General features: G+C 42.1%; 1 protein-coding gene across 1 annotated transcript; it reads left to right on the top strand.

Moving 5' to 3' along the window:
- The first annotated feature begins 28,404 nt into the window (after positions 1–28,404).
- Positions 28,405–142,080, top strand: LOC120515925. The gene is made up of 4 exons (XM_039737299.1): positions 28,405–28,530; positions 96,513–96,595; positions 140,125–140,204; positions 141,292–142,080. Exons 2-4 carry the CDS (start codon positions 96,518–96,520, stop codon positions 141,809–141,811), a joined length of 678 nt encoding a protein of 225 aa, XP_039593233.1. The 5' UTR covers positions 28,405–28,530; positions 96,513–96,517; the 3' UTR covers positions 141,812–142,080.
- The last annotated feature ends 2,099 nt before the right edge of the window (positions 142,081–144,179 follow it).

Below are 144,179 nucleotides of genomic sequence, written 5' to 3'. Positions count from 1 at the left end.
TTGTTGATATTGGGTTGAAATCATACGACCCTCGACTTTAACAAGGGCCCAGTCCCTGAACTGGCCACACAGCCCCACAGCATGATGGACCCTCCACCACATTTGACAGGAGGTAGCAGGTGTTTTTCTTGGAATGCGGTGTTCTTCTTCCGCCATGCAAAGTACTTTTTGTTAAGACTAAATAACTCAATTTGTGTCTCATCAGTCCAAAGCACTTTGTTCCAAAATGAATCTGGCTGGTCTAAATGAGCATTTAATACAACAAGCGACTCTGTTTGTGGCGTGAGTGCAGAAAGGGCTTCTTTCTCATCACCCTACCATACAGATGTTCTTTGTGCAAATTGCGCTGAATTGTAGAACGATGTACAGATACACCATCTGCAGCGAGATGTTCTTGCAGGTCTTTGGAGGTGATCTGTGGTTGTCTGTAACCATTCTCACAATCCTGCCAGTGCATATGCCGCTCTTGTATTTTTCTTGGCCTGTCAGACCTGCTGAGTTGGTTTAACAGCAACTGTGCCTGTGGCCTTCCATTTCCTGATTCCATTCTTACACTTGAAACTGAAAGTTTAAACCTCTGAGATGGCTTTTTGTAGCCTTCCCCTAAACCAGGAGACTCAACAATCTTTGTTTTCAGATCTTTGGAGAGTTGCTTTGAGAATCTCATGCTGTCTGTCACTCTTCAGAGGAGAGTCAAAGGGAAGGAAGCACAACTTTCGATTGACCACCTTAAATACCTTTTACCACTCATGATTGGACACTCCTGTCAATGAAGTTCAAGGCTTCACGAGCTCATCCAACCAATTTGGTGTTGCAAGTAACCAGCATTCTGTGGTGGGCTGGTGCCCTGCTCTGGGTTTGTTTCCTGCTTTGTGCCCTGTGTTGTTTGGGATTGGCTCCAGCAGACCCCCTTGACCCTGTAGTTAGGCTATAGCGGGTTGGATAATGGATGGATGAAGTAATCGGCATTGAGCAGTGACAGGCATTCAAATCAGCAAATTGACAAGGGGACCCACATTTTTGCACAGCCAGGTTTTCACATTTGATTTAATTTCAAACAACTAATTACTGCTTCACTAAAAATCTTTGTTCAGAAAACACCGCAGTACTCCGATGTTCCTAGGAAATTAAAGACATACCGCTGTTATAATTTTTGTTGAAAGGAGAGTCAATTATTATGCAGGCTGAGAGGGGTTCCCAAACCTTTTCATATGACTGTATACATTTATATATATATATATATATATATATATATATATATATATATATATATATATATATATATATATATATATATATATATACAGTTTTTGTGCTTACATTAAAGCCAATGGAACTCTGGAACTCTTTAGCTTTGGAATCAGCAGAACGCCGGTGACTTTAACTCACTATGCACCTTAGCAGTCATTGACCCCACTCTGTGACTTTACGTGGTCTTCTGCTTCGTGGTGGGTTGCTTTTGTTCCTAAACGTTTCCTCCTAGTGTGACTTCCTAATTGTCTTCCAGAGTCACAGGCCTTGTCCCACTCCACAGTCCCCCCTTTATCTTCTGCAAGGCCCAAATTATCCAATGCCCTGCTAATCACCGCCTGCCTTCCTGAACCTTTCTGGGCTTCTACTGTGTAAAGTGAATGTCGTTGAATGCAGGGATCAGAGTTCCTGTGTGCCATTTTGCTGTCAATCACCCACCCAGCCTTTATGTTAATATGCCGACTACTATCCTACAGTTGGCATCCATGACCATCTGTGTGTTGATATTGTAATATCAGTTGCAATTCACATATTTGTGCTCATTCACACTTAGTGCAATAATTTTTAAAGTGCATGCCATAAATCACAGCAATACCTCCAGGAAAGCCAGTGATTTGTAGGAATGCAGTTTGCTTTAACATTACATCACGTTGAGTCATAGGGGACGTGAATGATCTGGTGTGGTAAGCTGCCCGCCAGGCATTACCACTTTAAAGAAAAAAAAAAGGTCTAAGAATAATAGTGAATAAAAATCGGGAATGGTCTCCTCCAGACTTTCTCACATACGGAGATGGATATTAGAGGAATAAACCAGTCTGTCAGTCAGTCATTCTCCAAACTGCTATATGCTAACACAGGGTCACAAGGGTCTGCTGGAGCCTATCCCAGCCAGCACAGGGTGCAAGGCAGGAACAAACCGCAGGCAGGTTGCCAGCCCACTCACTCACGGGACAATTTAGGATCGCCAGTGCACCTAACCTGCATGTCTTTGGACTGTGGGAGGAAATCCACGCAGACACGGGGAGAACATGCAAACTCCACAAGGGGAGGACCCGGGAAGCGAACCCAGGTCTCCTAACTGTGAGGCAGCAGCGCTACCACTGCGCCACCATGCTGCACATGAGGAGTCAACCACAAGACAATAATTATATTTTTATATTATGTACATTGCAGAACCATCAACAACAAATCAAATCAAATTAATAATATATTAAACAATTATTGTAAAAGTATTGTTGAATAAATCAGTAGCTGTATGAATAAAAGGCAAAGTACCACTTCCAGTTAGTGGAAATAGCTCAAAAGTTAATAGAAATTTACGTTTGGTATCTAATACTTGTATGCAAAATTTGGTTGACCACTGTAGACTATGGCCGGCTAGTCATCCCAGCCAATACCCCCAGGCCGCCAGATGGAGCCCTCCCTGCAGCATGGAGGTGCCCCGAATGCCAGCATGGAATCATGGACATTGGAGTTTTCCTTCACAACCCTGCTGGATACCCTTGGAGCCACCAGAGGACGCTGCAGGGAGGCCCAGGGATTGTTATTTGCCCTAAAACCCGGAAGTACGTCTTAGTCACAGCGACAGGGGAAATGACGCACTTCCGGGATGAAGAAGAGGAGTTTTGATCTGACCCGGAAGTGCTAGGACGTCACATGGACTGAGGGTTCAGAAGCACTTCCGGGTCAAGGACTTTATAAAGGACTGTGGGAGATCCCAGGGTTGAGCTGAGTCAGGTGGCAGAGGGACAACGCGTCTGGGAGAGGAGGATTTATGTATTTGATTATTGATTTGTTTATTGTTATATGAGTATTGTGGAGTGGAGGGTGCTTTGTGCACGTTATTATTGTCCGAATAAAAATTATTGGACTTTTATCTGGTGTCTGGCATCTGATCCGAGGGTTCAAGGGGACAACAGCGCCCCCTATCTGTCACACATAAATGAAAGTGCACTCAGGTTATCGTGTTTACACACACACACACACAAACATAATTCCAAAAATGGTATTGTCTGACTCGGGGAGTTCTAAAACATTGAGATTCATCAAAATCTCAAAATCAAATTTTTGGACGATTACAATACTTTCCCTATGAGAAAGTAAATCGCACACGGCGAGCTGTAAAACGTTGAGATTCATCAAAATCTTGAGGTCAAATTTTTGGACGATTACAATACTTTCCCCATACTTCGTATACGAGAAAGTAAAAAACTGAAGCATTTACCTGTTTTAATTGCCAAAGTGCAGGGTGCGTTTCCTTCCTTAAGGCAGTTAAGTGTGGTGCAGTACTGGTGACGGGTCGGGTGAGCCTCCAGGTCAGGCCTGCTGGAGGAATGCTGCCCGAACCCCATCATAAAGGCAAATGTCTCCCTAGCCCCTGATGTTAGCAAAGAGAAAATTGCGAAGCGTTTTAGTTTAGTTAATTTTGTGCATGCATGCATTAGTTTGAGAAGGGGATCCGAGGACAAGGACGCGAGAGAGTTACAAAGAAAACATAACTTCCTTTTGGAGAGGGCGTTGGGGTGCCTGCTGGCAAACACGCGAGGCCACTTGCCCTTTTAAATAAATGTCTTGCTGGGTTTGAGCATAACACCTGTGAAGAGCGTAACGACGACAGCCACTATGGGTGGAAGAGAGCAACGTGTTACAGGGTTGGCTGTAAGATTTGCTCCCCGAGTATAAAAGGCACTTCCTGCATCTAGAGCACGGGTGTCAAACTCCAGTCCTGGAGGGCCGCAGTGGCTGCAGGTTTTCATTCTAACCATCTTCTTCATTAGTGACCAGTTTTTGCTGCTGGTTATCTTCTTCTGCCTTCGTTTTTAATTAACTTCACTCCGGCCCTTTAGTTGTCTCTTCTTCCTTAATTAGCAGCCAAACAATAATGAGACACAGAATGAACCAAAACAACTGGTGCCCATCATACAATATCTGAATATAAAGAAAGGTGAAGGTCTCAGTAAGTTTGATCTCTCAGGTAACCAAAACATTTTGACGGTGTTCTCAGAAAAAAGAAAAAGACATTGGAAATGTCTGCTGTGGCAAAATGAGAGCAGCAACAAGCCGTGGGATTAAATGATGGGGCGAATTAACAGCAAGAATCAGCTTCGCATTAACAAAGTTATTGGAGTGTGTCAAGTAGGAGACAGCTGAAGGGCCTGAGTAAATGTAATACTACACCAGACCAGGGGGTGGCAGAGTGTGCTGACTGTCTCTCTTAGTTTTTTGCAGACCATTCCTGGGAAATCTTGGCAGGTTCCGGCACCTCTGATGACATCACTTTCAGCACATCTGATGACATCACGTCCGGCTCTGGCACCTCTGATGACATCACGTCCGTCTCTGACACCTCTGATGGCATCACTTCCGGTTCTGGCATAGATTACATCATTTCCTTCCCCAGCCTTTAAAACCGCCATCTTACCTCCAAATATTCAGTTCTATTTTGGACTCAGTCATGTGAACATTTCTGTTCAAACTTTTGTAAACTTTTTGGCTGCCCCAAACTTTTATAATGTCTAAAGTCTCGTCCTTATCACAAGTGAAATTGGTTGGAGTTTGAAGCCCCAATTTAGCTGGTCATCTGTTGGCTCGTTCCACATCTCATTTGTGTTTGGCTGCCATTTAATGAAGAAACGAATCAATTCAGAGGACTGAATCCTTAAAAACAGGGCGGTTAAAATGAAAGGAAAAGGTTAATTAGTAGTGAAAACTGGTCACTGATTAGGAAAAAGGGTTAGAATGAAAACCAGCAGCCACTGCGGCCTAGCAGGCGTGGAGTTCGACATCCCTGCTCTAGGGGGTCGTCTTTAGACTCAGTGGTGTGGAGAGCGTGGTTGGTATAACGATTTCTCTTAGCATACCAAACAGTGGCTTGTGCTTTATTTGTAAATATTTTCTTGTATATAAGTAGATATAGGGCGGCACGGTGGAGCAGTGGGTAGCGCTGCTGCCTCGCAGTTAGGAGACTTGGGTTCGCTCCCCGGGTCCTCCCTGCGTGAAGTTTGCATGTTCTCCCCGTGTCTGCGTGGGTTTCTTCCAGGTGCTCTGGTTTCCTCCCACATACAGGTGTGTGCGCGCCCTGCGGTGGGCTGGCACCCTGCCCGGGGTTTGTTTCCTGCCTTGCGCCCTGTGTTGGCTGGGATTGGCTCCCGTGACCCTGTAGTTAGGATATAGCTGGATGGATGGATTGATGGATAAATAGATATAGATATCTCCTAGTGGTAGTATTGCTAATGGAGATGTTTATATACTTTTGGGGTTTGGTGCAATTTTTTGTTTTTCTTGTAAATACAGTGGTGTGAAAAACTATTTGCCCCCTTCCTGATTTCTTATTCTTTTGCATGTTTGTCACACAAAATGTTTCTGATCATCAAACACATTTAACCATTAGTCAAATATAACACAAGTAAACACAAAATGCAGTTTTTAAATGATGGTTTTATTATTTAGGGAGAAAAAATCCAAACCTACATGGCCCTGTGTGAAAAAGTAATTGCCCCCTGAACCTAATAACTGGTTGGGCCACCCTTAGCAGCAATAACTGCAATCAAGCGTTTGCGATAACTTGCAATGAGTCTTTACAGCTCTGGAGGAATTTTGGTCCACTCATCTTTGCAGAATTGTTGTAATTCAGCTTTATTTGAGGGTTTTCTAGCATGAACCGCCTTTTTAAGGTCATGCCATAGCATCTCAATTGGATTCAGGTCAGGACTTTGACTAGGCCACTCCAAAGTCTTCATTTTGTTTTTCTTCAGCCATTCAGAGGTGGATTTGCTGGTGTGTTTTGGGTCATTGTCCTGTTGCAGCACCCAAGATCGCTTCAGCTTGAGTTGACGGACAGATGGCCGGACATTCTCCTTCAGGATTTTTTGGTAGACAGTAGAATTCATGGTTCCATCTATCACAGCAAGCCTTCCAGGTCCTGAAGCAGCAAAACAACCCCAGACCATCACACTACCACCACCATATTTTACTGTTGGTATGATGTTCTTTTCTGAAATGCTGTGTTCCTTTTACGCCAGATGTAACGGACATTTGCCTTCCAAAAGTTCAACTTTTGTTTCATCAGTCCACAAGGTATTTTCCCAAAAGTCTTGGCAATCATTGAGATGTTTCTTAGCAAAATTGAGACGAGCCCTAATGTTCTTTTGCTTAACAGTGGTTTGCGTCTTGGAAATCTGCCATGCAGGCCGTTTTGCCCAGTCTCTTTCTTATGGTGGAGTCGTGAACACTGACCTTAATTGAGGCAAGTGAGGCCTGCAGTTCTTTAGACGTTGTCCTGGGGTCTTTTGTGACCTCTCGGATGAGTCGTCTCTGCGCTCTTGGGGTAATTTTGGTCGGCGGCCACTCCTGGGAAGGTTCACCACTGTTCCATGTTTTTGCCATTTGTGGATAATGGCTCTCACTGTGGTTCGCTGGAGTCCCAAAGCTTTAGAAATGGCTTATAACCTTTACCAGACTGATAGATCTCAATTACTTCTGTTCTCATTTGTTCCTGAATTTCTTTGGATCTTGGCATGATGTCTAGCTTTTGAGGTGCTTTTGGTCTACTTCTCTGAGTCAAGCAGCTCCTATTGAAGTGATTTCTTGATTGAAACAGGTGTGGCAGTAATCAGGAAATTGAACTCGGGTGTGATACACCACAGTTAGGTTATTTTTGAACAAGGGGGCAATTACTTTTTCACACAGGGCCATGTAGGTTTGGGGTTTTTTTCTCCCTAAATAATAAAAACCATCATTTAAAAACTGCATTTTGTGTTAACTTGTGTTATATTTGACTAATGGTTAAATGTGTTTGATGATCAGAAACATTTTGTGTGACAAACATGCAAAAGAATAAGAAATCAGGAAGGTGGCAAATAGTTTTTCACACCACTGTATTTTTGTGGATTCACGGGACTGTGTTTTGTGTATCTTCTTCCTGAGCACATTTTCTTTATTTTGAAAGACTACACTTTTGTGTTGTCACACACGTGTGCTTAGAAGGCAGCCAACAAGCCCTAAGGTGAGTGATATTACACGAGACAAATGGTTGATTGTGCATACTGATCCCTCTCTCTCTTTCTCTACAGAACCACAAAAGAAAAATAACCCTAACATCCATTTACCTACAATACTTCCAGTTTCCCAAAATGGCCACTACACAACAATCCCATCACAGAATATCATTGATGACGTCACTTCCTAGCCAAACTCCACCCCGATTGATGATGTCACATCCGGCTCCTAATAATGATGTCACTCCCGGTTTTGCCATGATGACGTCACTTCCGTTCCCTCCATAATTTTGTCACCGCCAGCTCCTTAGGATGATCTAAATCCAGTTCTGCCCTGATGACATCACTTCCGTCTGTCTGCTTTGTTGTCATTTCCTGTGTCAAATCATTTCCTGCCACCATTTTTGTGTATATAAACCTCATATAAACGATTACAGTTTGTCAAATGCCTTGGTTTTTTGATCCCCTGTTCATTATTTTTTCACTTAGTCCGAAGGACGTTATAAGGGGTAATTCCCCAACTCTTCTTTATTTTCCAGAGTGTTGTCTTCCTATAACAGTGTATATACATTGTAAATGCCACAGGGCTGGACAGGCATCCCAGCCAGGAGAGGGGATGGATCCTTACCTGGATGGGAGGCTCCTAGCAGGCAGACAGGCATCCCGGCCATGGAGGAGTAGGAGATCAGACTCAAAAGAGAGGGTCAGAAAGGATGGACGGACAGCCAACCAGAAAGGGAAGCTGTCACTGAGGACTGTTTACTCCCCTGCGCGTTTGATGACAGCGGTTCTGATTATCTCTGCCCAGTGCGGAACCAGTATGGGAAGTGTAGTCCAGCAACATAGACCTGCTGGGGTCTGTGCGTGATGAGCTCCCTAAAATGGTACCCGGAAGTACTTCTTTCGGGAAATGACCCTGGCACCAGAAGTACTCCCGGGTCCTTTAAAACCCTGGAAACAATGTTCTGTCATTGTCTAACCCACTTAATCCAGACCAGGGTCACGGGTATGGTTGGGGGTGGTCCTGGAGCCGATCCCAGCTAGCATAAGGCATAAGACAAGGCACCAGTCTATCAAAGGGCAATCACACACACACACAACATATTTATGGGCCAATTTAGTGTCACCACTTCACCTGACCTGCATGTCTTTGGACAGTGGGAGAATACCAGAGCACGCGGACGAGACCCAAACAGACACAAGGAGAACATGCAAACTCCATGCAAGGAGGACCTGGCACACAAACAATGGTCTACTTAATGCAAGGCAGTAGTGCAACCACTGTGCCAGCATGCACTGAAAATGATGTGATGGGAAAAAAAAAAAATAATAATCATGAGTAACATGTTTATCGTGTTGCGACATTAACTGCCAATATAATATTTTCAAACTCGCGCCATCCAATTCAGGGTCACAGGAGGATGGGACCTGTCCTAGCAGTAGTGGGCACAAGGCAAGAACCAACACCGGATAAGGTGCCAGTCCATGGCAGAGCCCACTCACAAACACACCCAAACAGGGGCCATTTTGGAATTTACTGTACACGTCCTCAGGGATCTTGGAGAAAAGCCCATGCAGATATCAGACGGAGAAAGATGGTGTGCAGGATTCAGACCCAGGATTCTAAATCCAGAAGGCAGCAGGTTCTTGGCCACCTCTTATACCATGGCTCTTTTCCCATCATTGCTTAGTAGTGCAGGGATAGTCGTCCTTCCAGAAGTTTCTCCCTTCTCCACACAGGTTCTCTGGAGCTCAGCCTGAGAGACTTTCATGTTCTTGGTCATCTCTCTTACCAAGGGACCTTCTCCCCCATTTGTTCAGTTTGGCTGGGTGCTCAGCTCTAAGAAGAGTTGTGCCATGTAAGAATTATGGAGGCCACTGTGCTCTTGGGAACCTTCAGTGCAGCAGGAATTATTTTCTTATAGATTTTCCCAGATCTCCCCCTCAATACAATCGTGTCTCTCAGCTCTGCATGAAATTCCATCAACCTCATGGGTTGGTTTTTGCTCACCTGTTGTGGGACCTTCTAAGACAAGTGTGTGTGTGTGTGTGCCTTTCCTAATCGGTCCAATCAATTGAATTGACCACAGGTGAACTCTAAACACCTCAAAGATGATCAATAGCACGGGATGCCTCTAAAACAAATGTCAAGTGTCCTAGCAAAGGGTCCAAATACTTGTGTCGATGTGATATTTCATTTTTTTTTATTTTTAATACATTTGCAGGCATTCCTGAAATCCTGTTTTTGCTTTGTCACCTGATGTAGAGGTAGCATTAGGGTCTTTAGCAGTGCTGGGACCTTCAAAGTCATCCAAGGATTCTGATTTGCATGTGTACGGATGGTCTATTCCAACCTTCTTCTATTTAAGAATGATGGAGGCCACTGTGCTCTTGGGACCCTTCAAGGTGACAGACATGTACAGAAGATCTGCACCTCAACACAATCCTGTCTCTCAGCTCTTCAGGCAATGCAGGGGACCTCAGAATTAGGCTTTTGCTCACCTGAAGAACTTTCTGTGGATAGGTGTGTGTGTGCCTTTCCTAATCAGACCAGTCGACTGACCACAGGTGGACTCCAAACATCTCAAAGATGATCAATAGCATGGGATGCCTCTGTGCCGATGTAATATTTCAGTTTCTTATTTTTAATAAATTTGCAAGCATTCCTGAAATCCTATTTTTGCCTCATCACCTGATCTAAAGTTAACATTTGGGCCTTTAGCAGTGCTTAGGACCTCCAATCACATTCCACAGATTTCTGATTTGGTTCTCTGGACCTCAGCCCGAGTGACCTTCAGGTTCTTGGTCACCTCTCTTGCCAAAGGCCCTTCTCCCCTGATTGCCCTGTTTGCCCAGGTGCCCAGTTCTGAGAAGAGTTACAGTCTGTTCCAAACATCTTCCATTTAAGAATGATGGAGCCTACTGTGCTCTTGGGACCCTTCTAGGCGACAGACATGTGCAGAAGATCTGCACCTCAACGCAATCCTGTCTCTCAGCTTTGCTGGCAGTTCAGGGGATCTCAGAATTAGGCATTTGTAGGACCTTCTATGGACAGGTGTGTGTGTGCTTTACCTAATCGGTCCAGTCAACTGACACATGTGGACTCCAAACATCTCAATGATGAGCAATAGAAGGGAATACACCTTAGCCAAACGTTACGTGTCATAGCGGAGGGTCTGAATACTTGGGTAGATGTGATATTTCAGTTTTTTATTATTAATAGATTTACAAACATTCCTGAAATCCCTCCAAAATTATCCACGGTTTCTGATTTGCACGTTTTGGGGAACACCTAACAGGTTTAGATAATGACAATATTACTCCGGGCCACCCGAGGGCGCTAAGCAATAATGAAATCTCTTCTTGTTTCCTCTCTGCAGAAAGATAGATTGACATACTGACATCCATGACGGCACTCCCGGGGTCAACCCAACTGTGTCTGCCTCTTCCTCCCAGAAACCGTCATAACTGGAACCACCGCCATCTTGGGGCAGACTCGCCCGATTCACCAGGACTGCTCTCGCAGCGCTCACACGTGTTTTCTTTGCACCTTTTACCCTGTTCACAGTATAGAGGGGGTTTGCCTACGGGTGCCCCAGAACCTTTATGAGTGTCTTTGTGCTTTCTCATAACGTGTACTGATGGTCTGTTCCAAACATCTTCCATTTAAGAATGATGGAGGTCACTGTGCTTTTGGGACCCTTCAAGCCGGCAGACGTGTTTCTTGTAGCCCTCCCCAGATCTGCACCTCGACACAATCCTGTCTCCCAGCTCTGCAGGCTGTTCAGGGGACCTCAGAATTAGGTTTTTGCTCACCTGTAGGACCTTCTATAGGGAGGTGTGTGTGTGTGCCCCTCTCCTAATCAGTCCAATCAACTGAAATGTCCACAGGTGGACTCAGTGCAGAAACATCTCAATGATGAGCAACAGAGCGGGATGCATCTGTGCCAAATGTCACGCGTCACAGAGGAGGGTCTGAATACTTGTGTCAGCTTAATGTTTCAGTTTTTTATCTTTAATAAATTTGGAAAAATTTCTAAAATTCTGTTTTTGCTTTGTGGCTTGATGACAAAAAATGAATTTGAATGATTTTATCACAAAGTTCACAAAAAGTGAATAGTGAAGGGGTCTGATTACTTTCTGAAGGTAAGAAAATGTCTGCAGCATTGAATGTAGCTTTGAGTGGATGAGGCGCCACTCCTTCTCATCCAGGCCTGGCTCTTGTCCTGCTGCTTTTGCTGATTGGACAGGCTGCAGCTCCCCAGGAACCTGCATCGGCAGATTTACAGACAGATAGATGGAAAAAATCACAAGCAGTCATTGGGAGCCCCAGGGTCGAGTTTGCACATTTCCAGGCATCTTGGCAGAATATAAAAAACCTGACGGGAAAGCACATGAGAGCTGATTGACAGTAAGACTTGATGGATGACGTGATAAAGACCAGCAGAGTCAGCAAGAAGAGAAAGAAAAGCAGTGATGGCAACAGTCTGGGCTTTATGTCACCCAGTTGTCAAGGGGCTGGACTGCAAACCATTACATCATGGCTTTAATGGCCACCACTGAGTCACCTTGTGATAGTGAGTCACATATCTTGTCCATTGGGGTCTTGGCATTTTATGAGTAATCTGAATGCCCAAACAAGGCAATTGCTAGTAGTTGTGATGATGGACTGGCAATCACATGGCAGGAGACCACAGACTCACCTTATGAGCCCAAATGAGGCACCTAAACTGAAACATAAAAATGACTTTGTTAAATCTATCAGGCTGGATAAAAAGGCACTATATAATAGATAGATAGTATGAAAGGTGCCCTCTATCTATCTATCTATCTATCTATCTATCATATAGTGCCTTTCCTGTTTATCTATCTATCTATCTATCTATCTATCTATCTATCTATCTATCTATCTATCTATCTATCGATTATATAGTCCCTTCTATCTATCTATCTATCTATCTATCTATCTATCTATCTATCTATCTATCTATCTATCTATCTATCTATCTATTATATAGTCCCTTTTATCTATCTATCTATCTATCTATCTATCTATCTATCTATCTATCTATCTATCTATCTATCTATTATATAGTCCCTTCTATCTATCTATCTATCTATCTATCTATCTATCTATCTATATTATATAGTCCCTTCTATCTATCTATCTATCTATCTATCTATCTATCTATTGTGAAGGATGGCCGGCCATTTATCCCGGCCAATACCCCCAGCGCCAGGTGGAGCCCTCCTTGCAGCATGGAGGTCCCCAGAAGACCAGCAGGGCATCATGGATAATGGAGTTTTTATGCAAAGCCCTGCTGGATGCCGTGGGGGCCACAGGAGGGAGCTGCAGGGAGGACCGAGGGCTTCTTCGTGCCCTGTGACCCGGAGGTTCATCATAGGAAGAGTGACGGACTTCCGGGTTGAAGAAAAGGACTATTTACCCTGACCGGGAAGGTATAAGGACTTGTGGACTGTTGGGCAGAAACACCTCCGGGTCAGGGAGTATAAAAGGACTGTGGGAACTCCCAGACAATGAGCTGAGCTGGGTGGAAGGGTGGCAACGCGTCTGGGAGCTGGAGGATTGTGTATTAGTAGTTTATTGGTATTTATATGAGTTTTGGGATGGAGAGTGTGCTTTGTACACTGTGGTGACAAAATAAAGTCAACTTGAGGACTTTTACCTGGTGTCTGGAGTCGTGGACAGGGGTTCAAGGGAGTGAGAGCGACCCCTATCGTTCACACTATCTATCTATCTATCTATCTATCTATCTATCTATCTATCTATCTATCTATCTATCTATCAGTTACTGATATTGCACTACTGCTAATCAAGTCCTCTCCAAGACACCCAATGAGGACAACTGACTTCACCCCTTCCAGTCCCTGGGCTATAAATATGTGATCACCACTTCTACATGAAACTACCAGAGCTAAGAAGCTTGTGCTGCAAATTTCCCAGTGCAAAGCAGAGAGCCTGATTCACAGCAGCCACTTTATTTGCATGGTGATTATTTTGTTTCTGTTTTATGCCATTATGTGTTAAGTAAACGGGTACAGCCAGGCTGGCACCCTCAGACAACCACACTAGCCAAAGTTCCTACTGAAGACAGGTAACAGAATCATTTTGATAAATTTGTTAAATCTTAACCTTCGTGTACTGTCAGTGACTTCCACTGTTTTCATCTTTTGAGCACATTACCGCTAAAGCCCGACTCTCAGACTCTCTCATTATTTTTGAGGCCCCTTTCTCTCCTGCTGTCCGGTTTTGTAATTTCCATCTCTCAGCGTGCGCCTTTGCTCCTCCTTGTGTGTCTCATGCTCGCAGTTCAATTATGCCAAACTGACCAATCAGATTGCTCTGAGTTACTGGACGCACAGACCTTAATGTTTTATTATTTAGTAGATTTATTATGGTAGATTTAGAAATTTATTTTTTTTTACTGTGATGCCATTTTGCACAATGCTTCGCGGTTGCTATGAACTTGCCCCAAACATCGCACCCAAGTACGCCATCAGTGCGACGATATAATTAGCCCCTGTCACAGCTGGATTTTATTTAAATATTTTGTAGTCATTTGTAGTCCTCCAAAAATGCATAACCTTGCATTCTAAAGGTTTCTGTGGTCAAAAAAAATCCAGTGGTTTCATTTATTTTTCCATTTTATGCGTTTTCATGAATAGTTCTTTCTCCCACAATGCCTTATTGTTTTTGTGTAGCTGCTGCCATTGTTCTTGTATAACTGGTAGGCTTAAGAATCAGAGGCGTGTGTCACGTGATGTCACCGATTCGATAAAGGTCGGCATCACGCCTTTCTAAATCATCGGCATTTTTAGATCATTATGTTTGTGTGACCTCTTGGTTTCGACTCGTTTTGGTTTCCTGAATTCGATTTTTTTCTCTCGTCTTGATTTATAAATTGTCTTCGACTTCCTGGCTCTTGACCTTCTCGCTACATCGTTTTTGACTCAAATTTCTGCTTCTCATTTTAGACTCTTTTTGAAACACATTTCTTATTTACTGGCCTCAGCCTCAGCTTGCTTTTCTCTCTTCATCTCCTGAACCTTAACTCCAAACCAAAAAGACTTCTTCTTCTTGTCCAGTCTCTGCAGCCCCCTGTCGGATCATTCCAGTGTCCAAAAGACCTTTTCTGTTACACTTTGTGGTAAAGTGAGGTCCGCGGCTCATTGCCTTTTAAATAACTCGGGGGCTCTGCCCCTACTCACTTCGCTCACCCAGCCCCGGGTTTGGTTTACCGGATATACAATTTAAAGAGATTGTTAGTTTCATGGGAATTGTTGCATTAATTTCACTTTTACTTTAAAACTTTTGTAAAAACAATACTTGCCCTTTATTTTTAGCCCTGGGCGTTGTTACATCTCTTTCTCGCAGGACGTATAACGCTGCTAAGGAGATGCCGTCGGATCATCTGCTGCCTTTCTGCTGCTGTTGCACTGCTCTGTACAGCAGCTGTCCTTTTGCCACTTCGTGTCTCCGCCGCTCGTGTTGTTGCTTGCGGTTAGGGTGACTGAACGCATGCAAGGAGAAGCGGTCGGATCATCCGCTGGGTTTCTGCTGCTGGCGAGCTGCATGGTTTGCTTGTCGCTTGTCGTTGTTTTAAGAGCTGGGAGCAAGTTAGGCATGTGTATCGCGCCAACGTTATTTTAAACCTTTCGAATTCCACTGCTTTCAGAATCTCTAAGCTGCTCTGCATGTGTATAGCCCCAACATTTTTGAACGGCTTTACGAAGTTCTACTTTGTCTTTTAATTGGACGTGCTTTTTTTTCAATTCCACTTGTTCCGGGCTGATTATTACTTTCCATCTTTTCGGAATCTGCACCTAGATTGTTCTTTTTCCTTTTTGCATTTTTTCTCTCCTACGCTTTTGAGTCTCTTTTCTCCGCACTGCTTTCTTCTTCACTTAGTCATCGACGTTTCATCTATAACGTATTGTCCTTGTACGCTTTATTTGCGCTGAGAGCCCTGGATCTGTGTGTGCTCAAAGCCTTTACACGACTGAGTGTTTTGCTGCCCGTGGTCTTATTTGATATTGATTGTAAGTAGGGTGTGTCTCTTGCAAGAATCTCAAGTTCTACGTCCCCACGAGACAGTCCTGGGTCAATCTCTTTGCACAAAGTTTCATGTTTAAGGTCCCCGCGAGACGCTCCGTGGCCAGTCTCTTTCGTTTCGAGGGTCTTTTAAGTGTCTTCCGCGATCTTAACGTGAAGATCATGTCTCGTCTCCCTAGTCTTTCCCTTCCAGGATTGTTTTTTATAATAGAGAGGTTAATCGGTGCACTCGTGGCTTAAACATCAGGCGTGGTAGTGTGAGGCTGGAGCTGTTCCTGAATTTTTCTCACTTAAGTACAAAGGTGGAGACTCATCTGTGTGTGCAAAGAGAAAAGGAGCAACCACTGCAGAGCCCGATCAAAGCTTCAACCTCGACCTCGGGGTATCTGGCTGGCAGACCGCAGTGCTCTTGTTGGCACACAGAAGTGAAGAAGTTCCGAGAGGTAAGATGGGGCTCCTCCATTCAAACATCTAAAGCGGACTGGAAGCCAATGTAGCGAGGTCGGTATTGGTGGAGAATGGTCACGCTTACGAGAGCCAATCAATAAGCGAGCAGCACGGTTGTAGGCGTCATAGCAAGGCCTGATCAACAGTGTTGTGCAAGTTCACACCTCCCAAAAACTCGTTCAAAGTTCAGCTCACACAAATTAAAATGAATACATTCACGTTCACAGTTCACCATTTCAGTTTTGAACTAGTTCATGTTCAGTTCGTTTTGTATTTTTTAAGGAGTGAGAATAAATGACCAATGAGTTTTCTTTTCTCAGTTTCTCATGCCTTATATTAGGCTATTACAGTACCCTTGAATAAAATACAATAATTATGTAGGCTTTTTTTAATTTAAATACACTTTATTGAGTTATACGCAGCAACAACCACGTATAACCATATATGCTAATATCCATGTTACAATAATGAGTTTTTAGCAGTTTTTTAAAGTGCTCCACCATATTAGCCTGGCGACTTCCTATCAGTAAACTCGTATTCCAGATCTGAGGTGCATAACAGCAGAAGGCCGCCCGCCTCACCACTTCTGTTAAGTTTAACTCTTGGGATGATAAGCAGACCCTCATTTGACGATCTAAGGTTATGATTTGGAGTGTAAGGTGAAAGACATTCTGAGATATAGGATAGTGTGAGATTATTTATCCATCCATCCATTATCCAACCCGCTATATCCTAACTACAGGGTAATGGGGTCTGCTGGAGCCAATCCCAGCCAACACAGGGCGCAAGGCAGGAAACAGACCCCGGGCAGGGCGCCAGCCCACCGCAGGTGAGATTATTTAAGGCTTTGTAAACCAAATTCAGGTCACTCAAAGGAAGGCCTCCAAAATACTTCCAGTGAAACTTGTGAGGCTTTTGCTGTATTTTTCAGTCAAAAAATTTCATTTATGTTAGGTAGAATGCCTAGAGGGGGCTGCGTGGTCTCGTATCTTTATAACCCCTGCAGATTTTATTTTTTTTCTCCAGCCGTCTGGAGCTTTTTTTTTGTTTTTTTCTGTCCTCCCTGGCCATCGGACCTTTCTTTTATTCTATGTTAATTATTTATTTTGTCTTTTTTCTCTTTCTTCATCATGTAAAACACTTTGAGCTCCATTGTTTGTATGAAAATGTGCTATAGAAATAAATGTTGTTGTTGTTGTTGTATGAGCAGTTTATTAAAGTCAATTCTAGATGGCACAGGTAACCAGTGTAGTGACGCTAAGACTGGTGTGATGTGTTTGGATTTTCTTTTCCTAGTTAAGATTCTAGCAGCTCCATTCTGCACTCGTAATCGATTGATGGCTTTTTTGAGTGTGTTTTATCTTGGTAGAGTAATATATTTCACTCTACTTACCCCTATTGTATTATTAACATGTAGCCTTAGAATGCCTAATCTCACAGACTTACCACTGTTTATAAGGTATTATTGTATTTAACTTAACCCCACCTTCCCTTCTATATCTATAACCTCAGGCAATTAGATGTAGTAAAAAAGACAAACAGGAGTTAAGTTACACATTAAAATGATGTATTACTGATAATATGCATAAATAATAACAAAATGCAAAGTACATTTGAATATTGGCAACCATACAACCTGATAAAATGGTGATGTGTAACTCAGGTGGCACACAGACTTGTAGTTACTTAATGTCTGTAGTTAAGGCATCATCAGTGCTCAGCTTTTAGCCACATGTCTGTTCAAAATGCCTGAAGCTGTGCTCTTCATGGTGTGATGGTCTTCATCAGCTGTTAGCAAGAGAAAGATACTTCTGCATCATCACAGGTTAGCGAGAGATGCTTCTTCATTCATATGTTGGTTAGAGAGAGAATGTGAGGTTAAGAACGTACATTTATAGATGTTCTCTCCAATTCCTGGAACCAATAGGAGATCATGGTACTTAAAGGCCTCTGAGACCAGCCAATTCCAAACAGCCATACCTCAGACCAATGGGTGAAATAGAACATCTTATCTCCTGCCCCCCCCCCCCATGGGTGAAATAGAACATCTTATCTCCTGCCCCCCCCCCAATGGGTGAAATATAACATCTTATCTCCTGCCCCCAATGGGTGAAATAGAACATCTTATCTCCTCCCCCCCATGGGTGAAAAAGAACATCTTATCTCCTGCCCCCCCCCCATGGGGGAAATAGAACATCTTATCTCCTGCCCCCATGGGTGAAATAGAACATCTTATCTCCTGCCCCTAAACTCGACTCGACTCGACTTGATGTTTTCTTGGAGGAAGCAAGTGGATAGGACTGGCGAGCTTTGTTGGGCTGAATGGCCTGTTCTCGTCTAGATTGTTCTAATGTTCTAATTCTAATTCTAAATGGGTGAAACAGAACATCTTATCTCCTGCCATGGCACATCATGGCTTCCTTGCAGGGGGGGTTGAAAGACTTTAGCAGAGAAATGCTCCTCAAACTGGTTTAAGACACATCCCCCCAAATCCTGTCGTAAAATAACAAAGAGACTTAGTCGTAATTTCAAACACGACTACCTCTCACCAAAGTAGCACTAAATTACATTGCTTTGCCTAGATTACAAATAAAGACATACAAACCATTTATCAAGTTATATGCAAAATCTCACATCACAACAGAGTGGGTCCAAGAGGAGTGCGTTACAATAATCTAGTCGACCAAAAACAAAAGCGTGAACTCATTTTTCAGCCTCTTGCAATGTTCTAAGAGGTCTAATTTTTGCTGTATTTCTTAAGTGTAAAAATGCTGCCCTGGTGATCTGATTAATATTGTGGCAGACGGCCAGGACCCATGGCCGGCCGGAACACCCATTTGTCACCGGATCCAGTGGAGCAGCAATGGGAGCCACGCTAAGTCCCTTGGAACCTTTGTTGGCAGCCCCCCTGGGTTGCATCGGCGTCACTTTCGTGAAACACTGGAGCTAATTCTGGTTGGGCTCCGTGGCCTCCGCCAGGGGGAGCTGCAAAGAGCTGCATGGCTTAACGAGCCTGCCACACGTGGAAGTGCAGCCGGAAGAAGGTCAACGAGCACCTGCAGCACTTCTGGGTGGGCTATAAGAGGAGCCTGCAGCCACTACTCAGGACGCCAGAGTCAGGAGGAGGAGGACAAAGCTGCCCTGGGAGGAGTGGAGGAAAAGAAGAGGGTGTTTTGGGTGTTTTTCTTTGGTGGTATTTTTGGAGACTGTGTAGGGCCAGTGGGGCACGGGGAAGACGTGTCCCATGGCTGAAGAAAATAAATTATTTTGTGTATTTTACCCGTGTCTGTCAGTCTGTGTCGGGTCGGCACCAATAAAGCGCCTTATAGCACAATATGTGATTTAAAATTGAGATCAGATTCAATAATGACCCCTAAATTCTTTACCTCTGTCTTGACTTTTAATCCTAATGGATCAAGTTTATTTTTAATACCCTCATTATATCCATTTTTCCAATAACTAAGATTTCTCTTTTCTCCTTATGTAGTTTGAGAAGATTACTCCTCATCCATTCAGAAACACAAGTAAGACATTGGAGTCAGTGAACCAAGAGAGTCGGGGTCATCAGGCGCTATTGATAAATACGGTTGTGTGTCATCAGCATAGCTGTGGTGGCTCACGTTATGCCTTGAGATAATCCGACCTCATGGAGGATCATGGAGATCGAAGAGGGCAGTGGACCCTGGAGAGACCCTTGTGGATCTGTGGAGTATAATTACCACAACTGACAAAGCCTGTTAAGCAAGACTCAAACCAATTTAAGACCCTGCCAGAGAGGCTAAAACGATTTATAAGATTATTGTGATCCATATTGCTCCACTCCAATCTTTGTCCACTTGAAAAACTGCAGTGGCTCCAGGTGACTGTGGTAAAGTGAGAGCCACAGCTGATTGTCTTTTTCAATAAATGATCGGCGCACTCATGGCTTAAGGAGGGGGCATGGACGTGTGGCAGGAGAAGTGGAGAAGTTCCCGGATGCAATGCAGGCCTGGGCATTTCCGCACTGAAGCGCAGAGTTTCACGATCGCCTGTGTCTGTAATTGATGCTGGGAGCTGCTAATCGCCACACTTGTGCCACGTCCCCATTATAAAAGCGTGAGTGCGGAGGGGAGTAAAAGAAAACACGAGATTGAAGAACAGAGAACGGAGGTTAGTGGAGAGAAGTGGAAGGCGGGAAGAGAAAAAAGCCGGTGATGGAGTGAGTGAGCGAGAACAGGCTCGCTGGAATGCAGGCAGCTGGGAGGAGAGCCCCTCAGAAGGAGTGTTTGGCCGACACTCGGAGGGGGCAGTAGGTTGTGGTCGCTCCAGCTGAGCGATCTCAAGGAGCCGGAGTGTCCCAGAAGGTGGTTGCCTCGGGAGTCAGGGAGGCTTGTGAACCCCAGCGTGAGCGCCCTGGTCGCTGGGGAACCCGAGTCTCGGTCCACCGGCAGCTGTACGCAGCCAGGGGACGGAAGGTCAGCTGCACCCACTGACAGGGTGACTCCCCTGTTGCAAGGCCCGTATGGGAGAAGCAGGGGAGCCGCCAGTTAGAATGAAGAAGGCACCGAGGTTTTTAAAAAAGCATGCACTTCCTGCCATGGTTTTAGCGGCTTTGGTTTTTTTGGATTTTAACCTCCACTTTTATCACATCGTTCTTGTGGACTATTTCTTTATGGATTTTCTGAAGCACCGCACCATTTATTCGGACACTGTTTTGGATTTGTTTTTAATAAAAGGGCTTGCACAATTTTACTGTGTCCCCTTGCTACAAGTGTGAATCGTCCCGGTTCTATTCATTAAGGGCGCGCACAAAAAGGCGACCTTCAAAAGGGCGACCTCAATTGGGCGCGGCAAATAAAGGCGCACGTAAATAAAGGCGAGCTTCAAAAGGGTGACGTCAATTGAGCGCCGAATAAATGTGCGCGTAAATAAAGGCGAGCTTCAAAAGAGTGACCTCAACTGAGAGATGATTCGTAGATAATTTAGTTCGAATGGCTCTGGACGCAATCTACGTCACGAACCGATCATCCCCATCTGTCTTTGGAATGTATGTGACCGAGCGATCAACGATCTCCCAAAGACCAACAATTCCGTTGAAGGGTGGCACCGGGCGTTTTCATCCTTGCTCATCCAAGTATCTGGAGATTGACCGAAGGCCTTAAGAAAGAGCAGAGCCTTGCTGAGCTGCGTCTTGAACAGCTCGTTGCAGGTCAGCCTATTCCAAAGCCAAAGAAGACCTACAGAGACACTTCGGAGCGAATTAAATCAGTTGTCCTTGATTATGCTAATAGACCGCATCTCGAATATCTACGTGGCATTGCACAAAATCTACAGCTTTAAGTGTAACTTGCTTTCCCCTTTTTATACGTTCAGTCATTGCCTTAATCTATCCATCCATTTTCTAACCCGCTGAATCCGAATACAGGGTCACGGGAGCCAATCCCAGCCAACACAGGGCACAAGGCAGGAACCAATCCTGGGCAGGGTGCCAACCCACCGCAGGACACACACAAACACACCAAGAAACACTAGGGCCAATTCAGAATCGCCAATCCACCTAACCTGCATGTCTTTGGATTGTGGGAGGAAACCCACGCAGACACGGGGAGAACATACAAACTCCACGCAGGGAGGACCCGGGAAGCAAACCCAGGTCTCCTAACTGCGAGGCAGCAGCGCTACCACTGTGCCACCGTGCCGCCCTTGCCTTAATCTAATTTTCTGTAATTTTGAAAACAACAAAATATAGAGAGCTTTAGAAATAGTTCGTTAGAAGTTCATGCATTAATTAATTGGATGTTTTAATATTCTTGCTTTCGCCTTTTAACACGTTCAATTATTGCATTTATCTAATAAATTTTCTTTAATAATTTTGTTGCGTTTGCCTTTATTCGCTGCGCCCAATTGACGTCACCCTTTTGAAGGTCGCCTTTTTGTGCGCGCCCTTATTGAAGGATACCAATCGTCCCCATCTGCCAGTTCATCTGGTGACATTACCGGTGGTGGGGGTCGAGAGGCTCCCAGCAGAGAAGTGGACGGAAAAACTGTTTATAGCAGTTACAGATACACCATATGGCCCAAAGTATGTGGATCAAACATCAAATCAAACCCATAGTCATTAGATCTCCATTGACGGTAGAATGGGTCTAGCTAAAGAACTCTGTGACTGCTGGCACTGTCATCGGTTGCCACATTTGCCACAAGTCTGCTCTGCTACTTCATTTGGAAGTGCAATGGAGGGAGCAGTAACAACTCAGCCACAAAGTGGTAGACCAGACAGACTACCAGAGCGCGGCTGATGAGTGTTAAAAGTCGCCTGTCCTCAATGGCATCCCTCACCATCAAACGCCAAACTGCCTCTGGAAGCAACATTGGTACAAGTACTGTGCACCAGGAGCTTCACGAAATGGGTTTCCACGACCGAGCAACAGCACACAAGCCTGAGATCACGATGCGCAGTGGCAAGTGTCCCCTTGGAGTGGTGCCACTGGACATGATTTGCTATCTGGCAGTGTGATGGACCAAGCTGGGTTTGGTGTTTGCCAGGAGAACCCTACACCTTCCAGACTGCATGGTGCGTACTGTAAAGTATGATGGAGTTGGGTTCCAGTGAAGCACACAGACACTTTAGACAATTGTGTGCTTCCAGTTTGTGAAGGCCCATTTCTGTTCCATCATGGCTGTGCCCCCATCCGTAAAGACATGGAGGATCTCAAGTAGCTAGCACAGAGCCCTGAGCTCACCCTTACAAAAAACACCTTTGGGGGAACTGGACTGTGAGCCAGATCTTCTCGTCGGACATCGGTACCTGACGCAGACAGACTCCAACATCTGATGGCAAGTGAAGAGTGGAGGCTGTTACGGTGGGAGACCACTCCATATTGATATTACTTAATAAAGTGGAGGAGTTTAAGTGTGCAGGACTGTAGTAACTACAGGGGGATAAAATGGATGAGCCACAGCATGAAGTTATGGGAAAGAGTAGTGGAAGCTCAGTTAAGAAGTGAGGTGATGATTAGTGAGCAGCAGGATGGTTTCATGCCAAAGCAAGAGCACCACAGATGTGATGTTTGCTCTGAGGATGTTGATGGAGAAGTACAGAGAAGACCAGAAGAGTTGCATTGCATCTTTGTGGACCTGGAGAACGCATATGACAGGGTGTCTCAAGAGGAGCTGTGGTATTGTATGAGGAAGTCAGGAGTGGCAGAGTACGTAAGAGTTGTACAGGATATGTACAAGGGAAGTGTGACCGTGGTGAGGTCTGCAGTAGGAGTGACTGAGGTGGGATTACATCAGGGATCGGCTCTGAGCTCTTTCTTATTTGCAATGGTGATGGACAGGCTGACAGACGAGATTAGACAGGAGTCCCCGTGGACTGTGATGTTTGCTGGTGACATTGTGATCTGTAGCGAAAGTAGGGAGCAGGTTGAGGAGACCCTGGAGAGGTGGAGATATGAGAGGAGAGGAATGAAGGTCAGTAGGAACACCAAGACAGAATACATGTGTGTAGATGAGAGGGGGGATCAGAGGAATGGTGAGGATGAAGGGAGTTGAGTTGGCGAAGGTGGATGAGTTTAAATACTTTGGATCAACAGTACAGAGTAATGGGGAGTGTGGAAGAGAAGTGAAGTAGAGAGTGCTGGCAGGGTGGAGTGGGTGGAGAAGAAGTGTCAGGAGTGATTTGTGACAGACGGCTATCAGCAAGAGTGACAGGGAAGGTCTACAGGATGTTAGTGAGACCAGCTATGTTATATGGGTTGGAGATGGTGGCACTGACCAGAAAGCAGGAGACAGAGCTGGAGGTGGCAGAGTTAAAGATGCTAAGATTTGCATTGGGTGTGACGAGGATGGACAGGATTAGAAATGAGGACATTAGAAGGTCAGCTCAAGAAGGTTGGGAGACAAAGTCAGAGAAGTGAGATTGCGTTGGTTTGGACATGTGCAGAGGTGAGGTGCTGAGTATATTGGGAAAAGGATGTTAAGGATAGAGCTGACAAGTAAGAGGAGAAGAGGAAGGCCTAAGAGGAGGTTTATGGATGTGGTGAGAGAGGACATGCAGGTGATGGGGGTAACGGAGCAAGACACAGAGGACAGAAAGATATGGAAGAAGATGATCCACTGTGTCGACCCCTAACGGGAACAGCCAAAGGAAGAAGAGGAAGAAGAAAGAGGAGGAGTTAAAGTAAGGGATGAAGGGAGTGAGAGATCGACAGGTGGGTTGGAGCAGCACCCTCAGTCCTGTACACGCTCTACTGGTCAAAAATGGTCAAGAAAGACACAAAATGGAAGGTGAAGCTCTCAATTTTCTGGTCAATCTAATCACCCTTCGCAGGGTGTCTGGGCTCAGCCTTAGAGACAGAGTGCGGAGTGCAGACATTCAGGTGGAGCTCAAAAGTAGAGCCTCTCATCCTCACTATCGAAACAAGCCAGTTGAGATGGTTTGAGTATCTGATTAGGATGCCTCCCAGGGCCACCATTTGAGGTATGTCCAACCATCTAGAAACCACACGGCAGACCCAGGACACACTGGGGAGATTATACTGCATGTCTCTGCTGGCCCCCTGGAGGAGTTGGCAGGGAAAAGGGACATCTGGGCATCTTTGCTTAGACTGCTGCCCTTGCAACCCGGACCGGGCAAAGCAGCAGAAAATGGATGGAAGGATGGATGGATTTGTTACTATTAATGGCTGTATTAAAGAACTAATTAAGTAATTGTTAATGAATAACATTTATATAGCACTTTTCTAGCTACTGAAAGTGCTTTACATTGATGGTGGGGAAACACTTCAACCAACACCAATGGGCAGCACCCACTTCGATGATGTGACAGCAGCCATTTTTTATGCTTGTACGCTCACCACACATTAGCCCTTAGGAGGTGAAGAGGTGTGAGAGATAGCCAGGGGATGATTAGGGGGCCAGAATGACCAAGCCAGGGTGGTCAATTTAGCCAGGACATTGGGATATTCCCTGTTGTTTACAAAGACAACCCAGGGATCTTTCATGACCACAGAGAGTCAGACCCTCAGTTTTATGTTTCATCCTGATGACAGAGACAATTTTTGAAGCATGGTGCCCCTAAAACCCCCATCACTACACTGGGGCATTGGGATCCACACACATAAACACAGGGCAAGCGCCCCTTGCTGGCTTCACCAATATCTCTTCAAGCAGAAAAGGACGCTTCCTCTTGATGGTCTCCCATCCAAGTACTGGCTGGGCCCAGACTTGCTTAGTTTCAGGTGGATGATCTGTTCTGATGTCCCTGCTATTGCCCAATGATCCTATTAATGCCCAAAATCTTGTTGAAAGCTCTCACTAGAGGAGTGGAGGCTGTTTAAGCCAGGGAATTGGGTTCAACTGCATATTAATGCCCTTATAATGCCAATAGTCTTGTGGAAAGCCCTCCCAGAAGAGTGGAGGTTGATAAGGCTGCAAAGGGGCTACAACTCCATATTAAAGCCTAATGCCCATATTATTGCCCACTACTCATATTAATGTTCAAAAATCTTATGGAAAGCCCCCAAAAGGGGGTCCAGATCCATATTGAAACCCATGGTTAATATTAATGCCTATATTATGGCCCACTGCCCATATTAATACCCAAAGTCTTCTGGAAAGTCATCATAGAAGAGTCGAGTCTTTCAAAACTGCAAAGGAGAACATCAGGCTCTAGTGTGATTAATATTAATGCCCAATGCCCATGTTAACACCCCAAACCTTGAGGAAAGCTTTTCCAGAAGAGTGGAGGCTGTTAAAAACTGAACAGGGGTGGGGGACTACATATTAATGCCATGTGCCCATATTAATGCCCCAAGTCTTGTCAAAGGTTAGCCCAGAAATGTCAAGGCTGTAAGGCTGCAGAAAGAGACCCAACTCCATATTAATGTTCAAAATAATGCCTATCTGTCATATTAATGCCCAATTAATGCCCAATAGCTTTTCCAGAAGAAAGTATGCTATTATAGCTGCAAAGGAAGGGGGTCCAACTCCATATTAAAGCCCATGGTTAATATTAATGCCCAATGCCCATATTAATGCCAAGTGCCCATATTAAAGCACCAAACCTTTTGGAAGGCCATCCCAGAAAAGCTATGGCTTTTTAAGCTGCTGAAAGAGGTCCAACTCCATATTAATGCCCAAAATAATGCCTAGTAGTCATATTAATGCCTAATAGCTTTTTCCAGAAGAGAGTAGGCTGTTATGTCTGTAAAGGTGGGGGGTCCAACTCCATGTTAAAGCCCATGGGTAATATTAATGCCATCCATCCATCCATTATCCAACCTGCTATATCCTGACACAGGGTCACGGGGGTCTGCTGGAGCCAATCCCAGCCAACACAGGGCGCAAGGCAGGAAACAAACCTCGGGCAGGGTGCCAGCCCACCGCAGTAATATTAATGCCCAATGCCCATATGGATGCCCACTGCCCATATTAATGCCCAAAATGAAGTGGAAAACCTTTGGAGAAGAGTGGAGACTGTTAAAAACCACAATGGGGCGGGGACCCCAATGCCAATATTAACACCCCAAATCTTGAGGAAAGCCTTTCCAGAAGTGCAGAGGCTGTTAAAAGCTGCAGGGTGGGGGTCCAACTACATATTAATGCCAAGTATCCATATTAATACCCCAAATCTTGTGGAAGGCCATCCCAGAAGAGTCAAGACTGTTAAGGCAACTCCATATTAATGGCCAAAATAATACCCAGTTACCATATCAATACCCAATATCTTATGAAAAGCTTTTCCAAAGGAGAGTAGGTTGTTATGGCTGCAAAGGTGGTGGTTGGGAAGGGGGAATCCAACACCATATTAAAGCCCATGGTTAAAATTAATGCCCATATTGATGCCCAAAATCTTGTGGAAAGCCTTTCCAGAAGAATGGAGGCTGTTAAAAACCACAAAGGGGGCATTAAACTCCTTATTAAATCTAATGGTTAATATTAATGCCCAATGCAGAAATTAATGCCCAGTGCCCATATTAATACTCAAAATCTTGTGGAAAGCCTTCAAACAAGAGTGGAGACTGTTAAAAACCAAAAAAAAATGGTCCCAACTCCAGTGTTAATGTCCATGGTTAATATTAATGCCCAATGCCCATTTTAATGCCCATAATCTTGTGGAAAGCCTTTTGAAAAGAATGGAGGCTGTTATTGCCACAATAAAACTCCATATTAAACCCAATGGTTAATATTAATGCCCAATGTATATATTGATGCCCACTGCCCATATTAATACCCAAAGTCTTGTAGAAAGCCTTCCTACAAGAGTGGAGACTGCTAAACCACAAATCGAGGGGTCTAACTTCATATTAATGCCCAAAGCCCATTTTAATGGCCAAGTTTTTGTGGAAAGCCTTTGTAGAAGAGTGGAGACTGTTAAAAACCACAAAGGAGGGTGAGGGGTCCCAACTCCAGTGTTAATGTCCATGGTTAATATTAATACCTAATGCCCATTTTAATGCCCAATTTAAATTTTGTGGAAAGCCTTTTTAGAAGAGTAGAGGGTATTAAAGCCACAATGGGAGTGTCCAACTCCATATTAATGCTTGCGGTTTTGGAATTGGATGCCCAACAAGCCCACGCAGCTATGATGGCCAGGTGTCGGTCCATCAGGTGTATTTCTTACCCTTTGCCATATCGTGTCCTCTTGTATGCGGACTTTGAATTTCCTTCTGTTCCCAGTTGACTTTGTACTTTGTCATCCTTCAAAGGTTATGCTTTGCCTTCGCAAGTCAATATGGATATTACAAAAATAAAAGGATCATCTTCACTGTTCTGACACGAGGACTTTGTGCCCACTCACCTCCAGATTCTCCATGACAGGGTGGCAGAGAAACCCAAGAGAAGGTGAAGAATGCCTATGGCGCAGAGGACGTGCGCCTTTAGCATGGCTGTGCAATGAGCCTCTAGACGGACAGATAAACCGAGGCACTGAAACCCCCTTTAATGTTTTGGAAGAGGTAAACGAAGCACCTAGCAATAAGACCACCATCCCATAATGTTTTATTAGCCTGTCTTACAAGCTGCCACTCTGCGTTCTGTTAAAGGAATCATCAGACACGGCCGGTGAAAGTGACAAAGCACCCTGAGCCGAGGGCCAGCTGTCTGCTCCTCAAGTCACAGTGGGTGTCTGGTTGAGCTTCAGGGTCCTCACTGCTCTTCCTCCACTGACGAGGACCTCCCTGCCTCATCACTCCCTGCTCAGAGGCGGCCTGGGGTGATGCTGTAAACCTGAAGGCTGCCTACATTTTCTAGAAGATGAAAAGGGAAGGCCGGAAGCTGAGAGAGAGAGAGAGAAGAGAGAGAGAGAGAGAGAGAGAGCGAGCCTGTGTCAGTTCTGAGGGTTTCAGTACCGGACCCCCAAACTCCCACTCATCACCAACCCCCCCCACCCACCACCACCACCACCACCATCACGGCTGGCTTCCTTATCAGAATTTATAATCAGGGATGGGCACCGGCTTCCAATCAGTGGGGAGATGCAGGAAGACACCATTGCAAGGCCCTCGGAGGGTGGTCGACAGCAGAAGCCCGCTCACGGTAGCCCCCCCTCCTCCTCCCTCCTTCTCCTCGCATGCTGCCACCCCTAAATATATCTTTATTCATGGTACAGCCTGGCAGATTACAAAATCCCCTCCCCTGTATCACTGTGTTCTCTGTGCCAGGGTGTAGCAACTGATCTGATTGTTCGGCTGGTGAGCACCGTGAGCCACTTGAGGTGTCAGAGAGAGAGACGAGAGACAGACGGGAGATGCAGCCGACCCGCGGGAGGGAGACAGGAAGGTGAGTTCTGGAGGCAAGCAGCTTTCCTTGGCATGGGCAGCCCGTCTGCATGGAGATAAGCGAGTATGTGACACTCTGGTGACATTGTGTTGTGCTGTGAGCTTAAAGCAGGGAGATGTCTGGGTGCTCAGGTGAGTGGATGCTCGGTGTCACCTCAGGACCATGCAGTGACTGGCAAAATCTGTACCCAATAAGACGTCAGGTTTGACCTTTCAAGCGGAAGCGGACCACCGGCTTCACAACTTGCATTTCAGCACCAAAAGTTTAAAGAGTAGCAAACGAAAGAAAAAAAAAAAAGAATTAGAACGGGCATCTGCAGAGTTGGCATGTGACATATGAAGAAACGTGGGGACGTGCTATAGGCTGTGTGCGCAGCGAGACAGACGGTATGAGCACGTGCGGAAAGGCGCTACGAAGGTCAGCTGTTTAAAATCAAGACCCAAATATACCTACACCTTCTGACACGACTGCAATTTTTATTCTGTTAACATTGTGGGTGCAGAGTGGCAGCCTCATAGCAGAGGAATATAGAGGGGGCACACACAGTGACAACGGGCACCACCCAAAGGAGCCATCTGTCTCTTATACAGTGACTTTCATAGCCATCAATCTGATAGATAGATAGATAGATAGATAGATAGATAGATAGATAGATAGATAGATGAAAGGCACTATATAATTAGATAGATAGATAGATAGATAGATAGATAGATAGATAGATGAAAGGCACTATATAATTAGATAGATAGATAGATAGATAGATAGATAGATAGATAGATAGATAGATAGATAGATAGATAGATCGGAAAGGCACTATATAATAGATAGATAGATGAAGGGCTCCGTGGTAGAGATGAGTAGATTTAAAAGGCACAATGTAGCACATAATATAATGAACAGATGAGAGAGACTATCTGTTTTAACTTATATATGGCATCTTTCACTAAATATTCATCCATACACTTGTCCTTAATGTAGTGCCTTTTACTTTATGTCCATCTATCTTATTTTTTAGATATGCCTTTTATTATCTTTTTCACCTCTTATTTTTAATATAGTGCCATTCACTTTCTATCTTATTTTTATGTGCTGCCTTTCACTAGCTATTCACTTATCTTTAATATAGTGCCTTTCACTATATATTAGTGTCTTACCCTTACTATAGTGCCTTTCAATTTCTATCGATCTGTCTTGTGCTTTTATGTACTGCCTTTCACTGTCTATTCATCTCCATCTTTAATATAGTGCCTTTCACTATATATTCACACCCTTGCCCTAATATACAGTATATCTTATTTTTGCATTTAGTGCATTTCACACTGTTTCACCTCTAATCTTAAAAATATTGCCTTTCACTAATCATGTCTTATCTTTTAATATAGTGCCTTATATATTCATGCCTTAATATTGTGCCTTGGACTTTATATACATCTATATTATCCTACTGTTTTTCACCATCTATCCATCTCTTATTATTAATAGAGTGCCTTTCACTAAATATTTTTGTCTTATCATTTTAGATGCTGCCTTTCACTGTGTATTCATTTCCTATCTCTAATAAAGTGCTTTGATTTCTGTTCGTCTGTATTATTTTTATTAGATTAGATTACATGATAGAAATAGGTTTTATTTATAGCCTCTTTCCCATGCTTATCCACCGGTTACCTTTTATAGTGCCTTACACTCTTATTACAAATTAGTATCATATTTGTCCCATACTGCTTTTTAATGTCTATAGTTTCAATTTCTCTGATGCCTTCAGCACTCTTTCAAAAGCTGCAGGGCCTCACGTTTAGCAAACAGACCGTGAAAGACGCGAGCAGCTGCCGTCCGATGACACAGACGGCCCCGTCCACACCTGTAGAGACACAGCAGCAGCCACACGTCTGCATGTATGGTGACCTCGACAGGATGCGTACACTTAGAGCCCAGGCCACGCTGCACTTTCCTTCTTTCTTTCTTTCTTTCTTTCTTTCTTTCTTTCTTTCGCCCCCGTACTGTTTCTGGCTTTGTGTCCTTTTTGAGCGCCTCAATGCACTGTGCACGATAATGAAAGGCACTATATGACATAAAGATGACATTTTTTCCGTCCAGCTCAATACAGTATATATCGACATGGCAGTCCTGTTCGTTTTCGGAGAAATGTCTCCTTTGCGTGCCTCTTTTCTAGAAAGCAATCCCTCCAGCCAGGGTTGTGCGTTTGTATGGGGGCTGAAGGGGGGTGACGGCGGCGGCGGCGAGGAGGATGAGGAGGAGGGACTGCATTTATGCAGAGAAAGGAAGGGGAGTGCAGGAGATCCTTGGGGAGACGTTGGTGAAGGTTTGCTCACGTGGCCGCCCTGTCTGGTCAGAATGTCTGCTGACTCCAGGATGAGGACAGCCGTAGCCTGGGGGGTTTGGGTTGGGGGTCTTGGGGAGGGGCGGCACGGTGACAGCTCCAGATACCTGTAGGACGTCTTTGTGTGCGTGTGAGTGTGTTCAGTCATGGAGGAGGGCGTCGTTATCTTAGAGGGTGGTGGCTCTCATTAGAAATAAAAAAAAAAAAGAATAAAACAATAAAAAAGAAAATGTGATGGAAAACACAAAAGAGACGTTTGGAGTCCGCTCTGCGTCCAGGCGGAGCGGCAATGACAAAGTCCTCGGGCGCGTGCTGATGGTGGCTGCGTTGGAAGGCTTGATATGAGGGTCCGGGGGGTGGCACTGCACTTGTCTCATCACTAATGACCGCCCCCCCCACTACCCTCCAGCTGCCCCTCCCACACAATGCCGCTTCATTCTGACAGCGGGCTCTGAAATCCCCCACACAATTTAGCGCTTCATCAGTTATTTGTTTTCCATTAACAGCAATTCTTGAAAATATTCTTGGTGTTTAGAGACTAAAAAAATAAAAATAGAGCAATGAGGGGGCAGCTTAAATTACGAACAAAGTTGAGCCACTGCTTTAGATACCATTAATGATATTTAAATCAGAACAATCGAAAACAATACAGGGTTTGTTATGCAAATAGTTCGCTTGTGTCATTGAGGGTGAAGGTGTTTTAGCCTTTTCGTATGAATAATATACAAATAATTATAATGAGGTAATGACACCTGGAATGTCCACCGTGGACAATTACGTGACCATTCATCAGTGCAGGTCTGAGAGGAGCCAAAAGTCAAACCTGGATGGGATGGTGGGGTTTCATGAGGCCAACTGCACCAAGACGTTCTGACGCACCTAAAAAATCTCACCTCAGGTGTGAAAAGGAAAATTCAAGAGGACATAAGAACACAAGAAATGTGACGAACGAGAGCAGTGGTGGTGTTGATGCCTCACAATAAGGAGACCAGGGTTCACGTCCCCGGTCCTCCCTGTGTGGAGTTTGCATGTTCTCCCCGTGTCTCTGTGGGTTTCCTGAGAGTTCCCTCCAAAGACTCGCGGGTAAGGAGGATCGGTGATCCTAAATTGGTCTTAGCGTGTGGTCGGTGCTGTGTTTGCCCTGGGATAGACTGGCACCTGGTTTGTTCCTGCCTTGCGCCCTATGCTGACTGGCATAGGCTGCATCACAAACCCCCGCCATGACCCTGGTCAGGATTGAGCGGGTTAGAAAATGGCTGACTGAGAAACAAGAGGAGACCATTCAGCCCATTTGTCTCTTGTTTCTTTAGCTAATGGCTAAGCTGTCCACATGTCTCATCCAGACCCTTCTTGGAGGATGTAAAGGTTTCTTCTTCAACTCCATGTCATGGTGGTCTGCTCCAGAGTCCCACATCTCTTTGCCTAAAGAAGTGCTTCCCGGCTTCAGTCTGTCTTGCACTTCCTCTTCATTTCCACTGATGTCCTCGAGTACCTGACTCACCATTAAGTTGAGAGGATTCTGCTGGATCTCCTTTGTCAATGCCTTTGAGGATTCTGAAGACCTGAATGAGGTCCCCACTTGGTCTCCTCAGCTCGAGGCGAAACAGCTTTAATTCTTTTAAGCCTGTCGCAGTCAGACATGTTCTTAAGTCCCATGATGCACTTGGCTGCTCTCCTCTTCACAATTCCAAGTGCTGCTCTGTCTTTCTTGTAGCGTGGCGACCAGAGCTGCACACAATGCTCCAGATGTGATCTTAGAAGAGCAATGAGAATAACGTCCCGTGTTTGATATTTAACTGTTTTTATGATTTAACCTGGCATTTTATTTGCCTTTATAATCGCTTCTGTGCATTGCTTAGAAACATTGTGTCAACAAAAACCCCAAAATTTTTTTCAGAGTTTGCTTTCTGTAGCTCAGTGACTCCCACCTTGTGTGTATAATTAACGTTTCCTTTGCACACATGTAGCACTTTGCACTTTTCTACATTAAACTGCAACTGACGAAGACATGGAGAGAACATGCAAACCCCACAGAGACTGTGACCAAGAGAGAATTAGAACCCAAGTCCTGGAAATAAGTGGCACTGGTGCTGTCCCTTGAGCCAGTATGGTGATTACATATAAATGTACAGAGAGTACCTGAGCCGCAGCGCTGACAGGACCTCCATAAAGACCAACACTTCATCCATTAATCCATCCATCCACCCATTCAGTTTAGGATTCATAGCTTATCACACTCATATACAGACCACTTATGTATGTGCTATATAGCGTCGAGGCAGGCAGATGGACAGATGGACAGATATAAAACAGGAAGATATGAAGTGCACTATGCTGCTCAGAAATATACAAGAGAAAGAAAGTGACAGGCATTATATAATAGCTATGAAAGGCACTGTAGGATAGATAGATAGATAGATAGATAGATAGATAGATAGATAGATATGAAAGGCACTATATAATAGATAGATAGATAGATAGATAGATAGATAGATAGATAGATAGAAATGAAAGGCACTATATAACTGAGAGATAGATAGATAGATAGATAGATAGATAGAAGGGACTATATAATAGATAGATAGATAGATAGATAGATAGATAGATAGATAGATAGATAGATAGATAGATAGATAGATAGATAGATAGATATGAAAGGCATTATATAACTGATAGATAGATAGATAGATAGATAGATATGAAAGGCACTATATAATAGACAGATAGATAGATAGATAGATAGATAAATAGATAGATAGATAAAAGGCACTATTTAATAGATAGATAGATAGATAGATAGATATGAAAGGCACTATATAACTGATAGATAGATAGATAGATAGATAGATAGATAGATAGATAGATAGATAGATAGATATGAAAGGCACTTTATGATAGATAGATAGATAGATAGATAGATAGTAAAGGCACCGTATAATATATAGAGAGTAAAGGCACTATGTAATAGATAGAAAAACACTACAATAAACTTAGCTAGATAGTGTGATGGGCATCATGGAAGGACTGACTGGGATGGTTGCTGTTCCTTGCCTGGTTAGTAGGCTGACATAATGGGTATATGAGGGAGGACCACCTCCAGCGGCTATGTGCTCCCCCTGTCCACTGGATGGCAGTATCCTCTCTGGTGTAGCTCCCACTTAGACGCTCAGGGAGCCGCATGAAGGCTGTAGTTCTCGGAGGCAGTTCTGGAGGTGTTCTTGGAGGCCGCTAGAGGGTGCTGTTGGGAGAAAGTTCCACCTGATGTATTACCGGAGGTACTGCTGATTCGGCACCTGAGTAGGGCGAGTTAGGAGAGGAGAGGAAGGGAGAGGAATGAAGGAGGAAAGAACGAACAAACGAACGAAATATAGAAATAAATAAGGAGGTATTTTCTTTTTATAATAGTTAAGTTGCATGCAAGACTGTTGTTGTAAAGTTGTGTCTTTGGTGTTGTGTTACTAAATTGACAGGTCACTATATATACACACCGAGATATGAAATGTGCTATATAATAGATAAGTAGATATTTACTTTTATTTTAAAGAAACCTTTATTTACAATTATATAACAGACGTGCGCATTTTCTCACATAGAAACACCGGTTTTTCCACTAAGGTTCTACCATTTTAAATACAAACGTTTTATTCAGCAAAGCATAAAACATCATTTGTGCTTCTTAAAATTCTTGAAGATTTGCCATCTAGGCAGTAAACAAATTTCAGTTTCACTCTGCTATGTAAAAGGAATTTAAATATTAAGAAAGCCTCACTGGTTAATGTGTTCATCGTCGTATTATTACATGTTTTCAGAGTTGCTAGATTAGCTTTTACCCAGAAAAAAAAAAAAAAACAAAACCACCAAGTAGAAAATTCCTTTTCTTTTTTTTCTGGAGATGCCTACCCCAATAATTAAAATGATTTATTAAAGTAAGAATTCAATTACCCCAAACAAGCTCCTAAGAAAACTGAACGCGTGTATTTCTCTAATGCATAGGTAGGTTGACATGAAATTTGTTGTATAATAGAGAAGATAGATAAATAGATACTTTATTAATCCCAAGTGGAAATTCACATAATCCAAGATAGAAGGATGAAGGGCCACTGTGGTAGAGAAGAGATTTGAAAGGTGTATGTTAATATTTATGAAAGTAATGTTAGAAAGAAACATATAAGGACCTTGGGTAGCTGTCTTAACTTATATAGTTCACCTTTTACTAAATATCCACATATATTTCGTATACTTATCCTTAATGTATTGCCTTTCGCTTTCTATCCATCTAGCTTATCTTTTAGATATGCCTTTTACTGTCCATCTCCATCTTTAATATAACATCTTTCACTATATATTCATGCCCTTTATTTAATATCTATCTATCATATAGTGTGTGCTATCTATCTATCTATCTATTAAATAGTGCCTTTTATCTATCTATTGATCTATCTGTCTATTATATAGTGCCTTTCATATCTATCTATCAGTAATATAGTGCCTTTCATATCTATCTATCTATCTATCAGTTATATAGTGCCTTTCATATCTATCTATCAGTAATATAGTGCCTTTCATATCTATCTATCTATCTATCAATCAGTTATATAGTGCCTTTCATATCTATCTATCAGTTATATAGTGCCTTTCATATCTATCTATCTATCTATCAATCAGTTATATAGTGCCTTTCATATCTATCTATCTATCTATCTATCATATAATGGTTTCAGAATCTTCAGTATTTAGTAGCACATTTGTGTTACATATTCATCCATTATTCCGTGATTATATTTATATTCACACACACATATTGAAGTACAAATCCGAGTCCGGCACACGCTACACACACTTTATAACAATTCCCTTTTTACGAGGCTGCTGTGAATGTTGATTAACATGAGGCGTCTTGCTGTTGTTCTTTAACTCCACTTATAATCAAATTATTTGGCTAAATGAAAGTAGGAGAGGACATTCATTTGGATAAAATACATTATTATTTTATTATTATTTATGTGACCCCCCCAGGGCTCTTCTCCCCATTTAGCGATGTGGCTGTCAAAATGGCACTGGCACCCAGCAGAGGGGTTCCTACTGACATTTATATTCGCTTGCCGCTGTTGAGAGAGCCGAGCAACTCGTCGTAGAACATTCGCGACCGAAGGCCCAGCCCCCCTCTGCCACCCTGCTGCTGAGGTGTCCTCGTCGTCTTTCGTGTTCCTGTCCTTTGCCACTTGTCACGGTCACCTCGTCATCCTGGGCGCTGAACTGCTGACTTTATTTTGCTGTTGAGTTTGTAGCAGCAGAACGGAGGATTTCTTGCCCTTTTGGCCAGTGCTGACATCCCACAGGTGTAAATATGAAAAGGCAGAGGGCGGCGAGGCGGGTAGAGGATGGCGCTGGTGTGTGGTGGGTGCTCGGCGGAGATGAAGCTCCACCACAGGGAGAGCGCCGGCACTTTCTTGATTAATAAAGGAGCTCAGATTTTCCGTCCTTGTACACTGAATTATGTGACTGAGTAAAAAAAAAAAGGATTCTTGACTTTAGTAATGCATTTTGTAAATGAAAGGGAAACAAAAGCTAACTCTGTATTTATTTTTCAGTTATTGTTAGCTTAAATGGCTTTATGGAATATGTGCTAAAAATCCAAAATAGAAGATGAAAGCCCAGGCAGGCAGTTGGGATATTTCCACTACTGCTGTACAAACTCTAATAAGACGAGGTCACCCAGTTTTTGAAAGAAGACGACAATTAATTCATTTTAAAGTGATTTCACAGAACCTGCTATCATTTCATTTTTTACCTGACAGTTTTCCATGGAGAGCTTTGAGTTTGCAGAGGTTTTGCACTGAATCCCCTTGTCGGTGGTCTGAGGACCAGAGCTCTTCAGCAAATTTAGCTTAGGATGGTGGGGGGGCGGGGGGGGGGATCACAGTCTTTAGCAACCTGAAAACGATCGGCGCCACAATCAGAAATCATCAAGACGTCTCCTTTAATGTCACGTCGCAGGCCCCAATGTCGCTTTCCCTGGAAAGACGGGCTGCCATGTTGAGAGAAAAGCGTCCGTCAGTCAGCCGGAAACGAGACGTAACACTGAGCCTGCAAATCCTCCAGCATCGACCTTTTAGGTTCGGCATTTTAATAAAACAAGTCCTACGTGTGGGGTGTTTGAGTGCAAAGAGAATGAAATACTAAAGACGAGGCTCACTGAAGCAGCAGAGCAGAGCAGAGCATCGCTTAACGTGAAGGAGGCCGGCCGGCCGGCCGGCCTGCCTGCCATGTCCAGGGACAAGGCGGGCAGAGAGGCAAAGAGCGGCATTTTCAATCAGGGATGTGTGGAATAATAAAAAATAAAAATGACTGCCACCACTTATGGGGGGGTGCACATTAAAGGGGGTCTTCACAAAAAAAACAACAATAGCAGCAACAATTAGAAGAGTCACCTGTTTAAACTCCTCAAAATTCTACCTGTATATTCACAGAAAAGGAAATATACTGTATATATATATATATATATAGAAGAGAGAGAGAGAGAGAGAGAGAGAGAGAGAGATCTACAGATATATATATATATATTTTTTTTTTACCAGCAAGGTGTGAAATGCAGGCAATGTTTAGAATGCCTGCCGTGTTTAGGTAAAGTATGAAATATCCAAATTATTTTAATATTATGTAGGCTTGTATGTAATACCTAGGCATTGTACAGAATGACAAATGCTATTTAGGCAAAGTATTGTCTTTTGGCATTGTATAGAATGATTAGGAAATGCGTGACATATTAATCGATTCATACTTTGACATCCAATTTTCGGCATTCTATACATTGCCTGCATTTTATACATTGCTGGTCAAAAAAATATATATATATATCTGTAGATCTCTCTCTCTCTCTATATATATATCTATATAGATATATATATATATATATATATATATATATATATATATAGATATATAGATATATAGATATACTGTATATATACTGTATATATACATATATAGATATATATATAGATATATATATATATATATATAGATATATATATAGAGATAGATATATATATATATATATAGATAGATAGATAGATAGATAGATACTTTATTAATCCCAAGGGGAAATTCACATAATCCAGCAGCAGTATACTGATACAAAGAAACAATATTAAATTAAATAGTAATAAAAAAGATAGATATAGATATAAAGATATAGATAGATATATAGATATCTCTATATCTCTCTGTATATCTCTCATATATATATATATATACTGGGGGCAAGCCCTGGCACCTTCAGCACCCAACCCTCAGTTGCAGCCTGGTAAGCCACTGTACTTGTGGCCAAATTCACAACATTCTATAAATATGTAAAAGAAAAACTAATTATTATTTAACAGAGTAAAAATCATTAAATGAGAATAAAATATTTACACTCTTACCAATCAGAGTATTCCCGTTAAACTGAGGTCCACTATTTATAAGAGACTAAATAAACGATCCATTCATTTTAATTAACATTCTTATAGATAAAAAAAAAACTTTTTAAAGAAATGACTCATTTAAATAACTGGAAAAATCACGAGAAAACTGAAGTGGTATGCAATGGGTCATCACAACTGGACCTTTTAGCTAACTAAATCACCTAAATGCAAAAATTGATGTTATGAATAGATAATAGTTTGTTCCTGTGAAAGAAAGTTTATTCGATCGAAAATAAAAACCACAACTTTCTTGATATTAAAAACCACAACTTTCTTGATATTAAAAACCACGACTTTATTGATATTTAAGCTCGTAATGTAAAAATGGAATAAGAATCTGAAAATCTAACAACACACACATTAAAGTTTGATAAATTCTGAAAAGAATGATACCAAACATATATATGTAGGTTTAAAAATATGCCCGATTTAAAGCGTGACAGAAAATTGTTGCAGTTTTAGGCTTAGGATTTAAAAAAAAAATTAAAAAAATATATATAGAGAGAGAATATACAGGGTGAGTCGAAATGATGTTAATATTTGAATGGTGGAAACAATTTATTCCCCAAACCTACTTCACATGTGGCACAGAAATACAAGTACACACATAGCAGTAGCGTTAGCGTTCACATCATTTTGACTCCCCTGTGTAAATACGTCTGGTACTTTAGCACGAAAGGCCTTTGTGGAGTATTTTAAACAAACAGAAATGTTTCCTTGTGTATTCTGAACCAATTAATGCAGGGACACCAAAGGAAAAGCCACTTCAGGCATCTGAATAAAACGTCTCCATAAAAAAAACGCAAATCAGTCGCAAGAATAAAAAGAAATCTGGGGAGAAAAAAAAAATCAAATAACTGGCATAAGAAATAAATGATTCTAAAAATACAGAATTAAAATCACACAAAGCTACAAACAAATAAACAAGGGCTACGGAGCTGGAAGATACTGGGAATTCTTAATGATGACGATCGTCACTGACACAAGTGATTATTGAAAATCTTTCTGTAAGGCCACTTGAAGACGTGTGCTGCAGAAATGGTATTGGAGCAACTGAGAGCAAAAATATTATTATTATTATTAATCTCACTAGGACAAAGTGGAGAGAAAAGAGCTAAAGCAACATCAACAAACACAGATCATTGATATCCTTCTTACCAACAAATATTTAATATTAATAAAGAACAAAATGACTGTTTATCTTTTTTTTTCTTTTACTGACTCTGAGTTGGCAGAGCCCTATTATGTTATTATGAAGACATGTTCAATAAATGGATGAATTTTTATTTTTCACTGCCAAGATGGGTGAACAACAAATTGATATTTATTTCAGTGCTGTTCCAAGGGTTTTGCACTATAATTATTTTTTTACATTTTACACATTGAGTTTTTCATTGTATACAACAATCTTTACATGGCACTTTACACAGTGACCACAATCCAATATTATTATTGCTAGTATTGGTATTATTAACTGATTATTTCCTAAAACAACTATTATAATTATTATTTATATTTTACAGAAAAAGTGTTAGTTGTCACCCACTGCACACTTGTTATTTTACTGTCATAGAGTGATGATGCTTGTCAAGCCAAATAAAAATATTCAATAACATTTTAGGATAACATTAGAAGAGTCTGCAGATAATAAAACATACGGTATGAGGTTACGTGACATGATATAAAAACAGTGAAACATGACATTAACAAATGACAAGAGTCGTATTGTTTTTAATGATTATTTATTGTTAATGGCACCGTTAATAAATTGTTTATAGACTATTAAGAGTTGCTTTTTAATGTGTGACCAAACTATTAGAAATATTATTAGTAGTCATCATCATAAGATTGCTAGTATTAACTGATTACTATTAGGGTCTTCCAAGACACATATTTATAATTTACAAATTAAAGGCAGAAGAATATTAAACTCTTACATATTGGACAAAAACTACTATTACTATGATGATGATTTATTATCATTATATCAATTACCCTTGCTAAGACTATTATTATTATTGAAATGTTACAAATGAAAGATAAAACAATATTAAATTCTTCCACATTTAACAGAAATCATTATTATTATTGTTATTATTATTAACAGACCCTTGCAAAGAAAGTTACTTTTTTTTTTTAATTTAATGATAAAAGAATATTAAATTCTTCCACAGTGGACACAATCCATTATTATTACTAGTAGCAGTAGTACCTGACACTAGGAAAAATAACTTATTTATATTTTACAGATTAAAAGCGCACACAAATGTTAAACTCTTCCACAGTGTACTGAGTCATGATTATTATTATTATTAATAAACTGATCCTTGCCGAGGCCATTAATGTTATTCTTACTGCAGAATAAAAATTCGAGCATATTATACTTTTTCACAGTAGATTCAGCCCCTTACTATTATTACAATTATTATTAACTTACCCTTGGCAGGTTAATTACTATTTAAATCCAAAATATGAAGGATAAAAGAATATTATACTCTTTAATAATGGACACAATCAGTTGTCATAATTAATAATAGTAGCAGTTGACACTTACAAGACAATCTTTACAGAATAAAAGAGCCATAGTGGATTAAGTCCTTATTATTACAGTATTATTATTATTATTATTAACAGTCCCTTGCCAAGGCCGATATTATTATATATATTTTGTAGACTAAAGTAAAAGGCTTCATAAACTCTGCCATTGTGGATTGAGTCCTTATTAATATTATTATTAGCTGACCTTTGCCAAGAAGTGGACAGAACAATCGGATACTGATAGTCCCTGCCACGGCACACGATTTTTTTTTCCTTCTAATAATTTGTAACCGTCAAAAGGACAGAATGGACACGCCGGTGTTATTTTCCAAAGCCCGTATTCGTACTAGGGCGAGGCATTATTTCAAATAAAATCAAACAAAATCCTCCTAGCTTTAAATAATTTGGAGTAATTGAATACAGAATTATCATTTTTATATAGCGTATAAAATGTGTCTAATCCAGCCGTCGCCCAAGTAATTTGTACTGCAGGACATTCATTTTAGTGACGATGTTTGTGAATTACGTTACAAGTGCCGAGACCAGAAGTTCAAATGTTTTTTTTTTTTTTCTTGCCGACCGCGTAGCTCCCGCGCCGTAACGCTGATGCGCGCCACACGAAGTCGATCCTTTGTTCTGCTCGCCAAGTGTCAGAAGGACAAAGGCAATTAAAACTAAATTAATGAGCTTTCGGTGCTGGCGAGTTCTCGGCCGATAGCGATCTCAGGAGCTATGAAGCAGCGGCAAAGGCACCGCATTTAAATGCGCAAAGAAACCTGAGACTGACAGGAAGAAAGAAAGAGAAGTTCGGCTGACAAATAAACGACTTCAAACTCCGTCTCCGTTCTCCGCCCCCCAGGCCATTTCACGCCGGCGTTCTGCTTCTCTTTAGCCCGTCACGCTTGTATTTTCGCGTTGCGCGTCAGCTTCCACATGCACAAGCTCAGCCCGTCCACCTAAATGTCATTTTCCCAACAGCATGCTGCCTAACGAAGAGTCGGATGACGGATGCCAGTTAACGCGAACCCGATTGTTAATGAGGTGCCTTCTTATTATTAAGCGCGGGTCTTTTCATCTTCTTCTCGTTCTTCTTCAGTTTTTTTTTTTTTTGTGATCATTTCAAAATATCTTATCAACACGGGATAGTAAGGGGCTTCGGCGCTCAGCTTCGGAGGAGGCATAGATGAAAGAGCGGGGGGCTCGGCGTGCGTTACACTTGCCTTTCTTGGCCTTAATCAGCTCTTTTCGTTATCACCATACACAACACCCACCAAGTAACGGGATGAAACATCAGTCTTTATTTTAAACAGCACCAAAATGAGGGACCTTAATTTAAAAAAAAAAATACAAAGAGTTACTCAAGTGCCACAAAGCTGTTTGGCGTTTAATTAAGCGGTTAATCCTAAACAAAACGTGCAAAAAAAAAAAAGGTTTGAAAGTGGAAACAGCAGCTCAGTGGCGCCCTCCAAAGGTGTGTTTTCAAAGCACATTTGCATCCTCTGATTGTCAGGTTTGTGGTGACCTCGTCGTCAGTCTACGCTAGTGACATCTCCAGTATATAGCGCCTTCCTGGTGTCATTTATTTATTTTTGCGTGTGCAGAAGGAGCAGTCTAGTCATGACAAAACATAAAGATCAGGGGTGCCGGGAGGCTCCGTCTACCTGACATTCTTCTTGTTTGGAGCAAAACGACGGCCTGCGTTCACAGAGCTCTGCAAAGCTGCAGTGGCAGCCTGCAACGAAACCAATCGATCGAGTTATTCTCGGAAAATGAATGGCACCCCCGTGGTCACCCGACAAAACACACGCAGCGGTGCACTTAGACATCTGCATTGTGGAGCCGCCGCTTTTTTAAAGAAAACGCCGCATTTACGAGGGCCTTCTTTCTCCAAGGGTGACTGCGACTGTGCCGGCAAGAAGAGGCGACGATATGAGACCACGAGAGATAAATGGTGCGATACGAAGTGTGTGTGTGTGTGCACTCAAGTATTTGAATTATCTGCCACACCGTGTTAAAAAAAAAGTTACATTTGGGGTACCACAAAAATAATTGGTTTTCTTTACAGCACATTACAATAGAAGCGAACGTTTAACCGTAACCTGAAATCCATGCACTGCAATACAAATGCCAACCATTAAAACGTTAGAAAATAATGTCCGGATCAAACACCAGTCCACAGTCTCTACAACAGTAAACTAACAACAACCAATAGCAAACACGTTATGACATTTTATTTACTTGTTTAAGCGGAGTGGTGGCTCTGAGGTTAGGGATCTGCACTGGCAATTGGAAGGTTGCGGGTTCGAATCCCGTAAATGCCGACAGGAACTCTGCTCTGTCGGGCCATTGAGCGAGGCCCTTAACCTGCAATTGCTGAGCGCTTTGACTAGTGAGAAAAAGCGCAATATAAATGCAAAGGATTATTATTATTTATTTTAATTTGTCCAAATACCACTTTATTTATATTTTCATATAGATTAAAAATCCAATAGTTACTAGGTGCTTTGACGATCCTAAATTGTGCATGGGTGTGTGTGTCCCGCAATGGGCTGGCGCCCTGCCCGGGGTTTGTTTCCTGCCTTGCGCCCTATGTTGGCTGGGATTGGCTCTAGCAGACCCCCCGTGACCCTGTAGTCAGGATATAGCGGGTTGGAAAATGGATGGGTGGATAGTTACTACTAAGCATTTTCTGTAGTTTTTTTTTTTCCTTTTCATGCTTCCCACCATCTTTGCGACTTTTGACAACACGTAAATTAGCAAGGCCGCGATTGTTCTAAAATAAACTCATAAAAACAAAAACTACCAATGAACAGGAAGGTTCACTGTCTCTTTTTTTTCATTGCCTTGATTGATTGATTCAGTCTGCCATCTGTAAGATGCTTTCAATGGAAATACGTTGATCTTTCATTGTTAAAATATCGCTGCCGTTCCAAAATGCCTGCTTTTCGCCATTTATTTTTACCCAGTTTTTTTGAACCATATCACCTGGCAATGCATATTACTGGGGAAAGAGACCAAAAATCACCCCATCTTTTGATAAGGGCAGCAGCCCTGGTAAGTGTTGTTTGAACCTGTTTCAGTGATAGATAGATAGATAGATAGATAGATAGATAGATAGATAGATACTTTATTAATCCCAAGGGGAAATTCACAAATTCACTGATGGACTTTGGAGCAGCCGCCACGTAACAGGCTCCGATGTTTCTTCTTCTGTGCTATAATACTCTTCAGACATTTTTTTGCTTTTAACATTTTTTTTTTTACTTTCTCATATACATAGTATAGAGAAAGTATAGGAGTCGTGAAAAAATATGACCACGAGATTTTGACAAATCTTGTCGTTTTAGACCGAAGTTTGAAATTCCGTCTGTCTGTGCATCAACAACAGTATCTCAAAAATGCTTAGCCTTCGGTCAGTGAGAGTTTGTACCCCTGCTTTATATCTAAAATAAGGAATCCTATCAACTTTTGGGCCACTTCTGGCAACCGCAAGTGGTATTTGAACTGAATACTTTTGTGAATTTTCAAGTTGTAACATTCTATTTATTTATTTGTTTGTTTGTGCAAATACCACTTTATTTCTATTTTCATGCGGATTAAAAATCCAATAGTTACTACTAAGCATTTGCTGTAGTTTTTTTTTCTTTCGTTCTTCCTGCCATCTCTGCGACTTTTGACAGCACGTAAATTAGGTTGCTTTTAACATTTGTAATTTTGTCATTTTTTTTTTCTTTCTCGTATACATAATATAGAGAAAGTATAGGATTCGTGAAAAAAATTCGACCTCGAGATTTTGAGGAATCTTGTCGACCTTCCTGAGTGCGAAAATACTATCTGTGAAATTCCGTCTGTCTGTGCGTCCACAATGATATCTCAAAAAATGCTTTGCCTTCGGTCAATGAGAGTTTGCACCCCTGCTTTATATCAAAAATAAGGAATCCTATCAACTTTTGGGCCACTTTAACTGAATACTTTTGTTCATTTCCAAGTAACCTATGGTTATAATTACAGAGCGAGGGTTTCCTCCCACAGTCCAAAGACATGCAGGTTAGGTGCATTGGCGATCTTAAATTGTCCCTAGTGTGTGCTTGGTGTGTGTGCCCTGCCCGGGGTTTGTTTCCTGCCTTGCGCCCGGTGTTGGCTGGGATTGGCTCCAGCAGACCCCCGTGACCCTGTAATTAGGATATATCAGGTTGATGGATGGAAAGCCTGTTACTTATGAGAAAAATCAATCCTGCTGTTATGCTGTAGGATATAGCGGGTTGGATAATGGATGGATGGATTTTCATCTTAGTAAGCAGCTTTCATTAAGTGGTTTCAGGTGTCACGAAATTCAAATCTGATGTTCATTTACACACGTGGACAAAATTGTTGGTACCCTTCAGTCAATGAAAGAAAAACTCAAAATGGTCACAGAAATAACTTTAATCTGACAAAAGTAATAATAAATAAAAATTCTATGAAATTTAACCAATGAAAGTCAGACATTGATTTTCAACCATGCTTCAACAGAATTATTTAAAAAATAAACTCATGAAAACAGGCCTGGACAAAATGATGGTACCCCTAACTTAATATTTTGTTGCACAACCTTTTGAGGCAATCACTGCAATCAAACGATTCCTGTAACTGTCAATGAGACTTCTGCACTTCTCAGCAGGTATTTTGGCCCACTCCTCATGAGCAAACTGCTCCAGTTGTCTCAGGTTTGAAGGGTGCCTTTTCCAGACGGCATGTTTCAGCTCTTTCCAAAGATGCTCAATAGGATTGAGGTCAGGGCTCATAGAAGGCCACTTTAGAATAGTCCAATGTTTTCCTCTTAGCCATTCTTGGGTGTTTTAGCTGTGTGTTTTGGGTCATTGTCCTGTTGCAAGACCCATGACCTGCGACTGAGACCAAGCTTTCTGACACTGGCCAGCACATTTCTCTCTAGAATCCCTTGATAGTCTTGAGATTTCATTGTACCCTGCACAGATTCAAGACACCCTGTGCCAGATGCAGCAAAGCAGCCCCAGAACATAACAGAGCCTCCTCCATGTTTCACAGAAGGGACAGTGTTCTTTTCTTGATATGCTTCATTTTTCCGTCTGTGAACATAGAGCTGATGTGCCTTGGCAAAAGTTCAATTTTGTCTCATCTGTCCATAGGACATTCTCCCAGAATCTTTGTGGCTTGTCCACATGTAGTTTGGCAAATTCCAGTCTGGCATTTTTATGATTTGTTTTCAACAATGGTGTCCTCCTTGGTCGTCTCCCATGAAGTCCACTTTGGCTCAAACAACGACGGATGGTGCGATCTGACACTGATGTTCCTTGAGCTTGAAGTTCACCTTGGATCTCTTTAGAAGTTTTTCTGGGCTCTTTTGTTACCATTCGTATTATCCGTCTCTTTGATTTGTCATCAATTTTCCTCCTGCGGCCACGTCCAAGGAGGTTGGCTACAGTCCCATGGATCTTAAATTTCTGAATAATATGTGCAACTGTAGTCACAGGAACATCAAGCTGCTTCGAGATGGTCTTATAGCCTTTACCTTTGACATGCTTGTCTATAATTTTCTTTCTAATCTCCTGAGACAACTCTTTCCTTCGCTTCCTCTGGTCCATGTTGAGTGTGGTACACACCATGTCACCAAACAACACAGTGACTACCTGGAGCCCTATATATAGGTCCACTGACTGATTACAAGATTGTAGACACCTGTGATGCTAATTAGTGGACACACCTTGGATTAACATGTCCCTTTGGTCACATTATTTTCAGTCTTTTCTAGGGGTACCATCATTTTTGTCCAGGCCTGTTTCATGAGTTTATTTTTTAAATAATTCTGTTGAAGCATGGTTGAAAATCAATGTCTGACTTTCATTGGTTAAATTTCATAGAATTTTTATTTATTATTACTTTTGTCAGATTAAAGTTATTTCTGTGACCATTTTGAGTTTTTCTTTCATTGACTGAAGGGTACCAACAATTTTGTCCACGTCAGCAACCTTAGAGGCGTACTCAAAGTATTTTTTTGTGCTGATTTTTATACTTTTATACTGTATATTTAGTATATAAGCTCTTATTAAGGTGTCATTTCTAGACTAACGTCTTTAGAAAATTATTCCTTTCCTAGATTCTCAACCTGCGGTGGGCTGGCGCCCTGCCCGGGGTTTGTTTTCTGCCTTGCACCCTCTGTTAGCTGGGATTGGCTCCATTAGCTGGGATTGGCTCCAGCAGACCCCCGTGACCCTGTAGTTAGGATATAGCAGGTTGGATGATGGATGGATGATTCACATTTTGTATAAATATTTATAATGATAAAAAGCAAACAGATGACTCCACCAGAAGTAGTATTTTATTTAAACAACCATCCGAATTTTTTGTATCATGGAAATGTAAATTTGTACACAATATTAAAAACTGTATTCAATATAACGCATATTCTTTCAATCAGTATTATTCATTTTTTTAATTAGTTTAACAATAACATGTAAACATTGAACATGCCATGTAAATATAAAGATGTAATGAGAATAAGCCGCTACGTCCCCGTCGTGTTCCTGGTAATATGTTTAATTTTATGATTTTGTTTTTAAATTTCCGCCGTCATTATCACAATTAAATGTAGCTAAAGGCAGTTTTACCGATAGCAATGTATTGCAACAAATATTATACAGCACTAAAACTTTTTCTATATTTTTAAGTGGCTATAACTCTTTTTACTTAGCATGTAATCTCGGTAATACATATGTAACCATGAAAAAATTCCACAACTGTTTTCGACCTCCCCAAGTAAGAAAATTATCATTTTAATATAAAGTTTTATTATAAATAGAGAAAGATGATTGTGTATCAATACTATCAATTAGTTATGATGAGAAACAAAGAGAGAGTAAGAAATGTGACAAATTTTGCGCAACTGGAAGTGGTTCTGATGACCTTTTCCTCCACCTCAGTCTACGAGAAAGTCGAGGGGAGCGCACTCACGATTTTTTTATGTCTAAAATCCATCACTTTGAACAAACACTATTTTGCAAGTCCCCTTTCACTTACGTTTATCTTTTCTTTTCAGTGTTTCTGCTTTGAGCACACACAAAGTCTGGTCTATGCGCTAATTCCCTGCAACCCCTCACCATTTCGGCACATGTGAATTTTTTTGTTTCTTTTTTTTCTTTCTTTCCCGCTAATTAAACTTTTACGTTTTTTTTATGAACATTTGTTTCCATATGCCTTGTATGCCATGGGCCCTTAATTATACACATTGAAAAGAAGTCACAGTTTAAGAAAGTTCGGGCACGTTGTCTGGTGGAGAAGTGAAGTTTGCTGTTGTGGTGTCTGGTGCCCTACAGGTGTGCCAGCTTATCGAATACAACCCACCTTAGATCAGCTTCCATAACCTCAAAAAAACCTTCAGCACGCAGAGAAAAAGAACCCTGCTAAGTTTAACTTCTTTCTTTTCCCTACTCTGCAAGCGGTATGCGGTTTCACCAGGAACAATATGCTAAAAAGGGGCGTGACCTTATGCAAATATCGTAACTCCGGTGTTACTGAACCAGTGTTACCACCCTGGTGTTTTTCCGTTCCTGTCAATGTTTTTGTCTCCTGCGTCTGTGTTTACTTTCTCGTGTACGTACTTTAGGGAAAGTATTGGAATCGTCCAAAGATTCAATTTTGAGATTTTAATGAATCTTGACATTTTATTTTCAGAATTTTGTCTGTGTGGTGTAAACACAATAACTTGAGTACATTTGCACTTCGGTCAACCAAATTTTGCATACAGGTATTCGGTACAGAACCTAGATTTCTGTCAACTTTTGGGCTGTTTCCGTTAACCGGAAGTGGTACTTCACCTTTTATTCATGCAGCTGCAGAGTCCGATTTATTCACCTTTACTTTTTTTAGATAATTGTTCAATATATTATTAATTTGATTTGTTGTTGATGGTTCTTCAATGTACATAATATAAAAATATAACCATTGTCTTGCCGATTACTCCTCAAATATCCATCCCCATATGTGAGTATTCGAGAAAGTCGAGGGGAGAGCACTCCCGATTTTTTTTTTCGTCTCAACCCTGTATTACTTTTAGCACAATTCGTGAACTACAGTTTCTTGTGTGCATACATTTATTGTTTCATAACCCTTAACAAAAATATATCAACTCTGCGCATCTCTAAAATGTAATTACTAGACTGTGCATACGCAGAATGACTTGGTGACGTGTGCCTTGACGTCACATAGCGCACACACCTTAATGTCAGTCAGTCATGTGCTGGTAGCAAAAGAGGTCATTAAACGTCAACTGCTACACTTGGAAACCATCGAGAACGTTAAAGAAGGACGGTCCCATAAACGATGTTGAGAGAAACTGAACAAGTACAAACAGGAAAATTTAATGTTAAAGTTGTTGATTTGAGTGAGGACGAGTCCCAAGCTTGAGTTTGATTTCCTGCTTATGAGCTTTTTTGACTCTTAGATTTATTTGGCAGACGTGCGCTGCTGTTGTGTTTAATCACACAGTTCCTTGTATACCTTATTAAACGTGTCTGTGTTTTTCTGTGTTTATTTGCTTACATGGTCTGTTTTTCCTAAAAGTTAGAGTTGCAACACTGGCTGAACCAGCGCTTCACCATTTTACAGTTGGTTACCTTCACTATTTAACAGTTTTGTACTGTAAAATGAACAGCCATTTTTGTCAGTGTAACCGTAATGTATCAGTAAACAATACAGTCATATGAAAAAGTTTGGGCACCCCTCTTAATTGTTTGGATTTGTGTTTCTCATTGGCTGAGCTTTCAAAGTAGCAACTTCCTTTTAATATCTGACATGCCTTATGGAACAGTAGGATTTCAGCAGTGACATTAAGTTTATTGGATTAACAGAAAATATGCAATATGCATCATAACAAAATTAGACAGGTGCATAAATGTGGGCACCCAACAGAGATATGACATCAATACTTAGTTGAGCCTCCTTTTGCTCCTTTGAGCCTCCAGACGCTGTCCTCCTATAGCCTGTGATGAGTGTCTGGATTCTGGATGGAGGTATTTCTGACCATTCTTCATACAAAATCTCTCCAGTTCAGTTCAATTTGATGGACAGCCTGCTTCAAATCATCCCATAGATTTTCAATGATATTCAAGTCAGGGGACTGTGACGGCCATTCCAGAACATTGTACTTCTCCCTCTGCATGAATGCCTTTGTAGATTTCCAACTGTGTTTTGGGTCATTGTCTTGTTGGAATATCCAACCCCTGCTTAAGTAACTTCAACTTTGTGACTGATGCTTGAACATTATCCTGAAGAATTTGTTGATATTGGGTTGAATTCATCTGACCCTCGACTTTAACAAGGGCCCCAGTCCCTGAACTAGCCACACAGCCCCACAGCATGATGGAACCTCCACCAAATTTGACAGGAGGTAGCAGGTGTTTTTCTTGGAATGCGGTGTTCTTCTTCCGCCATGCAAAGCTCTTTTTGTTCTGACCAAATAACTCCATTTTTGTCTCATCGGTCCAAAGCACTTTGTTCCCAAATGACTCTGACTTGTCTAAGTGAGCATTTGATACAACAAGCGACTTGTGCAGAAAGGGCTTCTTTCTCATCACCCTGCCATACAGATGTTCTTTGTGCAAATTGCACTGAATTGTAGAACGATGTACAGATACACCATCTGCAGCGAAATGTTCTTGCAGGTCTTTGGAGGTGATCTGTGGTTGTCTGTCACCATTCTCACAATCCTGTCCATATGTCACTCCTGTATTTTTCTTGGCCTGCCAGACCTGCTGGGTTGGTTTAACAGCAACTGTGCCTGTGGCCTTCCATTTCCTGATTCCATTCCTTACAGTTGAAACTGACACTTTAAACCTCTGAGATGGCTTTTTGTAGCCTTCCCCTAAACCAGGAGACTCAACAATCTTTGTTTTCAGATCTTTGGAGAATTGCTTTGAGGATCCCATGCTGTCTGTCACTCTTCAGAGGAGAGTCAAAGGGAAGGAAGCACAACTTGTAATTGACCTCCTTAAATACCTTTGACCACTCATGATTGGACACTCCTGTCTATGAAGTTCAACGCTTAACGACCTCATCCAACCAATTTGGTGTTGTAAGTAACCAGCATTCTGTGGTGGGCTGGCGCCCTGCCCGGTTTTTTTCCTGCCTTGCGCCCTGTGTTGGTTGGGATTGGCTCCAGCAGACCCCCGTGACCCTGTAGTTAGGCTATAGCGGGTTGGATAATGGATGAATGAAGTAATCGGCATTGAGCAGTGACAGGCATTCAAATCAGCACAATGACAAGGGGACCCACATTTTTGCACAGCCAGTTTTTCACATTTGATTTAATTTCATAACTAAATACTGCGTCACTAAAAATCTTTGTTCGGAAAACACCGCAGTACTCCGATGTTCCTAGGAAATGAAAGACATACCACTGTTATAATTTTTGTTGAAAGGAGAGTCAATTATTATGCAGGCTGAGAGGGGTTCACAAACTTTTTCATATGACTGTATACACTGTAAATCATAAAGAAAATATTCCAGCGGTATGTAAATCTCCTTCCTGCTTCCCCCCCATGTTGCTCCCCATGATTCTTCAGTGTATAAGCAAGCAGAGAAAATTCAAAGACCGAATGTATGCATATGAAGTCATAAAGACAACATTCAAGTAGTAAATGCACACTGTTGAAAAGAATATTTAAAATAAAGGAAAAAAAAATTACAGTAAAAACATGAAAAAAAAAAACAATTTTCCCTTTTTTTATGTCTCGCCTGAAGAAGGGGCCCGAGTTGCCCTGAAAGCTTGCATATTGTAATGTTTAGGTAGCCAATAAGAGGTGTCATTTTGCTTGACTTCTCGTTACGTCCATAAAGGCCCTTGTATTTCAGTAAAATTCAAAATTTAAAGCAACTCTTTATTTTAGAATAAAAAACTAGGTTTAGAAAAACCAGATACAGGATACAGCGGGTTGGATACTGGATGGATGGATGGACTTTCAGAAAGCATTTGATAAGGTGCCACATGAGAGGTTGGGCATCAAATTAAAAGAAGTGGGAGTTCAGGGTGATGTTTTTAGATGGGTGCAGAATTGGCTCAAACACAGGAAGAAGAGGGTGATGGTGTGAGGAACTTCATCAGGACTGGCCGATGTTAAGAGTGGTGACCAGCAGGGGGCAGTGCTGGGGCCACTGCTATTTTTAATATATAGAAATGATTTAGATAGGAAAATAAGCAACAAGCTGGTTAAGTTTGCAGATGATACCAAGATAGGTGGATTAGCAGATAATTTGGAATCCGTTATATCATCACAGAAGAACTTGGATAGCATACAGGCTTGGGCAGATGAAATTTAATGTCAGTAAATGTAAAGTATTGCACATAGGAAGTAAAAATCTGAGGTCTGAATACACAATGGGTGATCTGAAAATCAAGAGTCCACCTTATGAGAAGGATTTAGGAGTCGTAATGGACCCGTCACTATCGACTGCCAGACAGTGTTCAGAAGCCATTAAGGAGGCTAACAGAATGTCTGGTTATATAGCGCCTTGATGTGTGCAGTACAAGTCACAGGAGGTTCTGCTCAGGCTTTATGACACACTGGTGAGGCCTCATCTGGAGTCCTGGGTGCAGTTTTGGTCTCCAGGCTACAAAAAAGACATAGCAGCACTAGAGAAGGTCCAGAGAAGAGTGACGAGGCTGAATCCAGGGGCTACAGGGGATGAGTGATGAGGAAAGATGAAAAGAGCTGAGCCTTTACAGTTTAAGCAAAAGAAAATTTAGAGGTGACATGATTGAAATGTTTAAAATTATGAAGGGAATTAATCCAGTGGATCAAGATTGTTATTTTAAAATGAGTTCATCAAGAACATGGGGACACAGTTGGAAACTTGTGAAGGGTAAATTTCGCACAAACATTAGGAAGTTTTTCTTTACACAAAGAACGATAGACACTTGGAATAAGCGATCAAGTAGTGTGGTGGACAGGAGGACTTTAGGGACTTTCAAAACTCGACTTGATGTTTTTTTGGAAGAAATAAGTGGACAGGACTGGCGAGCTTTGTTGGGCTGAATGGCCTGTTCCCATCTAATGTTCTAATTTATAACAAAGACAAATAAGTTTCCAGTTAAAACATGTAGAAATGCCCTCTTCCCTCATTTTTTGAATGAAGTTTTCGTTTATAGTTGCTGTTTATTCCAAACATATATGAATGGAAATGAATTTGGGAAAAAAAACTGTATGGCTCTGTGAGAAAACAGTAGGACTGGAATTATGGGGAATATATTCACGTAATTAATATACTGACATATAATCAACAGTCTGAATTCAAAATAAGAGCAACCAAAAATTGGTGACTAATTTAATGTGCACCTTTTTTCTAAATAGTTTTTTGTGAATTAAGGTAATATTTGGAAGCAGCTCCTTTTTGACAGTATAAAAATTCTGAATTGAGCGTCAGTCGGTTTTGAGCCCTCGGAACCAAATTATCCGAAGTATCCTCTAACATTTCAGTAATTATTTACCACTCTGATGCTGATCTTTCTGATCAAAAAAATAGGTCATTATGATAGCAATTGACGAGAAGAAATTATAATTAAATGCAGAATTACTGTTCCTCTAGAGTGTCTCTTTCTCTCCCATGATTTGGCTCAAAAACTAATCAGCACATCATCATCACATAACCGGCTTACGTTTCGGGTTTGGTATTTTTCCATGCAGCCGTTTTACCTCTAGACTGTCCTCATGAAACTGTGACACACAGACAGACACACACCCATCATAGAGATATCGCTGTTTTCGGTATCAGATGTGGGGACCCTAAAATGTCGAGATCCGTTGAAAACCAGAGATCAACATTTTTTGATGAATCTAAAGCTTTTATTCCTCCTCATAGACAATAGATTCTAGTGCAGGAGGGCGCAAAGCAAAAATGTAAAACAAAGGGCTGTCCGTAAATCACGACGATGCTATTTCAAAGAAACCTTCAGGTCATAACAACATAATGTGTCACACTGCGCCCTTCTCCACCTGCCTAATCCCACTTCAGGACTGCAATTGCTGCTGACAGGTGGGGTGTAAATCTACCTTGGCGATGCCGTCCTGGGGTGCTTACGTGATGTAAAGGAGCTGACGTAAGACTGAGAGTTGAAAAGTCTGAGGTTGTAACGGGACACGGAGCAATGGAAAGAGAGAAGACGAGTACAAGGGTCTGCTAATCTTGTGGACTTCCTTGCTGAGACTCCCCTTATTTGTAATTCTCTATAACAGCTACCATTACTATACCGCTCAAAAGAATTAAAGGAACACTTTTTAATCAGAGTATAGCATAAATTCAATAAAACTTCTGGGATATTAATCTGGTCAGTTAAGTAGCAGAGGGGGTTGTTAATCAGTTTCAGCTGCTGTGGTGTTAATGAAATTAACAACAGATGCACTAGAGGGGCAACAATGAGATGTTTGTTACGAGTGTGAAGGGAGTGGAGTGTCTCTTGTGTGTTTCTGTGCCTTGATATCGCTTCTCGTGCCTTCTGGATATTTTGAACCACTGCTCAGGTTTTTGAAATTCTGCGTTGGGACTTTGTTTACGGAATATATTCTTGCCTTTCTGGCAATTTCTTTGCGCTCTTCAGAGTTTTGTACTTGCGTAGCCTTTGAAAGCCTTTTATTTTTTGCATCCATTTGGTTTTCTAGTCTGTGTTTTGATGGTATTTTCCCCCTCTAGTGGGCAATTACTGAAAGTGTTTTTGAACTTGTGCTTTTGGGTCTCCCAAGTCACGACATCCATGAGACAAAAGGAGAAGGCTAGGGTTACAGTAAAGTGCCTTGCATGACCTCAGAAACTGCAGATTCTGCCTGTTAAACTGTAAAGAGAGAAAACAATAGCAGTGTTTCTGTCTTCTGTATTGTCCACATATTATAGGATGTTTACTTACAATTCTTGTATACATCAATTAAGTGTTTCTGGGAAGGATGTTTTATATAAAGGGGGTCTTTCTTAAATTTGAGAGTGTCTTATATTGGAAGCAATACAAAAACTACACACACATGTATATATATATATATTATTATATATTTCTTATATAATACGCTACCATGGCTGTCCGTTTGTCTGTCCAGTATTTTAAATCACCTGTAGATCACAAACCGTTTGACCTATTGACCTGAAATTTGATACACGCATACTACGTGATGTCTACTATCCACTGTCGGGGTGATGATTGGCCTCCAAGGTTATTACTCTTTTTATTGTTATTTTATTGTAGAAGCAACTGTCGGCAGTGGGCAGAAGGGTGGCCCGTGCGCTGCATGCGTGCAAGTGCCATTCTCATTCCTACCACGTTTTTATCTTCTTTCTTTTGTCCCATTACAATATTAATGTGTACAGTATATATATATATATATATATATATATACACACACACACACACATACACCAGTAATGGCATACTGCACGATAACGTGCAGTGAATATACACTTGACTTACACTCACCTAAAGGATTGTTAGGAACACCTGTTCAATTTCTCATTAATACAATTACCTAATCAACCAATCACATGGCAGTTCCTTCAATGCATTTAGGGGTGTGGTCCTGGTCAAGACAATCTCCTGAACTCCAAACTCAATGTCAGAATGGGAAAGAAAGGTGATTTAAGCAATTATGAGCGTGGCATGGTTGATGGTGCCAGGTGGGCCGGTCTGAGTATTTCACAATCTGCTCAGTTACTGGGATTTTCACGCACAACCATTTCTAGGGTTTACAAAGAATGGTGTGAAAAGGGAAAAACATCCAGTATGCGGCAGTCCTGTGGGCGAAAATGCCTTGTTGATGCTAGAGGTCAGAGGAGAATGGGCCGACTGATTCAAGCTGATAGAAGAGCAACTTTGACTGAAATAACCACTCGTTACAACCGAGGTATGCAGCAAAACATTTGTGAAGCCACAACACGCAAAACCTTGAGGCGGATGGGCTACAACAGCAGAAGACCCCACTGGGTACCACTCATCTCCACTACAAATAGGAAAAAGAGGCTACAATTTGCACGAGCTCACCAATATTGGACAGTTGAAGACTGGAAAAATGTTGCCTGGTCTGATGAGTCTCGATTTCTGTTGAGTCATTCAAATGGTGGAGTCAGAATTTGGCGTAAACAGAATGAGAACATGGATCCATCATGCCTTGTTACCACTGTGCAGGCTGGTAGTGGTGGTGGTGTAATGGTGTGGGGGATGTTTTCTTGGCACACTTTAGGCCCCTTAGTGCCAATTGGGCATTGTTTAAATGCCACAGGCTACCTGAGCATTGTTTCTGACCATGTCCATCCCTTCATGACCACCATGTACCCATCCTCTGATGGCTACTTCCAGCAGGATAATGCACCATGTCACAAAGCTCGAATCATTTCAAATTGGTTTCTTGAACATGACAATGAGTTCACTGTACTAAAATGGCCCCACAGTCACCAGATCTCAACCCAATAGAGCATCTTTGGGATGTGGTGGAACGGGAGCTTCGTGCCCTGGATGTGCATCCCACAAATCTCCATCAACTGCAAGATGCTATCCTATCAATATGGGCCAACATTTGTAAAGAATGCTTTCAGCACCTTGTTGAATCAATGCCACGTAGAATTAAGGCAGTTCTGAAGGCGAAAGGGGGTCAAACACCGTAATAGTATGGTGGTCCTAATAATCCTTTAGGTGAGTGTATAGTTTTCCTCCTCTTTCTTTGTGCGTTTATCATTCGTTTGCTCAGAGGTTGATGCGCCTGCTGTTTTCTGAGCAGCTCATTTTTTCTCCACCCTAGTGGCCCGCGTCTTCTCTTTTTCCGTTGGAATTTTTTCACGTTAAGTCGTTTTTTGTGTTGCAATTACTTAGTACGTATTTCTTAATTTTTCACTTAAGCTGGCACTTAAGTGTTTAATCTGCCTCAAGAATGATTTAAGATACGAAGGGGTAGAGGAAGTGATGGCGAAGGTGGTAGGGAATGAGAACGGAGCAAGATTTGATTCTACAATAAAATTAAATAAAAAGAGGAATTACCTTGGAGGTCAATCATTGCCCTGAAAGCAGACACCAGACATCACGTAGTATTTGTGTACCACATTTCAGGTCAATCGGTCAAACGGTTTGTGAGCTACAGGTGATTTAAAGTCCTGGACAGACAAAAGGACAGCCACTGTAGTGTATTATATACTAGTGGACGCCCGTAGCATATGGCGGTGTAAGAATAGGAACGTAAAACGGTGAGAAAGGAATTCAGAAATCAAGAAGAAAGAAATATTTCCTGAAAGATGTAGTTGTGAAGAGGTGTTTTCCTGGAGACGACAGATAATGAGTCGAAAGATCTAATCTTGGAAAGAGCTTGAATTTCAGCTGCACCACCATAAACTCGAGATGTTGCCATGTATTGATTGTACTCGTGACTTGCTGTGATAACTCGACTTGCGTTGGAAAGAACAACAGGAAGAACGTCTCCAAATCTGTCCCAATGTGATGCAACGAAATCTGCTGCCTTATGTCATAGTGACAGTGCATTGCCTTCGTCAACCGTTTGTGTCAAGAAATAACCCGCTGATAGGAACAGGCAGTTGCCGGATCCCGGAATACAGATGACGTTGTACAAAAACCCGTCGACAGAGAAGATACTGTCGTTCATTTTATAACAAAGGCTGTGGGGAGAAAAGGAGAAGATAGCACCCCCTCCTGGTCTGGCGAGTCATTACATACCATAATGCAGATGCACATGCGTGACAACATACATACTGTAAGAAAGATACAAACAGGTCATAAAGGGTTGGGTACATATGTGATCCTTGAATATTGTAAGGAAGCAAAAGAAAAAACAGAAAACAAGTGATGTTGATTAGGTCTTTTCAGACCAGAGTCCAGGATAAGATTTGGGTCAAGTGGAACAGGAGACGGGTTATATGGGATACAGGCGGGAAGAGAATAGTGAAGGAAGGGTATATGACGAAAATGACACCAGAGGTGGTAAAGGTGTCAGTCTTCTGTTCTGCAGAGAGTGGAGACGAAAAGGTATTAAAAGCAACAGCGCCAGCCCCTGGTCGGGAGGAGAATTACCCCCAAAAAGAGCCCTTCAGCTGTCCCTGAAACACACACAGGTGACAATACACATACACTACATTGTTTCCATAACAGTCTTAATTCAAACCAGCTTGGAGATGGTCTGCTGTCTGTTCCATTAACACTGGGCACAAGAAGGAATTCGCCCAGGACACAGTGCCAGTCCATTACAGTACTCGCTGACACACACGCCCATGGGGGCCAATTTACATTCTCTAATAACCCCAACACACACACAATCATCATTAGGATGTGGGAAGGAAACTGGAGGACAAACCAAGACAGATAATAATAATAATAATAATTCATTTTATTTATTAGGCACTTTACATTAGATAGATACAATACAATACAATACAGTTTATTTTTGTATAGCCCAAAATCACACAGGAAGTGCCGCAATGGGCTTTAACATGCCCTGCCTCTTGACAGCCCCCCAGCCTTGACTCTCAAAGAAGACGAGGAACAAACTCCCAAAAAAACCATTGTAGGGAAAAATGGAAGAAACCTCGGGAAAGGCAGTTTAAAGAGAGACCCCATTCCAGGTAGGTTGGGCGTGCAGTGGGTGTTAAAAAGAAGGGAGTCCATACAATACAATACACAGAACAGAACAAATCCTTAATACAGCATAATAATAAAACTTTTAGAAGTACGGAGCAGAATTTAACAGTAGATGATATCACATAATAAGATTTGGATATTTTTAGAGTCCTGGAGACCATCCATCAAGCTGCCTCCCCCATTTGGCCATTCCACGGCTGAATCCGATGAAAGGACCCCTCTTTCCCATGATTCCTGCGATCCTCCATCAGGGATGACTTTACCTTAGGCAGGCAAACAACTTGGCAGGTGGGCCGTAGCACCAAGTGCCACATTTGAGTACCGAGAAGAGAAACAGAATAGGTGAGGGTTAGTATTCAATTATAATTATCATGTTATTTATGATAGATAGATACTTTATTAATCCCAAGGGGAAATTCTCATACTCCAGCAGCAGCATACTGATAAAAAACAATATTAAATTCATTAGCAGTAAATCTTAAAGTGCTACATAAAACAAAATGAACAAAGACAAAACAAGATAAAAACACAGATAAAACAACAATAATTAGTGGCATTCTTGTTAATATGCTTTCCTAAATACAAAAGTCTTTAGCGTTTTTTTTAAACCAGCCCACAATCTGCTGTGTCCTCAGGTTCTCATTCCAGAGCCGTGGAGCAGCGACTGCAAAGGCTCGGTCACCCATTGTACGAAGTTTGGTCACAGGGTGGTGAAGGCGGTAGGTGTTTTCAAAATGGAGGTCTCTTGTAGTGGATTGTAATATAAGGAGTTCCTTAAGATATTGTGGAGCATTTCCATGGATACACCGATGAGTGAGCAAACAGAGTTTGTACTCGATACGGAGGGGACTAGGAAGCCAATGAAGTGACCGAAGGGTTGGTGAGATATGTTCATATTTCCGCACCCTCATCAGGATCCTTGCAGCACTATTTTGAATTTGTTGGAGCTTTTGAAGGCTCTTGTTGGGGGTCCTGATGAGGAGTGCATTACAATAGTCCAGCCTGGAGGAGACAAAGGCATGAAGCAGCTTTTCAGTATCACAGAGGGAGAGGTAAGGATGGAGTTTGGCTATGTTTCAGAGATGAAGGAATGCAATTTTACAGAGGTGATGGTGGTGCTGGGCGATATGACGATATATATCGTGGGGACGATAGAAAAGTGTCTATCGTCCTATTTCTCTTCTATTGTTTCTATCGTTTCTAACCTAATTTTATCAATTACTAAAGAAAATATTGCATTAAATAGGCTATGACAAATGAATGATAATGTCTTGTCGCTATGCAATGCATACTCTACCCTTTATATAAGTGATAATCAAGAATAAAAATGAACTTTTTCGCAAAGAAACTCTATCTTGTGGTTTTGTGACAGTTCAGTTAAATGTCACTTCAAAATAAAGTTGCAAAAAAAAGTATGCAATGATATTTTTGTCAAACTTTTCAGAGAATAACTGGAAACGTACTTTATTGTGGGTGGTATATCGTGATATATATCGTTATTGTGATATAAAATAATCCATATCGTGATATATGATTTTTCCATATCGCCCAGCACTAGGTGATGGACATGTGTATCAAATGACAGATGGGAGTCAAATTTGACTCCCAAATTTGTAACAGAGGGGGAGAGAGTAATGGTATAGCCAGAGAAGGAAATACAATTTACAGAGGAACGAAGTTGATGGGGGTACCAATTAAAAGAGTATCGGTTTTGGTGCTGTTCAGCTTAAGGAAGTTCTTGGACATCCAGGCCTCAGTCTCATCCAAGTAGGAGGAAAGAGCTGATGGAGGTGTAAGAGAAGTTGAATCCAGTCCCACATAGAGCTGTGTATCATCAGCATAGCAATGGAATGAAACTCCATGCCTACAGATGATGTCACCCAGGAGTAGCATATAGATGTTAAAAAGGGTCGGTCCAAAGACTGATCCTTGTGGGACCCCACAGGTCACAGTGTGGGTACGAGATTTAGCATCCCCTAGGGCCACATACTCAGCCCTGTCTGTGAGATAGGACTCAAACCACTCCAGACAAGTGCTAGAAAGTCCAATTATATGATGGTGACGATGGAGAAGAATTATAGACAAAAATGGAAGGTTGGAGATCGGACGATAGTTTCAGAATCCAAAGAAGATTGTTTTTTTAAATGAGGTCTAATTATTGCAGTTTTCAAGGCCAATGGGAATACAGTTGAAATGTGAAAACTCGCGGTCAAAACCATGGCAGAAAAGAAAAGAGAATGAGGTGGCAGCTCTGACAACCGTGCCACTTATTTATTAACTTTAACGAGGTATCGATTCAAGTGCAGTGTTTCCGTTTGAAAGAAGAACTTTTTTATGTGGAAGAGCTTCTCACTCTTTTTATGGGTGGCCACGGTCATTTATGATCATTGATTTTTAGATGGCAATTTTTATTTTATTGAGCTTCATCTTAATGGGAATTTATTGGTAATGCTGTAGTTTTTTAATGTAATATGTCTTCACCACACTAACAGATTACCAGATACTGTACGTAGTTCACTCAGGCTGAACATGTTACCACAACGATTTCGTATTTTGTCTGGCCGGCTGAATTTGATTACGCTGCTACCGTATAGTGCCAATCGGTACAACCAGTTGGTCTATGCCAGGGGTGTCCAACTCCAGTCCTAGTGGGCCACAGTGGCTGCATATTTTCATTCTAACCATCTTCTGAATTAGTGACCTGTTTATGGTGCTAATGAACTTCTTTTGCCTTCATTTTTAATTATCTTGATTCAGACCGCTGAATTGTTTCTTGTTTCCTTAATTAGTGCCAGATGTCGATGCCATTTTCAAGGTTTTTTGCTCTTTGATACTCATGCATGTGCAGGGAATCGAGTTCACCTCAACGATGCTGACGTTCCTTCTAGCAAAGAGATTCGAACTAACACATAACGGTGAAATTTTATTGCCGTTTACAGCTGATTACCGTCCTCTACCCCTGAATTGCGACAAAAGTCGACAAACACCCTAAAAGAGTTAATGGCCACTTTATTTCTTCAGTCTGCCTCATCGCAACTTTTGCCTTTACATCAGCCCACTGTATATCGACAAGTAAATGGACTCACCCCAGGCCGCCGACCCATTTTAACTTGATCGTGTTCCATCATTCTTTGAAAACACCTGCCGGAAGATCAGCCACGCTGATGGCTTATTTGGTCATTTTCCAGAGATGTCTGGTTAAAAACACATTGGGGGCACAACATTCATTTGTGTGTGTGTACGTGAGGTTTGCCCATCAGTATATGCAGCATACAGTATTTTTATTTCTGTGAACGTCTTATTGAGCTGTTTGAACGCACTCATCGGACAATTTGACGTGTTTGCCACATTCCTCATTTTCCCCCCCTAATCTCTGTTAACCTCAGCACTTTCTGTATCACTTTCTTCTGCCAGCCTCAGTGTTTCACTTGCAGCCATTTTCTTCATGAATTCTATCATCAATTTCCAAACCTTTTTCCCCCCACAGATGGCATCTCTGAGGGTTCTAAGGTGATAGAAAAACATCATTTAACTGCACTGTGAATGTTACCGACTCCATCTCCGCTACGGGAAATTCAATACGAGGCCAGTGTTTAAAATGCACATCACTGCACACGCCATTTTGAGAGCCAAACTCTGCAAGCGCTAGGAAAGGACACTTCAAATTAGCTGGAGAATGAACGGCAGACATTTCCTGTTCAGCTGGACTCAAATCTAAAAGTCATCTTCATCAATTTTGTTCTGCTTTTCCTGGGGAGGCACAAGAGTAGCAACACACACTGAGCTGGCCTGGTTAAGCCTGTCTATTCACTGCAAATACCTCCATACTTCCTTGGGGATACCCAGACAGCCCCCCGACTGCAAAGTCTGCCCGCTGGTCTTCTGAGCCTGGGCCTTGTGCACCACCCAAGAGATGCATCCAGGGGGGCATTACATGGCGTAATATTTTTTGCACTGTTCTTATGTAAATGCATATAAACCTGTATCTGTCTGTCTATTATACGGGGTCTTTTCTTATCCATCTCTCTATCTGTTGTAAATAATCATGCAGGAGTCAGACAAAGTGCTGAGAACCAGCAAGCCCCCGTTTAACGTCAGCAGCTGGTAGACAGCAAAAGAATGAAAATAAATATCATTTAAAATATTAAAGAATACAGAGCTCCTGAGCACACCGAATCTGACAAGTCCAAGACGGACTGCCAGCTTCCAGTGCTGTACTGTTTTAAAGTGCCGCTTCCCAGAAGGGCGGGGCTTAAGGATGGACTGAGGGTGGGGGAAAAAAAAAAGATTTTACGTCAAAAAGGGTGCCCTCTGTCATCCCAGCATTGGTTACCTGCTTACCTGTCCTGCTCCCCAGGTGGCACCTGCAACATCTAGCAGGGCTGTCCCACTGGGGCTTTGATTCCCAGCCTGCCCTGTGGTCTGGAAAATGGGAGCAGTGACATATGGAAGCTGCCTGCTAGCATATCAAGAGAGTGTATACTCTGAACAGGCTCACTCTCCTCATCCCTCCATCCTTCTGGCCTCCATTCCAGGTAAGGGAGCACTTTTATTCCTGGACAGTGAGAATCTCATATGCCACTTGCTCTATCTATCTATCTATCTATCTATCTATCTATCTATCTATCTATCTATCTATCTATCGTACCTTTCACATCTGTCTGTCTGTCTATCATTATATAGTATCTATCTATCTATTATATAGCACCTTTCAGATCTATCTGTCTGCCTGCCTGCCTCCCTGTCTATCCATCTATTATATAGTGCCTTTCATATCTGTCTGTCTGTCTGTTTGTCTATCTATCTATATATCTGCCTGCCTTGACTGGTAGGGTTGTCTCAGACAGGAGACGAGTGATCACTTCTGCAGTGCCGACAAGTCCCTTTTGATGTGTATTAGCGGTGGGTGCACTGTGGTCATCTGACCACTGACAAAGTACATTTGTTTTGCAATATGGTAAGTCAATGCTGTTGTCATTTTTTCCCACCTGCTGCCTGCCTGCCTGCCTGCTTATACGCAATGCAAGAGGGCATCAGACATTTTACGGAACTTTGGTTAGCAGAGAGCCATTTTGATGTGTTGGTGGAGCAGGGTGCCTAGACAGGTTTCTTCAGACTGAGTAACGTTGCACTGCTTGCACTATCTTCCAATCTATTTCCCAAAAGTGGAGCCCACACATCTTGTGCTAAACTCTTCCACTTTTGATCCTCACTCCATATTTTTCTTCTCTCATGCTCATCATGACAACCAGGCGACATGTGGGTGGACTTGAAATAGTCACGTTTAGAAAAAGCAATGACGATTTTGTGGATTTTATTTTGCATTCAGTAAAAGCTGCGGAAAATCAAGTAAACGTACTGAGCGTTGTGATATTCTTTTTAAATACCAACTCAAATAAACAATTCCATGTATTGTCCAGCCCGAAGTGCCTCCATCTTTGGGTAGTCTTGACAAAGTCAGAGTGGTATCGAGTTTGTGGATTTTCTTTTACATTCAGTAGAAACGGTGAAAAATCAAATTAAAATCCTGAACATTGTGATGTTGACTTTGCGATATTCTTCTTAAATATCATATTGAAAATTCAATATATTGTCCAGCACTACTGTAAGTGCCCATATTTATGGGCTGTCCTGGTCCAGTCGTGCTTACAAAGAGTGGTGCAGAGCTTGTGGATTTTATTTTACATTCACTTTGCGATGTACCCTATACTGGACAGAACTTTGCAATGCATGTAGAAATAAAATAGACTGCATTTTACATTCCAACAGATGGTGCACTGCAAACATTAGCATGGTTGCTGAGAACCAAACTGACACTGTAACCTAATAAATGGAAATTTAAATAGAAAAACTGTAGGAGATAACGAATGAGAGAGGGGGTACAAATCTCATACGAGTCCATTAAACGTTTTGCTGATCTGCTCTCATTAATGTAGCAAAGTGAGACCAAGAATAAATTGTATTAATAAATAACAAATTCCATTAGCAGCTCTAAAGAGTATGTGCTGGCCTCCCGGGACCCCGGCGGTCAGACCATCAGCTGCTTTCTTTTGTGTGACACTACTCCAGGGATTAGTACTTCCACTATCAGCTTTCACTTTCTTTTATTTAAAATTTTCTTTTGCGGGTTACAGCAGTGTTTCTCAACAAGTTGCGAGCCACTATTTTTAATAATGGAAGTCATTCCAACGACAGCTCTCATTCACTTGATTACCCCGCCGCTTTGACACTCGTGGTTGACTCGCGTTTTCCTGGGGGGGAAAAAAAACGTTTGTTTCGATGCCAGGAAAAGTTGAGAAACGCTGGGTTTTACCATCGGTTGCATGCACCGTCCGTTGGAATGAAAAATGGAATGAGTTTTGTTAGGACAAACGCAACAAACACCTTGGAATGGGTGTGTCTTGAGAGAGAGAGAGAATGTCCGGAAGGTGTTGGATTCATTTCAGTTAGACGACGCTTTACAATTCATACAAATGTGGACTGGGGACAACTAATAAACGTGTACAGTATTGTTAAGACTAGCTGCTCGGTAACTTTGCATACAAGACCATGAAGACTACCGTATGTACTCGCGGATAAGTTGGGACTTGATTTTCCAATGTGATTCCTAGTGTTTTATAATGTCGGTAGTATTAGTCGAATGCAGAAAACTCACGCTTTTAGCCCAAGAGATTACGATATGCTAACTCCCACCTGAGAGAGCAACCACGGAGCACTTAGCTCTTAAATGTTAATACACGGTCAAAGTCTGCATCGCTCTTCCTCCGTCACCCCTGCAAACACACAATAGTTTTTTTTTCTCGTGCGCACGACAACCCTAATTGAGTCATCAGAATATTTGCAAGGCTGCATTTACCGATATTTAAAACTACAATCACTTGAATGAAAACATTCATTTACATTACGGCTCTTACATTCGTAACAAATCTTATACGTCACGTGATCGCTCCATCTACGCAATCAGCCATGTGCCGTCAGACAAAATGAAAGTGTTAGTAACATCCCATGTTTGTAATAGGAAAGATTTATTTGTGTCACAACCAACCATATTTCAAATTTTCCACCAAACTTTGAGTGCCCTTACAGCCCGTGAGGTAATATGTGGATTTTTATATTTCCCCACCACTCCACGTGACCTACCGTATATACTCACATTTAATTTCTCCCGTGGATAAGTCGGGGCTTCGTTTTACCGTGTAATTTCTGGTTTTTTATAATGTCGGTCTTTTAAGTCGAATGTGATAAACTCACGCTATTGGTCCAATCGATTATGATATGCAAATGCCCACCTGAGAGAGTAACCACGGGGCACACGGCCTTTTTTCTTTCTATGTATTGTGCCTACGTGACCACACAGTAATAGCCAAAGTATTCTGAAGTGACATTTGCACTGATTTGTTTTTTTTTTGTATCTCACACCCTCATACACCTTTATCGTAAGAGCATCCCTTATCTATGATGGAGCGTTCGATCAGGAGAAAATATGACGCTGGATTTAAATTAAACGTCATTGAAGTAGCGAAAGAAATTGGCAACAAAATTCGATGCATCTGAGAAACTGGTATGAGATTGGAGGAGGCAAGAAAATGTAAGTGTCGGATTTTTGAACAGCCCTATAAGTTGGGGTCTGATTTTATGATCGATTTTTCGGGTTTCGGGACCCGACTTATTATACGTGAGTATATACGGTAATTGTTAATATGACTGGATATTCCCACACTGAAAAGAAGGTAAGGTACTCTGTAGCCTTCCTCATATTGTAGTACAGTGGTACTTTGGTATACATCCGCTTTGGAAGAAGTCCAACCTGGTATACGTCCCGTTTGGATGTGAAAAAGTTTGCTTGGTATACGACCTTTGTTTGGAATAACAACTCACGTGCTAGAACACCGCGCGCTAACCTTGTTTACCTCTCTCGAGACAAAGCCACGGCTGCCCACGAGCGTCAGTACGCGCTATAACTCTCTGTGAACTTTCACGTGATTTTGTGTTTTTTCGGGTAAATTTGAATTGATTGTTGAAAAGTATGAAGGTGGCATGCGTATCCGGGACTTGGCTGCTGCATGCCGTATACCGAGAACGACAGTATCTACGATTGTGAAAAACAAAGACATTATTAAAAATTAAAGTGAGGTTAAATTTTCTTTTATTTCATCTAATTGCTTTTGTATTTTAGTATTAAGCAGTGTTTAAATTATTTTATACAGCCCCATTGATGTATAATATGCCAATAACAATAGGATTTTTTTTTCATGGGAATGGATTAATCATCCATCCATCCATTGTCTAACCCGCTGAATCCGAACACAGGGTCACGGGGGTCTGCTGGAGCCAATCCCAGCCAACATAGGGCACAAGGCAGGAACCAATCCTGGGCAGGGTGCCAACCCACCACAGGACACACACACAAACACACCCACACACCAAGCACACACTAGGGCCAATTTAGAATCGCCAATCCACCTAACCAGCATGTCCTTGGACTGTGGGAGGAAACCGGAGCGCCCGGAGGAAACCCACGCAGACACGGGGAGAACATGCAAACTCCACGCAGGGAGGACCCGGGAAGCGAACCCGGGTCTCCTAACTGCGAGGCAGCAGCGCTACCACTGCACCACCGTGCCGCCCATGGATTAATCATTTTCCTGTTATTTCTTATGGGAAAAATTTGTTTGCTATACGTCCTGTTTGGTATAAGTCAAAGGATCGGGAACGGATTAAGGACGTACACTGAGGTACCACTGTATATGGATTATAACCCTAATCCTGAAAATGAAGCACAATATGATGCGTACTGAACACAAAAACAACCCCACTATAGGTGCCCTGGCCATCTAGGGGGTGTCACTCAGGCACAAGTACTCCAACTACATTTCCTTGTCAAATGACCGTTTTTATCTCATAAAATTCCTTCAACCACAATTCTTCTTTCCACAATGCACAATACGATTTCTTTTCATATGATTTGGACTCTTTTGAATTCAACCCAGGAGTGCTTCTAGTACCCAACAATCACTATACCTCCAGAAAGTACTTCCATGTCAGGTACAACCTCCCCAAGAAAGGGGACTCGGTTCCCAAACAGAGCAGCCCTACAGAACCATAACTCTCATGGCACCCTGTGGGTATCCGAATGGGGACTCGCCAGAAGGGCTGCTACCTTTCAGTGTATGGGTGAGAGTGGCATGAGCTCAGGAGGTTGCCTCCCAGTGTCCTTAATCTGTTACATTCATGTAGGACTTTTTTTAACCTACTCAAGGACATAGAGATTAGGGGGGGCCACTTCAACCACCACCAATGTGCAGCATCCACCTGCGATGGCAGCCATTTTGTGCCAGTATGCTCACCACACATTACCTATTAGGTGGTGAAGGGATGGGAGTGACAGTTAGCCAGTTAGGGACAGGAGATGATTAGGGGCCCAGAATCGATTAGACAATGGTGGGCAATATAGCCAGGACATCAGGTAACACCTTTCTCTTTCTCGAAAGATGCCCAGAGATCTTTTATGACCACAGAAAAGCTCTCATCAAAAGGAAGGTGACAATTCTTGCAGCACAGTGTCCCCCATCATTGCAGTGGAGCACTGGGATCCACATACAGACCACAGGGTGATCACCCCCTGCTGGCCTCACCAACTCCTCTAACAGAACCAAAGCAAGCCTTTTCATAGATGGTCTCCCACCCAAGTACTGGCTGGGCCTGAATGTACTTTGCTTGAGGTGGATGACCTTTTCTGAAGTGCCTGGCCCCTCAACTGGGATGAGGAACACTAGCCATCCCAGCAGATACCCCCATCATCTCCATCCATCATACTGACCTCCCAACCGGTTCAGGATTCCAGTCCAGCTGCGTGTTCTATTTGACTGGACAAGACCCTCCCTCGTGTCCAGGTAAGAGAACATGGTCCACCACCATTGGGACTGTGGAAGAAGTAAATATTCAGTGTTAACTAAGAACCTCTTATCAAGCCAGAAATCACCCATAAATCAGTCAGGAGGAAGCTTGTCCAATGCATCTTTAACTTCTCTTCATGAAGAGGGAGCACCCAATCACAATATTCTGGTAAGGGATGGCTGCTACGGAACGGTCACAGAATACTGTAGGCTTTCTTCTCTCATGGAGGACTGAGGCAATGCCTCTCACACTTCTTCATCTCTTATGTTTTTAATCCGTGAGATTCTTGTTAATTTGTTTTGTGGGTCACAGAACAGCCACAAAGAATCATTATTATAGTTAAACTACCTGAGTGTGGTCTTTGGGACAAACAACCCGAAGACTCCCTAGCAGTTTTACTATATTGGTGAGATTGCAGAGGCGTCAGTTAAGTGGGCCGGGATGGGTTGTATCTTGTCTGAGACGGACGTGTAGTCGAGTGAAGCTGTGGCACAAATTGAGCGGACCAGGCTGGAACCTGTCTCTGGCAAACGTATGGTAGCTCGTTGGGTGAACGTACAACATGCATGTACCATAAAGCTGAGTTTGTCTGCTTGGGTTGAACAAGAAATGAGGTGCCTGCAAACGTCGAAAAAATCTAAAAGTGCACACGTGTGCCTTCTCAACAATGTGCAAGTCACACTTGTATAAGATTCCGCATCTTCCGTAGAATTCACACCAGCTCCCATGGCTGTGGTTGAGTGTGATCAGGGTGGACTGTTCCACACACACACACACACAGACACGTCTTTCGGAGTGAGAACTGAGGTGCATACAAGTCCCGAAAAAATGTAAAAGTGCATGCATGCGCCACCTAGTGCCTGAGTTGAGCGTGATCAGTGCGCACTGCTTCCTACACATACTTCTTCTTCTTCTGTCTTATTATGGCAGTTGGCAGACCCACTTATGGTGCTTTACTGCCACCATCTGGACTGGTGTGTGGTGCGAAATATGCAGGGGAAAACAAAAACCCTCAATTTTTAAAACTCAAAAATTAAATTACCCCATAAAGCCCTATAGATTTGAAATACTGGAAAACTACTCTTATGACCCACACAGGTCTTTCGTTTATATGGTATGTCTGATGAATTTGCATAACAGTGCTGAATTATTGCTTACTCTGATTGGTTCATAAACTTACACTCACTCTGATTGGTTCATTGGCTTACATACCCTAAAATGAAAGTCTCTTTCAATACATTTTTTGGTCCTTTACAAAACTTTCCAGTACTATTTTGTGATGCATTCTTACTCTTTTATGGAGTTTTCTCGGTATGTGACAACTGTTAAATCTTACTGGGCACATGTCAGGCAGCCACCTAGAACCTCGGTGTTCCTTGTCGTTCATTTGACCTTGATCTCTTTTCCTGATATGCATGAACAGGTTTGGACTGTATCTATTAACTCTTTACGCCACTTCTAAAAAAAACATGCTATATTTTAAAATGGAAAGCATACCAAAACACTTCATACACAATCCCAGCATTACCCCATAATGACTATGCGACCACCATCCCCCAAGTCTTACGTTTTCTTCCACAAGATGCCCGTCCATCCACTATTATAGAAATACCCAAGTTCACATCTCCAGGGTTTTTATATTATGAACATCAAACTACAGCTCCTAAAATGACACCAGCTATTGCACGTTTTCAGCTGTTATCTGCTTCTTACTTTTTTTAGATCACTTAAACGTTTTCATTTTTATTATAGACTTTCTCTTATCGCCTGTTCTTTTCTACTTTATTCTTTGATCGCTTTTCAAACGTTTATTTTTTTATTATTATGAAAGACAAGCGCTCGGCACTGACACGCCAACTGGCCAGGAACACCCCGATCGGAACTGCAGCGTCTGCACCCGTCAGTCTTGTTTTCCTAGAGGAGCCGATTTCCAGCGCCTTCAAGCCTTGACAGAAAAGATTTTTTTTTTTTCCCCCATCAGTCAGCAGGACCGCGAGACCAGCTTGCTTCCTCCTGCTATATCTGACTCGTATATTCCCTATTAAAAAACAGAGCTGGAGCTGCTATTCAATATAATGGAACCATTAACATCTATTAATAATGCAGACAGGGTAAGTAGCTGCAGTCGGCACTCCCTAGGGGGCTCGTAAAACAGATGTGCAGTATATCTTTTTTGTATTTGATGGTTTCTGGGGTCGGGGGTTGCAGTGGCTTCGTTTTTTTTCTGCTGGCGGAGCCTTTCTAATTTAAGCACCTCTGTCTCCTGGCTACAGATGCCTACTGTGATGCGGCATGATGCGGAAGGGGGGCGTTCAGACATTGTCATGCTTGGGGACTCGGATGAGGGCAGAATACTTCAAAAACAAACCATACTGCTAGAGAGAACAGCTTCACGGGGAAGCCGGCTCGAAATTAAAAAAAATAAAATAAAAATGGGCTGCATATCCGTCCCTCTGGCGCACCAAAGGAACCCCCAGGTAAGACGCATCTTGTATTCATTTGACATCACCCGAGGATCTGCAGGGCCGTTTTAAGTAAGAGGAGGGCGGCGCACGAAACAGTCCGGGAGTCCGGGACAGGAACGCGTGGTGGGTGGGCTGCTTGGAAATTCTTCTCTTTGTGATAGCGTCCTCTTCATGAGAAGTTGGTGCGCTCAGGAAAATGCAAACTGCATATATGTGCTCGGTTTAGGACGACAAATGTCTGCTTTTCAACACGTGTAGCGCTGCAAAGAGAGGCGCAGAAGTCGACAGGTGAACATTTCTCATTCGAGTCGTTAATTGTACTTTTGAAGCAAATTGGGCGTATTTAGTTTGTTTAATCTTACTGCCTGTGACCCCGAATGAGATGCTGCAGAGACGGGAAATGAATTCAAAGAATGAGAAGAGAGGAGCTGTGTGTACGGGATGAGGAGGTGCATATAAATATTAATAATTACCGGTTTTATGAAATATTCTATAAACAAATCAGTCGAACACAAGCTGTGCTACACCAATGTGTAGAAAAGAACAACTAGTACACCAGGTCGATGGCGCACTTAACGTGTCCACCTTGTAAGTAGCGAGCTGTTTGTTCTTTTTTTACCCTTAAATTAAAGCTGATTTCTAACGAACATAACATTCGCCAACCAGCCTCCTCCTATTCCGAGTTGTGTGGGACCAGGAGCCTACTGTGCCAGCCGCTTTGGCAAAAACGTGTACATTGTGAAGCTGGACATTTGATTATTTGATTTTATATATATAAAGTATATTTATATATAAATATATATTTATTTATATATATATATATAATAGAGAGAGAGAGAGATACAGGGTGGCCCAGATCAAATTATGCAGATCCAGATCGTCTGGGTGACTTTGATTTATGCGGGGACGATTCCAGTTCGGCGCGAAGACGATTCTTCATGTCGTCAGTTCAGTTCGCACACTTCTCGATGGTCCGGGATTTTTCGGGTGATTTTTCTATGTAGTAAACTTAATTATAGCGTAATAAAAATTGCATAATTAGATCTGGACCACCCTATAGATATATGTGTGTGTATATATAATATCTATATATATATGTGTATATATGTATATGTATATATATGTGTGTCTGTGTGTTTCAAAGTTTTACTGTCAAATAAAGCAAAGAGTACGCAACACGTGTTTCGCCCTAAATTTGGGCTCATCAGGCGTACACGCTCACTGCACCCGTGTGTGTGTGTGTATATATATATATATATATATAAATATAAATATATATATAAATATATATAATATAAATATAATACAGTATATGTATGTATGTATATTTGCCTATAAAGTCCTGATAGATTTTTCTCCCACAACAATAAATCAATTTGGTTTCCCTCTGTAGTTTTGTACCTCATCATCTTTTTAAACCTTTTAAATTTAACGCCATATCAAAAATCTTCAAGAATTTTTTTTTTTTTTGGCTATTTCATTTTCCCATAAACCCCTCAGTTCTCATAACAGATATCAAGTTAAAATGTCTTTCACAACAAATATAACAGCTGTGCTTCCCCATAGTTTTGTAGTTTTTCACCTTTTAAAATCTTTTAAATGTAATATATATATATATATATATATATGGCTATTTCATTTTCTCATAAAGTCTTCATTTCAGATAAGAGACATCAAGTGAAATTTTCTAACACAAAAAATATAACTGCTTTGTTTCCCTTTTGTGGCTTTTAAAATCTTGTAAATTTAATGTCATGCCAAAAAATCTTCAAATTATGTGTTTTTTTTTTGTCTATTTCAATTTTCTCATAAAACCTTCCGTTCTCTTAACAGATATCAAGTTAATTTATTTTCATAACAAATACAACAGCTCCGTACCTCTCATGGTTTTGTTGCTTGTCTTCTTTTTAAATCGTTTAAATTCAGGTATAACAATAGTCTTCCAAACAATGTGTGGGCTTTGTTGTTTTTTGCTCTTTGATTTTCTCATAAAGCCTCCCAGCTTTCTTATGAGATAGCAAGTTCGATTTTCTCCAACAAAAAAATACATCAGTTACCTTTTCCCTGTTTCAAATCTTTTAAATTCAGTGTCCTATCAAAAATCTTCAAGAAAAAAAAATTGCTTTATTATTATTATTTTATTTTTTGTTTGTTTGTCTGTTTCATGCTCTCATAAAGCCTTCAGTTCTGATAAGTGATATCAAGTTAAATTTTCTCCCACAAAGAATACAACTTTGTTTCCCCCTGCACTTTTGTAGCTTTTCATTGTTTTAAACCTTTTAAATTCAATGTTATATAAAAACTCTTAATAAATAAATATTTTTTGTTGGCTTTTTATTTATTTTTAACATTTCATGCTCTTAAAAAGCCTTCTGTTCTCATTTAGATGTAGCAAAGTTAAATTTTCTTCCACAAAGAATACAACTTTGTTTCACCAGTTTTTGTGGTTTTTCATCTTTTTAAATCTTTTAAATTCAATGCCAAATCAAAAATCTTCAAGAAAAAAACATTTTTTGCTATTTTATTTTCTCATAAAGCCTTCTTCAGTGTTCATTAGAGATATCAAGTGAAATTTTCTCCCACACAATTTTGTTTCCCCCTGTAGTTTTGTAACATTTGATCTTTTTTAAATCTTTTAACTTCAATGTCATTTCAAAAATCTTCAAGAAAAAAAAAAAGAAAAGAAGCATTCTTACTTCAGCCCCAAATGAAACTCCAACATGTCTAGCAAGGCCAAATAATTGCCGAACTGTTATTAGAAGAGTTTGGTTAACTTTGTTCGTAGGGCGCAAAGCCTACTGGCGCTCATGTCTACATTTTTTTTTCTTCTTAAATGCAGACAGTTCTTGGCTTATGGTGGTGTTGAATTGCAGCAATTCCACTGATATAAACGAACACATCAAATCCAGAAATATTTCTTCTCCACTGAATTTCGATTTAGGTTCCAGAGTTTGTTCCTGCGTTGCACCCTATGCTACATGGGCTAGGCTCCAGCAGCCCTGTCGGGACTAAGCAGGTTAGAAGATGACTGATTTCCTGGCTTAACCTCTGAACAAAAGAAACTCATTTAGATGTGGCTCATCACGTGCCATTTGTCACTAACCCTGATGCATAGCACAGTAGCTTGCTGGCTTTTTTTTAGTGATTTCGTACTTTTTTACATGACACCAAATGTAGCCAGTGACACGATAAGCTCTGTCATTGGTAGGCAGTTGGCTGCGTGCTTCTTGTAATTCCCAGCCTCATAAAGTCCAAGGCCCTGCTGTACCATCTCATAGCTGCTAGAAAGGGAGCAGCAACACTCTGAGTGATTCCTCCTCATACTGTATGTACTGTCCCAATCGACCGGCAGTGCTGTTTTTTTGTGTGTCATCATTACAGATTCTCCAACTCTGTGAGGTACTGTCGTGAACGTTAGTATTATTCCTGAGTCTTATTTACATTTTTTCTTGGTGGAGATGCAGTACTGTTTCTATGAAGTACCTTTGGGCTGAGGTTCTGTGAGTATTTTCTATCTCCAAGAAAAGATGCATTTTATTTCCTGTTATCGACTTATATATGGTGTCGCTCTTCAGTTTTTCAACGTGTGCCGCTATTTTGTGAATTGATTGTCAAGACCATCGGTTACCAGCTGGTGTGTTTTTGTGTGACGCGACAGGCCTGACTATCTTACTGCTGCAGTATCGACACCGGAAGTGACTGAGCTAGTCGAGATTTCACCAAAGTACGTCAGCACTGCCATCCTCCTATAACCTTTTTAGGTTGTGTTTTGTTATTTACAGTACAGTAATATTATTTCACTGTCATTTTGTTAATGAGTTTGAAATGTTTTATTGTACATTTAATAATACAGTGTTATGTATTTTTGCTGATTCACAGTAGCCAATGTACATACAGAACTGATCGGAATGGAACATATCCTGGGCAGCACGGTGGCGCAGTGGGTAGCGCTGCTGCCTCGCAGTTAGGGGACCCGGGTTCGCCTCCCTGTGTGGAGTTTGCATGTTCTCCCCGTGTCTGCGTGGGTTTCCTCCCACAATCCAAAGACATGCAGGTTAGGTGGATTGGCGTTTCTAAATTGGCCCTAGTGTGTGCTTGGTGTGTGGGTGTGTGTCCTGCGGTGGGTTGGCACCCTGCCCTGGATTGGTTCCTGCCTTGTGCCCTGTGTTGGCTGGGATTGGCTCCAGCAGGCCCCCGTGACTCTGTATTCGGATTCAGCGGGTTGGAAAATGGATGGATGGATGGACGTCAGCACTGCCATCCTCCTATAACCTTTTTAGGTTGTGTTTTGTTATTTACAGTACAGTAATATTATTTCACAGTCATTTTGTTAATAAGTTTGAAATGTTTTATTGTACATTTAATAATACAGTGTTATGCATTTTTGCTGATTCACAGTAGCCAATGTACATACAGAATTGATCGGAATGGAACATATCCTGGGCAGCACGGTGGCGCAGTGGGTAGCGCTGCTGCCTCGCAGTTAGGAGACCCGGGTTCGCCTCTCTGTGTGGAGTTTTCATGTTCTCTCCATGTCTGCGTGGGTTTCCTCCGGGTACTCTGGCTTCTTCCCACAGTCCAAAAAACATGCAGATTTAGGTGCATTGGTGATCCTAAATTGTCCCTAGTGTGTGCTTGGTGTGTATGTGTGCCCTGCCCGGGGTTTGTTTCCTGCCTTGCGCCCTGTGTCGGCTGGGATTGGCTCCAGCAGACACCCCCGTGACCCTGTAGTTAGGATATAGCAGGTTGCATGATGGATGGAACATAACCTTTGACCTGTCCAAAATTAAAAAAGCGTTCAGCATTTGCTGATCCGACCATATAAACTAGGTGGTCAAAGGAACAACAACAACAACAACATTTATTTCTATAGCACATTTTCATACAAACAGTAGCTCAAAGTGCTTTACATATTAAAGAATAGAAAAATGAAAGACACAATTATAAAACAAAATAAATCAACATTAATTAACATCGAATAAGAGTAAGGTTCAATGGCCAAAGGGGACAGAAAAAACAAAAAAACTCCAGACGGCTGGAGAAAAAATAAAATCTGTAGGGATTCCAGACCATGAGACCGCCTGACCAGTCCCCTCTGGGCAATCTACCTAACATAAATGAAACAGTCCTCTTTGGATTTAGGGTTCTCACGGAAGGGCTTGATGATGATGATGGTCACGTAGACTTCTGACTTTTAGTCCATCATTGTTGGAGCATCATGAAGCTTTGAGTAGGTGGAGGTGGCGCAGGCCGGAAAAAGAAACAGAAAAGAGAGTAGGGGTCAGTACTGATTTTAGAGCCACCATGAATAGTTATTTTGAGGAAAATGAACATACAGAGTATCAGGATTAAGTTAAATTAAGATTAAAATGAGGTTATAAAAAGGCCATGTTAAAGTAGGATGTCATTATTTACACTTCCATTATAAATCTGATCAATCAAACTGAAGTGAATTGAAGAAATCCTCAACATTATCTGATGCTGTGCCTGCAGTATATTTAAATTGTTTTAAAGTGAATATTTGTAGCGAGGTACCTTACCCGTTAGTAAACTGATTTTTGGAAGGTTGTGAGTTGCAGTTTATGCAGAAGGCACCAAAATGGCAAGTCTGTCACGACAGCTTGGACGCTGTTGATCAGGAAACACCCACCCTCATGGGATTGAGTTTTTGAATTGAAGACAGGACTCTTAACCAATCAATGAAAGGTAGAGGTGGATCAGTCACATGTGAATCGTGTTCCCTGTTTTTTATACGTGTGTTGATTTTTCCAGAAGTATCTAACAATGTTCTATTAAAAGTGTGTTTTGCTTGTTGTGAACAAATGACTGGATACCTAAAATGTGGATGATGCCATGTGAGCAACGTGACTTTTGATTTTTCCCATGGACATTTTCCATATCGGTAGCCGTTGTAGTTGTACAGCATTGGTTGGCTTGCGTTGTATCATAAGCTTTTTTTTTTTTTTTTGTTCAATATGAAAACAAGAGCTTAAAATCTTTCTTTAGTCACCACTACAAAACACATGGGGTATGTATGCACCATATAAAAAGGTATAATTTTTGGGAGGAGTATTCATTTAAAGCCACAGCCATGACCAAATACCCATAACAACAGAAATAAAACTTTCAAACAATCTTTTAGCAGACGCATTCGCAGTCGGGCTCAGTCAGGAGACCCATAATAAAAGTCGACAGACCACAACGGAGCAGTTAACTGAGGTGTTTTCGCTGCTCCAGCTGTTGTCTTCTCCAGATACTGTCAGAATGTGCAGAAGATTAAAGGGCAGCAACCCTGAAGTCCTAGGGTGAGCAGGTCAGCAACTGTGACACTCTGGCGGGCTTGGGGTCCAGCAGTTGCGGGGGGGGTTCTTAGGTGCTGAGAGTCGGGGTCAGCAGTGAATAGCATGCAAAGGAAAGAGTTAGGAGTGGAGGCCCAGCCAATTCTTAATCCCAGAGGTCTGTAGCCTGCCCCTAGAGGCACTGGGCACAAGACAGGAAACCAACCTGGCTGGCATTTGAGCCCAGGACATTGGCGATAGGAGGTAGGAGCATAAGCCGCTATTACACCCTTCCAACCCAAAGAGTTCCGATTGAATTGTATTGCAAACAGACGCGGCTGTCTTTATTTCCTATGACGAGTTGAGTCGGACATTTCAGGTCCTGATCTCAATGAACAGCACTGTGACTTTTCTTCTGCTAGGAGACCCTCAGTTAGAGTTGAACACAGCAGTTAGTGGAAACACTCTCGCTGCTTCAGCTGTTGTCTTCTCCATATGCTCTCTGTTGTGTTTACGAATCAGGAACATTTTCGATGCAAAAAGAATGTGTGAGGCCTCTAAAAAGACTATAAAGCAGGCCAGGATTTCATCAACATGAGCTAACCTGGACTTTGCCGTCTTCTTTATTTAGTTTCGTAGCTGACGTGAACCTCAAGAACCGTTGGTTCCGATCCTGCCAATCTGTTGCCATTGTTTCAGTAAATCTCTGTGCTCTTCACACACTTGTGACACCATGTGAAGATTTGCAAAATAAAGAGAGACCCACTTGCCCTTTAGGGCTCATCTGAGGTGTATACCATCCCTCCGGGGAGAGAGGGGGCGCTGTTGCTAATCATGTCCTCTCCTTTTCCCTCTGCATGCTGAGAAGAGACCCAGTGGGGGCAACTGTCCCCACCATAGACATATACAATACAATACAGTTTATTTTTGTGTAGCCCAAAATCACAATGGGCTTTAACAGGCCCTGCCTCTTGACAGCCCCCCAGCCTTGACTCTCTGAGAAGACGAGGAAAAACTCCCAAAAAAAACCTTGTAGGGAAAAATGGGAGAAACCTTGGGAAAGGCAGTTCAAAGAGAGACCCCTTTCCAGGTAGGTTGGGCGGGCATATAGGTAAACGCTGCATTCATTGTGCCAACACGATACGTCCGCGCATCCGCCATATTGCGAGTGGCAAAAGTGCCATTTAAACTAATACAGGCAGACGTGGAAACCGAGTTTTCTGATGAAAAAACGGTAACATTTAAAACAGTATTGTTTACATAGAACAGATTTTGGCGAATCGTTTAAATGCAATTATTTATATCCATTTATACACTAATAATGGCAATTATCAAATAATAATTATTATTCCATCCATCCATTATCCAACCTGCTATATCCGAACTATAGGGTCACGGGGGTCTGTTTGGAGCCAATCCCATCCAACACACGGCGCAAGGCAGGAACAAATCCCCGGGCAGGGTGTCAGCCCACCGCAGGGCACACACACATTGTGAATTTCCCCTTGGGATTAATAAAGTATCTATCTATCTATCCATCCATCCATCCATCCATCCATCCATCCACACGAAGCACACAGTAGGGACAATTTAGAATCGCCAATGCACCTAACCTGCATGTCTTTGGACTGTGGGAGGAAATCCACGCAGGGAGGACCCGGGAAGCAAACCTGGGTCTCCCTAACTGCGAGGCTGCAGCACTACCCACTGCGCCAACGTGCCACCCATTATTATTATTATTATTATTGGATAATTCCTCCCATATAAGTAACATTTCTCGGACTGCCTTCTTCCATCTCAGAAACATTTCTAGACTTCGTCCTGTTCTTACGCAACACAGTACTGAAGTATCGGTTAATGCCCGAGTCACCTCACGTTTAGATTACTATACTGCTATTCTATCTGGCATCCCACAAAAACGTATCCATCACTTAGTTACAACTTCTTCAAAATTCTGCAGCCAGGATAATAACCTGCTGTTCTAAATCCACTGAACACATCACACCGATTGTCTCTCAGCTTCACTGGCTCCCTGTTCACTACTGAATACAATACACAATCCCGCTCTGAACATTTAAAGCTCTCCACAACCTCACTGATCTCCTCCAGACTGACACTCCTCTCGCTCACTCAGATCCTGTACTTTGAGAGTATTCAGTCTGGCAATATGGCGCAGCCTTAGTTTGTGGAAGACAGACACAGCTAAAGACATGAGCATAAGATGATGGCTGTCAATTTCAAACTGTGTTTCCTCGATGTGCTCCTTGAGAAAAAACACATCATCTGAACCAATCTCAGCCCGAACAAACTGATTGATCAAAGATACACTGACAACTTGTCCTAATGTCGACTGTCAGATAACACGCTCAGCTACTTTGACCACCTTGACTGGACCCTCAGAAGGACTCATCAAACCTCCTTTGTTTTTTAATGTGAGCGAGTGGTAGCTTTGATCACATGATGCCAGTACAGCATCTGTTTCCCAACTAGCATGGCACACATCACAGGACAGCTTTCTCCAAATCCCATCTAAGGGCTACTTGACACTCCCACTGCTTCCTGAGGTGGATTTCTTTGGAAACCTTCAAAGTTTGAGAAATGTTAACAGCTAACAACAATCTACATAGTTAGTGACTAAATACGTTTAGCCAAGACATTGTTTGGAAGCTCACTTGAGCACATAAATGCATAGCTTTGCTAGTTTAGCCTGGCGTAGCTAAAGTTAAGATTATAAAACGGGATTTTCTAATTGCTAAATATAACCAAAACAACTGTTCAGCCTTACCTATGGAATGTAATCCCGCGGGATCTGGTTTGGAGCGTACAGCGGTTTGTACAATCCCAAGCAGCACATGCATGAGGCATCTCTATCCATTACTTCACTCCACAGCAGTGCCACTCGCAATATGGCGGCGACGTTGACGTACGATGCTGCTGGTCATGCGGCGTCTAGTTATTCTATGTCTATGGTCTCCACCCCTTCCAGTCTCCGGCCCATACATTCTGATCCTGCTGGAAGGAGGTGTCATGTAGGTGGCTGAGCAAACCCGCAAGACGGAGCTGACTAGCCGGACAAGGAGAGTGAGAGAAAGCCTCGTTATCGTGAGCCTAAGAGAGGCTCCTTTGTTACACTTTTTTTATGTTTTTGCTTCATCTTAAAAGCCATTGAAGTAAACGGGGATAACCGGTTTGGCACTCTAGCCTTTATTCTGTGGAATTGTCATTCTTTGTACAACCACAACCTGTTGTGTTACTTGTGAATAACTCAGTACACCTCATGAATATCTACTGTACATCAATCATAATAAACAGCAGACCCCATATTTACATCATTTGCTTTCTTAAAGTTGCAAAGTAATACACATTTTAAAAGATGAAATGACAATGTTTAAGGTTTGGGGGTGCTTTGCGGCCAAACCCCATATAATTGCAAAAGATCAAAAGCAAAAACAAATGTGTGTAAATGCACAAAACGCGTCTTCCTCTGACTTTCATCTTAGGTTGACTAACTAAGATGGCAGCTCCTCTGAATTTCAGGCATTCTGGTAGGAAGAGGTGGGTCAAGATGGCCGAATCCCGGAAGTGATGTCAGAGGTGGAAAGGTGTCAGTCATCCTTTCTGCAGAGGAGATTGTTATTCTACAATGCCATCTCCTGTCTTGGTGAAGAACTGCCATCACCCAAAGCCTTTAAGCTGTTTTCCATGTGCAAGCCCGAGACAAAATGCTATGACGTCAATGACCACCTGATACTGTGATATCGCTGGCGATTCCTATATGCATGCTCGTCCACACACAAGACAATGACCACAACTTATACCCGTTCAAAAATACGACTTCATTTTTTTATTTATTTATTTATTTATTTTTTACATCTTCTCGCCTCCTCCAATCTCGCATCAGTTTCTCAGACACATCGAATTTTGTTGCAGCAGCGCAGTTACCAATTTCTTTCACTACTTCAATGACTTTTAATTTAAAACCAGCTTCATATTTTCTTCTGATTGAATGCTCCACCGTAGATAAGGAATGCTCTTACGATAAAGGTGTGAGATATAAAAACCACAAAACAGTGCAAACATCTCTTCGGAATAGTTTGGGTGTTACCGTGGTGGTCACGTGGGTACAATGCATAGAAATAAAGGCCGTGTGCTCCACGGTTACTCTCTCAGGTGGGCGTTAGAATATCATAATCTCTTGGACCAATAGCGTGAGTTTTGCACATTCGATTTATACAGCCGACATTATAAAATACCGGAAATTATACGGTATACTTATTCACAGGAGAACTTAAACGCGAGTACAATACAGTAGGTCACGTGGAGTGGTGGGGAAATATAAAAATCTGCATGTTACCTCATGGGCTGTAAGGGCACTTGAAGTTTGGTGCAAAATTTGAAATATGGCTGGTTGTGACACAAATAAATCTTTCCTATTACAAACATGGGATGTTACTAACACTTTCATTTTGTCTGACAGCGCATGGCTGATTGCGTAGATGGAGCGATCACGTGACATATAAGATTTGTTACGAATGTAAGAGCGGTAATGTAAATTAACATTTTCATTCATGCAAATGTAATTTTAAATTTTTGCAAATATTCTGATGTTTCAATGAGAGTTGTTGTGCGCATGAGAAAAATCTGTTTTGTGTTTCCGGCTGTGACGGAGGAAGAGCGATGCAGATTTTGACTGTCTATTAACATTTAAGAGCCGAGTTATAGAAATATTTTGTTATTGTTGTTCAAAGTAAAATTGTTGAACTTTTACAATAAGACTCACGTCAGATCTGTGTTACAATTTAAAATGAGATTAACCTACAAAAGAAAGAAAGGGAAATGCTTCTACCACAAATATTATTCCATCTCTTCTCAAATTGATATCTTTTTACGAGTTTGTTGTTGTCCGTTTCCAAAACATTTTGTGTTTTCTGGGATATGTGTGTGCCGAATTCTGCCTGAACACCATCTTCTGGCAGCTCCTAGCAAGTTAGGACAGCTCACGAGCTCTCTTCAATCCTGGTGAAGGTAGGAGTCGTTTCCTAAATTAAGAAAATTGATAAAATGCTTTTACTCCGACTCCTAAGAGGAGGACCAAAATTACGTCACTCTGAGATTTGTGAGCCGGTTAGGACCATTTCCCTACTCTGAGACGCTTGATAATTATGGGCACAGGATGATATTTCCCCACTGAGACAACAAACTGCTAGTCATCCCAAGTGCCCTTGTCTGTGTGAATTTGCACTCGGTAACGGAAGTCATGAAGCAAGGGGCTCATTTTTTTATTAAGTTGGCAAGCTGTAAATTGAGAGAGATCGACTATAATTAAAAAGCAGTTGGCGAGGTCTGCAGGACCAGGGGCTCCATTGCAAAGACAGCGCCAGGCTTTTTGGCTTTCACAAAGCAATCCGCTGTTTAGCCTGGCATGATCCTGCTGTGTGCAAAAGCGGAATTGCACCAGGCATTAAATTAAACGGCACAAGTGTTTTGTAATTGGAATGATGAGGCACAGAGTGGCACTTTGGCAGAACTGGCTTGCCAGTGCAAGGGGCGCTTCCCAGTTTAGACTGATTTGTGCAGAATTACCGAGAACCTGAGAGACTGAGAGCCAGTTGGAGGAGTTTCAAATTGGGCTTCTTCCATCCAATTAACCAAGCTGTTAGGTCCTTATAACCTGTGGTGGTTTCATCCATCATAATGAGCAGCGCACACCAGAAGACACGCCATTTAGAATTGATCTTCCTGTATTAAGTTCTTTAAAATGGTGCTGGCTGTTCATAGTTTAGTGATTTCAACTGGTATTCTATCTATCTGTCTCTCTATCTGTATATTATATAGGGCCTTTCACATCTATCTATCTATCTATCTATCTATCTATCTATCTATCTATCTATCTATCTATCTATCTATCTATCTATCTATCTATCTATCTATCTATATCATATAGTGACTTTCATATCTATCTATCTGTCTCTATCTATGTATCTATCTTTAAAATGGTGCTGGCTGTTCATAGTTTAGTGATTTCGACTGGTATTCTATCTATCTGTCTATTTATCTGTCTATCTATCTGTCTCTCTATCTATCTATCTATCTATCTATCTATCTATCTATCTATCTATCTAAACTATTTTCTATTTTTAATTAAAATATTCAAGGAATCTGGTGAAATCTTGGTGCATAACACACGGTCCCTGATCTCTCAGATGTCACTGTCTTAAAAACCGTCATGTGTCTCTAATGGATTTCATAACAAGGGCTCAGGCGTACTTCAGTAAACCTCAAGCAGAACATTAAAACATTAGAAAAGTTGGGACGTGAACAGGCCATTAGGCCCAATGTGTTTGTCTGTCCTGTTCACATGCATTGTCCCAAATAACATCAAATTGAGATATGAAGGTCCCTAAAGTCCTACTCTAAACCACACTACTTGATTATCTATTCCATGTGTCTGTAGTTCTTTGCATGTGGAAAAAGTTTCTAACATTTGTGCCAAATCTGCCCTGTATCAAGTTTCCAACTTTGTCCCCATTTTCTTGCTGGGTAAGCTCCGGGATCTACTGGACTAATTCCTTTTGCAATTGTAAACATGCCATGTCATGTTACTACTTAATCTCCATTTGCTAAAACTGAAAAGGTTCAACTCCTTCAATCTCTTCTCATTGCTCACACCTCTAAGTCCCAGGATCAGCCTAGTCGCTCTTCTCTGGATGTTTCTGGTGGTGCCATTTTTGTACCCACCTACAGACCGCGGCATGAATTCTAACTTCTTTTAGTTTGATCAGGAACCTGTCAGGTGGTACCGTAAGGCTTCTGAAAATCAAAATAAATGATTAATATCATATGCACCTCCCTGATTGTATTCTTTGTTGCATCCTCGTAGAATTCCAGTATATTTAGTGAAACACAACCATTCTTGTCTGAAGCCATGTTGAGGATTTGCTAACACGCTTGTTCTAGACATGTGCTATTTGATCTTCTCCTTTAATAATTCCTTCCCTTAATTTGCCTGTGATGCGCATTAAGCTTAGTGGTCAGTAGTTACCTGGATCTCCTGGATCACCCTTTTTATAGAACATATTTATATATTCTTGCCTCCAGTCTTTAGTTAGTATGTACCATGGGGTTTATATCTTTACTCACAAGCTTCCTTAAGTACTTTAGGATGAATGTTAGAGGTTTGTTAGATTTCAGCCAAGTAGCTCTTCTCTCTCTACAATTTCGAAGTCACTCAATACCTCCTTAGAAGTCCCTGTTACTTTTAGGAGGTTATCGACTTCTTCACACGTGTTTTTAATAGAATACAAAGTGATGAGAATTTTCAAGTGACTCCTCTCTGTTTTTATTCACATTTTCCATACTCTCCTGACTTTTGTGGAATAGAGGTTGTACAAAAACAGATAGTAATAGTTAAGTACATAGTAGGATTTAATTCCCAGAAGTCATTTTATCTTTCAACCCGTCAACCAAACTCCACGGTGAAACACAAAGAAAAAACCCAGAAAACGGAACGTCTTTCCTTAATGGATTAGTTGTTTTCTCGATAAGTAAGCCTCTCGTAAAAGGTGTACTCTACGTAGCCAAAGTTCGGAGGTTTCTTTTTGCCGGCAGCCTCTTTTATAGTGGAGCTGAGCTGTCAAGACGTGTGATACACATTCACATTATGTGACCCAGTAATATTCTACCTTCTACACCACAAAATGGAGGCACCATAGAGAAGGTGAAACCACAAGAAATACAAATGACAAACAAAACCAAAACATCAGCATTTAAATACTGATATGATTCCTGACCCTGAAGGGGTAACAGTAAGCAACCACCAAAAAAAAAAAAAAGAATTAGCCACTCAAGCCCACCCTGAACAGGAGGCCCAAAGTTCATTGAAGATTTTTTTGATAAAATTCAGCAGGAAAGTCGTCAGGTCTGCTTGATTTTTTTTGCAAAGAATCAATTGTTCTGGAAATCTTTTCCCCTGAACAATGGCGTTTCGAGCGACTCTATTAAATTCAATGAGCAGAGGGGACTGTGAATTTGCTGAAAAAAATTATGGTCTACTGAGGAATCGGGTTATTTGTAAAGGCCTTGGTAAAAGTTACAAAATGCTAAATCAATGCAGTTGTGATTTGAAATTATTTCACTTGACTGAATGTGGATTTGATGGATGACATGAGAGGCTCTTGCTCAGTACAGCAAGCAAGCTAAGATGTTTTGGGCTTTATTACCTATAGACAAATCATTTTAAAATTTGGAAAACAGGAAGGTGGATTCACTTTACAAGTTCAGGTGATCTTTACGTGATGTGGAAGATGGGGTGGCTGTACAATCTTTCTATAATACGCTAACATGGCTGTTCGTTTATCTGTCCAGGATTTTAAATCACCCGTAGCTCGCAAACCGTTTGAACTATTAACCTAAAACTTGGTACACATATACTACGTGATGTCTACTATCCGCTTTTGGGGTGGTGGTTGACCTCCAAGGTTATTCGTCTTTTTGTTTTTTATTTTATTGTATTTTATTGTAGAATCAACCTCGGCAGAGCGCAGCAGTGCGGCACATGCATACGGGCGCCGTTCTCATCCCTACCGCCTTCGCCGTCACTTCCCCTACCTCTTCATATGTTAAATCATTCTTGAGGCAGATTGATGACTTTAGTGCCATTTTAAGTGAAAAATTAAAGAAAACGTATTAAGTAATTGCAAAACAAACACTGACTTAATCAGTTTTAACATGAAAAGATGCTGATGGAAGAAGAGAAGAAGTGGGCCGCTGGGGTGGAGAAAAGAAGAGCTGCTCAGGAAGCGGCAAGCGCATCAACCTCTGAGCAAACGAATGATAAACGTACAGAGAAAGAGGATGAGGACTGTGTATGCTCAAGTCAAGTGTATTCACTGCACGTAATCGGTACTACATAATAGCCACCCACACACCAAGCACACACTAGGGACAATTTAGGATCGCCAGTGCACCTATCCTATATTTCTTTGGACTGTGGGAGGAAACCGGAGCACAGATAGCAAAGTCTGGATGTATATATTCTTTAGAAAAAGATTATGAAGAATGTCAAGGATTGAAAGTTGTCCTGGGGTGGCTTTTGATTTGACAGTTCTTGTTATTCATAAGATGCTTTCGCTGAAGTTCATATGAAATGGTGACACGTGTCTCGGTCTCCTCTTCTGTTGTCACCTTCGACCTCTCAAATCCTTTTTGTTGTCGTCATTGTTTTTTTCTTTGCTTATGTTCTCCTTTGGTCCATCGGACAAGTCATATTCATATTAAAATCCAATATCTTCCTGACATGTGATATGGGCTTTGCAGCATGGAATATTACACACCGTTGATTGGCTAGCTGTCAAAGTTCTGTTTCCAAATGATAAGATAATCAACACAGCCTGCGGCAAAGAGTCGAAACAGATGTTTAAAGGTGGTACAGTTCAGGAAGAGAAGATACTTTGATGTTAATTGTCTTTGTAAACATAAGTTCATCTTGTTTGTTTGAGTAAAAAATAAAATATAAGCATCTACAATTTAAAATTGAAGATCTGCCATTCTAGGACATTACATTATCTTTGAAAGGGCAGCACTCCATTTTCGCCTCAGTAAGAAAGGATACAGCACAGAAAAAGGTTTGGGGCAATTCTGTGACTGTGTATAATGAAAAAAAATTATGTTTCATTTACAAAGATGCTGATAATATATTTTCAGGCGCAAATCCAATACAGAACTGCATAAATGTAATCGAGCTTCTGGTCATATGGATTCCAGGCAGGAAGTGGCGGGGCCAGGTAAATGGTAAAATGACTGTCAGTCTGCCGTTCTGCAGTGGGATGGACAGAGAAGACATTTAAACACTACGCCAACTCCTGGGTTGACAGGCAGTTACCATCACTAGAGCCCTGCGCATCCCAAGTGCATATGCGTGACACCGTGTATTATAGATAGATAGATACTTTATTAATCCCAAGGGGAAAATCACATACTCCAGCAGCAGTATACTGATACAAAGAAACAATATTAAATTGAAGAGTGATAACAATGAAGGTATAAGAGACAGACAATAACTTTGTATAATGTTAACGTTTACCCCCAGGGGCGGAATTGAAGAGTTGCATAATGTGGTGGAGGAACGATCTTCTCAGTCTGGTAGTGGAGCAGGATGGTGACAGCAGTCTGTCGCTGAAGCTGCTCCTCTGTCTGGAGATGATCCTGTTCAGTGGATGCAGTGGATTATCCATGATTGACAGGAGCCTGTCACAGATGTCAAACTGTCCAGCTCCGTGCCTACAATAGAGCCTGCCTTCCTCACCAGTTTGTTCAGGCGTCCCTCTTCTTTATGCTGCCTCCCCAGCACACCACCGCGTAGAAGAGGGCGCTCACCACAACCGTCTGATTTAACATCTGCAGCATCTTATTGCAAATGTTGAAGGACACCAGCCTTCTAATGAAGTATAGTCAGCTCTGTCCTTTCTTACACAGAGCATCAGTATTGGCAGTCCAGTCCAATTTATCATCCAGCTGCACTCCCAGGTATTTATAGGTCTGCACCCTCTGTACAGTCACCTCTGACGATCATGGGGTCCATGAGGGGCCTGAACCTCCACCACCAGCTCTTTGGTTTTGCTGGTGTTCAGGTGTAAGTGGTTTGAGTCGCACCATTTAACAAAGTCCTTGATCAGGTTTCTGTACTCCTCCTCCTGCCCACTCCCAATGCAGCCCACCATAGCAGTGTCATCAGCCAACTTTTCCACGTGGCAGGACTCTGAGTTGTATTGGAAGTCCAATGTATGTTGGCTGAATAGGACTGGAGAAAGTACAGTCCACTGCTGCGCTCCTGTGCTGCTGACCACAATGTCAGACCTGCAGTTCCCGAGACACACAAACTGAGGTCTGTCTGTAAGATAGTCCACAATCCATGGCACCAGGTATAAATCTGCTCCCATCTCAGTCAGCTTGTCTCTAAGGAGCAGAGGTTGGATGGTGTTGAAGGCGCTAGAGAAGTCCAGAAACATAATTCTTACAGCACCACTGCCTCTGTCCAAGTGAGAGAAGGTTCAGTGTAGCATATAGATGATGGCAGTTATGTAGTATTGTGCAGCCACCCCATCTTCTGCATCACGTAAAGAACACCTGAACTTGTAAAGAGAATCCACCTTCCTGTCTTGCAGCCCTTAAGCTGCCTCCCAAGCGCACATACGTGACAGCAGCTGCACCCATCATTTTCTCCAGAGGACCACATTGTATCCGCTAAAATCTCTGGACGTCTCAAGATTAATTTATGCTTCTGCATCAAGCCTATGGTGTAGCTACGGTATAACCCGACCCGCACCTCCTCAAAAATGTGACTTCGCATCGCATCCATACTCGCACTACACAGACCCCCCCATGACTCTGATTGGCCAGTGTGGTAACCTTGTATTTCCTGAATTGTGTTTTCTGAACGTTTTATTCTGAAGTAAAAACTGAGCACATCAAGAAATGACTTGTCGAAGAAGTTTGAAAATATACACATTTATATAACAATAAGATGCCAACCAATTCATGGTGTGAAATAAACATTGGTTTGGAAATCCACGAATGTATGAAAGAGTAGAAAAATGTGAGGGAGAGATATGTGTGCTTATGGGAGAAAATGTCAAGCAAGGGGAGCCTGGAGGGTAAAATCTGCCTGCATTTTAGTGGATCATTTGCTTTCCTTGTGTGATACAAATGGAGTCAACTAGCGTTCACGCATGTGCCTGCAGTGTGATACAAAATTGTAAACTGCTTTTAACAGCATAGCATACACCATATAGCTACGGCATAGGCTTGAGGCAGAAATGTAAATCCACCATCACTTATATTGCAACTTGTATGAACAAGAACAACAACAACAACAACATTTATTTCTATAGCACATTTTCATACAAACAGTAGCTCAAAGTGCTTTACATAATAAAGAATAGAAAAATAAAAGACACAATAAGAAAACAAAATAAATCAACATTAATTAACATCGAATAAGAGTAAGGTTCAATGGCCAGGGGGGACAGAAAAAACAAAAACTCCAGGACGGCTGGAGAAAAATAAAATCTGTAGGGATTCCAGACCATGAGACCGCCCAGTCCCCTCTAGGCATTCTACCTAACATAAATGAAACAGTCCTTTTTGGATTTAGGGTTCTCACGGAAGGGCTTGATGATGATGATGGTCACGTAGAGTTCTGCCTTTAAATCCATCCATCGTTGTTGGAGCATCATGAAGCTTTGAGTAGGTGGAGGTGGCGCAGGCCGGAAACCGGAAAAAGAAACAGAAAAGAGAGTAGGGGTCAGTACAGATTTTAGAGCCACCATGAGTAATTATTATGAGGAAATTGAACATACAGAGTATCAGGATTAAGTTAAATTAAATTAAATTGAAGTTATAGAAAGGCCATGTTAAAGTAATGTGTTTTCAGCAGTGTTTTAAAGTGCTCTACTGTACTAGCCTGGCGAATTCCTATTGGCAGGCTATTCCAGATTTTAGGTGCATAGCAGCAGAAGGCCGCTCGCCTCACCACTTCTTTTAAGTTTTGTTCTTGGAATTCTAAGGAGACACTCATTTGAGGATCTGAGGTTACGATTTGGAATATAAGATGTCAGACATTCCGATATATAAGATGGAGCAGATTATTTAAGGCTTTATAAACCATAAGCAGAATTTTAAAGTCAATCCTGAATGACACAGGCAACCAGTGTAGTGACATCAAAACTGGAGAAATGTGTTCGGATTTTCTTTTCCTAGTTAGGATTCTAGCAGCTCCATTCTGCACTCGTTGCAAACGATTTATGTCTTTTTTGGGTGGTCCTGAGAGGAGTGCGTTACAGTAATCTAGTCGACTGAAAACAAACGCGTGAACTAATTTCTCAGCATCTTTCAGTGATATAAGAGGTCTAACTTTACTTATGTTTCTTAATTGAACAAATGCTGTCCTAATGATCTGATTAATATGCGATTTAAAATTCAGATTACAGTCAACAATCACCCCTAAGCTTTTTACCTCTGTCTTGGCTTTTAATCCTAATGTATCCAGTTTATTTCTAATAGCCTCATTGTAATAATTATTGCCAATCACTAAGATTTCAGTTTTCTCTTTATTTAACTTGAGAAAGTTACTATTCATCCATTCTGAGATACAAGTCAGACATTGTGTTAGTGAATCAAGAGAATCGGGGTCATCAGGTGCTATTGATAAGTACAGCTGTGTGTCATCAGCATAGCTGTGGTAGATCACATTGTGCTCTGAGATAATCTGACCTAACGGAAGCATGTAGATTGAAGGAACACCTTCTCCATTTCAGCATGGATGGTGGTTCTTGTTATCCCAGCTTGTCTGTCTAGACGGCACCCCAGCACCTCATCCCAGCTTGGCCACCTATTGCTAACACCCACCATGTCTCCAAGCAACTTTGGGGTGGTGATCGATGACCAGCTGGCCTTTCCTGACCACGTTGCAACATCTCTCAGCCTTGCAGATTCACCCTATACAACATCTACAATATCTGACGGAGTATGCAGCACAAATCCTGGTCCCGACTTTTGTCTTGTCATGTCTGGCTACTGCAGCTCTCTGCTGGTGAGAGTATTGGCATGTGTTGCCAGGCCGCTGCAGATTATTCAAAATAGAGCAGAATGTCTGGTGTTCAACCAATTGAGGTGGGCCCACGTCACTTCTCTTGGTCGATCACTCCATTGGCTGTCTGTAGCAGCACGTTTTAAGTTCAAATCCTTGATGTTCTCCTAAAGGCAAGTCAGTGGGTCAGCACCTATGTATATGGAGGTACTCATGAGGTCCTGTGTTGTTTCTCATCGGCTGACGAATGGCGTCTGGCGTTGTCACCTCTGCATGGCATTGAATCTCAATCCAGGCACTTCATGTGTAACTCCTCGCTGAAGGAACGAGCTGCTCACCTCCATTCAAACTTCTGACAACCTCAGTGTGTTTAAGAAGTGGGATAAGGGATAAAACCATCAGTAAAGTTCTCTGTGTTCCCAAAAGCACATTAACCCCAGTAATTGTGGACCATCAGGAGTCAAAAAGTCCAAAAAAAAAAAAAAAGTCAAAGTGAACTTTATTGTCATCTCAACCATATACAAGTATACAGACAGACGAAATTGTGAAGCTCAGGGTCCACAATGTAACAACATGACGTGCAAATAATACATTTAAAATAGAATTTAAATTAAAATTTCAAATTAAAACACAAACAAGACAAGGCATTGTGCAAAGACAAGACAAAGAAATAGCAGCAATATTGACGTGTAGTTAGCAATATGAACATTGATGCAATGTATGGTATTTGCAATCTAGATATGTAAATATAGTCAATAGATATGTAATATAATAAATAAATAATAGACATAGATAATACAGAAATGATCAGAGTATGATACTAGTTGTGTAATGTGTAAACAATGACAGGTCAGAATGTTTCACGGGTGGCATGGTGGCGCAGTGGGTAGCGCTGCTGCCTCGCAGTTAGGGGGTTCTCTTCCCACGTCCTGCCATGTGGAGTTTGCATGTTCTCCCCGTGTCTGCGTGGGTTTCCTCCCACAGTCTAAAGACATGCAGGTTAGGTGCACTGGAGATCTTAAATTGTCCCTAAAGTGTGTGCTTGGTATTTGGGTGTATGTGTGCCCTGTGTTGGGCTGGCACCCTGCCCGGGGTTTATTTCCTGCCTTGCGCCCTGTGTTGGCTGGGATTGGCTCCAGCAGACCCCCGTGACCCTGTAGTTAGGATATAGCGGGTTGGATAATGGATGGATGGATGTTTCACAGCAGACGGATATCAAGAGTGTCAAAATCCTTCAAGGTCATTATGAGATTTTCAGTTCTTTTCTCCGTGCACACTCATCTTTGTAGGAAAGTGGCTTGCATGTATGAAAGTTCTGTGTCAGCAGGTTTTTGAGGTGGTTGAGGCCGTGTGGAAGATCCCAGGGGGCAGCCTGGTGTTAAGGAGTCTGACAGCTTGGGGGTAAAAACTCTCCTGCAACCTGGCAGATCTGGCTTTGATGCTGCAGCATCTTCTCTTGGATGGCAGAAGTGTGAAAAGTCCATGTGAGGATGGGAGTAAGGGGTCCTGCTACAGGCCTTGCGGACACTGCGTTTGTAAAATATGTCCTGTAGTGAAGGGAGAGGCACCCCAATAATGTTCTCTGCTGTCTTCACTATCCTTTGCAGGCGCTTGCGGTCGGATATGTTTCAGTTGCCATACCAGACCGTGATGCAGCTGGTCAGCACACTCTCTATGGTGCCTCTGTAGAACATGGTGAGGATGGAAGGGGGAAGACTTGCTCGCTTCAGCCGCCTCAGGAAGTGTAGTCTCTGCTGGGCTTTCTTGATTAGTGATGAGGTGTTCTGTGTCCACGTACGTTCCTCAGTTATGTGCACACCGAGGAACTTGGTACTCCTAACAGTCTCCACATCTAAACCGTTGATGCTGAGTGGGATGTGGGCAAGATGTGATGTGTCTTGTCGACACTGAGAGATTGATTGTTGTCTTCACACCATTCAGACAGCCATTTCACCTCATCTCTATATGCTGTTTCATCATCCCTGCTTATCAGTCCCAGCACCGTCGTATCATCCGCAAACTTGACGATGTGGTTGGTGTTGTGCGTGGCTGTGCAGTCGTCAGTCAGCAGGGTGAAGAACAGAGGACTAAGCACACAGCCCTGTGGCGCTCCAGTGCTCAGTGTGATGTTGCTGGAGGTGTCGCAGCCCATCTGAACTGACTGGGGCCTCTCTGTCAAGAAGTCCAATTGCAGAGGGTGGTGTTCCTAGATTTGACAAGTGTGGCCACTAGGGTGCGCACCAAAGCCACAAAAGCTTGACACAATTGCTACAAGCTCAGTCCCAGCTTAAAGTAAAGTCTTTTATTAAATGGATACCTTTTTACAAGGTGTTTCTTTATCCGTTTCTCCCTCTGTCTTTGCAAAACACAAAAGATTCCTTTCTCTTTCATTTTCTCCTCCGCACCTCCGAGGTGAGCTTCTCCCAACGGCCCCCAATAACTCCCTTTAAGGCAACAGGATGCCCCCAAAACCTTAACAGGGCTGACCACTACAACTCAAATGCAACCCTGCAGGTATTCAGATGTACAGTGGTGGCCAAAAGTTTTCAGAGCACAACAACTCTCATTGAAACATCGGAATATTCGCAATAATGCATCTACCGATATTTACAACTACACTTGCTTGAATGAAAACATTCATTTACATTACCGCCCTTACGTTCGTAACAAATGTTATACGTCACGTGATCGCTCCATCTATGTGATCAGCCATGTGCTGTCAGACAAAATGATTAGTGTTAGTAACATCCCATGTTTGTAATAGGAAAGATTTGTGTCACAACCAGCCATATTTCGAATTTTGCATTAGCAGTGTGTCTGTCTGTGGAGAGAGTGTCGACCACTTTGAGAGGTTTACTGACCTCCGCAATGACATTCGTGTCTCTGGTGACTCTTCCTATGAAGTCAGTAGACTGATTTAGGAGAACATGGGGAGGTCATGAGGTCGCTGGAAAGGGGTGTGTGGCGCTCCTGATATCTCTGGTGCTTACCATTTTGTGCGACATATACGATATCCAGTGACCTGAGATGAAGACTGGACTCCTTCATGTGTGTCTCTTCAGAGAATCCTTGGGTCCCGCTGGTTTGACTTTGTGTTGCTCACGGGGGTCCTAAATGAGGCTCATTACCTGCATTGTAAGGGAGTGTCAGTTACGGCACTATGGCCATGTGGCACGATTCCCCTAGGGTGATCCAGCTCATTGTTGGAGCATGCTAAGGGGATGCCCACTTATTACCTGGCTGCAGCAGATAGATGGTCATTTCCGGTGGGTGGGACTGCACCACGTGTCTGCCTGGGGGGTGTTGCCAATCAGGATCCCAAGTTGTTTTGTGATGTGTTGGTTGCAAAAATGCGCTGTACCAGTGCCTGCTTCCCGACCTGACCTGACCTGACCTGACCTGACCTGACCCTACGTGGAACCATATAACCAAGTACAGGGTGGTCCAGATCTAATTATGCAGATCCAGATTGTCTGGATGACTTTGATGGTCTGAGATTTTTTGGGTGATTTTCTATGTAAAAAACTTAATAAGTTATAGCGTAATGAAAATTGCATAATTAGATCTGGACCACCCTATAGATAGATAGATAGATAGAGAGGAAAGGCAGTATATAATTAACAGACAGATAGATTTGAAAGGCACTATATAATAGATAGATAGAGAGGAAAGGCAGTATATAATTAACATACAGACAGATAGATAGATAGAGGAAAGGCACTATGTGATAGATAGATTGATGGATAGAGAGGAAAGGCAGTATATAATTAACAGATAGACAGATAGATAGATTTGAAAGGCACTATATAATAGATAGATAGATAGATGGATAGAGAGGAAAGGCAGTATATAATTAACAGACAGATAGATTTGAAAGGCACTATATAATAGATAGAGAGGAAAGGCACTATATAATAGACAGACAGACAGATAGAGAGAGAGGTAAGGCACTATATGATAGATAGATAGATAAGTTATAGCGTAATGAAAATTGCATAATTAGATCTGGACCACCCTATAATGTGCCATTATGGAGTTATTATTTTGAAGAGTGTAATGTCAAAACACCTGCATTTTATTTTCCAGTGTCATCCAAAACTAATGCTGGATACGGAATAATCCTGTGGGTGATACACTGGTTAGTCTGACAGATCTAACATCTTAGCTTTGAATGTTACAGTCTGTCTGGTCATCGTCCATGTGGAGTTTCTTCTCTTTCCTCTGACATTCCCAAATACACAGATATAAAATAAATTGGTGAATTTTAATTGACTGCATACGTGTGCCGTGCAGTGGACTGAAGTCCTAACCAGAGGCAGTTTCTGCCATGCACCTGATGCTGTGGAGAGTTTGCTGTCTGGCAATACTGGTGACCAAGACCCCAGTGGTCACTCTGACAGAGCTTCTGGTGAGATGGGAGGACTTGTCAGAAGCAGCACTCCGTCATTCAGGCCATCATAGTGGAGGGGCTAAGTCCTGCTTGAAGTTTGCCAAACGGCATTTGAAGGGCTCTGCCAGCAGGACGACAAAGATTCTTTGGTCTAATGAGACAAAAGTTGAAGTCTTGGGGCAGAACTTCAAGTAAAATACAATACAGTTTATCTTTGTATAGCCTAAAATCACACAAGAAGTGCACACAATGGGCTTTAACAGCCCCTCAGCCTTGACTCTTTAAGAAGATGAGGAAAAACTGCCAAAAATGGAAGAAACCTTAGGAAAGGCAGTTCAAAGAGAAACCCCTCTCCAGGTTGATTGGGTGGGTAGTTGGTGTCAAAAAAGGGGGTCAATACAATAAAATACACAGAACAGAACACAAGTCATCCTCAATACAATATAATAGTGCATTAGAAATATTACAAGTACAGAGCAGAATTCAACAGTAGATGATATCACATCATACGCTGTGGATTTGTTCAGAGTCCTGGAGACCTCAGCCATCAAGCTGCCTCTCCCCCTATTGGCCATTCCACAGCTGAGTCAGCGTTGGGCCAGCCAATCCGATGAAAGGACCCCTCTACCCCACCATTCCTGCGATTCTCCGTCACGACTTTACCTTAGGCAGGCAAAACATCTTGGCAGGTGGCACCAAGTGCCACATTTGAGTACCGAGAAGAGAAACAGAATAGGTGAGGGTTAGTAACAAATTCTAACCACTGTTATACTATACTTTTCTAAGTACTGTTCATCCCCTGACGAACACCATCTGCACTGTGAAGCGTGGTGGTGGCAGTGGCGGTGGCGGCCTCTTGTTATGTATGTGGATGGATAGAAAGACTGGTCAGAACGGAGGGAAGGATAAATGCAGGCAAATACAGACCAGGGACTTCTTCCACAAGTCGTTTAAATGCCATTTCATGCCTTTTTTTGCTCAAGAGTGGCTTCCATCAAATTATTGTTGAATACCAAAATGGGGTTTGGGTTTGGAATATTTAAGTAAAAGTGTGAAGAAATCTTAATGGGACATTACAGTGCAATTGTCCCAAAAGTCATCTGCTTTTCCCATGTAGTCACTGGCTCAGTCAAAGACGAGACGTCTCCGTTCTGCCTAAAGCAGGTGCCAACGTGCCAATGGATTGGACAACCCAAGGAGGATGATTTAAACAGTAATGGGCATCAGAAACACTGACATTATTGTATGCATTATTAGAAATGTGAATCGACAGACATTGAGCCAGTGGCATCACAAAAATAGTTGCCAATAAGATGATTTGAGTGACTAATTTAGCCATAAGAGATAAGACAAGGATTCAAAAATGCTGAAAAATAATCAATTTCTATGTCTGACATTACAGGTGTGATGGTCCACACGCCGTGCGGTTTGATCACAGGGTCCCTCAGATGGAGATGTCGATTGGCTTCATCTTCAAGTGAATATGTAAGTAGAATTTTCTCCTTTAATTGTCATTCTTGTATTTTGGTTAACCTTAATTCAATTTAACTTTTAAAATATAAATTTAAATTCAATATACAGTACAGGGCCAGTACACATTGTACTGGAAAGAAAACACAAAAGCCGCGTAAGACGGCAAAACAGGCAAACCCGTTTAATAGCAGCTGTTGTGGAAAAGATGATGGTGGCAAAATCGCATGCCATTATGAAAAATCCAATCCAGGAGGCGCTCTGTCTTGGAGCCACAGGATCATTCGGCAACGGTGTGCTAAGAAACACCTCTGGGGGTCTTTTCTACCCACCACTATCAGGAAATTAAATACTGCCACCCAATATACTTCAGTTTATTCTTATGTATTTATTTACTTATTGATTGGTTGGCTTTATTATCTGTCCTGTCAATCTGTATCTTTGTTTTGTATGTTTCTTATACTGCATACATCTGAATTTCACAATTGAATTAATAAAGGTTACCTAATCTAATATAATCTAATAGCAGTCAATTTGGGCTTGAATAAGGTAAAAAACAAAGTTGTCAGTTCAGAATCTCAATCTCGTTTTGTTGTAAGCCTCCCAATGACAACGTGCTCAGCAAGAGCGAAATTAAGAGACCAGGAAATGGAGACTTCCAAGTAGAGGCAGACATAAAACAAGCAGGGGGCTGAAAAACTAGAAAGACACAAAACTAAAGACGAGATTTACAAAGTAAAAGGTTTTACCTGTATTATGTATGTCTATATTTATTTTTGTATTTCGTTTTGTTTCATTATTTATCCTTTATTATTGATCAAGTGAAGGTCAAATGAACACGGACACTGTGCTACAGGATTAACACACTGTCATGAGATACCTTTAGGCTGAAGGAGTGAATCTATCTATCTATCTATCTATCTATCTATCTATCTATCTATCTATCTATTATATAGTGTCTTTCCTGTCTATATATCTATCTATGATATAGTGCCTTTCATGTCTGTCTATCTATCATATAGTGCCTTTCATATAGATTGTGTCTATTATATTATATAGTGCCTTTTTTATCTATATATCTATTATATAGTGTCTTTCATATTGATTCTCTCTATCTGTCTGGCTGTCTGACTATCTATCAATCAATCTATCTATCATATTATGTAGCACCTTTCACATCTATTAGTTATATAGTGCTTTTCATATTGATTGTATCTATCTATCTATCTATCTATCTAATTATATAGCGCCTTTCACATCTATCATTTATATAATGCTTTTCATATTGATTCTATCTATCAATATACACTCACCTAAAGGATTATTAGGAACACCTGTTCAATTTCTCATTAATACAATTACCTAATCAACCAATCACATGGCAGTTGCTTCAATGCATTTAGGGGTGTGGTCCTGGTCAAGACAATCTCCTGAACTCCAAACTGAATGTCAGAATGGCAAAGAAAGGTGATTTAAGCAATTATGAGCGTGGCATGGTTGATGGTGCCAGACGGGCCGGTCTGAGTATTTCACAATCTGCTCAGTTACTGGGATTTTCACACACAACCATTTCTAGGGTTTACAAAGAATGGTGTGAAATGGGAAAAACATCCAGTATGCGGCAGTCCTGTGGGCGAAAATGCCTTGTTGATGCTAGAGGTCAGAGGAGAATGAATGGGCCGACTGATTCAAGCTGATAGAAGAGCAACTTTGACTGAAATAACCACTCGTTACAACCGAGGTATGCAGCAAAGCATTTGTGAAGCCACAACACGCACAACCTTGAGGCGGATGGGCTACAACAGCAGAAGACCCCACCGGGTACCACTCATCTCCACTACAAATAGGAAAAAGAGGCTACAATTTGCACAAGCTCACCAGAATTGGACAGTTGAAGACTGGAAAAATGTTGCCTGGTCTGATGAGTCTCGATTTCTGTTGAGACATTCAAATGGTAGAGTCAGAATTTGGCGTAAACAGAATGAGAACATGGATCCATCATGCCTTGTTACCACTGTGCAGGCTGCTGGTGGTGGTGTAATGGTGTGGGGGATTTTTTCTTGGCACACTTTAGGCCACTTAGTGCCAATTGGGCATCGTTTAAATGCCACGGGCTACCTGAGCATTGTTTCTGACCATGTCCATCCCTTCATGACCACCATGTACCCATCCTCTGATGGCTACTTCCAGCAGGATAATGCACCATGTCACAAAGCTCGAATCATTTCAAATTGGTTTCTTGAACATGACAATGAGTTCACTGTACTGAAATGGCCCCCACAGTCACCAGATCTCAACCCAATAGAGCATCTTTGGGATGTGGTGGAACAGGAGCTTCGTGCCCTGGATGTGCATCCCACAAATCTCCATCAACTGCAAGATGCTATCCTATCAATATGGGCCAACATTTCTAAAGAATGCTTTCAGCACCTCGTTGAATCAATGCCACATAGAATTAAGGCAGTTCTAAAGGCGAAAGGGGGTCAAACACCGTATTAGTGTGGTGGTCCTAATAATCCTTTAGGTGAGTGTATCTATCTATCAATCGATTTATCATATTATATAGTGCCTTTCATATTGATTCTGTCTATCTATATATTATGTAGTGCCTTTCATATCTGTCTATTATATAGTGTCTTTCACATCTATCTATCTTTTCACCCTCTTTAACACAACACCCCCAAGTCCTCACTGTTGTAGCCCATTGATTATAAAAGTCCCAGAATTAGATCAGTGGAGGTCACCTGCCTGGCGTTTCACTTGATTGTAGTCTAAATACATCTGAATGTGGAAGGACCAGCTTGTGGTGAGTCAGTATGGTGGCCTAACCTACTCTGTGAAGACAGAAGTACATTCACAGAGTTGCTCTGAGTGTTCAAGTCAGGAGATGGAGACAAGAAAATGTCCAAGTCACTGAATATGCAATTAACTCCGTCATGAAGAGTATGCCACAGCTGGAAATTGGCTGGAGGAGGCCGTACACACAAACTGAAGACGACAAGTGAAGGAGGCCAATAAAGAGGCCTCTGAGAACTCCGACAGAGTGACATGCTGCAGTGGTCGACATTGGAGAGACGGCTCTCTTTGGGGGATTCACCAGTTGCAGCTTTATAGGAAAGCAGAAAAGAGGAAAAAATGTGAGGGACATTTTAGGTAGAGCTTGACAGAAGGGCCATAACGTTAGCTGGAAGGAGGTTCTGTGCTCTGATGGAAGCAAAGCAAACTTTTTGACTAAGCAGTGTGCTATATTAGACCCCGAACTGTGAAGTGTGGTAGTGGCAGCATCAGGCTGTAGAGGGGAACGCTTCTCTGTAGGGGGCCCTGGAAGGCTTGTGAAGGGAAAATGAATGCGGCATAATATGAAGAAATCCTGGACGAAAATCTGATGGAGTCTGCAAGAAACCTGCACCTTGGGGGAAGATTTGTTTACCAGCAAGACAAAGGAACTCAAGCGCCACAGGAATGGCCTCAAAAACAACAATGTGAATGTCCTAATTGAATGTTCTTTAACAATAATTTGTGAAAACTTCCAACTTTTATAGGCACAGTAACTTATAGAAAGGAAAAACAAGCAATGTAACATAAAACATAGAAATAAAGTATGTACTGTGTATGAAGGAATAAGAAGCAGGTTATGTTAATGAGTTAAAAGCTTAATAAACACACATACACAGTAACGTATTGAATGCTGGTTGAACTTCATGGCTGTCTACTCCCTTAATATAAGACGGTGGGTTCAAAAACAACTTAGTAGATGAAAACACAAAAACCACAATGGCTTCGGAACAGAAGCTGTGACAAGAGAGCTGTGAAATCTGACACACGTGTCACAAAAAGTTTTGTCAAAACAACAATTACCGAATCAGATTAAAGTGACTCTGATTCCCTTGGTGGCGTTGTGTGCATCAAAGCAGAAGGACGTACGGATGAAGAATCATTTTTAATTGAGATTACGTGGAGCTGTTCACCATCGACGGCACTCATTTTTCCAGCCGTTGCTAATCTTTGGTTTACAGAGGTGCGTCTCTCAGCCCGTAGTGTCAAAAGCATTGAAACACTTCAAGTGGCATCAAATACACACCATAGAATAGGGCAGAACATCAGAGGAAAAAAAATCTGGGTGATCGTTTACAGTGCCACCTGGGATTCGAAATACACCAGCCCGAATCTCAGATCAGTGAGGTGTGACGCAGACGGCCATTTGTGTCCTGAGCGGTGAAGTTTACAGCCTCGTCGATTCCCAGAATGCCATCGAGCATCGCTTCCTTGACTCTGACTCGGTCACGTCCTGATTTTGGATTTCTCTGAAGGGGTGAGACGCTCTTTGATAAAAGTCTCCGGAGGTTTTGTAACAGAAGAGACGAAGAGATTAGAAATGTTTGGTGCACACAAAGGCTAATCCTGTTTAATACAGGGTGGCCCGTGAAAAACTGAACCGTCTCCGACTCCAACGTCGACGTACGTTTCTTAGCCCGTACACGAAACAAAAGATATGGTGTACAAAAATCTATACTTGCTAGTTAGAGGAGGTGCTGGAAATGATTTCCTTGTGCGTCAATACACTTTTCTGCACGCCGCACCATATTGTCATAGGCGCGACGCAGTTCAGCCTCTTTAATTTTTCCAATGTTACTCTAATTCAGTTCCTCTAATGTCTTTGGATTATTGACATACACTTTTCCCTTCAGATTGCCCCACAGGTAAAAGTCGCAAGTGGACAGGTCCGGTGATCTTGGTGGCCACAAACCTTTGCAGACAGTTTGTTCCTCTGTGAAGATGTGAACTCAAGAAAGTGACTCGCGAAAAGTGTGACATGTTGCTCCATCCATGTCGCGATGGCACCCGCCTGTATAATAGCTCGAGCCAGCCTTTCGGAAACGGTTCGGTTTTCGTGCTCCACCCTTTATAAAAAAACAAATGCGGGTTTAAACCCATTAAAAAGCAAAAAAAGATAAATAAAATAAAATAACATCATATAGACGCGAGTCTCCAGATAGACTGTCTCAAGTTGGTGGGGCTCCAGGCAGGAAGAGGCGGGTCCAGATGGGCAGACACAGGAAGTGACATCAGAGGTGTTAAGGCTGTCAATCTTCCAGTCTGCAGACAGAGGAAGAGAAAAAGTTAACAGTTAACAGCGCCCTCTGGTGTTCCTGTGGGAAATTTTTATTATTTGACCCTCTAAGTTGCCCCCCCACCTCCTTGTGCTCACCTGTGACAGTTTCCATGTTTCATATAAAAACTCTCATGCCAGATTCCGATAACGTTCTCCACGGCTTCTCCAGACCCTTTCACGTCGTGTCACGTGTGCTCAGGGTGAACCTGCTCTCATCTGTGAAAAGCACAGGGTGCCCACCAGTGGAGGACCTGCCAATTCTGGTATACTATGGCAAATGCCAATCGAGCTCCACGGTGCCCACTAGAGGATATTGTCTGGCCCTCAGGCCACCCTCATGAAGTCTGTTTCTGATTGTTTGGTCAGAGACATTCACACCAGTGGCCTGCCTGCTGGAGGTCATTTTGTAGGCTTTGCCAGTGCTCAGCCTATTCCTCTTTGCCCAAAGGAGCAGATACCGGTGGGTCTTGCTGATGGGTTAAGGACCTTCTATGAGGGAACCTGTCCAGCTCTCCTAGAGTAACTGCCTGTCTGTCTGCTGGAATCTCCTCCATGCCCTTGAGACTGTGCTAGGAGACGCAGCAAACCTTCTGGCAATGGGAGGAACGTATCGATGTGCCATCCTGGAGAAGTTGGACTATCTGTGCCACCTCTACAGGGTCCTGGTATGGCCTCATGATACCAGTAGTGACACTGACCGTAGAGTAAAAAACAGATGAGGAGGGAAAAATGTCAGTGGCCTCAAACTGTTAAACCATTCATTCCTGTTTAGGGGGTCGTCTCATTGTTGCCCCCCCTCTAGTGCACCAAAGCAGCCGACACTGATGAACAAGCCCCTCTGCCACTTCACTGAGCAGATCAACAGCCCACAAGTGTCAGTGACTTGATTTGATACTCTCATTAAAAAGGGTGTCTTTAATTTTCTGAGCATTATATTTATAATTGCCGATCATATTGCAAGGATGCATGTCCAGTAAAACAAACCTACAACTGAAACATCTGTGGTGATCTAAAAGTAGTGGCATTGTGGTCTAAGGTGGGACTAAGATGGGCTATGAATACAGTGGCGTGCATACGTATTCAATTCCTTTGAAAGTTATCATAATTTTCTGTATGACAAAAGATTTGTACACATACTGTATTTTTCCATTCAGTTCTTTTAAAGGAAGCTCTTATGCTGTAACAATACATTTCCAAAGTCCAAATAAATTGTGTTGTCCCATCTCATCCTTTTCACGTGCAGTCTCATATCCCAAGACACGTATTACCTCAGTCTGAATTAAAAATGAATAATCTTTCTTCTTCTTCGTCTTCTTTCAGCTGCTCCCATTTAGGGGTCACCGCAGCAGATCATCCATCTCTAGCTATCTCCGTCTATTATATCAAGAATTAAAAATGAATAATAATCTTTATTTTTTTTTTTGTTTTTGGTTTGTTTTCTGTGTTGCCAGGCATCTTTTTGAAACATGGATGGTTCAGGAACTGTAGAAGTAAATCATTCATATACATTTTAGTTTGTTGCACAGTTCAGTTCAGCATTGTGTTCGGTTGCATGGCATTTAATGTTTTTACAGAACTTTTCCGCATTTTTAATTACTGCATAGCATGCTGGGCTCAAGTGGAAGTGAATATTGCTACCATAAATGATGCGATGATTTGTATCTTCTATGAAATAATGGAAGTTTTGAATTTTAATACATTCTTGGTTATCATGGTGACATATTGCTACCCAGTCGTGCAGATAACTGTACTCTGCATACATAACAATACAACTACTACTAAATTGAATCTGGATGGCATGGTGGTGCAGAAGTTTGTGACGTTGACATGTGTCACACATGCGTGCCTTCCTGGCTCTGGTGAGGTAAGCATTTCCATCCCGGGATGAGAAGGGCAGCTACAGCTAAAAATTCCTTCCCCTTCCACCTCTGCAGCCAATAAAAGATGCCCAAGAAGGATGTCTGACTCCGCCCCATCACCCAGAGAAAGCCCTGCCATCCAGAGAAAGCCCCGCCCTGCCATCCAGAGAAAGCCCCGCCCTGCCATTCAGGGAAAGACCTGCCCTGCCACCCAGAGAAAGCCCCGCCCTACCCCATCCCGCCCCCCCTGAGTAAGCTCCACCCCTTCCAGATTAAAGCCCTATAAATGGTGGCATCAGACACCTGAATGACACTCAGAACTCCCAAACTCATCTCCTTGTCAATAGTGTCAGTCACACCCTGTTTTTGTGTGAGCTGTTTGTCGGCTGTGTTTTTTGTTAACATTTAAAAGGGGATAACAAGGGTGGGACCACAACCCCGCCCTTTCCTTGGCATTTCCAGTTTCCAGTCTGCTTTCTCAATATTACTGTACACATGCTATTTCACGGCTCCCGTGTGGCAAAATTGCAAGTGTTAAAGTAACTTCTAGACATTTATAAAGATAGAAGTATGACCCTAATATACATTTTAAATGTTTAATTGTTAATTTAACACATTTTGTTGTGCAGGCTAGAATGAATGAGAGTGGGTATCTGCTTTGACTCGTGCCTTGAGGTAAGCTGGTGCAGCATTTATGGTTCTGCCAGGGTGGCCGCTGAATTTTATGAGAAAGTTATAAAAATCCATCCATTATCCAACCCGCTATATCCTAACTACAGGGTCACGGGGGGTCTGCTGGAGCCAATCCCAGCCAACACAGGGCGCAAGGCAGGAAACAAACCCCGGGCAGGGCGCCATCTCACTGCAGGACGCGCAAACACACACACCCACCCACACACCAAGCACACACTTTAGGGACAATTTAGGATCTCCAATGCACCTAACCTGCATGTCTTTGGACTGTGGGAGGAAACTCACGCAGACACGGGGAGAACATGGAAGCTCCACGCAGGTAGGACCCAGGAAGCGAACCTGGGTCTCCTAACTGCGAGGCAGCAGCGCTACCACTGCGCCACTATGCCACCCAAAGTTATAAAAATGATTAAATAAATTTTAAAGCACCAGGTTTAGAGCAGCCTTAAGGGTTAACATATAAATGGGCGAGGACAACATTCTGAAATGCACTTCCTTCATTTCAGGCTCTAGAGAGGTGGAGCAGCACCGGGCATCAGGTGGGAACCAGCACTGACCAGGGTGGTACAGTGCCCACTCACACACGCACACACTGTCCCAATTTGGAATTTCAAGTTAGGCAATGGAGGTTGTGATGGAGGAGCTCGGAGGAAAACCTAAGCAGATTCCACACAGACAACCACCAGGCTTGAGATTTGAACCCGGGACAGCAGCATCAAGCAGAGTATATCAAGTATTTACACTTTAGTCATCAAATATAATGCCTTGAAATAAAAAAAAATTTCCACTGCAGAAAGTGGGAGTGGGCCAACCAAGGAATGGGAACGAAGACTGATGGATGTGAGTCTATCAGTCCACTGGCACTGCAGTTTTTCATCACGAAAGATAAAGCGCGGCGGTGATTTTATATGAGATATTCTACATTTGGAGCGCATCCTTCAAAAGCTAGAAGTTAAAATCAATCTTAAGCAATTGTTGTATGTGGCAGCAGTACCAGCAGTTTCTAAGTTTAACCTCACTGATCAATAGTTAAAGGATTACCGTTTTTTTCCAGCACATAATGAAAAATAATTCAAAGTAATTAGCTGTCTAGTTCACCATGCGGCCGGCTGCGTCTGGGTTATGTTAGATATTTTGTCATAGACCTTTTCCACTGCATTATGTAGAGTTCTTAAAGCTCTTCTTTTCTACTGCATTATGTATGCCATCTTCTTTCGTCTTCATTGTGTAGGTTAGGCTGCCATACTGGGGGGGCGGGGTTTTGGAGCACATGCTAATAGAATGCATTGCCACGCCTACCACATGTCAAACCACCTCAGGATCCCCAGATTAGGACCCGAGTGCAGCATTGTAATGGGTGACACCTCAGCACCTCGCTAGTTCAGATGGAATGGAACTGTGGGAGTTTTTTTTATGGTGGCTGGAGTGCCAGTTCTGCCACTGACCCCCAGGTTTTTCCCTGTAGGTTGGAGGGCCTACATGCAGGGCTGGATAAAGATTAATAACATACCCAGGACACTGGATTCGCACAATTTGGACCTTACAATTGTGATCACCAGGGGCTGTACGGCTCCCAAAACACCCAAACACACCAGCCACAGTCACAAGTGTTGCACAAAACAAGACTTTTATTTCTGCCCTTTCTGGGGACACGCTTCCTAATAACCGTTCCCCACAGCACCAAGCACAATATAGAACACAGCACCCTTGGCTTTCACGTCTCTCTTGTCCTTCCGCCTACACCCCTCTTCTGGCAAGCTTCGTCCCTCTTCCTCCCAACTCTGGCTCCGTGTATAAGGCATCCAGAAGTTCTCCAGGTGTCCAGGGATCTTCCTTTTATGGGGCCGTTTCTTTTTATGGCATCCCATTGGAAGGGGTGGAGCCTGTTCTGGCAGTCAAGCAAATTGTTGTCCTCACTGGGTGTCTTCTTGCTGAGAAAGAGAAGCTATTGTTAACATCAGTGCCCCCCTGTTACCCTAGAGTGGAATCGTTTACCGCAGTCAAGCCTGGAAGATGTCCTCGTCTCACGCATGTGCAGCTGGAGATCAATTCAAAGACATTCAGAGGAGAGAATAACCAGCAGCCCCATAAAGGTGATGAGGGTATTTTTTGGTGGATCACAGAGAAAGGGTGTGACAGAGGGATGGGTTATCAGTGACGCTAGGCTTACCGAGGTGCAGACAGACGATTTCTCATTGTTAAATAAATTATAGTAAGTAGCCAAACCTAACAATATAAGTTTCAAACTGCAGCATCATGTGACAGAAACATTATAGTATATATAATAAATGGTGTTATCATCTCCTTGCAATCGTATATTTAACAAGAGAGTGCTTTTAGATATTACCTGGTGGGGAGGTGGTAAACAAGGACCAGGAGAACCAAAGAAAATTTGTGATGCCATCCGGGCCACCTCATTTACTGCAATTGTCCAAAAAACAGAACAAAAATGAACACATGGTGGTGCAACAGAAAACAGGCCTAACTGGTACTTTTTTAGTTTCAATGGCTTTTCTAAATATTCAGCTCTCTTAAGTGGGTCTACTTCTAGAAGCTCGTTGCATGTGGGACAAGTTCCATTAACTGAGATGCCATCCTCTGAGAGGCCTCTGATTTATACCGACCTGTCATTAAGGGGCGGAGCTTGGTTGAGTTGCCCTTCATGGGTGGTTGGTCTGTCTGAGGAGGACAGAAGTACCTGGACAAGCTGGCATAAACGCAGCTCCACGAGCGCTATGTTAGAGCTCTTTGGATGTGTCCATTTGCCTGGGTGTGTGGTCGCCAGGTGTCACAGGGCCACTAGATAGTGGGCATATAAGTTGCTGGCAGATGCCACCAAAGTGCTCACAAAGTGTCATGTCTGCAAACACTGATCTCGGAATTGCTTTTTTATCAGCTGCTCCGGTAGTCCTGGGTCCTCGGACACTTGAGCAGGTCTATGAGATATAACGCGTCTCTGGTTCAGGAGTCTCCAACCTGTCACTCGCAACCCCTTTCCAAGTAGCTCACCAAAGGGTTAATGAATCCTACATAAACTTGAAAACCTAATTAGTCAAATTAGGGGTAGGCGATCTTTCCAAAAAATCACATTGCGATCCTTGAAACATAAAACCACGATCCACAATCTGAATTGCGAGCTCTCTTTTCAATGTGGCAGACACTTAAAAGAAGACTCAAAATCATCAAGACCTAAGTAACACTTTATTTTAAATATCAGACAAAGTTGAATTCAATTGTTCTCTCGTTCACTAGCGAAGCGGAGTTAAGGACCACGCCACGAAGCTGGTGAGTGAGTGAGTGAGTGAGTGAGTGAGGAAGGCCCCTCCTGTCGGCCTGTTGCATGGATCTCGGATTTGCGCTAATAAATCGGTACGGCAAGCGAACTATGATACATATCGAAGTCAGAGAAGTCGCAAAATCAACCAGAATGTTCAAGCAAATTATAGAAAGAAACCGATCGAAATTCGTTAAGTAGTTCTCTCGTGAAAAGCGCACAGACATACAGACATTGAATTTTATATATTATATATTAGTAAACCTTCAAGATAAAGTGCAGTTAAAGTCTCAACAGCATTTCTGAAGCGTAGATGAGCCAGATAACTAGAAGAATCTTCACCAAGCAGCTCTACAAATGTCTGCTTTGTTTGGGTCTCCATACCTCTGTGAGTCTGACGTGAATGTCATGAAATCAAAGATCAGAACACGACTGACAGACGAACATTGAAAGGACTCCATAAGAGTGAACCTGATTGGCTCCACTCCACCAGAGACCTCAGTGCCAGTCATCTGACTAACTAAAAAACACATCACACATGCAACTGGACCTGTGAATAAAGTGACACAGTGATGTGACAAAATGACAAATGAAGAAGTCAGATCTGTGGATTTGGAATTGCATTGTTTGGTTTTGACAGCATTCATATTTTAACGCAATAGTGTGAGATACGCTAGAAAATGCATCCAGACATACAAAATGCACTTGCAGGTGAACTCAATATTTTTTGTGATGTTTTAATGCAAAATATGAGTTGTGGACACCAACATTTTATAAATGTTCAGGCAAAACAATCTTAAATTTAGTTTGTTTGTTGTTGAAATAAGCTGTGAGAATAAACGTTAGAAAACTGGAGTACCTCTCGGAAATTTTCATTTTGAAAAAGTAGCTCTTGGGGGAAAAAGGTTGGAGACCCCTGGTCTACAGTGTTGTCTGCTGGGTTGCTAACATCACTTCTAAGGAGGCCCACAGAATTCAGAAGGCAGGCTCAGTTATGGGATGCTCCCCAGACCTGCTGGAAGTAGTCATGGAGAGAGAACGAAAAAAAAAACTCACTACCATTATGAACAAAGCCGGACAATCCTCTCCATGACATACTAGCATCGAGGACTTTCTGCCGACAAATTCTTTAGCGGATGCGTGTCAAGTAACGCGACCAGGGCTCCTTTCTAAACGTTCAGGCAAAACAAGCTTATTCAGTTTGTTTGGGTTTTAATAAGCTACGAGAATAAACGTTAGAAAACGGGAGTAGCTCTCGGCCATTTTCATTTTGTAAAAGTAGCTCTCAAGGGGGAGAAAAGGTTGGAGACCCCTGCTCTGGTTAGTAGAGTAGTGGTGTGTCTTGGGGTGTTTTAGGTTACAAAACGTGTGTCACCACAGGAAAAAGGTTGGGAGTCACTGACCTGGAGGCTTTTTGTGGGTGTTTTTGTTAAATCGTATTTATAAAACTGATTTTGTTAAGATATATTTTAAAAAAGTTATGATTGAAGTGTATGTTAGGAAGATTTATGCTTGTCATGAACAATTAAAAGCAGCCCACTTAATAATAATAATATTCAATTTTATTTATATGGCGCCTTTCCAATGCTCAAGGTGCTTAATTTAATGCAGTTGGGTGTTTTGATTTTTTTTTTCTTTTCAGTTTTATAGACAGAGCCAATTTGACTGACATGGAAGACATCTCTGTTGTATTCTTCTTCTTTTGTCTGCTCCCGTTAGGGGTCATCACAGCGGGTCATCTTTTTCCATATCTTCCTGTCCTTGTCATCTTGTTCTGTGACACCCATCACCTGCATGTCCTCCCTCACCACATCCATAAACCTTCACCTTCCTCTTTTCCTCTTCCATGTCAGCTCTATCCTTAGCACCCTTCTCCCAATATACTCAGCATCTCTCCTCTGCACATGTCCAAACCAACGCCATCTCACCTCTCTGACTTTGTCTCCCAACCATCCCACCCGAGCTGTAATGTCCTCATTTCTAATCTTGTCCTTCCTCATCACACTCAGTGCAAATCTTAACATCTTTAACTCTGCTACCTCCAGCTCTGTCTCCTGCTTTCTGGCCAGTGCCACCGTCTCCAGCCCATATAACACAGCTGGTCTCACTACCGTCCTGTAGACCTTTCCTTTCACTCTTGCTGATACTCGTCTGTCACAAATCACCCCTGACACTCTTCTCTACCCATTACACCCTGCCTTCACTCTCCACTTCACTTCTCTTCCACAATCCCCATTACTCTGTACTGTTGATCTTAATTATTTAAACTCCTCCACCTTCGCCAACTCTACTCCCTCAACCGTTACCATTCCTGTGACCTACCTCTCATTTACACACATGTATTCTGTCTTGGTGGTCCTACTGACCTTCATTCCTCTTCTCTCTAGAGCAGATCTCCACCTCTCCAGGGTCTCTTCAACCTGCTCTCTACTCTCGCTAAAGATCACAATGTCATCAGCAAACATCACAGTCCACGGGGACTCCTGTCTAATCTCGTCTGTCAGCCTGTCTATCACCATTGCAAATAAGAAAGGGCTCAGAGCAGATCCTTGATGTAATCCCACCTCCGTCACTACCACTGCAGACCTCACCACTGCCCTACTTCCCTCGTACATATCTTATACAACTCTTACATACTTCTCTGCCACTCCCGATTTCCTCATACAGTACCACAGCTCCTCTCAATCACCCTGTCAAATGCGTTCTCTAAATCCACAAAGACGCAATGCAACTCCCCCTGGCCTTCTCTATACGTCTCCTTCAACATCCTCGGAGCAAACATCACATCTGTGGTCTGTTGTATATACAGAACAATTCTATTCTGTGGTGCCCATTAATAACGAGTTTCTTTTTCCAAAGATGCAATTAATCAGCAGTAAACACAATGAAGCGCACTTCCCCGCTTCAAACCAGGATTGTTTTCTTTGGACAGTCACAGTTTTTGGGGTGTGAGGACACACCGCCAAACGGTCGCACCCCTTCCGGCGCCCGTTGTCTTTTGTTCATCCAGCATGAAGCTGTTGTACGGGATTAAACAATGTCCGCAGTGTGCTGCCAGACACCATACATCAATTTTCCTTTTTAAATTCACTCAAGATCTTATTCTTCTAAAAAAAAAAAAAAGGGAATGACTCCATGGTACTGCGCTGTGTAAAATGAGGCCCATTGTGCCGTGTTGGGAAACTAAATCATAACGCTGGTGATTAATCAGAGCGGCTAGATAGCTAGCTGATGATACTTTGTTTCAGAGGCACAAGATGGATGGATGTTTATTTTTTTTTCTTCGTCCTTAAAAAAAAAAAAAATGAAGAAGAAGAGCAGGACATTGTTATCATGTAACACGAATTTCAATCAATTTGTTATTTTTATAATGCAGCCGCTCAGATCACTGGATGAAAAAAAAAAATCACAGAGTGACAGAAACGCTTCTGTAAATTTCAACATCGCTGCATGTACAAAAGCAAATGCGGCTATTTTAGAAATGTACGCCTTCTTAAAATAAAAAAAATAAAAATAGAAGACCCTTTCAAAGAAGTGGAAGGCATAGCAATCCAGGCGTAATATTAAATGTCAGTGTTTCACAGCGTGATACAGTAAACTGCTGTCACAAAGCTAATTCCAGAATGACATAAAATGGTTGAAAATGGTAGCGGATTTCATAAAAGGGTGGGTCTAAATTCGTCACGAGTGAAGGTAACGTTATTTTTATTACTGTTAAATATACATTCATTTAAAAAAAAATTTAAATTAGAAGGTTCAGTCATACCAGCATGAGCAACATCGTTTTATTTTTTTGCACGTTTAGTTGGTGGCAACCCCTAACAGGAGCAATTTAAGAGAAGAAGAAGAAGTTAGAATAGTTTTTGTAAATCGTAGTTTCTTAAACTATGGTTTAGGTTCCTGACATTTGCTTCGTTCTCTGACCTCGAGTTTCATCCACCGCTTTGGCTACGTAGTTTTGGTTCTTTTTTCAACTTCCCAATTTTGACCTTTTTCTGTTCCGTGTTGCAGTACTGGTTTGCCATTTAAATCTTTTGTACGTTCGCCTGAATCGCATTAGCACGGATCATACAGTCAGTGACTTTTTCGAGATTTTTCAGGATATTTGGGAGGACCAGGGGGAAAGTTAAAGATCTCAAGAAACAAGCAGCAGAGATTCAGACCACGGTAGACCACCTGGCTTCGTCGATAAAGAACCTGAGAGGTGCAGCTCTGCCAAGGTCATAACCTGCAGGTAATTAAAGCAGTGGGTTTAAAGGGTGGCCACATTTGATCTCGTTGTTGATCAGAGCTGTGGATAACAGCCCTTTATGAAACCTTCCTTGATAATTCCATGCTTTTGATTGGATCTTTTAGGTTTCTGACTTTTGACTTCGTTCCTCTGACCTCAATTCTCATCCAGTACTTTGGCTACATTTTTTCTGTTCTTTTTGAACTCACAATTTTGACCTTTTTCCTGTTCTGTGTTTCTTTACTGGTTTGATATTTAAGTCTTTTGTAGGTTCGCTGAAATTGCATTAGCTTGGATCATACAATGAGCAACTTTCTCGTGATTTTCTGGGATATTTGGAAGGACCAGGGGCAAAGTTAAAGCTCTCAAGAAACAAACGGCAGAAATTCAGACCAGGGTAGATCACCTGGCTTCGGCGGTAAACAACCTTGTAGCGGCCAGAAACCGCTAAGATTCACACCATCGTGCGTGACGGTGATTTATTTATTTTATATGAGGATTACCAGGGACAACCCCAGCCTTGGCACGACACACACACACTACAGAGACAACAAAGAAAACAAACTGGGAACTTAAAACGATAAAAAAAGTATAATGAATATAAATTAACTAATTGAGACAACAATACCACCCCTTATCCCTTCGGCGATATTACATTTAACAAATAAACACGACAAACACGCAGTAAAGTCCATGTATGAAATGGTCAGTGGTGAAGTTATGTCCAGTGATTTGTATGACGCGAGGGAAATGGAAAAACACAGTCCTACCGGTAATTACTGAAGTATGATGACAGATGAATGGTTCAGGAGCGCTCCTTCTTCCGTGAAAGCCAATGAATCCAGACAACGTCCTCAGTAACAGTAAACAGGTAGACAAATGATTCCAGACCCCAACAACAATACAATCCAGGACACGAAGATGTATAGCAGAAAATGACAGGCAGTTCAACAGTTAAATACCAGCACAAAACGACCAAAACAAACTTAACTTCTCTTCGACCCCTGCCCTCCTTTTAAACCCCTCTGGCCACCTTTGACCCCAACAGCCCCTGCAAGGACTGCTGGGAGATGCAGTTCTAACTAATGGTAGCACTGCTACAATCTGACAGTGCACCTCTACTAAGGTCATAACTCGTGATTTAATTAAAGCAACAGGTTTAAAGGGTGGCCACTTTTGATCTCGTCTTTATCAGAGCTGTAGATAACAAACCATTGTTATGTCTTCTTTGAGAATCTCTTCCTTTGAAAGGATCTTTTAGTTTCCTGACGTTTGCTTTAGTGATACACCAATATGGAAGCTCTGGGCGATACCGATAACCGATATGTTTTTGTCCATCTTTGCCCAATACCGATAACCGATGGCTGATATATATATACTGTATTTTTTTTATTTACTTCAGGTATGAATGTTTTAGGTATGCTGAAAATATACAGTAGCATGTGAAACAGAGATTAACTTTTTATTAACTTGCTGAATTTGCTCTTCTTTGCTATATAAGCAGCAAGTACCATATGCAGGGGGGAAAAAAGAGTAAGATATGGCTCATCTCCATAGAAAAAATACTCCAGGTCATGTACACATTCTGAGTAACTTAAGCACATCAAGACACCATGCCATTACATAACATGGCATTGGGTATACAGACAGTTCCCGGGTTACGTACGAGGTAGGGACTGTAGGTTTGTTCTTAAGTTGAATTTGTATGTAGGTCGGAACAGGTACATTATTTTAATAAATGCTATTGTTGGCCGACTTTAACCAAATGCTGTACCAATGAATGATGGAGTTTCACCTCTCTCTGACCTTTTTATTATTTCTACTTTATTTTCAATGGTGATGTTTTTTCTCCTCTTTGCTGTATCACCAGCATTTGCATCAGATTTGTTTTTCAGAGACATTCTTGAAGGGTGAAGACAAAAGGTTAAGATGAGCTCTTCTGCACAGCACTGTCCACACTATCACAGCAGGAAGGCACCCGTCGTCAACACGTCTGATGTACTGACGAGAGACAACTTCCTGCTATGTGCGTAACAGTACAAGCAGGCTTGCTATTGAGAATGAATGGGGGTGGTGAGGGGGGGGTTCACCACCCGCCCACCTCACAGTCACCTCCACTACAGCATGCTGCCTGCAGCGTGCATCCGCCCACCAAGAACAAACACGGTGCAGCCAAAAGCGGGTAGTGAATCGCCCACCACTGCCCCCATTCAACAGGCAGCCATCCGAGGCACACTACAATGCTACTGTCCGTTGCCCCATTCACCCTCAATGGCCTCCATTCATCCACAATCGGGTCATTGTTTGCAGCATTACCAGCCACCCACAGAGAACAAACGGGGCAGCCGCAGTGAAATGACCCCCTCTGCTCCATCCAGCCTGCGTCCAGTCAGGAGCAGTAGCTGCAGTGCCATAGTGGGCAGGCAGCAATCTGCCCCATCAAGCCTCCGTCCTGCACACGAACGATAGTTGTGGCCCAGGTGACTATGGACCATGGGTCACCGCTTGCCGCCGGGAGCCGCACGAGGGACACTACACTGCGCGAGCAGCAAAATCGCCCCCCTCCAGCCACCCCTCCAGGCCGAAGATAACGGAGCGGCAGTTACTGAGGCGCATGCGTCGCAGCTGCGGCCCCGTTCATAAGTCGAAAGTCGGATGTCCGTAACCTGGGGACTACCTATGTTAACAAAAAAATGAATGCATATTCTTTGTGCTATAATCAGACATATATTACTTTAAATAAAACTAAAATAAAGGGCACAATGAGGCCAGTAACCCTGGGCTTAAGTTGGCTTCTTTAAAAGTACAAATGGTAGGTTTTTCTTAACAAAAAGAAGCATTTCTGCCTTTTCACCTGCAAGCCTGTTTCTCTTTTCATTTACTATATTTGACACAGTTGAAAAAAGGCTTTCAGTGTCTACAAATGGTACAAGGTGCCGATAGGTAGGTACTTGATCACTGCCTTGGTCAAGGTTGGGAAAACGGGCTGCATTGCTTTTCCAATACTGGAGGGCGCAGTTATTTCTGGAGATAGGGGGGCTCGCTGAGATAGTTATTCAGCTAAAAAAAAAAAAAGTTTACAGACGTTTACCTATACTATCATAAAAAAAATAAATAAATAATATTAGGTGGACCAGATCTGTGGTAAACAAAAACAGGACAACCACCTGTGCCAACCACCACCATTAATAAAAACTTGTGATGTTGAAAGCTTGATATATAATGATTTGGGTCATATAAAGCGCATTCTTGTTGACAAGTCTGAATTATATCGGTTGGCTGTATCGATTAAAATGTACACATCCGACCGATTTCGATGTCGTCATTTTTAATGAACATCGGCCGATAACAATACAGTTCCCGATATATCGTGCGTCTGTAGTTTGCTTCATTCTCTGACCTCGATTTTCATCCAACGCTTTGGCTATGTAGTTTCGGTTCTTTTCAACCTCCTAATTTCGACCGTTTTCAGTTTCACATGACTCTCTTTTCAAGATTCAAGATTCTTTATTTGTCACATGCATTTATACGCATTTTATATATAAAATAAATAAATCACTGTCACGCACAACGGTGTGAATCTTAGCGGTTTCTGGCCGCTACAAGGTTGTTTACCGCCGAAGCCAGGTGATCTACCCTGGTCTAAAATTTCTGCCGTTTGTTTCTTGAGAGCTTTAACTTTGCCCCTGGTCCTTCCAAATATCCCAGAAAATCACGAGAAAGTTGCTCATTGTATGATCCAAGCTAATGCAATTCCAGCAAACCTACAAAAGACTTAAATATCAAACCAGTAAAGAAACACAGAACAGGAAAAAGGTCAAAATTGTGAGTTCAAAAAGAACAGAAAAAATGTAGCCAAAGTACTGGATGAGAATTGAGGTCAGAGGAACGAAGTCGAAAGTCAGAAACCTAAAAGATCCAATCAAAAGCATGGAATTATCAAGGAAGGTTTCATAAAGGGCTGTTATCCACAGCTCTGATCAACAACGAGATCAAATGTGGCCACCCTTTAAACCCACTGCTTTAATTACCTGCAGGTTATGACCTTGGCAGAGCTGCACCTCTCAGGTTCTTTATCAACGAAGCCAGGTGGTCTACCGTGGTCTGAATCTCTGCTGCTTGTTTCTTGAGATCTTTAACTTTCCCCCTGGTCCTCCCAAATATCCTGAAAAATCTCGAAAAAGTCACTGACTGTATGATCCGTGCTAATGCGATTCAGGCGAACGTCTGAATGTCTGAGATGGTAGAGTCTCCGCTTTACCCTTTTTGGTTTGAACTTGGACCAAACTTGGTTGACATCCTCAGAGATGTGAACCCCCAGGTATTTAAAACTGTTTACCCTTTCCACTTGAGTCCTGTTAATGAGAGGCTTATAGTCCCACTGCTGTCACCTGCTGAAGTCCACCACCAGCTCCTTGTTTTTGCTGACGTTGAGCTGGAGGCAGTTTTCCTGACACCACAATGTCAGGTTTGCAACTTCATCTATGTAGGCCGTCTCATCGTTGTTTGCGATGAAGCCCAGTACCACCGTGTCATCTGCAAACTTCACGATAGTGTTGGAGGAATGCGTGGCCGTGCAGTCATGGCTGTAGAGGGAGTACAGTAGGGGGCTAAGAACACACCCTTGAGGAGCTCCTGTGTTGATGGTGATGGTGTTGGAAACACAGTTACCAACCCTCACTGCCTGTGTTCTGCCAGTGTGGAAGTCCAGCACCCACATACACAAGCGGTTGTTGAGTCCCTCAGTTTCACAAACAGCCTACAGGGTTTTATTGTATTGAATGCTGAATTGTAGTCGGTGAACAACAATCTCACATAGTTCCCCTGTTTCTTGTCCACATGGCTGAGGGTGGTGTGCAGTACGTGGGAAATGGCAGCCTCCGTCGATCTGTTAGGACGGTAGGCGAACTGGAGTGGGTTAACGGTGCTTGGGATGGAGGATGAGATGATGTCTTTCAGTAGCCTCTCGAACACCTTCATGACTACTGATGTCCGTGCAACAGGTCGGTAGTCATTCAGGCACGTGGGCTTGTCTTGATTGGCCCTTTAGCTCTTTTGTCACTCCACCCACATTACAAAAGTCCCTTTATAAATAAAGAATTTATTTTAAATAAAAACAAACCTAAGCAGGAAAAAAGGAGTAAAAAAGTCATGCTAGTAAGTTGACACATTTAGTAAACACCAGGGGCCTCATGCATAACGCCGTGCGTAGAATTCGCACTATAATATGACATAAGCACAAAAGCCGAAATGTGCGTATGCACAGAAAAATCCAGATGTATAAATCTGTGCGTTCGCCAACTTCCACGTTCTTCCGCTACATAAATCCCAGTCAGCGTGAAAAGTAACGGTCGTGCACGCGCCTGCTGACCCGCCCCAACTCCTCCAAGAATTAAGCCACTTTGAATATGCAAATCAAAATAAATAGCCCTTAAGCTCAGTGTTCTGTGAAAAGACAATGGAAAAGCAAGAGGGAAAATGGAAGAATTTCAGCGAATACCAAGTGGAGGCAAAGGAAAATGTACTATTTGTTGGTCAATTAGTGGTATAAACAACAAAAGGAAGCTGATTGACTGACATAGCATGTCGGAGAAACTCGAAAGCTCAAGGTCACAAAGTCGCACAGAGCCCAAAATAAAAAAGAAGTTGTCAGATATCAAACTCGACATGAAAAGGCGAGTCGTAGCCCACCGTCTGAGTGTCATATGAAAGCTTATTAGGGTACAGAGGAAAAAAAAAGCACGAAATGTCAACTTAAATCTCGAAATTTCCACTTTAATCATGTAGTTTATTTTGTCATTAAAATAGAACATCATAAACTTCATCTTAAAATCGTTTAATTAACCAGTTTCTTAAATCACGTCGTAATTAAAGTAGCACGTTAAATACTTTGTTTTGTATTTGATCTTTTGCTCTATGTGTGTGAATTACTACGTGCTTCCACTTTCTCTTTCCGACAGGACACAGAATCCATTACATTCGTGATATTACAGCTCTCTGAATAATTTAAATACTGAGATATATACGTGATATCTTTTTCATGATGATAGGAGTTAAAGCATGTTATTAAACAGGGGAACACGGTGTGTGATTGTGCGCGACCTTCAATGAAATTATTGTAGCAGTACTGTCTCTTTCAAACGTTCTAACCTTCAATTATTGTCCTTACGTTTCTTTGCCCAAATACCCAATCGCCACACAATCGGCTCTGTAATAGATGTTAAGCAATCTGTAAGCTTACAACGACGATTCTTGAAAACTTTTAAGGAACATTGAAATTTTGTAGTACATGTTTAATTATTCTATCCATCTATCCTTCCAGTGTCGCGCCAGCCTCAGCAAATGCAGCGCAAGGTAAGATCAATATGTGAACTTGCTAGTGCTGCGACACCGTGTCCTCACATGTTTAATTATTAACAATACAGATTATTTGAATGAAGTTAAAGTTTTATCTATATAATATAATCAACATATTTTGATGCATTTCATCTTAAAAATTATATCATCATCATATGTAAATACGCTCTTTATAAAGTGCCGCAGATTGTGCAATATTATAACTGTAGTGAAAGTTTACAGTGAGGTGATTGTACTTATAAGTACTAACAGGTCTACAGGGAGCACTTGATGGACTGATAGACTGTTTAAAGTTCTTGGGATGAAACTTTTTCTGAATCGCGAGGTCCGTACACAAAGTCTCTGAAACGCTTTGCCGTGTGCTTGATGTTGTATCCCGATAATTCCCTTTCCGATCAGCTGCTGCTGTGATTCACACTCAGATACAGTGATATAAATACTCCGAGTGGTGCGGTGAGAGTAATATGGAAAAAGATGATCCACTGTGGCAACTCCTAACGGGAGCAGCTGAAAGAAGAAGAAGAAGAAGTAGAAGGTGCAGTGAGAGTAACAACGCTAAAGCAGTTATGGTATTTGGAATACTATGGGTATTCCCTGGACCATTATATTGTTACAAGTTAATTACAATCAGATGCATTACACTAATAAACAATATGCAGTTAGTTTCAGTGTATTTATAAAGCCACGGCAGGAATGTGGTTCTAAGAAATAAAGCGTAACCACACAGGAACAGTAGTGCTGCTTTGACGCTGGGTGCCGTCAGTCTGCAAAACCGAGCAGAGAACTTACATACGACAGGGTATGAGGTACCGTGGAAAAGTATGTGGCTTTACGCCAAGTGTAGGTTTTATACATCACAATTTGAACGTGGAAACGTTCTTATGCAACATTTCTGTGCATACGCACCGTTTATACATGAGGCCCCAGGAGTTAGATATGGGGCAGAAAAAGGTCAGAATCGTAAGATCAAAAGACAAGATTATCGTGAGACAAAAATCGCAGTCAAACAACATCGCTAAAAATGTTAGAACCACAAAAACAATCAAAGAAAAGGACGTGGAAAAAGGTTCTGGGTCTCCAGCTCGCATAAGGAAGTGACCGTTAGCAGGCGTTTTAACCCATCGTGTCGATTTCCTGTGAGTCGTGACATCTGAGGACAAAGCCCTGGAAAGACGAGGTGCTGTCCTAACAGCGGTGTTAAGGCATTCTTGTCGTCTTTGTCCATTTGTGATTCTTTTGTCTGTTTTAATTGATTGTGTTTATGTTTCAATGCCTCGGTGATGCTCCATGTATGTTGTGGGTGAGGCCCTCTGCCTGTAAATCTTCAGGGTCTCCCTCAGTTCCTGGTGGTTTATCGTGAATGCACTTTGGAGTGTGGTGAGTGTTTCTTTGTATAGTTTTGTTCCTTTGTGATTCTTTGGATGTTTGACTTATTGCTCCATTTTTGATCATTCTTCTACAGTAATACCTGAATAGGGGCTTGTTTGCTTTAGATCACCTTTTGTGTTACACACAACTACTTTTAGGTCCCTGTGGAGTCTCACTCTTGTGGAAGTGCATTTTTGGTTTGCGCACTCCTCCATCATAGATAGATAGATAGATCTTTATTGTCATTGTCACTTTTTTAAAGGAACAACGAAATTGAAGGTGCAGGCGACTCAATGTGAGGCATAAGAGTTAAAAAGACAAGAAGAGAGAAAATAATAACAGGCCAAATAATAATAAAAGTACTTCAAATTGCACTGGTTGACTCAAGGTCTATAGATAGATAGATAGATACTTTATTAATCCCAAGGGGAAATTCACATAATCCAGCAGCAGTATACTGATACAAAGAAACAATATTAAATTAAATAGTAATAAAAATGAAAAGAATTAAAATAAAATTAATGTTCGCATTTACTCCCCCGGGTGGAATTGAAGAGTCGCATAGTGTGGGGGAGGAACGATCTACTCAGTCTGTCAGTGGAGCAGGACGGTGACAAAAGTCTGTCACTGAAGCTGCTCCTCTGCCTGGAGATGATCCTGTTCAGTGGATGCAGTGGATTCTTCATGATTGACAGGAGTTTGCTTAGTGCCCGTCGCTCTGCCACAGATGTCAAACTGTCCGACTTTAATCCTACAATAGAGCCTGCCTTCTTAACAAGTTTGTCCAGGCGTGAGGCATCTTTCATCTTTATGCTGCCACCCCAGCACACCACCGCGTAGAAGAGGGCACTCGCCACAACCGTCTGGTAGAACATCTGCAGCATCTATTGCACATTGGGAGAGAATGATACGGAGCAGTTTTATTCTGAGTTCAGGGTCATAATTGCTTTTGTATAAAAGCTGTTTTTAAGGCGGTTTCTCCTGGTTTTCATTGCTCTGTATTTCTTTCCCGATGGCAAAAGCTGGAAGAGACAATGTCCGGGATGTTAAGAATCCTGTGAAATGTCTATTGCTTTTTTTGCGGCATCGGGAGGTATAGATTTGTTCCAGAGTGTGGAGGGTACAGCCACTTGTTCTCTCTTCTGTCCTGACGACCCTGGGGAGCGCTTTCCTTTCTGAGGAAGTGCAGCTGCCGTACCACACACACACAGTCCGTACGTGACCACACTCTCGATGGCACAGTGATAAAGCAGATTTTTGGAGAGATGGTTCTTTCTGAGGATTCTCAGAAAATACAGTCTTTGCTGTGCCTTCTTCAGCAGCTCCTTTGTGTTGGCGCACCAGGTCAGGTCATGCACCAGCTCAATGCCCAGAAACCTGAACACCGGGACCCTCTCCACACAGACCCCGCCAATGGTGAGTGGCTGGATGTCAGTTTTGTTTTTTCAAGCTCCTTCATTTTTGTGGTGTTGATGAGCAGGTTATTGACTGTGCATCACTCTGACAGCCGCCCCACCTCATTCCGTTATGCCAGCTCACCCTCCTTGCCCGAGATGAGTCCGACCATCGTTGTATCATTCGCGAACTTTATGATCTTGTTGCTATGGTGAGTGGATACACAGTCATATGTGTAGAGGAGCGGGCTGAGCACACAACCCTGCGGCGTCCCGGTGTCGAGGCTGAGAGCAGTGGATGTGTGGAGACCCAGCCTGACCCTCTGGGAGCGACTAGACAGGAAGTCCAGTATCCAACTGCAGGTGAGTGAAGGAAGTCCCAGATCTGCCAGTTTAGAAACCTAAAGCTTTAGATTCATCAAACATTTTTGCCAGATCTCGACATTTTAGGGTCCCCTGATACCGAAAACATCGATGTCTCGATGACGGTTGTATTTGTTTCTGTCTGTGTCTGAGCTAAAATGGCTGGGTGGATAAACACCAAACTCGAAACTTAAGCCTGTTATGAGATGATGATGTGCTGATTCGTTTTGGAGCCAAATCGTGCAAGAGATAAGAGGCACACTAGAGGAACCCACAAATACCGTAATTCTACAATTCATGATGAGTTCTTCTCCTCAATTGCTATCGTAATTACCCATTTTATGATCAGAAAGATTAGAGCGGTCAATAATTACTGAAATGTTGGAGAATAGTTCGGGAAACTTGGTTCCTAGGGTGCAAAGCATACTGATGTTCAATTTCGAATTTTTTATAAAGAGCAAATCCTTTTATTTATAAAGACTGTGTTTACCCTTATATCTAGCCTGGGTTTGACAGTAAAGACTCCTCTAGTGGGTTTTTTGGAAATATTTTTTGGGACACCCTGTCATCACAGGCCAGTGTCCAAAATGGCGGCCATCCATTAAAATACTACCAAAACACACCAAAAACATTAAATAACTCATAAAAGAAATGTTTGATTGAAAAAGCAACATCAGAAATTAAATATACAGCTTCAAAAACCCCCAACACGATTGGTTGAAATGAATGAATAAAAATAGAAACAGAAACCTAGTCATGAGAAAAAAAAAAGGTAAAACTAAAGGTGAACAAAAGCAAGAACACAAATCCAATGACAGTATCTTGAAAGATAGGAGGCGTCAAAATCCAGGAAGTCCTCAAAGAAGAGCAAAAATGGCGAAGTTTCAGTATAAACTGAAGCAGCTCTTTTTACAGATCTGGGGCCACGCCCCTCAGTCGCATCATCCAGTGGCCCCGCCTCCTTAGCCTCTACTTTAAGAAAGCAGAGTGTATAATTATAGCGAAAACATGCATACTTAGCATAATACAGAACAACAATAAAAACAGCATTTTAGTAAACCGTATGACATAAATACAAAGAAAAGATGAACCGATAAAAAGATATTTAAAAGAAACTGTGTGCCAACCACATCAGGCACAAAGGCAAATGTCACCACGGGGTCCCCTGACCTTCAAAATCCCCAAAGAGAATTCTTGTCCACTTTTAACAACGAAAGAAAAAAAAATCATGCCACCTACTGGAAGAAAAAGGTTTTTATAACTTATGAGAAATAATAAAGTGTATCTTATTTCATTATGCTTCAAAATGTTTCATTGAAATCAATCATTTTTGCAACCAGTGAGGACTTCTCCTAAGTTATGATGAATGGAGCTGTCATTTTTTTCCTCATATGTTAGGACTTTTTTGTGCTTTAATATAAAAATAGGACTGGGTTTTTTTTTTCTGGGGTTTGTTTTTGGCACTATGGAAGACAAATAGCAACAGTGCAAGTGTTTAAAAAGTTTACTAAGAAGTGTAATAAAATTTTTTTGACAATTTAAAAATAATAAAGGTTCATTACTTCAGAAGCACACGTCGACTGTCAGAATACTCTGTTGTTTTTTAAACTAAAACCTGATAGATAGAAATATAGTGGGGGCACATGCAGTCATAGTGGGCACCACCCAGAGGAGCCGTCTGTCTCTTATACAGTAACATTCATAGCCATTCATCTGAGAGAGACAGACAGATAGATAGATAGAGATGAAAGACACCATATGATAGATAGATACATAGATAGATATTTTAGCGTAGTTGGTAGTATTACATTGATATTTTAATGTAGTTGGCCGAGATGGATATATATGAAAGGCACTATATGATAGATAGATAGATGCTGTATTAAAGATGGGCAGATATTAACAGTTGCTAAATTATAGAAAGATACGGCAGATAAATTGAAAAATAGATGGATAGAAGAGGCACTGAATAATAGACAGATAGATAGTAGAGGGACTATAATACAAATGTAATAGATAGATGTACTGTATAAGGAAGTATAAGAGATAGATAGATGGATGAAAGGCACTATATTAATGATGGACAGATATGAGAGGTTCTATATAATGAAAAGATGGATAGATACATAGAAAAAGCACAATATAACATGAAGATAGGAAAGTAACAATATCAGAGTTAGATAGAGCATGTTGCAATGAAATATGAAGAAAGTTATTGATTGATAGATACAGTATGTAATAAAAGACAATATATAATGAATTGAAAAGCTATGTAATACATAAATAGATGTTGATAGATTGGAAAGGCACAATATTAAAGACGAACAGACAAGAAAGGTGCGGTGTAACAAAAAGATAGGCTGAAAGATAGAAAAGGCACTATATATTATATAAATAGACAGAAAAGGCACTATATACTACATAGACAAATAGATAGGAAAGGCATTATATTAATGATGGACAGTTATGGAAAATGCAATGTAACTAAATGATTGGTAGATATTTTGAAAAAACTGTATAACAGAACAATAAGAAAGTAACTATGTTATAGATAGATGTGAAAGGCATTATATAACACATAGATAGATAAATAGGGCATATTACAATTAAATATGAAGATTGATGGATAGATAATAAAAGGCACTATATAATAGATGTGAATGACTATACAAGATAAATAGACATTGATAGATTGGAAAGGCACAATATTAAAGATGAACAGATTTGAAAGGGGCTATATAATAGGAAGATAGGCTGGTAGATAGATAGAAAAGGTACTATATAATTGACAAGAAAGTAATGTTATAATAGATGGATAGATAGATACTGTCTTAAAGATGGGCAGATATGACAGTTGCTACAGTAGATAAATAGAAAAATAGATGGTTTGAAAAGGCACTATATAATAGACAGATGGATGGATGGATGAAAGGCCCTGGATCATCCTGGCACCACCGATTAGGGAGCTCTGATTTCCTCTTTGTATTTATTCTCGTCACCATTAAAAATAAGTCCCATCAGCAAACTTCACAGAGATGTTAGACCTGTTCCTAGGTGTGCAGTTCTAGGTGTAGATGGCATATGAGAGGGGACTTAGTACACATCCCCGGGTATAGGGGCTTCCATGTTGAGTACAGAGGAAGTAATGCCACCCAGTCTTACCCCCTTGTGCCAGTGCAGCTGCCCAAAGAGTCTTTTAGACCCAAAGCTCTGAATTTGCGGTCAAGCTTAGAAGGAGTCGTAGTGTTAAGTGCTGAGCTGTAATCTACAAACTGCTTTGTCACACACGTGTCCAGGTGGGAGAGGATGGTGTGCAATGTCAGGGCTGTGGCATCGTCAGTGGGTCTGTTCTGATGATAGGCAAATCTTAATGGATCTAATGTGGCAGGCAGCATGGAGCTGATAAAGTCTCTTACTGATCCCTCAAAACATTTCCATATAATGAGGGTTAGAAGAAACAAAGTGCCAGCCATTGAAATATTTCTTAATTTTTGCCAAACTCGAGATGACGTGAATTCACTGGGGTTTCACTCTTCACTAACGATGTGTATACACAAATAAGAACAATTGGCACCAATTTTTAGAAAAATAATTTGGAAGGGGTTTGGAAAGCACAAGCTTAATCCAAAGTTGGATTCCGTGCAGATGTACCCCGATGTAGCCCTTTATATTTCTTTATTTCTGTATTGCTTCTTCTTCAAAGTTGGCCCGTAATCACCTTGTCTATTCTCTGTATTTCCATCCTCTCTGCAGTTTGCAGCACACGTTTGCGCAGTGTGAAGGCATCAGCAGTAGGCACCGGGGCTTTGCCAGACGTGGGTGGTCAGGAGTGCCCGCTGTTAAGATCTGTTGCAAGTCATTCCACTCGCAGGCTGCCGTAAACTGAAAGGCATTAACAGCCAAGATCCTTTTCAGACTGCTTGACGCGTGGGCGGACGTGGTTGCTTCTCACACTTTAAATCCCCCAGAGCTTTCTGTCTACAGCCTTTTGTGCTAATTGTAATCATGAAACCAAATCGCAGAATATCCGGCAATTTCAGATGTGGCAAATTTACACGCTGGAGTCATCGACGCTGGATTGAATTAGCAATATTTTGCAAGGTAGGAAACAAAAAAAAAATGTTTATATTTCAGTTTCCTTTTGTGGCAGGCTTGAGGAAAGGTAGGTCACAGCTTTTCATTCCACATTTCCAGGAGCAGCTTGAAAAATTTAAATGTACGGCAGATTTTTTCTTCTTTTGTTTGCAGTGGGTTCAGACTTCTTTTTTTTTTTTACATTTTGTTCTGTTGCAGCCTTCTACTAAAATCTTTTAACTTCATGTTTTCCCTCATCAAGTACCACTCAGGACTGCAGAATGTCAAAGTGAATGTGGGACTTTAGACATTTTTGCAAATATATTGAAAAGTAGGGCGGCACGGTGGCGCAGTGGGTAGCACTGCTGACTCGCAGTTAGGAGACCCGGGTTTGCGTGTTCGCCCCCTGTCTGCGTGGGTCTCCTCCCACAGTCCAAAGACATGCAGGTTTTCATTGCTCTGTATTTCTTTCCCGATGGCAAAAGCTGGAAGAGACAATGTCCGGGATGTTATGAATCCTGTGAAATGTCTATTGCTTTTTTTGCGGCATCGGGAGGTGTAGATTTGTTCCAGAGTGTGGAGGGTACAGCCACTTGTTCTCTCTGCTGTCCTGACGACCCTGGGGAGCGCTTTCCTTTCTGAGGAAGTGCAGCTGCCGTACCACACACACAGTCCGTACGTGAGCACACTCTCGATGGCACAGTGATAAAAGGCAAGGAGCAGATTTTTGGAGAGATGGTTCTTTCTGAGGATTCTCAGAAAATACAGTCTTTGCTGCGCCTTCTTCAGCAGCTCCTTTGTGTTTGTGTTTGCTCCTCCCACAGTCCAAAGACATGCAGGTTAGGTGCATTGGCGATCCTAAATTGTCCCTGGTGTGTGTTTGTGTGTGTGCCCTGCGGTGGGGTAGCACCCTGCCCGGGGTTTGTTTCCTGCCTTGCGCCCTGTGTTGGCTGGGATTGGCTCCAGCAGACCCCCATGACCCTGTAGTTAGGATATAGCGGGATGGATGTTGAAAAGTAACTGTACCACCTATCTGAGCTGGATTAAAATCTAAATAATCAATGTAGACCCCAGGATTAATGTTTGCACTGCACCATCTATCAGAATGTATTTTTTTATTGCGTGTAGTGACAAAATACATAGCAATTTTTCATTCCAACAGGTGGCGCATCACAAAGATTTGAAGTGATAAAATGCATTGCATTTGTCATTCCAACAGATGGCACATCACAAACATTTTTAGGACTAAAATGCATTGCATTTCTCATTCCAAAAGATGGCACACCACAAACATTTATAGGATTAAAATGCATTGCATTTGTCATTAGGCACACCACAAACATTTATAGGATTAAAATGCATTGCATTTCTCATTCCAAAAGATGGCACATTGTAAAGTCTTGAAGCAATACAATTCATTGCATTTGTCATTTCAAAAGATGGCACACCACAAACATTTATAGGATTAAAATGCATTGCATTTGTCATTCCAACAGATGGCACATCACAAACATTTATAGGATTAAAATGCATTGCATTTGTCATTCCAACAGATGGCACATCACAAACATTTGTAGGACTAAAATGCATTGCATTTATCATTTCAACAGATGAACATATTTGTAGTAATTAAATGCATTACTCCCAATATTTGTGATGCACCATCTGTTGAAATAACAAATGCCATGCATATGTTCTGTTAAGAGGCCATACGGTGGAGCAGTGGTAGCAAAGTTGCCTCGTAGTAAGGAGACGTGGGTTTGCACCCCGAGTCCTCTTCTGTGCATGGAGCTTGCATGTTCTCCCCGTGTCTGTGTGGGTTTCCTCTTACTGCCCAAAGCCATGCATATTAGGTGAACTGGCGATGCTGAATTGGCCTTAGCGTGTGTTTTAGTATGTGTGTGAAAATACTCCTCTCTCGCTTTACTACTCTCAACAGTTTTACTCAGGCTGTCGGCCTTCCTCTCTTTCTCATGGATTTTAGTTTTGTTAAGTTTGACTCGATTGTATGGATTGTTATATGTCAGCCAGTCATCATCCAACCCGCTATATCCTAACTACAGGGTCACGGGGGGGGTCTGCTGGAGCAGGCAGGAAACAAACCCCGGGCAGGGCGCCAGCCCACCGCAGGGCACACACACACCCACACACACCAGGGGCAATTTAGGATCGCCAGTGCACCTAACGTCTCGATGCATGCTCAATAATCCAGGTAAGGAAATTCTAAACTGAGACTAAGAAAGTCACTTGGATGAGCGATGAAATGTATCGGAAAAAAGAAAACTATGAACAGAATCAACTTTCTACAAGGCACCTGACCTGCATGTCTTTGGACTGTGGGAGGAAACCCACGCAAACGCGGGGAGAAAATGCAAAATCAACACAGGGAGGACCCGGGAAGCAAACCCAGGTCTCCTTACTGTGAGGCAGCAGCGCTAACCACTGCGCCACCGTGTGCCCCGGATTGTTATATGCTTTTAATAAATTGAATTAGAAAAAAAAAAAGATTTGTGTGGCCCCTTGGCGAGTCCCGACTTGGCTCCTAGTAGCCACCCGGACAGGCTCGGTGCTTTCACAATGTGATTCCCGGCTGCTGTTCGGTTTCGCGTTGAATCTACGTAAAGGGCTTGTGTTTTTTTTGTGGGGGCTGCAGTGGCCATACGAGAAGCAGATAATACTATTTCATAGCTGGAACCGAGCGTGATATTGTCTCAGTGTAAATGGCAGTCAGGACTATTACTGAAGGCAGCTTCATGAGCGTCTGGGTCATCCGAGCTGTCAGAAAAATAAAAACGGCTTGTCAAAGTGTGGAGGAAGCAAGCCTGACTATCCAGAAGATAAAATAAGCCACAAAAAAAAAAAAAAAGAGAAGAAACACAAAAAAAAAACAAATTGAAATCTCTTTTCCATTTTTCCCCGTCACAAATTTAGCTTTGATGGATGCTTCTGCGGAAGGTTAATAAGATTTTCCTTCAAAGCTGCTTCTTCAGCAAGCGCTAGATTTGCCTGGTTGTCTTCCTGGTCATATTGGCCACCACATCCCTAAAGAGGACAGGCAGCCACGACGACAACGATGCCAGCCGCTCTGATGGGAGGACAGACGATCTCTCACTTTCAGTGCCCCCCCCCACCATGGAAGGCCCGGTGTTCATGAGCTTTGAACGATTTCCCCTCATTGTGTTTGACCCGGGCAGCTTAGTGGAACTGCTGCCGCAATGAAGAAACTTCCAGCAGCGTTTAGTTTTCTTTTTTGACACCCGGGAACATAAAAAAAAAAAAAAGACAAAAGTGTCCACGTTTGGAAGAAAAGTAAGAATTCCCTGCTGTGGGGTCGAGTGCACGTTTCTCATTTGCGTTTATTCACATAGCAAATGCCTTCATCCAAAAAGTGTTACATATAGCGGATTCAGACCCCCGACACTTTCTGCACACTTTATGGTGTTGTAGAGTTTGTGTTATGTCATGGATGCATTTTACATTTTAATCCGTCAATCTACACTCAATAACCCAGAACGGCAAAGTGGTAACTTGTTTACAGAAAGGTCTGGTCATAACCCGCTTGATCCAGCCTAGGGTCCCAGGGGCAGCTGGAGCCAATCCCAGCTAACATAGGACACAAGGCAGGAACAAAGTCTGGACAGGGCGCCATATTGAGAAATGTGACCATAAATAAAAACACATGCGCTTTAATATCCTGGTTTCTAAAATGCCTTGCCTTGTCATTTTCTAACCAGAACATGGGCTGGGGTGGGACCTGTCCCACCGAAAATGGAGCACACGCACACACGGACTGATTTAACATCATAACCTGCTCGTCTTTAGATAGTAGAACAGAAGCGGGGAGAACATGCAACTTCCACGCAGAGAGGACCCGGGATGTGAAACCCGTGTCTCCTTAAAGCAAACTGGAGGCACCTGAGCACAATCTGCAGGGACTTCTAATTTTAATACATTTGGAAACCTCTTTGAAACATTTGTTCACTTTGTCATTATGAGTTACTGAGTGTAGGTTAAGAGGCAATCTTGGCAAATTTGTCCATTTAAAAGGAAATGTACAACACAGTAAAGCGCACAGAAAGTCATGGAGTTGTAATGCTCTATGAATCCACTCTATAGGTGAATAGACATCCTAATCTAGAGAGAGATATGGAGGGCACTATCAAATATTGGGCATAGACACGAAACACACTACATAACAGGTATGGAGCTCAATATGAAAGGCGTTATATAGAGTAGTAGATATGGACATGCAGGTAACAGTCATTTAGATATAAAAGGCACTATATGATAGATATATAGTGTAGAAATAAAGCACAAAACAGCATAAAGATTTGGGGTTTTCCGGCCCCATGTACTGTACAGTTTTGAAAATTGAGTCAGATATTTTTTCCATATACATCAGACAGTCAAGATGGCGAAGTGGGGAACATTTATGGAGTGGGACCGGAAATTGACAAAGAGGAATGCTGGGAAGGAACCGAGGTGGATGCTGGGAGTTATGACGTCATCAGAGGTAGACAGAAGGAAGGGAAAGAACACGGAAGTGGCAGTACGTGGTCAGGGAGTCTGATTAGATTAAAGGTGGCGCTGCTTCTTTCTTTCTGTAGGAATAAAGCGAGAGAGGTTAGTACCCCGCTTTTCACTCTTGGCATGAGTTTTCGCGCGGAAGTTCGGGTCTTTACGCGGCTCCCTATGCGCAGATGAGAAAGGCACTATATGATAGATAGATAGATAGGCAGACATAAAAGGCACTATATAATAGATAGATAAATGGATAGATAGATAGATAGTGTGATAAAAAGCAGACAGAAAAAGGTTTGGGGATGGCCACCCCTTATACTCTAAAAATGGTGAACAATAAAGAAAACAGTTTACAAAGTGAGTTCAAAATGGAACTGACTAACACGAAAATTACTGGGCTTAAATATGGAGGAAAGAAGGAAGAGGTGGAGTCAAGACGGATAGAACAGAAACTGATGTGGCGGTAGAGTGGATTCTGTGAATGGGAAATGACGTCATCAGTGGGTGGATTGGTGGTGATGTCATCAAGAGGGCAGGTCTTTGGATGAAGTGCAGAGGAACAAGAGGGGAGAGGATTAAGAGAGAGCACCAACCCCTGGTCTGGCTCACAAATATCAGTATTTGAACCTGCAAACTATCCCCACATGTATCACGATAGACAGAGAGATAGACAGGCGGAAGGATGGACGGATGGATAGAATTTAATCTTAGTATAGTAGGCAAGATAGATAAATGGATGGATGGATGGGTAGAGTTTAATCTTAGTGTAGTAGGCAGGATAGATAGATGTGAGTTTAATCTTATTATAATAGGCAGGATTGAAAGATGTGAAAGGCATTACATAATAGAGATATATAAAAGGTTATACAGTGGGTACGGAAAGTATTCAGACCCCCTTCAATTTTTTTCACTCTTTGTTATATTGCAGCCATTTGCTAAAATCATTTCAATTAATTTTTTCCCTCATTAATGTACACACAGCACCCCATATTGACAGACAAAAAAAAAAAGAATTTTTGAAATTGTTGCAGATTTATTAAAAAAGAAAAGCTGAAATATCACATGGTCCTAAGTATTCAGACCCTTTGCTCAGTATTTAGTAGAAGCCCCCTTTTGAGCTCATACAGCCATGAGTCTTCTTGGGAAAGATGCAACAAGTTTTTCACACCTGGATTTGGGGATCCTCTGCCATTCCTCCTTGCAGATCCTCTCCAGTTCTGTCAGGTTGGATGGTAAACGTTGGTGGACAGCCATTTTTAGGTCTCTCCAGAGATGCTCAATTGGGTTTAAGTCAGGGCTCTGGCCGGGCTATTCAAGAACAGTCACAGAGTTGTTGTGAAGCCACTCCTTCGTTATTTTAGCTCCACACACTGAGGAGAGGCAAGACACATGACAGCCCGCATGGAGTTTGCTAAAAGACAGCTGAAGGACTCTGAGATGGTGAGAAATAAGATTCTCTGGTCTGATGAGACCAAGATAGAACTTTTTGGCCTTAATTCTAAGCGGTATGTGTGGAGACAACCAGGCACTGCTCATCACTTGTCCAATACAGTCCCCACAGTGAAGCATGGCGGTGGCAGCATCATGCTGTGGGGGTGTTTTTCAGCTGCAGGGACAGGACGACTGGTTGCAATCGAGGGAAAGATGAATGTGGCCAAGTACAGGGATATCCAGGACAAAAACCTTCTCCAGAGTGCTAAGGACCTCAGACTGGGCCGAAGGTTTACCTTCCAGCAAGACAATGACCCTAAGCACACAGCTAAAATAACAAAGGAGTGGCTTGACAACAACTCTGTGACTGTTCTTGAATGGCCCAGCCAGAGCCCTGACTTAAACCCAATTGCGCATCTCTGGAGAGACCTAAAAATGGCCGTCCACCAACGTTTACCATCCAACCTGACAGAACTGGAGAGGATCTGCAAGGAGGAATGGCAGAGGATCCCCAAATCCAGGTGTGAAAAACATCTTTCCCAGATTAGCTCAAAAGGGGGCTTCTACTAAATACTGAGCAAAGGGTCTGAATACTTAGGACCATGTGATATTTCAGTTTTTCTTTTTTAATAAACCTGCAACAATTTCAAAAATTCTTTTTTTTGTCTGTCAATATGGGGTGCTGTGTGTACATTAATGAGGAAAAAAAATAATTGAAATGATTTTAGCAAATGGCTGCAATATAACAAAGAGTGAAAAATTGAAGGGGGTCTGAATACTTTCTGTACCCACTGTATATAATACACAGATAGACCTTGATAAATAGGAAAGGCACTGTATTAATAAGGACAGATATGAAAGGTGCTATATAACTAAAAGAGGGGATCTTATATAGAAAAGGCGCTATATAACAGAAAGATAGGACAGAAACTATAAAATAGGTAGACAGAGCATATTAAGATAAAAACTGAAGAAAGGTATCCATAGATATATAATGAAAGGTACTATATAATAGATGTTAAAGGCTGTATATAATAGATATCTCAGTAGATAAGAAAGTTAGCCAAGCAACATAAAGGCGTGCTGTAATAGACAGATTAGGTGCTACATTAAAGGAAGATAAATCCGCACATTTAGTGGAGAGAAGATTAATTTCTACCCCCCATTTCCCCTTTTTCTGAACACATTTTTATTTCATTCCAGACTCATAAGAAAGTTTGAGATAAAAACCAAATGGCAGACGCTTTCTAAACAGCCCATCGACAATCCTTGTGCATCACCACGCATATGTTGGGAACATCCAGAGTGTCAGCGCGTCAGTTCTCTGAGTAAACGCCTGATTTAAAGATAGATAGATAGATAGATAGATAAAATGCACGTCTCTGGCTCAGTCTGTCGCATGGAGCCAACTGGACCCACAGGTTGTAATGTGCACCCCGTTTGTCCTTCTGCCACGTGTTGCTGTTCATTTCTTTTCGTTCGCAGTCTTGATTGATTTGCTATTTTATTCTGGATCATTAATCAGCAGCAGGAAGAATTTAATGAATTCAACATGGGCAAATGTTATCTAGATAGCTGCTAAAAATAATTACCCTTGGCATTTAGTTGCGTAAACATTTTATGCATCTGAAAATTTTAGAGTGACTGAGCGAGCACATCCTCCAAATCCCAGTGCGCTGACAAATCAATTAAAGCGCCGCTAATTGTTGTGAGAAGCCAGGAGAATTGAAATCCTTGCCTTGCCACTGTGAAGGCTTTTTTGAATTTCTTCCCCAACACATAAAAAAAAAGAACGCACAGTTTGTTAAATTTGCCATGCTGGAACACTTTAACTAATTAATAGCCAGGAGTCTTTAAAGAATTTGGTACAAATAATTGGCCTCAATAGAAGAAGCGTGCGCATCATAGCGAGGGTGTTTGCTGGATTAGCGCAGTCATGGACTGGTGTGACCCGCTGATTGATGCCCGTTCTTTGATGCTGTATTGTCATGGTGGGGAAAAAAAAGGAGAAGGGAGGCTGAAAGGGACGAACCAGCATCCCATCTGGGATGGACCCTGGTCCTGTACCTCATCAGGAGACAATGATTAAGGAAGGCCAGCGAGGGGGCAGCGATGGACATAGAAGGATGGACATGGACACTGAAGGATGCTCTAGCAGCAACTGCAACCAAGCTGGCATCCCTGCAGCCGAGATGGGTACAGCTGAGCTGCAGACCTCCGCAACTCCATGATTCAGCAGCTCCACTGCAGATTGTTGTTTTTGTCATTTAGTTTACTCATCTTGAGTCAGGTGACTCCTCACCCAACTATAATCTTAACCACAGAGCAAACAGGCGTTATCACTGATGAATAATGTAAAGCAGGGGTTTCCAACTGTGGTCCTGGTGGGCTGCAGGTTTTCATTCTAAGCCTTTTCCTAATCAGTGCCCAGTTTTCGCTGCTAATTAACTCCCTTTCCCTTCATTTTCATAGCCCTGTTTTGAAGGATTCAGTCCTCTGAATTGATTTGTGTCTTTCATTAAATAGAAATGAGATGTGAAACGAGCCAACAGATGACCAGTTAAAAACGTCAAACTCCAACCAGTTCCTTAATGAGAAGCAAATTCTTGCTGTTTGTTGAAGCCGTCATTGAATATCAGGACTTGTTGCTGCTCTCATTCTGCCACAGCGGACTGTTGATTTTCTCTTTTTTTCTAAGATGTTTTGGTGACCTGAGCAGACCAACATGTCTAAGACCTTCACCTTTTTCAGTTTAGCTGGTCATGTGGTGGCTTGTTTGGCTACTCATTAAGGAAAATGAAACAACTTAGCCTGGGTTTATACAGTTAGGTCCATAAATATTTGGACAGAGATGACTCTTTTCTCATTTTATTTCTGTCCATTACCAGAAAGAATTTTAAATGAAACAACTCAGATGCATTTGAAGTGCAGACTTTAAGCTTTAATTCAGTGGGTTGAACAAAACGATTGCATAAAAATGTGAGGCAACTAAAGTACTTTCTAACACAATTCCTTCATTTCAGGGGCTCAAAAGTAATTGGACAATTGACTCAAAGGCTATTTCATGGGCAGGTGTGTTCAAGTCCATCTCTATGTCTTATCAATTAAGCAGATAAAAGGCCTGGAGTTGATTTGAGGTGTGGTGTTTGCATGTGGAAGATTTTGCTGTGAACAGACAACATGCGGTCAAAGGAGCTCTCCATGCTAGTGAAAGTAGCCAACCTTTAAGCTGTGAAAACAGAAAAAACCCATCCGAGAAATGGCTACAATATTACGAGTGGCAAAATCTCCAGTTTGGTACATCCTGAGAAAGAAAGCAAGCACTGGTGAACTCAGCAATGAAAAAAGACCTGGACGTTCACGGAAGACAACAGTGGTGGATGATCGCAGAATCATTTCCATGGTGAAGAGAAACCCCTTCACAACAGCCAACCAAGTGAACAACACTCTGCAGGGCTTGGTAGGCGTATCGATATCCAAGTCTACCATAAAGAGAAGACTACATGAAAGTAAATACAAAGGGTGCACTGCAAGGTGCCAGCCACTCATAAGCCTCAAGAATAGAAAGGCTAGATTGGATTTTGCTAAACAACATCTAAAAAGCCGGCACAGTTCTGTAAAACATTTTTTGGACAGATGAAACCAAGATGAACCTCTACCAGAATGATGGCAAGAAAAATGTATGGAGAAAGCGTGGAACAGCTCATTATCCAAAGCATAGCACATCATCTGTAAAACACGGTGGAGTCAGGCAGTGTGATGGCTGCCGGTGGCACTGGGACACTCGTGTTTATTGATGATGTGACACAGGACAGAAGCAGCCGAACGAATTCTGAGGTGTTCAGAGACATACTGTCTGCTCAAATCCAGCTAAATGACGTCAAATTGATTCATGATACAGATGGACAATGACCCAAAACATACAGCCAAAGCAACCCAGGAGTTTATTAAAGCAAAGAAGTGGAAAATTCTTGAATGGCCAAGTCAGTCACCTGATCTTAACCCAACTGAGCAGACATTTCACTTGTTGAAGACTAAACTTCGGACAGAAAGGCCCACAAACAAACAGCAACTGACAGTAAAGGCCTGGCAGAGCATTAAAAAGGAGGAAACCCAGCATCTGGTGATGTCCAGGAGTTCAAGACTTCAGGCTGGCATTGCCAGCAAAGGGTTTTCAACCAAGTATTAGAAATGAACATTTTATTTCCAGTTATTTAATTTGTCCAATTACTTTTGAGCCCCTGAAATGAAGGGATTGTGTTAAAAAATACTTTAGTTGCCTCACATTTTTATGCAATCGTTTTGTTCACCCCACTGAATTAAAGCTGAAAGTCTGCACTTCAACTGCATCTGAGTTGTTTCATTTAAAATTCATTGTGGTGATGTAGAGAACAAAATGAGAAACAAGTTGTCTCTGTCCAAATATTGATGGACCTAACTGTACTTCACATGATACGTGACGTGACGTGTGCTCCAGCGGATGCTCCTGCTACACAAGCATACTGTTTGTACGCGCGCGCTTCTTTACGTAAATCTGGAAGAATCCACCAGGTGGCAGTGCGAGATATCATCACGGCGAGAACAGGTTCGGCTTCGCTGTGTTGTGAATTACCTGTAGCGTCCATTGAATTCCGAGGACACCTTACCACAATATCTCTGAAAAGGATGTTTAATGATTAAATCCATCAATCCAGGGGTGTGTCCATTCCAGCTAGTATTGGACACGAGGCAGAAACAGTCCCTGGACGGGCCATCAGCTCATCGCAAGGTGAAAACGAGCACACAGACACACACTGGCGTCATTTTAGTGTCACCCAATCTGCATATCTTTGGAAGGAAACCGGAGCTCACCGTAGAAACGCAGCAGGAAAACACGCAAATTCCAGGTAGGGAATACCAGCGACGTGACTCCCTGCGAGACCGCAGTGCTACCGCTCCGCCATCGTGTCACCCCATATGTGTAATTATTAACAGTGGTCATTATTTAAACGAAATTAACGATTTATCTGTAAAATGTAACATACATACTTTATTTAATGCATCTCGTCATGAGTATAACTCTTAGGATTCTAAATGTGCAGAGAGTTGGCATATCATACATTTAATGTGTTCTGTGTGGTGGTTTATTGCTGTTTGCCGCTGCTGTCAGGTCTGGAGGACGCCCCAGAAAAAAAAAGACGGCACAGAAGATGGTAGGTGAGACTTTTAAAATGTATTGCATCATTACGATCGGGAATATGCAATGCTTGAATATCAAAGCACCACAAATGCATCTGTATGTCGGCATTTTGCTTCACCACATCGAAACATTCATTAAACATCGAAGTGCGCACATCGATCCTCAGAGCGGCTTTCTGTCACATGTAGATAGTAAACAGAGACTCTTGACGTCACGTTCCGACTTTTGTCACACTGTGCCCCACGACGTTTTGCTGGTACTGCAGCTCGCGCACAAGTCACATTAATTTCTGGGGACCCGCTCAGAGGACGTGTCAAATGAACGCTGGGAACGCGTGGAAGCCGTGATGTGTGCGCGTTCTGAGCGTGACGTAAAAACGAGCCCTAAACTAAGGCAAAAACAAGTTAATCAGCAGCAAAAACGGCTCGCTAATTAAGAAGATGGTTAGAATGAAAACCTGCAGCCACTGCGGCCCACCAGAACCAGAGTTGGACACCCCTGATATGAAGCAACAACCTCCTCAATTGAGTGAAGGTCTGGGGGTCTGCAGATAGAGTCTATTGTGGCAGTAGCCACAGCGGGACACACTGGTTGGGCTTGGGAAGGTTTGAAGGGCAGGAAAGTGCAGGGGGTTGGCTACCTATTACGGGCAAAGTGCACCCCCCCAAAAGTGGATGGCATCATGTGCAGGGCAGAATGGGAATTTTAGTCCTGTGGGGCTGCCCTGTCAGGTCCAGGGTTGAGATGTCATATATCGACTCCTCAAGGACCATTGTGGTTCTGGATATTAATAATAATATGATACGTTTTATTTATATAGCGCCTTTCCCATGCTCGAGGCACTTGACCTCGATGCACTTCCCAGATGCAAATGAAATGAGCACTCCTGGGTCAGAAGTTTAAAGAGACCCCTCCACTTGGCCCTGGGAGTCGGAGCTGCAAGAGAAGATGGAATGAGGGAGTGGAGGAAGATGGTACGAATGGGCGAAGGGGCAGAGGAATTGTTATGCTGGGTTCTTTTAGTGGAAGCCGTTCACGGCACTGTTTGGAAGAGGCCTGTCAAGGGTACGCTTTGTTTTTAAATAAAAGGCACCAGATTTGAAGCCGGGCAGCACGGTGGCACAGTGCTAGTGCTGCTGCCTCACAGTTAGGAGACCTAGGTTCGCTTCCCGGGTCCTCCCTGCGTGGAGTTTGCATGTTCTCCCCGTGTCTGTGTGGGTTTCCTCCGGGTGCTCCGGTTTCCTCTCACAGGCCAAAGACATGCAAGTTAGGTGAATTGGCCATCCTAAATTGTCCCTAGTGTGTGTGTGTGTGTGTGTGCCCTGCGGTGGGCTGGCACCTGCCCGGGGTTTGTTCCTGCCTTGTGCCCTGTGTTGGCTGGGATTGGCTCCAGCAGACCCCCGTGACCCTGGGTTGGATAATGGATGGATGGATGGATAGATTTGAAGCCAGGACTGTGTCTGTGGTAGGCGTGTCTGGGGTTTGGGGTGCTGTTACCCCCTCTACAGGCCACAAGGCATATTGCACAGTCAAGATAAGGCAGGATACAGTTAGTTTTTTTTAATAAGGTGTCATATCTCAGTTTGTGTCAGTAATATAAAGAAATAAAAACAAACCAGCTGTGGGGCAAGATGACGGCAACATAACAGGACAGCGTCCAGGAAAAAAAACTAAATAGTGACAGAAACGCAGCTAGATACTTTTTAGATGAGATAAACTGTATTAATCCGAGTGGGTAATTCGCATGCATACAGCAGCAGAAACATCAAAATCAAGGATACAGACTCACAAGACAGATAATACGGTCAATCAATCAACAAGTAAATAAATAAAAATAAATGTATATTGTGCACCACATCGAGAGGAAGCCTTGAATTGCCTGATAGCAGTGGGCAAAAAAGACCCTCAGGGGCAATTCTTAGCACACCATGGAGGAAGGAACCTGTGGTTAAAAGTACGCAATCAGAGCGCCTCCTGGAGGGCATTTAATGAAAAACCTGAAACATCCCCCTGATACAGATATTCAGACAAACACTCAGTCCTCCTCTTGAAGTGAATCCAACTTGGAGTCTTCTTGGGTTTGACGTGACAAGCTTCACACACCTGGATTTGGGGATTTTCCTGCCGTTCTTCTCTGTAGCCCTCTCAGGTCAGGTTGTCACAGGTTAGATGGAGACCATCAGTGGGCAATTGTTTTCAGGTCTCTCCGGAGATATTTGATTGGGTTCAAGGCTGGGCCACTGAAGGACATTCTCAAAGTTGTCCCTAAGCCACTCCTGTATTGTCTTTGCTTTGTTCTGCCAGAATACGTAAATGTAATGTGTCTTCTACTGAGGAGGGGCTTCTGTCTTTCCACTTTCTCATAAAGCCCAGGTTTACAGTGACGGTTTGTTCTTCTGAACGTTTCTCCCGTCTCCGCACAGGTTCTCTGGAGCTCAGCCAGAGTGACCATCAGGGTCTCACCTTTCTTACCAAAAACAACAACATTTATTTATAGAGCACATTTTAATACAAATAATGTAGCTCAAAGTGCTTTACATGATGAAGAAGAGAGAAATAAAAGACAAAGTAAGAATTAAAATAAGAGAACACTAATTAACATAGAATAAAAGTAAGGTCCGATGGCCAGGGAGAACAGAAAAAACAAAAAAAAACTCCAGATAGCTGGAGAGAAAAAATAAAATGTGCAGGGGTACAGAGGCCATGAGACCACCCAGTCCCCTCTGGGCATTCTACCTAACATAAATGATCAGTCCTCATTGTATTCAGGGTTCTCATGGAAGGACTTGATGATGACGGTCACGTGGACTTCTGGCCTTTAATCCATCGATGTGGGAACGTCACTGAGCTTTGATCAGGTGGTGGTGGCGGCGTCCAGAAAACTGGAAAAAGAACAGAAGAGAGAGTAGGGGTCAGTACGGATTTTGGAGCCACCATGAATAATCATGATAATTAATTGAATATACAGAGCATCAGGAGTAAACTAAAATGAAGTTATGAGAAAGCCATGTTACAGTAATGTGTTTTTAGCAGTTTTTTTAAAGTGGTCCACCGTATCAGCCTAGTGAATTCCTATTGGCAGGCTATTCCAGATTTTATGTGCATAACAGCAGAAGGCCGCCCGCCTCACCACTTCTTTTAAGTTTTGTTCTCGGAATTCTAAGCAGACACTCATTTGAAGATCTAAGGTTACGATTTGTAATATAAGGTGTCAGACATTCTGATATATAAGATGGGGCGAGATTATTAAAGGCTTTATAAACCATAAGCAGGATTTTAAAGTCAATTCTAAATGACACAGGTAACCAGTGTAGTGACGCAAAGACTGTGGTGATGTGCTCGGATTTTCTTTTCCTAGTTGAGATTCTAACAGCTGCATTCTGCACTCGTTGCAATCGATTGATGTCTTTTTTGGGTGGTCCTGAGAGGAGTGCGTTACAGCCATCTAGCCGATTACCAAGGCTAATCTCCCACAATTACTCGGCATTTAGTACATTGGAAGGCTTTTGTGTTCATGCTGGAAGCCCCGTACCCTTCACCTCCATTGTAAAAGATAAGAGTAGCCTGGGTAGTTTCTAAAATTTATTTTAAAAATGCTTCACAATTTCATGAGTATAAAGAAATAACTTTGACTGGAATGATTCCCAACATATCCTTAAATGTATTTTATTTATTTATTTTTGGCAGATTGCCCCTGTTAATAGAGGAAGATGTCATTGCGCCGACATTTTGGATTCTGGTTGCTATGATGGCACCTGCGTCAAGGGGTAAGTGTGCATGCAATTAGCATTACAGCTAAACAAAATGCATTGCCCAGGAGCTATTAAGGTGAATTTCCTACAAACTGCATCATCTTGCTAAGTTTCTCAGTAAAGTATTTCTATGTGCTGCATAGAAATTGCAAATTAAAAACAAAAAATGTAAAAATATGTCAGCACTGATTCAGAAGAGTTGTTGGTGCATTTATTTCTTTTAGTGCCCCAATACGTTTTGAAGTATATAAGATCATTTGTGCCAAAAATAGACATGGTTTTATCGTGTCAAAATGAAAACGTGTCCAACCAAACGATTGATTTGCTTTTTCACTACGACACAAGATTATTAACTCGGTTTAAAGTGCAATACGAAAGCGTTTAGTCTGATCTTTCATCCATCGATCGCTTGTCGCATCTAAAAGCAAATGTATTGCATTCTGCTTAGCAGCTTCTCCACGTGGATTGCATTTCGATTGAACACCACATGTCAATCAGGCCAAAACTGAATGGAATCAATTGACCAATCAGAGTCAGTAGATGGAGCAAGGGGCGGCTCTTCTCTGTCTTCTTTTCCCACTTATCCAGAGCAGGGTTTCTGGATATCCCAAGGCAGCAGCAATCTCTGAATGGGGCGCCCGGTCATCGTAATGCAAGCATACACACGCATACACACTTAATTTTATGTCAGGAGTCCACCAGATCTGCATGTTTTTCAACTGTTAGAGAAAAACTGGAGTACCTGGACTAAACCCACCCATGAATAACTTTATCATGTGTTGTAAAAACGAGAAGAAACAAGTATACCAAAAACATTTTTACCAAAATAATCACCCATAACCTGCCTGAATGACTATCGGCCAGTAGCGTTCACCCCGGTGTTGATGAAGTGTTTTGAGAGACTGGTTCCGAGTCATATCATGTCCTTCATCCCTCCCACCTTTGATGCACACCAATTTGCGTACAGAGCTAACAGGTCTACTGAGGATGCTGTTGCTGCAGCTCTGCATGCTACCCTGTCCCATCTGGAGCACCAGGGGAGCTACGCACGTCTCCTCTTTATTGATTTTAGCTCTGCTATTAACACCATCCTCCCTCACAGATTTGTGTGCAAGCTGCTACAACTGGGACTCCCGTATTCCACCTGTCTATGGATTAAAGACTGCCTGACAGACCGCACACAAAGGGTTAAGGTGGGCCCTCACATCTCCTCGGCCATCAGCATCAGCACCGGCTCTCCTCAGGGCTGTGTGCTGAGCCCCCTGCTCTTCACGCTGTACACGCATGACTGCGCCCCTGCCCACCACAGCAACACCATCTTCAAATCTGCAGACGACACCACTGTGGTGGGGCTCATCTCTGGTGAGAATGAATCCGCCCACAGGAACGAAGTGGAGCAACTGACAGTGTGGTGCACTGACAACAACCTGCTCCTGAACACAATTAAGACCAAGGAGCTTGTTGTGGACTTCAGGAAAAAGAAAACGGACATCAAACCACTTTACATCGGAGGGGACTACTGTGTGGAGAGGGTGTCAGACTTCCAAATTCCTGGGAGTCCACATCATGGCGAAGAAGGCTCAGCGGAGACTTTATTCCCTGAGAGTCCTCAGGAAAAATAACATCTCACAAAAACTGCTGGTGTCCTTCTATCACTACTCTATCGAGAGTATCCTGGGCTACTGCCTCTGCATGGGGTTTTCCAGCTGCACAACAGCGCAGAGGAAAACACTTCAGCAGATCGTAACGACTGCATTGCAGATCATCGGCTGTACTTTACCCTCTTTGGATGAACTGCACAGCTCTCGCTGCCTCAAAAAAGCAGAAAACATCTTACAGGACTCCTCACACCCCGCTCATGACGTGTCCCAACTGTTGCCATCAGGTAAAAGATTTACAGTCATATGAAAAAGTTAGGGAACCCCTCTCAGCCTGCATAATAATTGACTCTCCTTTCAACAAAAATTATAACAGTGATATGTCTTTCATTTCCTAGGAACATCTGAGCACTGCGGTGTTTTCCGAACAAAGATTTTTAATGACGCAGTATTTAGTTATGAAATTAAATCAAATGTGAAAAACTGGCTGTGCACAAATGTGGGTCCCCTTGTCACTGTGCTGATTTGAATGCCTGTCACTGCTCAGTGCTGATTACTTGGTATGATGACCTCATTAAGCCTTGAACTTCACAGACAGGAGTGTCCAATCATGAGTGGTCAAAGGTATTTAAGGTGGTCAATCGCAAGTTGTGCTTCCTTCCCTTTGACTCTCCTCTGAAGAGTGACAGACAGCATGGGATCCTCAAAGCAACTCTCAAAAGATCTGAAAACAAAGATTGTTGAGTCTCCTGGTTTAGGGGAAGGCTACAGAAAGCCATCTCAGAGGTTTAAACTGTCAGTTTCAAGTGTAAGGAATGGAATCAGGAAATGGAAGGCCACAGGCACAGTTGCTGTTAAACCAACCCAGCAGGTCTGGCAGGCCAAGAAAAATACAGGAGCGGCATATGAACAGGATTGTGAGAATGGTTACAGACAACCACAGATCACCTCCAAAGACCTGCAAGAACATCTCGCTGCCGATGGTGTATCTGTACATCGTTCTACAATTCACTGCAATTTGCACAAAGAACATCTGTATGGCAGGGTGATGAGAAAGAAGCCCTTTCTGCACTCACGCCACAAACAGAGTCGCTTGTTGTATGCCAATGCTCATTTAGACAAGCCAGATTCATTTTGGAACAAAGTGCTTTGGACTGATGAGACAAAAATGGAGTTATTTGGTCAGAACAAAAAGCACTTTGAATGGCAGAAGAAGAACACGGCATTCCAAGAAAAACACCTGCTACCTGCTGTCAAATTTGGTGGAGGGTCCATCATGCTGTGGTGCTGTGTGGCTAGTTCAGGGACTGGAGCCCTTGTTAAAGTCGAGGGTCGGATGAATTCAACCCAATATCAACAAATTCTTCAGGATAATGTTCAAGCATCAGTCACAAAGTTGAAGTTACGCAGGGGTTGGATATTCAAACAAGACAATGACCCAAAACACAGTTGGAAATCTACAAAGGCATTCATGCAGAGGGAGAAGTACAATGTTCTGGAATGGCCGTCACAGACCCTGACTGGAATATCTTCAAAAATCTATGGGATGATTTGAAGCAGGCTGTCCATCAAATTGAACTGAACGGGAGAGATTTTGTATGAAGAATGGACAGAAATACCTCCATCCAGAGTCCAGACACTCATCAAAGGCCATAGGAGGACAGCGTCGAGAGGCTCAAAGGAGCAAAAGGAGGCTCAACTAAGTATTGACGTCATATCTCTGTTGGGTGCCCACATTTATGCACCTGTCTAATTTTGTGATGATGCATGTTGCATATTTTCTGTTAATCCAATAAACTTAATGTCACTGCTGAAATTCTACTGTGTCCATAAGGCATGTCATATATTAAAAGTAAGTTGCTACTTTGAAAGCTCAGCCAATGAGAAAAACAAATCCAGAGAATTATGAGGGGTTCATATGACTGTAGGAGCATCAAAACGACGAGTAATAGACTGAATAACAGTTTAACCCTGTTGGTATTAGGGCACTGCATGCCACCTAATCACCTCCAATGCAGCTGGTCAATAGATGACATCTTGTACAGTAGTGTTTCATGTGCAGTTAACGTCTTCTGTTATATTTTGACACCGCAGGGACTGCACCTAATTTCGTTGTATTTGTTACAATGACAATAAAGATATTCTGATTCTGATAAATAGTTAGCGCATCATAGTGATCCCCATATAATCGCATTTGAAAAAAAAATCACAAAAGAATTACATTTGCGGTCTTTACAGACACGAGTCAATCTTCGACTGGCTCCTAGTTTGAGGCGGAGACGTTTTTCATCCGGAAGAACAGAAAGAGGCGGGTTCAGGTGGGCGGGAACTGGAAGTGATGTCATTAGGGATGCAATTTTGAATCACTGCTTATACAGCGGGAGGAACAAAA

Source organism: Polypterus senegalus, chromosome 15 (assembly GCF_016835505.1).
Source record: "Polypterus senegalus isolate Bchr_013 chromosome 15, ASM1683550v1, whole genome shotgun sequence".
NCBI classification, from domain to species: Eukaryota; Metazoa; Chordata; class Cladistia; order Polypteriformes; family Polypteridae; genus Polypterus; species Polypterus senegalus.
This window is presented reverse-complemented; position numbering and strand designations above follow the sequence as displayed.

Excerpts from the sequence above, each read along its gene's own strand:
- LOC120515925 (XM_039737299.1), top strand. The coding sequence starts at position 96,518 with ATGGTCCACACGCCGTGCGGTTTGATCACAGGGTCCCTCAGATGGAGA. Across the intron at positions 96,596-140,124 it reads CTTCATCTTCAAGTGAATAT|ATTGCCCCTGTTAATAGAGG; the intron begins GTAAGTAGAATT and ends TATTTTTGGCAG. Across the intron at positions 140,205-141,291 it reads GATGGCACCTGCGTCAAGGG|ATTTGTGTGCAAGCTGCTAC; the intron begins GTAAGTGTGCAT and ends CCTCCCTCACAG.